This window comes from Cataglyphis hispanica, chromosome 3, assembly GCF_021464435.1.
Source record: "Cataglyphis hispanica isolate Lineage 1 chromosome 3, ULB_Chis1_1.0, whole genome shotgun sequence".
Classification (NCBI taxonomy): Eukaryota; Metazoa; Arthropoda; class Insecta; order Hymenoptera; family Formicidae; genus Cataglyphis; species Cataglyphis hispanica.
In genome coordinates, this window is record NC_065956.1 from 10060488 (window position 1) to 10188759 (window position 128272).

Here is a 128272-nt window from a genome sequence, read left to right on the forward strand (position 1 = left end):
TTATAATTATCTTATTATAACTAGAAATTGGCATCTCAATTCGAAATCGTTTAATACGAATTCATTTGCGACTCTGTGGATATTTGTCAAAATTGTTCATATATATCATCTTTTATCTAAAAATTAATTAAAATTAAATTTATTTTTTGTAACAAAGATGCAGTCTTATAATTAATAATGTTAAATTTCCGGATTTTAATTTAAATTATGTTGCAAATATATAAATTTATTTTAAATAAAACACAATAATAGTTAATGGTATACTAAAAAAAATTGGAATAGATGAAAAAAATGTAAGAGAAAGAAAAATACATTTTTATGATGTATTCATACTCGCTAATCGTTAATGTTTTGTAATAATCATTCTGTATGTATTTCAGTTTGATGATGTGTATCATATTATTATTTCGACTAAATCTATGTAAATTTTGTTTATCTTACGAGTATTAAAAAAATATTAAAAAATTACAGTTTAAAAGGGAGAAAAATATGCAATGCATAATATATATACGAATAATAATTGAAAAATTATTTATTTCAAAATGTGACATTATTACTTTACAATTATGTTGATGCTTCGTGATCAAATATGTTTTACGTTAATAAAATTCAACAAAACAAAGTTCAAACAAATTCACAATTTAAAATTGTTGTTATGATTAAAAAGAATATAGTATACAGTACATCACATATATACATACACACATACATGCAATATCTTATTATTAATTTTTCTATACAAAACAGAGTATCGCATTAGAAGAATACGTATATTCATCTGTAGTTATATATATAGGTATACCGGAATCTCAATAATTGCTTACAAAAAAATAATTACATTAGCTTTTTTTTTATGAATCATTTGCCTATTATATATGTATGAAAACTGGAAAATTTATTAATTTATAAATTAGCAATAATGTTTTAATTAGCGCAACATTTCGTTATTAATTATTTTTAATAAATTTTAAAAATAATTTTAGGGAAGAGAAATTCAAATTTTATAAAAGAATGAATACACACACAATTTAAAGTTAAAATTTTTTGTGAAAGATATTACTACTTATCAATTAATTAATAATTGATATCGCGCAAATCGTTGGCAGAAACGTTTATGTAGCTGTTTATTCTAATAATTCGAAATTCTATCGATACAATTTTACTTTCATATCTTTATCATATTACTTTTTTCTAGTGACAATTAATAAAAGGCTTTATTTTTTATTTTGATTATTAAAATGAATAAACAAAAAAAAATTTTTATACAGCAAAAGATCGTATTATTTTAATATCTATTATTTAGTGCTATTATATCGATAATTTATTCTTAGAAATCGATATCCCAACCGGAAAATTCATCTGGCGGAATATCACGGTCTGGTGGATATCTTTCGAAATTCCGTGTGTCGAGTTGATGTCGTACCTGAAAACATACAAATAAAATAAATTTTTATATCAATATTTTTTTCTTATAAATGATAAGTATGTGTTGCTTGAATAGTTATCTCTAAAAATTAGTCATATCGTAAATTCATGATAACATACCGTTGGTACGATGGGAGCCGGCAAAGCTAATCTTCGAAGTGCTTGCCAGTTGAATCCGGAAAACCATCTGTTAAAAGATTAAAAAAGAAGTTATATTTATCATTTTGTAATATATTTAACATTACTTAATTTTACCTGATTATTACATGCACATGAGATATATATTTCTCTCTCCAAATTTTATAAAATGTTTATACATATATAAATATTTTTATTTAAATACAAAAAGCATATATTAGAAATATATTTATTAAATTATAAAATATTTTTAAATATGTTTAAATATGTATATAATATTTATGTATATATACAATATATAATGTTTATATATATATATATATATATATATATATATATATATGTATTTTTTTTAAGAACTTACTTGTGATCGCGGATGTCTTGTATTCCGTTTCGTTGATAACCTAATCGTTCCGAGGGACTTAAACGAAGTAATTTCTTAATGAGATTATTCGCGTTTTTATTGACAATGCTTGGTATACCGATCATTTCAATTCCTTTCAAGATTTTATTATAAGTTGTCATATGATCGGATCCTCGGAAAGGTGGTTTACCGATGAGAAGCTCGTGCGTTAAGATACCAAGGGCCCAGTAATCCACCGCCCTTTTGAAATTGAAAAGTGAACATAATGTAAAAATATATTAAAAATTGAAGGTAAAACGTAACAGTTAAATAGTAAACATAAAGACAAATTTAAATTAAATACTTTACCTATCGTGTCCTTTGTTCAAGATAATTTCCGGTGCGACATATTCAGGTGTGCCAGCAAACGTCCATGTTTTGGCCGGACCAATTTTTTTACTAAAACCAAAGTCCACCTGTTGCAGAAAATTAAAAAAAATTTGAGTTATAATAATTAGTAAGATATTTTTAAATGATTATTATATACTTTTATATATTTTTACTATAATATTCTTTTACGATAATTGAACATTAAGCAAATTAATAATCTAATGCCTCACCAATTTCAAGTAGCCGCGCATGTCGAGCATAAGATTCTCGGGTTTAAGATCTCGATAAACGATATTTAACGAATGGAGATGATCGAGGGCTTCGACCACGCAACCGACCATGAATTGCGCGGTAGCATCGTCGAAATAGCGTCTCTTTTGCAGAGTCGTCCACACATCTCCCCCAAGACATACTTCCATCAGGAAATAGACGTATTTGCTGTCTTTGTATGTCTGATAAAGCCTGAGTAAATGTAAAATGATATTAATTTTGATCAGATTTTAATATGATTTTATTTAGAAATTCTTACGTAATTATTAGAACTAATTGTGAGGAAATCTCTCTCTCTCTCTTTTGTTTCAATTTATTTAATAAATATCTTTATTATAAATTATGATATATTTCTTAATTATTTTTAATTTTATTATTTTTCAAAAATTTAACAATTTGATAAAACATAAAATTTCATAGATTGATCGAAATAATATATCTATTTATTTTAAATGATAAACATTTGCGTAACTTTTTTATATAAATAGTTATATCTTAATTATTTACTATTACAATATTACAGACTGATCTTAATTTTGATCTTGATTTATAACGATAAGAAAGTTTTTTTATAACTTACTTGCATATGAATGGTGAATCGCACGCTTGCATAATGTGTTTCTCGTTTAGCACGTGTTCTTGTTGTTGCTGTTCGACCATGACCTTCTTTTTGAGTTTCTTCAAAGCGAAACTTTTGTTCGGATCGGATTTAAGCGTGACTAGTTCGACTCGTCCGAATCCACCCACTCCCAACGTTCCTCTTGTTTCAAGATCGGCTAAGGTCAAATTTGCATACTCATTGGTCCATTTTTTTGGAGTCAATGAACGCTTCTGCTTCTCATATTCTGCTAACCAGTCCTTATTACGAATTTCATCCAGACTTCCCAGATAATTTAAGAATGACCTGGCAATTTAATTAATATTAAATAATAAAATTAAATTTTTAAACTCTCTTATTTTAAAATAAAATAAACAAATTTATCTTATTTTAAAATAAAACAAAAACTTTACATTGTTGTGCGTTTTAAATAACGTGTATACTAATTGAACTCACGTTCTATCTAATGTCAGACATTCGACACCAGGTGCAAGAGCAATCGCGTTAGCACGTCGTTCACCTCCGTCATCATAGAGAGCCAATTCACCAAAATAATCTCCTTTGCCGAGGACCACAAGTTCCTCCTCGCCTCCGTATTCGGTATCCTTAGTAATACGTACATTACCACCGCTGATTATGTAAAATTTCTCCCCTTTCTCGCCTTGCCGCAATATTTTCGCTCCAGCCGGGAAAAATTCCTAGAAAAAAATATTATTATAACATTCTTATATATTATATTATTAATTGAGAGATTCTGCAGTGACAAAATAATAATTTTTAATATCCTTACTTACTATTCTTATGAGATCAGATATCTTCGCAAGCACATGATCTTTGGGTTCGGGAAGCTTTTGGAGAACGGAAACGCGTTGAAGAAAACGGATATTGCCTTCCAATTGCTCTTGGGCTGTTCTTATCATTATAGTGAGAAATACCGATCTGTCTAATACCCATACTTTTCCATTTGTCTTTACTGAAATAATAAAGTCAACAATTATTAATTTAAGAAACAACATTATGATCTATGTATGTATATAGAAATAACAGTGTTTAATATTTAATTATGAATTACACAATTATATTTTCACTATTTTATAATTTTGTTTTATTTTGAACTTTGATCACATTTTTCATTGTTTACCGTTGATAGATCGAAGTCTTTTTGTATTATACAAAAGAGCAATCTCTCCAAATGCAATTCCCGGCCCAAAGCGTCTTTGAAATTTACTTCCTTGGTAAATTTCGAACTCCCCCTCCGCGGACACATACAAATGCGAACCTATAAACAAACAATACACATACACACACACACACACACACACACACACACACACACACACACATACATATATATATATATATATATATAAATTTATAATTGCGTATATTAATATTTGGCATATATAAATCTCTGTTATAGACAGTATTAGTGATATATTTTTCTAATCTCGAAGTTATATATAATATATAAAAGTCAATGTATACCCATACCTATATCACCTTCCCGGATAACTAGAGTATTAGCAGGAATTTGTTTAGGATACATTGCGGAGACAAGTGCCTCAACTTGATTTTCTTCGAGATTACCTAGAAATTCGTTTTCCAAAATGGCCCTTTTAATTTGTCTCGCACTCCTATAAATAAAACAGCAATACGTTACGTTTCACTTTGTATTGATAATTAACTGAAAAAAATATATAAGCTATATATATTTTAGCAAGTTGCAATATAAAATATATATTTTAATTATAAATTTACTTTTTATTAATTATAGCATTGTTATATTAATTTGACATATTATAATTGCTAATAATTACAATTGTCATTCATTACAATTAATCATTATATTAATATTTATTAATATATTCTGTGTGTATGATCACCTGGCATCTTTTTCGTATACGGGCGTTGGTGCCGAGGGTGGCGTCGGCGCTCTTCCAATGACGCCACCCCTTGGATTGTTCACGTGCTGTTCATTATTTTCGGCGGCAGGTCCGTTTTCTAATCTGGATTGTTCTTGATGCGTAGAAAAATGATCAACATGTTTGGCTTGAGATGGCGGCGGTGATACTATAGACTTTGTCGATGATGTGGATGATGTAGACGATGATGGACCGCTGCCATTTATAGTTGGACCAGAATACTGGGTAAAGGAGGATAGAGTACCGGGTATTGGACGTATCTAATGAAAATTGAAATTATACAAGACAATACTTAAAAACTGCTTAATCTAACATTATAAAACAAACTTTTATTGTTTGTGTGTGTTTTTTTAAATATATTTATAAAAATTAAAAATTGATTAATTTATTAATATTTATATTTAAAGATTTAATATTATAAAATTGATTTTAGATTTTATATTTATAATTATAACATTATAAAAACAATTTTCAGTTTATCTATGTGTTTTATGAAATTTAAAAATCGATAGATTTGAATTCTTCTAAATTAAAAAAAACGTAATATCAAATTTTCTTTTTATTTTAATAAAATTACGTTTTAACAATGATTTGCTTGTATATTGCATAGAACTTACAACGCCTATATTGAAGTTATTAGATTCCTCATGGCCTGGCGGAGGGGTAACATTAATGCTACCCTTCTGCGGAAAGATGGTGGCCTTTGGAAAGCAAGAAAACCTCATGTTATTTTCATCCACTGCATGTCCAAAGCAAATTCTTTTAACGCCTGAAAAAGAGAAACATATTTTTTTAAACATTTATTTTATAAATAAAGTAGAGTATTAAAATTTTATTTATTTTATTGGAAAGATAAATTATAGATTTATATTATAAAAATAAAAATATAAAATACATAGTGCATAAAGAGAAAATTTGCGGTACAGATATTAATTAATCACTCACTCTTTTGTGTCACGTTTTTTTCTTCATAGGAACATTTAACAAAATTCACTTTTTGATATGATTTGTTCGATATTACTTATAAGGTTACTTATAATCAATATTTTACTCTTTTATCGAATTGATCGCGGCTTGTTCGCGAATTGAATTACGTTCATCAGACTATTCCATTTTTTGTGACAGCTTTCATATGACTATAGAAAATTTTGTATAAAAATTTTTTATATATATAAAATATAGATAAAACTTTTTGTGCGTGCAAAGAATTTGATTAACATTTTAATGTTTTTTTGTTTTATCAATGCATCGTGATAATCGTCGTTTATATTGTTGTATATTAATTATAAAAAGTAATTCCTGTCAATAATTATAATATCTAAAGAAAAATTTTTTTATTTATTTATTTCTAAAATCAAATCTTTGTAGAATAATCATTTTTTTACAGAACAATTAATTTAATCAAGTAAAAAAATTAATTATAGAATAATTAATATAAGCTTATCTAATATTAAAGTATTATGCGGAGTTTTATTTATTAAAGTGTCTCGTTAATTTAATTGTCTCATATCTTGTACCTCTTGAAGTAACATTAGATAACGTAACGTTTATTAGATTTATTATAATTGCGCCAATAAACAATATATAAGGATGCTAAAAGGATTATTTTAATCACTCACTCTTTCGTGTCACGTTTTTTTCTTCATAGGGACATTTAACAAAATTCACTTTTTGATATGATTCGCTCGATATTACTTATAAGGTTACTTATAATCAATATTTTACTCTTTTATCGAATTGTTCGCAGCTTGTTCGCGAATTGAATTACGTTCATCAGACTATTCCATTTTTTGTGACAGCTTTCATATGACTATTCGTTCTCAATGCGAGAATCGATTCCACAGTCACATGCTTATGCTAATGGTGTTTGGTGCACGTGACATTTTGTACCTTGACGTCATAATACATTAGCACATGCTATGATGAGAATATTCGCAACTTTACCAAGTTTGATTATCTTCTACGTAAAAATTTTCATTTTTACGTAGACTATAGCAATTTTCCTGAAAGCGCTATAAAGATACTAAATACTTCAAAATGTACATTCTACAAATAATATAAATGTTATTTGTAATGAATTTGTAACTTGCATTACCAAATTTGATCTGATTTCATTATAATCACTTATAATGACTTATAAATTTGTAATAGTTTACGTGTAAAATAATGTCTTATATAAAAAAAATATAAGATTTATAATAGAGAGATCTGTATTTAGAATAGATTAAATTAATTTTAGTAATATGTTTCTGTTTTATATAACCTCTAAAATAAATGCATCTAAAAAAATCAAAACAGTGTCAAAGTGATGTAAAATTTTTTAAGAAAGATATTTTGAGATTAATTTTATCAATAAAAAGATAAAAAATTTACTAATGAAAGCCAGGTGCAGTAAGTCGGCACAACCAAATTCGAATAAACATTTTAATATGTTTTAGTTCTTCCTTCGGACTATCTTTAAGAAGGACCGAAATGTACATTAAAAAAGATTTCTATTCGATTTTTTTGTGTCGACTTACTGCATCTTACTGATTCTTTTTATCCTAGTCCACTTTTTATCCTTAGATTGATATATTTTTATATTAGAGTCTTTCTGTTTTGCTAAAGAATTTTAAACCTTTGTTCATTTTAGAGCATGCTTAGAAAATTAGATTAATGTAGGTGTATATATTCTGTGTACGTATATCATTTTGAATTGTCACATTGTAAATGTGATGATAAGAATAGTCTCGATTTTACCAAATACAGACTTTTACAATAATATTCTTTACCAACAGTACGAGACTAAAACTCACACGACTCGAATCGTTGTTCTGTTCAGTAGCGGTCTTTTAGAAAAGATCTGTGACAAGGTCCGCGCTTATCTCTTGTGAAGCGTCTCCATAATCCAGGCCACGCATCGCGTCGTCATGTTGCTGTTGATTTTGTCGCGATGCGATTTAGCAATGTATTTGCTTTTATTGTAATTTTTTGTAAAGTACTATATTTATTCATTTCTAATCTTTCCTTGTATATTATTTGACGAGGGTCATTCGAGTATTCGCTTCGTTTATCACTAATATGCAAACAACGCAAGAATCTTAAGGTAATATTTTTTAGAAGCGTTCAATAATCAAGGTTTTATAAACATTATATTCATACTGTTAGTATTATTTTATACTAGAGAATGTGAAATGACTCATTATTTTTTCTTTTATGGACATTAAATAAAATGTTTTTAATTTAAAAAATAAAATATATATATTTAAAAAAATAAAAGTAAAAAATATATTTGATATAAAATTAATTAAAGGAAAAAAATTTTTTTGTATAATTTTTCAACAAATTTTCTTTATTTATAAAGTTTTTGCAAAAATTTATGCTCTAAAATCGTTTATATAATTTAAAGATTCGTTTAGAAAATATGATGCTCACTTACTAATTATTTGTATAATTATTGTACAACATTGTTGTGCTTGATATATATTTTTACAAAATATTAGGACAATCTTTTATTATACAAAAATGAAGTATATTAACATTATTATTTAAATATTACCAAAATTTTTTAATAAATTGCAAAAATATCTTTTTTGTGACAAAATCTTACACAATTCTCTTGAGCAAAGCGTCGTACAGTATTTCAATAATGCATGATCTCATTATAAAACACAAGGTCGGGCTATATACGCTATATCGGGATCATGATAACAATATTTGATTAAACATAAACGGGTAAACGATTGCCCAAACCTTAATTATAGCGCGCGCGTCAAGTATGTTCGTCGCGACATACATGATAAACTTTACAGATGATTAATTAATTAATAAATGATCTTCTAGAGAAAGAAAATTTTCAAAAATTTATCAAATTTATCGTCATATTTTTTACTTTAATAAAAACTTTCAAATATAAAATTACATCAGAATCAATTCGTGATTATATCGCTATGAAATAATTGAATATAAACCGCGTGAAATTTTACTGTGCATCGAACTGTAAAAGTTATATAATCATAACTAACGAAGCGATTTATTATTGTAGTTTATTATTCGCGTGGACAAATCATATATTTTGCGTAAATTAAAAGATCAGAAAGAGTCTTGCATTTCCACGGTAATTCGTGTAATAATAAATTAATTAATTAAACTTTTTACGTAACGTAAAAAAATAAGAAATTGTCTCTCTTATAAATAAAAAAAAACTTTTGAAGAAAAAATGAAGAAAAGAGTGCAATGAGGAAAAAGTTATAGCGTAGTAACATAAACTTAAATATATTTAACTAATCATACACAATTGTTATAGCCTTAATATTTATCAGTCGATACATTTATAGGACAAATATATATAAATATATTCATATTTACACAACATAAATAAATTGAGTAATATCAATCTAATTGCTGATTATTTTAGGAATCTTCTCTTCCTAAAATTTAATTTACATCCGTTAAATTTTTAAATATATGTGATACGTAGAATAATTTTATCATTGTCGCTTTTTTCTTTGTATGAAAATCGATCATTTGTAGTTCAAATACATTTCTCTATTTTAGTTATTCATTGTTATTCTCAGTTATTCATTACTTGCTCAATATTATTATTCATTACTTACTTGCGCTTTTTCGCATTTTCAATATATAAGAAGAACTATTATTGCTTTTATATTCGTATATTATGTGTGAAATTCAATTTCAATTTCAATTCAAATTCAATTTCGTTATATTTTTTGGATCAAAAATATGCAAGATGTAAAAAAAAAACTAAAATGTAAAAGAGAGCGAAAACGGCCGATCAGTGATTACACGAATGCAACGCTCTACGCGCTTGGTGCAAAATGACATTTCCTGTTCCCCTGAAATGACGATGTTTCGTTAACGGTTCGGAATTAAAGTCTCGATCATTGTAACTCGCTTCAATGTGAAACATTGTAGCTATATGATCAACTATAATGCGACAGTTCCTTTGCTTTGTTTTTTTTACTTGTTTATGTAAAAATTGCGAGGTCGTTGCGGAAGTGCCGAGAATAAACGTAATGATATTGTAATCTGTTATACAATGCACGTTCGGTGTTGGTTTCCAAACTGAAAAGACACGGTTGATTTTTAAGAGCGCGGTCATCGCGGTTGCAAAAAACTCGTAACGAGTATAAACGATTTTTAAAAACTGAACTTTAAAACGTTTGTCATCAGAAATTATGTCTCTTTAAACAATCGAACGTATTGTTTACGAATGTTGATTTTCCGGAAAATAGACAAATTTACACGGTATCTTCAAACATAAGTGCTTTTTCTCAACACAAAACTCAGCACAAAACTTCTTAGTAACTTTGGATTTGCAATTCATCCTAGTTAAAGATTTAGATTTCTTATAATTGATTATTTTTAATATTTATAAAATATTGTGCTTAAATAAATTATTAAATATTTAGTAGTTTTACTCTATATGTTAAAGATTAAATTTTATTTGCAAATTTCTAAACTTATCTGTTAGAAATCAAATATATAAATATAGTCTGAATTCAAATTAAGAAGCCAGATTTTTTTAATGTAAATGTCTTTTTTACATACTTTACAATTTTACATATCTTTTATGATAGTAAAAATTCTTTTTTGATGTTTTGTGCGCATACTTAATCTCCTGTTTCAGATTTTATTATTTTACATGGTACATTTATTTTTATGTCTCGCAAACATCTTATAACGTAATACGAACGTAATGCAAGCTATATAGAACGTTAAGATAGCAAACAATTAACGCGTGTGTTAAACACTCCTCAATATTTTATCGATATTATATATATATATATATATATATATATATATATATATATATTTATATGTGCAAAGAGAGGTCTGTGTATATATTTTATAACTCGCGGACAATTAAGGTAACATTGTTTTATCGATTACATAGGCTTTTTATTACAGACGCGTTTAATCAACTGTCTCGACAAGCGTTGCCGAGGTTAATTAACTTCACTCATGCATACATATATGGTTGTAATTATATTTCTTAAGATGACACGTGCGAATTACGCACAGTTTTGTTTTTCTTAAGAATTGCCATTTTTTGTGGCTTCTTTTAATCATTATTTCCGGTTCATCGATCATCGCCTACGCTTATCGTCCAAATTATTTTATACTCGAGATAAACAGAGAAATATAAATACAATGATGAAAGATAAAAGTATAACTGTGCAATTACTATAATTAGTATTTATTTTGGAAAAATAGATTTTCATCTTTAATTCGTATAATAATTTTTAATATATGTAGAGTATTTTTGATATATGTATAATAATTAGTTCTAAAGGGAAAGTAAGATAATAGAACGCAAGATTAAACTTTTACAAGTTTTCAATATAAATACATTTTTTACATTTAATAAGTGCTAATGCATTTTCTAACAAAATTTAAAGATTGTAAAAGTAGCTTGTTAATAAATAGAAGAAAAATTAGAGAAAAAAATATTAAATATAATGCATAATTTATTTTAGTTGCAAAAACATCTCGATTACTCTGCAAAATTGCACAATCAGATTATTTAACAGACCGATATTTATGATCTCGTCGTGAACAATGATGAAATGACGGAAATCTTATCACTTGACTGCCTTTTTTCGATTATCAGCGTTGGAATGCAAGTCGATCTTGAAATTAATCAGTCTCAAACGGTATCAGAAACACAAATCGCCGTTTCCGTGGATTGATTAGATAATTAGATCGCACGGATAAGAGTATGCGTGCAAAGAGTCAAATATTGGCTTTGTTCTCTTGATAAGCGAACCTGACGAAAAGCGCGCTTCGCTCATTAGCGTTTATATACACTTTTTGAAACTCACCCTTCAGGTTGACGTCCGAAATGTTTCAAGATGAATGAAAATGATTCGAAGGCTATCCCTTCAAAGAACGAAAAGATATCGAGGAAGATTATGCACTTTCCGTTTACGCAATCTCGGAACAGTGAAATACAGATTTTTATTTTCAGCTACGATGACGGAGCTGCACCGTACGAATTCGCATATTCGACTGATACCTCAAGTTCGACAAAGATGCAGAAATCTTATCTAGCCGATAACACAGAGTAGCGACAAGCATTGTCAACAGGTAGGTATATGCGGCGCGCGAGCATCTTATCTAATGAGTCTATTCTTTTTCCATTAATAAGGCCACTTTCGTTCTCTTTGTTTCGAGCGTTCGCATATACCTCGACTGTAATTTTCAAGGAAAAATATTTTATTTTTCCTGTCAGCCAGCAATATTAATGGGCACTTAATCAATCTTACTCAAGGCGAACTGAAAAATATTGATTGAAAATTTTCTGATTTGTAATTATTCCAGAATAAGCAAAGAAATATAATTTATTATAACTAAAATTGATCAAGAATCAAGTTTCGTGAAAATTATTGAATATAAAATTACTCGAACGAAAAGTCATTAATTTAATCAAGGAATGAACAAAAGAAATATCGTAAAATCTTATTACACACATTCACTGTATATTTTCTTATAAATAATACTCTTATTAAACAAAATAGTATAAACTGGAAATAATATTATAATCTACGAGGTAGTAGTTTGATATATGATCAAGCTACTCTGTATATACTTTTAAAGAGAGATAATTTCATATTAATATTTCATATTAAATATGTACCTATGCTCTTTTTCATATTAAAAGGAATAAATATTTATAGATATATTTTTACATTGATTAACAAGTAACATGCTTATTTATATGCGCAAATTTATTACAATTTTAAAATGAAAGTTTAAACATAGAATATAATTATATATATCTTTAAAAATACTAATTTATCTATGCGCTGACATGAGTCAATATACTGATTCAGCAATGTCTCCAATTTGCATATTTATGTTAATGAAAATAAGTTGTACACGTGTGTATAAAATTTTCTATAAATTTTAGTAGATACTATAATTAGAATTTTAATGATAATACGACATCTAACGCAACGATGTTTTAAAATATCGTTAACTTCAATTGCTCGAAACTGTTTCTCAATTATCATGTACGGTATTATGTTTAAAGATATTGTTTTTATGTTATTATCAAAATCGTGTCCATATTCATAAAGATTTTAAAAGTCATTTGTTTCTTAGAGCTTTTAAAGAATTAATATATTTATTGATTATTATTTAATAGAATTATAAGAAGACTTTACTAATTTGTTAGTTTGTGAACAATCGATGACTGCTCTATGTCTACCTTTATATTTCCTATATTCTTATCTGCAAAATAATGTCCTTTTATCACAGGTCTGTTGCTTTTATCATGATCACTAGTTGCTTAGTTTTTTGAACAACCATGATAAGCATTTCCGAGTGTAGTTAGTAAGTTCACTTATTCTACTGCTTTAATATTTTTTTGCAGCAACTAATAAATTTAATTTTACAAATAATAAATTTAATTTTTTGATTATTATTATAATTTATTTGGATGTGATCACGTTATTATGTTACTTATCTGTATGTTTTAATTCATTAAGTAAGCAAGTGCGTTCTTTTTTTCTTATCACATCTGTTTTTTTATTAACTTCATTATTATTAGATAATGAAAACGAATGGTTCATTTGGATTTTAATATCCGCTATATTCAGCAAAAAAAAAAAAAAATATAATTTAGCTTATTTTACATCTAATACTCCTACAAGCTAATTAGTTAAAGTACTTATCATATTTGCTTAAATGTTGTGTTATCTCTCTGATAATTTCAGTAATAATAATTTAAATTTTGCTGCTTTTGTAATTTAAAATTGATTATTCTTCTAAGTAATATAAGCTGAATAATATAAGTTACGATAAGAAAGAGATTATATTATATAAAATTATATATATATATCTTATATATTTTAAAAAATATATTATATTTGCTTACACACACACATGACACCAACAATTTGTAAAATTCTACGAAAGCAATTTAAATATAGCAAGTTTTAATATATTTAATCTCAGGTTGTGTCATGTGACGATCCACTATCAGATAAAAACTAAATATTATTAACAAAGTTTTTAAAGCGGAACTTTTAAAGAAATTTAAAAGTTTTTAAAGAATTTTATGGTTCCTTATATGACTCTGTCGAAACGCTAAAGATAACGATACATTGACTCAGAACAAAGCTATTTGTATCCTTGTATTTTCAAAACTGCGAATCTTTTGACACGTGGCAAAAATTTGCTGATAAGCGCATATAGTTTATTTAACCGGAAATACTTGCCTTTTGAATTTCAGGATTTTGTCCGTTGTATTACCGATTTATCTTTGTGATCTCATGCGGCAAGATACGATAAAGTGTAAAATATTCCACTCTATACACGCATATGTCTTCTAAAACACATTCACAATTACATTCTTGTCACTTCTGTCAGATTATTCTTAATCACACAATGATCGTTTGTCATCAAATCGTTAAATTGAAAAAAATTTGGCAAAATCACTGAAGTCTAATTATTTGACAATTTGATTGTCACATCGAGTTTGCTTACCAATAGTTTAAATTCATCATTATATTGAAGTTAGATTCAACAAATATTTCTATATCGTTGTAGGATTTTCGAAATTTTGGGCACATAATTTTTCCTTTATTACAAATCGGCCTGATGCAATAGAGAAAGTTCATATATACCGTGTGTTAATAACTGCCGTCTAAATTAGTTTGTTAGTCGCGTTATCGGCGAAAGTAACTTCCTTGCGTGATGATCGATGCGTCAGTTGTGTCAATAGAACGTTCACTTAATACCTTTTCTTGATATCGAAATTCTACGCGTGTCAGGCTTATCGGCCTCACCGCCGATTCGCCGATCTGAGCCGAAAAGTGCTGATAGGCGAAATAACTCCGGTGTTATCGACAGCTCGGCCTCGGAGCCACTAACAGAAAAATACGTTCGCGTTTTCCGTAGTAGTAGATACGATCGGCAATGTGGGGGTATTGGTAATTATCGTCGTTTGGCACTTATCTGTGCGATACTGGTACGTGTTCAAGTATGGTTGGATTGTGGTTTCAGATCGCTTGAACCAGGCTATATATCCTTGTTTTTTCTTTACGTGCGCATGGGTATGTGTATGTATGTATGATGCACGAACATATAAATTATAAAAATATTTAATTTTTACACACATTATTGCAATATACATTACATATATAATATTTACAATATATATTTTTTTTTATTTACAAAGAATCAATTTGCAAATAAATTATTTTAAATATATTCATGATACAAAGATAAAATGTTGTTTAAGGATAGGAAATTAGTCATACATATTAGTATAAAAAATAAATATGTATCATTCTTATAATGTAATAAAAAAACATACTTCTTTAAAGCAGTCTTTAAAATTTTATCTTATTCAATTTTGTGATCAATTGTAAAGTCAATTGATACGTAGTTTTTGGTTTTTTCACAATCATTCTTGTTCGTCATTGTGATCAATTGTTTTAACCATTATGGAAAAAATTCCGTTTTGTTGCATTAAATCATTTGGTGAGCCTTCTTCGATGATTTTGCCTTCGTCAAGAACAATAATACGGTCGCAACCTAATAAAGCCGCCGCTCGATGCTGTAAAAATATTAATTTTGTTAAAATTTTATCTAATCTCATTATAATTCAAGATAATGTAAGAATTTCATTGACATAAAACTATTCATAATTAGGTAACATGTTATAAATAATAATATATTGAATTAAAATTAATATATTAGTGTTAAATATATAACATTAAAAAAAAAAGAAAAAAATTTCTGCAAATGTTGGCATGACAATTTAAGCGACAGTTTCAACTTTGTAAATTGTGCAGATTTAATAAACATTAATTTTTTTATGATTGATTGAACCTTTAAAAACAATTAATGTTGGTCGTTGTTGAATTATCTACTTGGCAAAATACATATTTAATTTATAAAAATATCTACTAACCGCGATAATGATTACAGTTTTGTTCTCAAAAGCAACAGCGGCCGCTTTTAAAAGCAATTTCTCAGTAACTACATCGAGCGCACTAGTTGCTTCGTCGAATACAATGATACTTGATCGCTGAAGAATCGTACGTGCCATGCAAAGAAGTTGTAACTGACCGGCTGAAAAATTTTCACCGCCTTCTCGTACCTCGAGATCTATTAAAATTAGATTCTATTACATGCATGTTTTGTACACATTTTTATTTTTAAAATCTCTTATTTTATATTATGCTTATTATATAAATTTATTACACATACTCAATCCTTCCGGATGCGAAGCTATAATATCTTTGACTTGAGAGAGTTCCAAGGCATGCCAGATTTCTTGATCTTTATGTTCTGAGAATGGATCTAAATTTTCTCTACGAGAAATAATTCATCAAACTATAACTATCGTAAAATATATGAGTCGAATAGTATTAAAGACTTTAGATGTGTTTCGTAACAAGAGCCTTGCGAAATTTCACTGTTTATATATACAGACCTAATTGTGCCGCTAAACAATATTGCATCTTGTGGTATGGCCGATAACCGTGATCGTAATATTCGAAGAGGCACTTGCCGGATGTCAATCCCGTCCAATAAAATGCGTCCTTGACTGATTTCGATTAACTTGAAGAGAGCCATCACGGTAGATGATTTTCCGCTACCGGTTCTCCCACAAATGCCCAACTGCAAATATTAATTTTCCATGCGTGTGTCTATAATATATCTTTATTTACTTACATATTAAAAGGAAAAAAGATAATTCAACATTTATTTTATTTATCTTATCTATTATTATTTTGAGAGATATTATTTTATTATTATTTAATATAATAATTATTACTTATATTATATTAATAAAATTTATTTATTTTTTATTTTATTAATTATAGATCTAATTACCTTTTGTCCGGCTGGTATTGTCAAAAACAAATCTATGATCACCGGATTTCTGTCTATATCGTAGCGCAGAGAGACGTTCTCAAAAACGATTTCGCCCTTATTGGGCCAATCATCGGCTACTCGCAAATCTAATTATAAGACCCAAAAGATATAACCAGTACACGATAAGGAAGCTAATGAGTAATAACATAGTATAGGAAGAAAATAATAATTAAATAAGATATTTGAAAAATACTTTTTTAGTATCAATAGAGGACTTCATATTTCGTGTTTTTCATAATACATAGATTAATCATTAATGGCAGATTTTGATAATACTCAAATTAAAATATATAAAACTATCTTTCTGATAAAAAAAGAAAAATTTTTTTATAATATATGTTTCAAAATTAAATTTATTGAAAATAAAAATTTAATAACAACAAAGAAAAAATTTTGTATTAATAAATTACTAAAATTTTAAGTTGAAATAATTACCGTTTTCGTGATATTTTTCTGGTTGCACGTTTCTGTATGCGGAAATTCGGACCACACTTCCCATATACATTTCGATCTCTGCAGTAAATTTGACTACCCAGTTTAAGTATATCGGTACTAAGAGAGTATAATTGATTGCTAGGCCCACTAAAGCGGGTGTTACGCGGCTTGGATATAATTCTGCAGAAAGTAAGGCCGCAAAAATGGCTGTTATCACAATAACAGCGCCTAGATAATCCTAAAATTATTTATCAAACTATGAAAAAGTAATTACTAGAATCAAGGAATTTGAGACGTTTCGTACATATTGATATGATTCATAATGTATATATGCATATAATTATTTATATCAAATAAGATTATATTAATATAAATTTTTGAATCGCTAATCGCGATTGTCAAATTTTTAAAAATTGGTTTTTGAATCTAAATTTTTTAATACTCAATGCACTTTGCTCGTTATTTTTACCAATGCGATGCCGAGCCATCTGCTGCTAGTGTTTAGAATGAGAAACGCATTGGTGTTTATGTCGAGGCGTCTCATTGTTTCCTCCATGAAACGGCTTTCTTGCTTGAATGCTCTCAGTGTTGAAAGCCCGGACAAAGTTTCTGAGAAATGCGCTGCCACCGGTCCCCTCGTGCTTGAACCATACGTATAATTATTTATGTATTTCCACTTATAGAAAGCGAAAGATACAAAAGAAACATAATGACTATCTTTGAATTAGAGAAAAGAAACTTATGAAATATTTATAAATGCATACTGTTTCATACATATTGTCTTTCACTTGGAAAATTATTATCAGTTATTATTATTTAGTTGTTAGTAAATATTTATAGTTTTTATATGAATATCGTAGATCACTTGTGTACATTGTAAACTTCTAATTTTTTGAATAAGATGAGAGAATTAAAAGAAATTTTTTAATAGTCTTTTTTATGAAATTGTATAAATTTTTTTGCAAGGTTTATACGAAAGATCATGATAAAAAATATCATTAGTAATACCTTCCGTCTAGTCGTTGCAATTGTCTGGCGCTTCGCCTGTAGAATTTTTGTAATACGTAATAAGCGCAGCTGATTGGTACAGCGGCGATTAAGAACCACGGTGAAATAATAACATTGACAATTATAGCCGAGCCACAAAGTAATATAAAGGATGTTAATCTCTTGATCGATGTAGATAATTTCTTAAAAAAAAAAAAACAGAAATGGAAATTAATTCCTGCATAATTAAAACAATTTTATTACATATTATTTTTAACGACACATTCGTCATTTCTTATCCTATTCTTATCAAAATATGAGACAGAATATTAACCTTGTCTATGACACCCATATCGGCACTAAATCTATTCAAGATCTTTCCAATTGGATTACAGTCGAAAAATGAGATAGGCGCGCCGAGAAGTCCGGCGATGGCTTCGCGGTGTAATTTGCGTCTAGCTCTGGCACCTGCCCACTGTCCTGCCACATTATACAAAAATGATAAAAGGATAGAGCCCACGGATATGATGATGTATATCTTGAAATAGGATACCATCTGCAGAAAAAAAAAACAGAAATTCAAAATTGCTCGAAAAAAAAGAAACACGAATAGATACCTCATCGTTATTTCTTATTTTATCGTAAATATGATTTTTTCACTACATTTTCAAGCATCAACATATCAATATTATCTTGCAATAGCAATTATTATTAATGTTTGATAAATATTAATATAATATATAATTGATTATGGATAAATATTCTGATGCAGAAAGCTGATTAAATTTTTTTATTCTTTTGAAAAAATTATGAATTTTGAGATGACATACGAATGCAATACTTTTGTCGTTTATGTAATTAATGTAATGTCAATATTACATCTATCTACTTACATCCTGACGTTCACTCGTCGACGAATAAATGCTTTGATCTGTCCATCGACTCAACCAGAGATCGGTATACACGCGAAGAATTTGATAAGCCAATGCCGCTACGACATAAACGAGTCCTGGCATCCAGCCACCGGACTTTGGATACTCTATCCAAGTCATTCGAGTTACCATCCCATTTTTATCATCGATTTCAAATTCATTTTGTTCATTTGCATCTTCATCGTTCAGGTGAGCTAAAAAAGATTCAGAAATCATAATAAATATCTTAAAAAAAAAAAACAGAAGGGGAGTTGTGTACATATATGAAAACAGATTCAAAGATTATACAAAATTATATTTAAATAGTTTTGATAATTAACTGTCTTCCATGTCATCCATATCGTCACTGGTTCGCGATTCTACCGATAGAAATCGTTTCACTGGAAAAAAATCGCGTTCCTGTTGTTGATCAATCCTGAAAAAGGGTGAAAGAATATGATTTGATTTTATATTATTTATTTACTTGTAATTTTTTTCTTGCTGTAATTACTTGTTAGAATTTAATATCAGCCGACGCAAGACACTTTTATCTCTGTCTATCGTCATTTCTTCCGGATATCTAAAATTTGAATCATTATGTTTTTATTTTTTCAACTTTCATTTTTTTTATAGCAACTAATCTGTGTAAAAAAAAATTGAAACCTTGTGCAGAAGAATTGTTTTAGCATATTGTTATGTTGTCCGTTGTCGTAAGTGTTGTTTCTTTTCCTGCACGAAAATACAAAAAATAAAGCTATTTAATGCGTGAAGAATGTATAATTATCTACTATCTTATACTAATTTTTCTTATTTCTTATTATATAGTTACAATAAAATAATCCAATATTAAGTATTGAAAACTTGCGACGGATAATGCTAAAAATTTTTGCTAAACAAAAATCAATTTTGTGTCAAAGATCTGATGTTATAGTCAAAGATCTGATGCTATAGTCAAAGTTTCTTCTTAATAACTTAAAACAGAAAAGTTTATACCTCGATGCCATGTGTTCTCGATTCTCGAGAATCATCGGAGTGCTGCTCTGCCGAAGAACTGGCGATGGCCGTCGATTTTGCGTTTGAAAACTCGTGGATCTGACGCTATCGCGATACGTCTTTGATCTTTTTCTAGCGGTGTTCCATTCTTCCGTTGGTACTGGAAGATCTGTGAGATCGTGACTCAGATATCTCGATCCAGATAAAGTTGTTCGGCGCAATCTTAAAGGTATAAATGCTGGAGGATTCTGAAAAAAGAGTATTATAACAAAATAACGTTATCATCGCGGTAGATAGTATATATAATATACTATCTTTACATTAAATCTCCGATTAAAATTATCTCATTCACATATTCTGCCCTTTTTATTTACCATATGGACATCGCGGTCAATGATCCACGATCCGTCGCTGGCGTGCTTTTTTGTTATACCAATTCCAATTCTAGAGACTAATCTAATCAAGGACCATCTATCCTTGGCAGTTTTTTGAAAACGATTTTCATTCTCTTGCCTTGAATCCGCGATTCGCCATTCGGCTGCCAATTCAGGATCTATATTCTCGATACTGGATTTTGTTCCGACAGCACGGATTTGACAGTTATCCATGACAATTACCTTAAAATCAATTTTTATATAACTTTTTATTCATTTTTATTTTTTGTTTAATAAAAATAATTACGTGATATAATAAACATAAATAACTTTTTTTATGCATATAAAAAAAGTTGAAACAAAAATATATTTTTATTTGTGCACAATGTAATATGTTTGACTTTTTTTTAAATTAATATAAAATATTCTTGTTAATGATAATCGTAAAACCTGATGAGCAGCCTGTAAAAGATCCAATCTGTGAGTAACCATAATCACAGTTCGACCATTTCTCAACATAAGTTTTCTCACACCGTGATCAAAGATCTGCCGACCAACGTGCTGATCTAACGCCGACAATGGATCGTCCTGCAAGCAATTTTCAATATAAAAATTTTGCATATAAATCTTTCACGCGAAAAACTGATACATTAACATTAAATTTATATAAAGTACAGATCAAACACGGACCAGGAGGATGACATCGGCGTCGCTGTAAAATGCTCGAGCTATAGTGACTCTCTGCTTCTGTCCACCGCTCAAATTGATACCCCGTTCACCTATTTTAGTTAAATCCCGATCGGGAAGTATATCCACGTCCGGTTGAAGTGCGCATGCATGCAGAACGTTACGATATCTTCGTGATCGATACGCCGAACCAAAGAGAATATTATCCCGCAAAGTCGCGTTTTGAAGCCACGGCCGTTGCGCCACGTACGCAATCTTCAGACTCCTGATAAGATGATATGCGATTTTTTTAGCTCATAAAATATTATCTTTATTATTTTATATTTTTTTCTTCTTGTTATAATTACTTGGTCCACTCAATGTTTCCGTTGATTCGTTGAATCTCTCCTAAGAGTGCCGACAATAAAGAGGTCTTTCCACTTCCGATCCTTCCTACTATTATTGTCAGTTGTCCTAAAATAATGCGAAAGAAATGAGCAATAGAACACTTTATTATAGATTTTTTTTTTAATTTTAGTTACCTCGCGGGAAATTGAGAGCATTAATTGTTAACTTATTTTTATCAATTCCCCAAGCGAAAGTACACGATCTAATTCTAACAACAGATTCCGGGACTTCCGGATCTTTTTCAAATACCGTATCAACCGAGGAGTCAATTGTCAAATTAAAATCGCGCAAGATATTCGCTCGCGGATTTTCTTCATCTTCCACGATATTATCGAGCGATCCGAAAGTTGTCACACTGTTAATAACTTTGACCTTGAAGAAAATAATACATTGCATTGAGTTGAATTATAAAATTAAAAAATATAATATTTTGCCAAAATTTAATTGCGCTTTGACAGTTTTAGTTAAAAAACCCATTTTTTCGTACTTTATATAAAAGGAAATTTAATCAAATATTATCAGTTTTTTTTTTATTTAAGAAGTACTTACATCATTATTGATATAGGAATTCGACGATGACAATGTATCTGCGGCCGGTTTACGATCATTTGATTCGGGGAAGATATTTATGATCTCTGGCAATAAAAGAAACTCCTCTAATCTCGTTGTAGAAGTCTACAAAGGGATACCGTGAAGAATGTCTCACGGAAACTGAATTTAAGGAATATCTCAAGAACGCGTCATTCCTTACCAAAGCGTTGATGATAATCGGTACTATCGCCGGAAAGATGAAGAGCGGCACGGTCAGCTGCGAAAAGAGCGCGAGACTGGCAAAAACGTTTCCTGCATCAAGATTTCGTTCCTCCAACAAGAAATAAATTCCGAATGTGCAGAGGGTCATCAGAACGGAGGAGGCGTGCGTCAGAAAGTCTGCGATATTAATGTATATAAATTAATTTACTCAATTTTTAATTAAATTTTAGAAAAATAACTAAATTGTAAAACTTATTAAAGTTATAATTATTAAATTATAAAGAAATGTATAAAAATGCAATAGTTCGCATCTTTTCCCGTATCTTATACATATTATTATAATATGTATAATAGATATTTTAATGTAAGAGAAATTACTGATGACTGCCCAATATACAGAGTCCTTATTCAGCAGTTTTAATTCCTGATTTCGAGTTTTGCGTATACGATCTTCGAAAACATTTTCCCAGGCACGTAGCTTAATGAGTCGCATCCCTTGAAGAATTTCATTAACTAGACGTAGTCGCGCATCACTTCTTTCCTGAGAATATTTTGTGATTATCCTTATTAAATATTAAATGTGAGATTATGCTAATATATTAATTAAATAACCTAATATAATTGATATATTTTATTATTATTGAATTTATTCTATTGGCTAATTAAAAAAATTTAGAATCAAAAGAGATGGAGTAATTAAAGAAATTAAGAAGATAATTGAAAAATTAAAAAATAACGTACTGCTATGGACTTGGAATTTTCCGACATTTGTTTCCCGAGAAGGAGTTGCATCGGTGTGACGATCAATATGCAGCAAATCGCTCCCACAATTGCACTAACACCCAATTTTAAATATAGAAGGAAGATGATAACAGCAATCTATTAAATATATACAAATATTATATACAAATTAAAAAAAAATCTATAATAAAAGAAATAATCCTCCGTTAATTGTGTGATTTCTTCGTAATATAAATAATTTTTTTCGGAAATGTTACATAATAGAAACAAGTAATACATGCATTGCGTAATAATGTTGCTCTATGTATTTAAATATCTTTACTTTTAATGGAATGGCCCAGATATAATGAGCGATCCAAAAGAAACTCATCACGTTATACGCGTCTTCAGACATGAGATTTGTCAAAGTTCCAATGTCAACTGCATGTTGACAATGTTGATCTTTTTTTTCTTTGTCGGATGGTTTTTCTTCCTCAGAAATACTCCAAGAAGATAGTCGAAGAGCCTTATCATAAATTAATACCTGAACAATTCGATAAAATTTTATTAAATTTTATTTATCCAGCATTTTTTGAAACTCAAGCAAATAAAAAGCAGTATAGAAAAAATTATCTGTGAATTTTAAATTAAATGCTTTGCATTTATTTTGAATAATCCTAAATAATCCTGCTCTCGTATAATGTAATAATATACTACCTGAAGAGCTGTTCGCAAACGTATTCCTTCGACGCAGAGTAGATGAGTAGAAGCTTGGCTTATTGTACTTTGCAAAATGGTCGCAAAAAAAACCAAGATTCCCAAAAAATACCCATTTTTTATAATTTGAGAAAATGTCATGGCTCCCTAAATAAAGTTCATCTTTTAGGCTATATGTATTTTAATACTGTAAAATGATCGAGAGTTGTAACGGTACCTTCCAAGAGAAATCTTCGTTCAATATAGTATTGTTTTGAAGATCCGACGCATAATCGATGATTTTGGAAATTGCCATAGGACCTACTAAAGTCGTAGCATCGCCTAGCAATTTTAAGGCACCACCCGCCGCGAAAGCCAACCATATTCGTTTCCAGAAACATTTCCATAATGACACTTTCTGCCCACGATTTCGTAGCTAGGAATTTAATAATGTAACTTGTATAAATATACACGCGCAGAATATAAAAATAAATCGCACATAAATAATAATTTTATTAATTATTATTAATTATTAAAAATTTAATTTATGTCTAATGGATATTATCATATTAAAATGTATGAATGTGAAATATAAAAACGTAATGTAATCAAAAATTACATATGTAATAATAATACATATATAATTTCTGCTAAACGTATTGAAAAAAAATCATTTTTTGTAAAAATTTTTTTGAAAAGGAGAGAATCGATATACCCTTTCGGTTTCATAAATCTCGCGGAAATGTTCGAACTGATTCCTCGCCGTCTCCTCGTTCGGAAGTTGTCCAAGGTCATGGAATTCGAGTGATGCGTAATAACCGCGTGACAGCAGGTCAGTCACCCAGTGGAAGGTGATTCTGCTGAGAAACGGCGAGGCAGAGTGCATATAGGAGCCCCGCGTGTTATCGAGCCTTTTAACGGTATACCGCCTGCTCTTCTGCATCTAACAAGTAAAACCAAAATATCCTTGCGGATGTATTCACGGTGAGAAAACCGTCTGAAGTATCTGAGCGACGCGATGTTTACACATTTGGCTTTCGAGAGGAAAATTCGAGAAGTAAAACTGCCACTAGCAGTTTGCTTTTATCGAGTCGAGGAAGTCGTAAACGCAAATGGTGAGAAGGCTTTTAATACATCTGCATGCTTCAACTATAAGTTCCGAGGATATGCATTTTGATAGATATATTTAACGAATGGGAAAAGATATATAATAGGGGGGAATAAATGCCTCTCTATACTTATATAAAGAAAATAACTTGATCATACATATCTGTTTCTCTAAATCGGAATATTTTTTTCTTCAGGACTTTAAATAAAGACTTAAAATAAAGACTTAAAATAAGCAAAATCTTTGTTAAAAGTTTGTCTTATATATTTTTGTGAACGTGCCAGCATAACGCTTGAACAAAAAGCACCGTATTAGCGTTCGATAAGCACGTCTCACCGGTGCATGATAATAACCATTATTATTCAAACAAACTCGCTAAATGTAAAACAAACATTTACGTTAGTTGCCGGAGCAACTGGGCACCGTCGATAAGAATATAACTTCCTTGTGCTAACTGTCGGCTTAAGTTACTCTTGTTGTGAATGCCTGTTGTCATCTTACGCGATCAGGTTTAACCTCATACCGAAACTGAGTCACGTATTTTAATCATATCGAAAAAAGCGGTAATGTTATCTTTGAGATGAAACCGATGTATAATGAGGAAGGAAAATTTATATCATTATATTATTAATTGAAATTATATTATAATTAAAAAGTCACAAAGCACATTTAAATTTAATTTCTATTCATATCTACGTTATATTGTGTAAATTATAAGAGAATTTTACAAATATAATTTTATTAATTATAAATCATAAAGAATTTTTTCGATTGAAAAATCAAATAGCTACTCACCATACGATAAAGGGTGTAAGAATCGATAATAGCGAGTAATCCGCAACAAACAGCGGTAATCCCCGTTGTTACAACACGAACGTGTTGGATGGACAGATTAAGCCTAAAATATTTCTTTCTGAATAATTTCCAAAATATCTCATAAACATAAAAAAATAGATAAGATTAAAATATAACATTTTTTTAAATAAATATAAACTATGTAGAGAAAAGTTGTCATTAATAATAATAATATTTTATATATATGTACATATATATAAATTAAAAATTATTAATAAACATTATATATTATGCATATTATATAAACATTAATAAACATATATAATGTTAAATAATAATATTTTTTGTAACTAATAATAGAATTGACAAATTTTTAATTTAATAAATAGTAATAGTTTACAAAAAAAAAACTACTTAAAATTTTGATAAAAATGAAGATGAGAAGAGGCATCTTCGATGACTTTGATCTTGACATATGTTGTCAAGGTCATGATCTTAAACAATATTCAAGAAGTTTTAGCCGTCAATCATTGTCCATTAAAAAGTTATTAACAAAAAAAGTTTGAAATATATTAAAGTGCATGGACAGGAAGCACGCGCGCGCGTGCTACATACAATCTTGTTTTACAATGTAACATGTACTTTGTAAGTTGTAAAGCGAGGTCCACCCTGCCTACCGGTGGGGTGAGTGCGGAAGGGAGGCCAAAGGCCCCCCTCGCAACCCCTGTGTGTGCGCGCGCGCGCGCATGCTTCCTGTTCATGCATGTATTTTGATATATTTTAAACTTTTTTTGTTAATAACTTTTTAATGGACAATGATTGACGGCTAAAACTTTTTGAATATTGAGTCATGACCTTGACAACATATGTCAAGGTCAAAGTCATCACAGATGCCTCCCGTCATCTTCATTTTTACCAAAATTTTAACGAGATTGCATATTAATTACAGGGAGAGATGGAGACATATGAACATATATTTTATCTTATAATTATCTTATACTTAGAAAGTGTACCTGCATAAGTGTAAGAGTTTCCACAATCGCGAAAGGCCAATTATCGTAAATCCACCACCCGATACGGCGGTACCAAAACCATCCCTCATCTCGGTTTCGCGATGTAATATCCAACAAAATAGTATGGCAATTGTCGTCAAGATTGACGACAATGAGATCGATGTTAGTATGGATTCGCATAGTTCCAATAAAAGAATTGACAATAATAATATACAAAGTAAAGTTCTGCTTGTGTGAAGTGGCAGGAGCGATTTAGAAGGCCTGAGCAAAAAAAGATTATTTTATTATACTATATAATTACATCTATTTATTATTACAAATATTTATTTATCATATAAATAGAATTGTACATGCGAATGTGTAACGAAACATTTTAATAGTAAAAATGCACTAAATATATTTTATATGTTATATAGAGAATAATAATTTTATGTCGGTGATCGATAAAAGATAAGATTATAAATGTATGAAATTATTGAATGAAATCATCAAATGTAGCGTCATCGATTTGTTTATTAATAATCGTTTATTAATAATTTATTAATAATCAAGCAAAAATATGAAAAATCGCGATATTCAGGGCATGAAATTATTTCAAAAAGATTTAAATAATATATTGATTATACAAAGTAATGTTTCGGAATGTCAACAAATCTGCTAGCATATGGCTTTGGCGTTTGTTTGTGTTCCGTATGTTTATTGTAGTATTCCTGTGGAATTCAAACCAGATCGTTCCGATTCCCTTAGACAATACGATTCCCTCAGTTTTGACGCATTATGATATTTAAAAAGTTTTACTTACATATTATTGATCTAGATCATTCAATATTAATTCATAGTAGTAAAATGTTTATGGGTAAATTAAAATAAAATACTTAGTATGTTTTTATGGATGCATTCTGTAATCGCATCAGGTATGCGAGCATATTACATATTCGATGGGTAAAAGTGTATGAGCAAGCAGTTGGGTTTATACGCGCCTTAACAAATTTGAATAATTTCTGAGTCATTCTGCTTGCCATTTTCTGGGTCTTTAGATATATCGCGAGTCTGATCATGACATTACAATCAACTTGTTTTACACTTGTAGGTACTCGGCATATTTGCGTAAAGTAAATCTGAGATTGAAAAATATCAGAGGGTGGTTTCCGTAAAATAGATATGCGTTTATTTCAAGGTCTATGAAAAAAAGTATAACGAATAAAAGTAAAAAATATAATTCATATTTTTATCTTTGCCTTTATTTGAAAAAGCTGTTTATAGAAAATTTATATCGTGCGACAAAAAAATAATTGAATGATATATTGAAGTTTCTACTTACGCGGCCTGTTATTAATTACATGATAATGATGAATAGTATGCATCTAATTAGCTAATTTAATTTAATTAGATAAATATATTTGAAAAAACAAAAATGAAAAAAGTTTATTGCAATTACGAGGTACAAAACATCAGTATTGGTTTATAAAAAAGTTTATTTTATGTTTAATTTATGATAAGCGGATCTGATAATCAATATTATTAAGATTATTCGAATGATGATTGCTGATGTAAATCAGCGATTACTTATAAAGTATTTTTGTTTTACAAAAGAAAAAGAGACAGAGAAAGACCCAAGAAAGAGAGGGAGAGAAAGGGAGAGAAAACTACTACCTGTTATTAATTATTCCTATAATTAATACGAGGCATCTCTCTCTCTCACTTTCTTTTTTTTCTTTCTTTCTCTGTTTCCACGAGCACATTTTGCTATTCCGTTTTATTAATTGCTTTATAATAAAAACGTACGCAGTGTCGATGAAGTACATCAATTGCGATTAACGGAATTGCTTCATTTGCATGCAGCAACAATTTCATAGGCGCGGAACACGAGTATGTAATTATTATATAGTGTGGTACTTATATATAAAATAATTACCGGGTAAAAGATCCATTAATAAAATTTCTAATAATTGCTTCGCATTTATGTTTTTTGAAATGTAACGTTATATAGTTGGTATAATGAAAGTTGTAGTCAAAGTACACCAATTTTTATTGGAGAGAAAATATTTATATATTTGCTATGCGTGCGAATCGAGATATTTTATTTCTTATTTAATTTTCAAATATTTCACGATTATAATAAATTTTTTTCGTTGATATTCAAATATTAAATTTTTTTTTGCACATTATTGAAATAGCTCATATAGAACATAATTTAATATCTAATATTATATTTTATAAAATATCTTATACACTGAAAAAACTTTAAAAATCGTAGGAAAATATATGAGCATTTATCTTTGTAGTAAAAAATCGCGTGATTAATTAAACGTAATTCATTCACATGTTGTACTTTGACAAACAAGATATCGAGTCATTGCGAAAATACCGCAGAATTTATTAATCTGTTGCTTCTGCGAAACTACGTTACAACATGCAGCTTTAGCATATAAAAATAATCAACAGGCTTTTTTGAGAAACGAAGCTAAGCACTATAAATGCCTAATAAATAAGTAATTAAAGAACTAACAAGTTTTAAAAAAGCTTACAACCTCTCGTGTCAGTTTCTTTGAAATTTAGTTTTCCAATTATATATATATTATAATATTAATAATATTTATTATATATATATATATATATATATATATATATATATATATATAAATGCATATATATATTTATTACTCAGAATCTGTTATAGATAGTTATTATATAACGCGGAAAAATGATGAAAGAGCATGTTGTATTCCAGATAATAATAATTGATTCGAGGATAACATATAATTACCGGCTTATGCATCTAATGGTATCAAATAGATTAAATTCTTCGGGATGAATGTAACCTTCATTTGAATCATGGGACATCCCCAAGAATAGAACATTTTGTCTAATTGAAACTTGCTTCAATTAAGCCCAAAAGTTCTCGCATACTATTTAAGTAACATGTGTAACGGATGTTCTTACAATACGCTGGCACGCGAGAAACTTTGTATTCTTAGATAGTACATACATATATACATACATTGATAACTCGCGTTTCCCATTTTAGATCGCTATAAGTATATCACATTGGGATAAAGCAACATTTATATTCGTCTAACTAATCGCGTGAGAATTGATTGTCCCATAAGTAAATTAAATAAACTTTGATTTTTGAAACGTGATTATTCGTGAGTTACAAAATTATTATAATTTTATTACAAGTTAAAATATTGGCTCTCTCAGATGCTACATTATTTTTTTTTCTTTAACTTACTTTCTGATCGCGTTGCATTTGTACTTGAAAATTAAAATCGCAGCAACGAGTATTGTAAAAATAGTGACGCAGATGTTCATCAGTTCAACGAAACACTCGGTCGTTAATTGTAAATCATTTTCCAGCACTTGGAACACCGTGCCGTTTTCGGCACGCCAGAACCAAACGATCCGTTTTGCAGATCTCGGGAGTATATGTAGAAATTTGTAGCGTTTGCAAAAATCCATTTTGATCACATATGCGTGCAGTATCTCCGATAATTTTAATACAAAGTATCATTTATATGACTCATTAGAGTTGCACCTAGAAAAGCGAATATTCATGTGCCATTTGAATCAGATGAAATGGCAGATAAAGATATCGGAGACAGAATTAGGTATGATATTATGTGTGAAAAGAATGAGAAATGTGTATGTATATGTATGCAGATTTGCATTTCTATAGAAAAGAATAAGTATGTCAAATATTCATAGACTGAAATAAATTACGCGCGCTGAAATATTCAAATATTTAGACTCTCCCTCTTTCCGGAATAAATTGTATGGTAGAGCATACACATTATCAGATAATAGATCTCATTTATTTTCAAGTTATACTTTTATTACTTTTTTACACTGACGTCACAGTAGAGTACGAATTAGATTTGTTTTTCGTAAAAATACGGAAAAATCCTCGCATCATGTGATTCATTTTCGCATTTTAACACGTTTTCTTCTCTTGAATATTTAAAAATATACCGAGTCGTTGAATAACGTCGTTGAAATTTATCATTCAATAATTTGAGAGCGTGTGTGCCAAACTTCATAATTCATTCCTTGTTACTGGAGATATAATTTAAGAAGGTCAAGGATAAAATCAATAAAATGATAAAATTAAATGAAGTTTTACGCGAAGTTGCAATATAGAGATATGTTTGAAAATTGTATTCAGCACTTTTCATAAAATCCAGAGAAGAGAGAATTACAAAAATCGCATATAATTTCGAGGTAAAATATACATATGGACAGACTATTAGACAAACAATGATCTCCATTGTGCTGATGGTATCATAAAATCAATGCACCAGAATTAATTGCTAAAATCAATAAAGTGAAAAGTTCAGAATTTTGTGATGAACTCGAAATTATCATTGAAATACTATGCGCGTAGTGTTTTATTAAAATTTCAAATAAATCTCTTAATGTAATCTTACTTTATTTATATTCGATCAATTCCTGAAAAGAATTCTGGAGAAAACTACGAAAAAATAATTTCTCTCTTAAGGGTTTTTTGTGCATCGCACTTTGCACTGGACAATGATTAATGATATTAAAATGAGGAAAATCAATGATGAAAACATTGATATGACATGAATATAAAACAAGTTAGAATTTTAATTGTATTTTGCATACGTTATATTGTTTTGAATGTATTTGCTAATTAATATACATTATATTACTTTTTACTTGAATATTTAACAATGACACTCAACTGACATATAAATCTTAATGAAACGATGTGTTTTGAAAATTTATCCCAAAAAAAATTACATCAATCGTATGAATATTTTGCAATATTTAATTTATATTCCTTAAATAAGATAATCTTATATCTCATACTTTAATCTATTTATATTAAATGAGAAAAACTTGATAAATTATTCTCGAATTATTTCAATTCTCTAACAATAAAATATGATATAAAATGAATAAGATCAATATAAATTATGCACGTTCAATTAAATTAAATAATTAATATTAAATTAAAAATCATATTAATTCTGTGAGTAAATTAAATCTTTAAGCATATTCCAATAGGTTTACTTACCAACGAGATAGATTAACTTTCTGTTTACTCATGGTTCACTTGTTCAATCATATTGACAACCCAATAACAAGTGTAGTTAACATAAACGTGATTCTTAATTACGATGCATTCGTTTTTTCGGATAAACGCAGAAAATTGAAATACTAGCCTGTTGTCACCTTTGGCCGTGCATGCCGACACAGATCACCACGTGCGCGTTACTGACAAGTGGCACAGGAGCCACGTCTTCCCTCGCCAATGGTTCACAGTCTACTGAGATGAGAACCGGACAGAATTCTAATAGCAATTCCATGTGCATCGTGAGTCACACGGTGAAAAAAATTTTGTGAGCTACTGCAGAACATAGACATAAAAAACTGATATAATTTCGTTAAATTAAAATTTTAATGTAATAGATGCGAAATTAATTCGAATGGTAAACACAATTTTTTCATGTATAAATCTTTAGCGTTTTTTCCGCGTGTTTCTTACCGTGAATTTAAAAACGGCAAGAAAAAAGAAAACTTAAAAATATATTGTTGAATATTAAAAAGAAAAGTTTCCTAAATAAAATAGAATAGAAAGTTATATTATGTATGCAATTGTAAAGATCATAAGGATAATTATTTAGATTTTATAAACAATTTAGCATAAAAATTTGCATTTAGATTTACTCATTATACCAATTTCATTATATATATTTAAAAAAAGAATGTAAAAGATTTGCAAATAAATAGTAAAATAGCTAAAAATCAAAGGTATAAAAAAAATATTTGAATTAGTTTTGTTGCAGCGTTATTTGCAAAAATGGATAGACATCATTTGATAAAAAGTCTTTTTTTAGTTGTACTGTCGTAAATTGAATTTTTGGAAATTATATAGGATTTCAGTCGTTGATTTTCTGATGGAAAGCAAATGTAACAGTTGTGCATCTTCGTAAATTGCTGATATTTGCTTGTTTGACGCTACTTGTTTAGTTTTCCTACAATAAGATCGGCCGGAAAGTATCGATAGCTGCGCCCTATTAATGGACATCGCTAACCATCGTTTCTACAAATCGCGTTAGTCACAGCTTAATTTTATCAGCGAGGCTTCTTCACATCTCTTTTGACGATTAACAAGCCTCAAAAAGCTCAAAACACATATTTCACATTCTTTTTAGAGAGTATTTATAGACTTCATATGTAGTTAATAATAGATAGTGCTTTAATAGAAAAACAATTAATTTTTAATTATTTTTTTATTAAAAAGCGATAAAAATCTAAGCAATGTTAAATTTTACGAATATAAAATTCTTGTATCAATTTTTAGACATATAAAACTGATAAAATAGAGAATTTAATTATAGATGTGAGTTACATATGTTCGCATTGATGCAGACTATGTCAAAATTTTATTATGATATCTTCATTATTTAAAAATTGCAAATTAATAATAATTCACGATTAATTGGACAAAATACGATTTTAGTAAATAAATTCAATTCGCAGATTTGAAAGAATTTGTTGTAACGCCATTTTATTACGCCGTTGCAAGTTATTTCAAAAGACTAGGTAACTCTATTTTATTTGCTTATCAAATAATTATCAAAGATAATTTTCCGTTCTGACGCTCGTAACAAATTATTTTTCCATTCTTTTATTTTTCCATAACTTGATCGGATGTAATAAGAATTATTGGCCGCCTTTATCGTATTCTTCAAAAAATATATTACTCGGAAGAATAACCAGTTTTGCATTGCTTACACAACTATCTTTATAGCGCAGAGAAAAAAGGGGCTAATAAGAGCTGAGCACAAAAAACAGAGCGGAAATAGAAATCTTCATTAAAATTTTTTTAATTAAATCTTTTTGGATCATCCTCTCTCAGTAACTGCTAATAAAAATTTTTATATCACATGCATAGAAACAATATAACAATGTACAGTAAATACATACATAAAAATTATAAAAAATTGTGTGCTCCAATTTCACTTACTTTTTGTTTGACAATGAGGCATTATAAATTGCGCATGGAAGTCGGAGCCCACAATTTTTATAATTTTCAATAATATATTTACTATTTATTTTTATATCGTTTTTTATGTACGATACAAAAAATTTTTGTTAACAGTTATTTAGAAAGAGAGAAAGAGAGAAAGAGAGAGAGAGAGAGAGAGAGAGAGAGAGGGGTCAAAACCGTCCGGAAAAAAACCGAAATATTTAAAGGATTATATAACTTAAAGGATTTTTTATAAAGGATTTGCGTTCTGTTTTTTTGTGCTTGGTTCTTATTAATCTATTTTTCTGTTTGTTATATATATTATTTATTAGAACCTTTTTATTTTTATTATTATTAAAAGCATTCCGTGCGGTTTCTGTGAGAGAACACCGTCACTTACGCGTTGACTAGTTTGTTATTCATATATTCCTTTGTGCCATCAATTTCTTCCGCTTTAAAAACTATTACATGTGTTAACCGCGCGCGAGAATCCTGTCTGCAACATTTATTTTATATTACTTTTAATACTTTACTATTCTATCTTATTTCGCGTGATGTTAGATATCTTCACCATGAATATTTAAGACATAAAATTTTGCGTATATTCAAGGCACGTGTACATGATAAATTACTTTCTGCACCGTTAAGCGATAGCTTTTAATTAGATTTTGAATATTAAATCTTCTTCTCCTCTCTCTTTTCATCAAGTATATAAGTTTGAAAGCAACAAAATGTTGCTTTTTTACCTTATCGTGGTCTTTCATATGGAAAAAGACCACGATAATTTATTTGAAAAATATTTAATAATAAACATTGACAATATATAGAGAAAATACGCCATAAGAAGTCGCTATGGGATTAATAAAATCTAACAACTGGTCTAGACTTATAAAATATCATCAAATCAGACAATGATAAAGGTGTCACGAGTCACATCTTATATTCCTATCAATATTTTACAAATAAAGTTCATCAATGATCAGATATTCTTATTCTCTTTCTCTCTCTTTCTCTTATATCTTTTTCTTTTTACTCTTTTACTGATTTTTATTCATTTCCTGCGTTTACTATTATGTTTACTATTAAGTTTACTATTATGTAATGAACACTCGATAGCATAAAATCGCTTATGCATATGAGAGGAGAAAGTTTGCAGAGATACAGAGGTATCCCTGAATAGCGTTTCCCTCTCTTTGCGGATTTCTGTTTTACATTGGCGAGAGAAGCGAAAAAATAGATGGCGATTAACTGTTTTAGTTTTCTCAGTGAGTCAAATATCACCGGATATTTTTCCTCATTTGTTTACATTGCTTTGTTACATTGTGCTATCTTATTAACGAGTATAATTAATTCTTGATTTCATCAATCCGTGGAGAAGGGTATGAGTATTCATCACACATCAACGCAAGAATACACATAATTTCACACGTACAGATGCATTGAACTTTACACACGCACACGCGTCGCTAGAAATATCATTAATAATAACGCCCTAATATTATGGAACATCTCTCATTAATTTTTCTTTTTTCTTCCATTTGCAGTAATTCGAAAAAAACGGCATGGCGCTGTCGATGATGCGGACCGGTTCGAGACAGTTTCGTTTTGGATCAGTCGCGAAGATTATACCCAAAAAAATTATCTTTCTAAAAAAGGTACAAAAAAGGCGCCAAGTACATGCGCTAGTTGTGCGCCTGTTATATGTATTTATAAAATTAACCAAAAAAACTGTTGTATAAAAATATCAAAAATATTATTGTACATAATAATTGTTTAAATTTCCTACAAAAATAATGATATCAACAAAAATAATGATATCAACAAAAATATAAATTTATATTATAAAATTAATTTATTTTAGTTATTTAAATTTTATTATATAAAATTATGTAAGATGATATAAAATAAATAATCACATGTACACATTCTAATAACCATATATATTCTAAAAATTTAATAAAAAAGATAATATTCAAAAGAAAAACAAAATTAAAAATTTAAGCAGAAATCAAAATTAAAAATTTATACAAAAAATTAGAAATTAAAATTTATACAAAAATTAAAAATTTTTAAATACAAAAATACAAAATTAAAAAATAAAAAAAATTTTAGTTAAAAATCTTGGCGCTGCTAAGTTTCAAAATTAATAACTGTAATGTATCTTAAAGTAACAAATAATTAATTTAATTAAAACATTATTATATCAATAATTGCAATGTAAATGTATGGAGTAATGATGTTAATATCATTAACATATTGTTCAGTTTAGCAGCGCCAAGATTAACTAAAATTTTTTTATTTTTGATTTTATATTTTTGGATTTAAAAATTTTAATTTTGCATAAGTTTTAATTTCTAATTTTTTGTATAAATTTTAAATTTTACATGTGATACATGTACATATGATTGTTTATTTTTTTCATCTTACATAATTTTATATAATAAAATTTAAATAACTAAAAAAATTAATTTTATAGTACAAATTTTTATTTTGCGCAATTCTTTGATATCATTATTTTTGCAGGAAAATTAAAACAACTATTATGTACAATAATATTTATGATTTATACAACAGTTTTTTTGATTAATTTTATAAATACATATAACAGTTTTTCACAACTGGCGCATGTACTTGCCGTCTTTTTTTAGAAAGATAATTTTTTTGGGATATCATTCTTTTCTTTTGTTATGGTAAACATCAAATTTAATAAGCAAAAAACCCGCCACTATCCTGATTATATTTAATCATAAATGGAAAAAAAATTAAATTGTGGAACATGAAGAAGAAGATGTAGAATTTATAACAACATTAATTAATTAATTTCTAAATTTTGATGAATTTTATATAATGGAAATAAAATTTGATAGAAAGAGAAAGAATAGATGAATATTGAGAAGATGAGCGATGATAGAGAGTGATGAGAGGAGAGAGTGAGAGAGGGAGAGAGAGAGTGTAGCGGCGTGGACGGATCGGTTGCAAGTATATTTTAATGATTAATAGTTTAAACGATTGCTCCTTAATTGCTCCGTTAGAATCCACAATTGCTCCCATTTTAAAATTAATATTTTTTTAAATATTAAAAAAAAACGTAAAATAAATTATTTTTACTCAAAAATTAATTTTCAATAGCTTTCTACAACTATATCCAGCATAAAACGATTGCTCCTTAATTGCTCCATATTGCTCCATCATTATTTTCATGATTTATTGCATTTTTTATAAAAAATTAACAAGTTAATCATTTCTCAAGCGATGCCGCCGCCACCTATCGGCTGTCTATCTCAACTACATGGCATCTCAGCTAGCAGCCAACAACGAGAATATTCAAATATCTCAAAAAGTTTAATCAACATTTCTTATTGATTTTTTGATAGAATAATTGCTCTTTTCTTTCTCTGTTATGAAATTCAAGATCACTCCAATTGTATAATTAATTCTTTATAATATTTTAATTATTTTTACTCAAAAACATATTTATTGTAATATTATAATATTAAACATATTTTCAATAGCTTTTTACAACTTTATCCAGCATAAAACGATTGCTCCTTAATTGCTTTATATTGCTCCATTATTATTTTTATGATTTATTGCATTTTTTATCAAAAATTAACAATTCGTATGTTGTTAGCTGACGATTAACACTTTTTTTAAATAATTATGTGTGAAATCAATTGTATTTCGTTTGTAGATGATTGTAGTACAGTTATTTTTGTTTGTTAGTTTATAATTAATTTTTAATTAATTATTTAAAGTTTGATATATACCAAAGTACATGCTTGGACTAAAAGCACGCGCACGCGTATGCGGACGGATGCAAGAGGGGCCATCGGCCCCCCTCCACACTCACCCTGCCGGTAGGTAGGGTGGACCTCACTTTACAACTTACAAAGTACATACTACGTTGTAAAGCAAGGTCCGCCATGCCTACTGGCGGGAGTGCGGGAGGAGAACTCCCCTTGCACCACCCGGGTGTGTGTGTGTGTGTGAGCGCATGCGCGTGCTTTCTGACCATGCATGTACTTTGGTATATTTCAAACTTTAAATAATTAATTGAAAATTATTATAAACTAACAAACATAAATAAATGCACTACAATCATCTACAAACAAAATACAATTGATTTCACACATAATTATTTAACAAAAGTGTTAATTGTCAGCTAACAACATACGAATTGTTAAATTTTGATAAAAAATGCAATAAACCATGAAAATAATGCTGGAGCAATATGGAGCAATTAAGAAGCAATCGTTTTATGCTGGATATAGTTACAAAAAACTATTGAAAATATATTTTTGAATAAATAAAAATAATTTATTTTACGTTTTTTGTAAATATTTGAAAAAATATTAATTTTAAAATGGGAGCAATTGTAGATTCTGACGGAACAATTACGGAGCAATTGTTTGAACTATTAATTATTAAAAAATATGAACTTCCAGCGCTAACTTATTTCCGGTGTTTTATCCTGCTTGAAAATGGACGTGGCCATGTAGTTCTAAGCGCCCGTAAAATGGACGTAGAGGCGCTGCTGCACGTGATCGACAGCTATCGTACGAAAAACGTCGGGATGGTCGTGTTACGTCTCAGCGACGCTCTTTTTCACTCTATACCTCAGTTAGTGAGAAAAAGATTGCTCTCTACTTTTATAGGGCAACCTGCTTCCACCGGCTATACCCCAGGGACGCCGAGAGCTAGGACTAATCTAGTGGATCTAGGGGAATGATGTAGGCGCGGAACTATTTGGTTACTAGGAAGTTTCACTAGGTATTTTAGGGATATGGACGCAACTAGGTATACGTAATTCGAAGGTTAATCAGATTTAAAGAATAGACCTTTAATATTATAATAAAAGAAAGATATCGATTATGGTTGCATTTTAGCGGCAAGTCCGCTTGTATTGCGGGTTCACCATATGCAAGGGGCTTGTTACTTAAGATATATATATATATATATATATATATATATATATATATATATATATATATATATATATTAATTAGAAACCGTAAGAGTTAGAGAATTAAGACTTGAAAAGTAACATTATGATAGAAATTAAGGATAGTTAACAAATTGTGGACACTAAATAATAGAGAGTTAGTTAGATCGAATTAATTTATTATGAGAATTGTCTAAAGGATAAGGTCTTTTATTTAATATCAATACTTGATTATATTATGACTCTAAATTTCTGATAGAAAGGGAAGGTTTAGAAAAGAGGTCGAATGTCGCCAGGGGCACCGTAATTAGCGCTCGGCAACTAGGTTCAAGGATTGGGTTGTGTTCAGAAAATTAGATAATAAATTTGATTTTAATTTAATCTCCTGTTGTCATTTCTTGTGGGAGATTTTTAAATTGATAGGAAACGCCGCCAGGGCACCTCGATCAGCGCTCAGCAACTAGGTTTAAGGGTTATATAAAGAATTCAAGAAGAAAGGAGGAAGTCGCCAGGGGCACTATAAGCGCTCGGCAACGAGGTCAAAATTTAGGAAAAAGGGAGTCGCCAGGGGCACCATAAGCGCTCGGCAACGAGGTCAAAATTTAGGAAAAAGGGAGTCGCCAGGGGCACCATAAGCGCTCGGCAACGAGGTCAAAATTTAGGAAAAAGGGAGTCGCCAGGGGCACCATAAGCGCTCGGCAACGAGGTTTAAGGATTATATTCAGAATTTAGGAAGAAAGGAGGAGTCGCCAGGGCACCATAAGCGCTCGGCAACGAGGTCAAAATTTAGGAAAAAGGGAGTCGCCAGGGGCACCATAAGCGCTCGGCAACGATGGATTTTCGGGAAAAAGAGCAAAGTGTTGCAAGATTAAGTCAGGTTCAAATGACAACAGTAGTATATATTTTGCATGGAATTTATAAATCTTACTTAGTATTGATATTAGGGTGTGTTTTAAATAATAGTAGGATAATAGATTAAAGTTGACTGACTGGAAACTGTCAGCCACATGCTAATGCTTGACAGAGGATTTCTTATTATTTAGAGGATGAAAAGATAATTAATTGATATTAGGGGTTGTCAGTTAATTCAAATAAAGTTTCTAATATTTATGGAAAGATGGGATTTATAGTAATTGTAAGTACTTACCGTGATGTGGCAGAAAAATCTTTCCTTCTGTTCAAGTTCTGGTCGTACCTTGTTAAGCCCTTCTCTCGTCCTTTAAGACCTCGGTCGTGGATGAAGTAGGCCGGATAAAAGTACACAGATGTATGCACAAAGTTCTTTATTATTTCTTTAATTTTACACAACTTAACACTGAATCGACAATTATATTAATCGAAATGGAATAGTGAATAGTACGCGAACAATGAAAGAATAATACGGAGCAAATACTTGTACGAAATAGTAAGGAAATAGTAATGAATAATGTTAGCTAAGAATAAATGATTCGAATGCTTGAAGATCTCTTAATTGACTGACCGAACTGAATGTAATGCTATGACTGAATGATCTGAACGTAATGCTCTGAATTGACTGTTCCGATTTGACTGCTCCGATTTGACTGCTCCGATTTGACTGCCCGATTTGACTGCTCGATTTGACTGCCCCGAAGGTTCGAAATCGCCGGCTTATATACTGTCGAAACAAAGGGTCTTCGGGCCGTGCGCAGCACACGCGTCGCGCTCTGGAAGATTCTTAGAATGATTCAGTGGAGGACTTCTGAGAAGAAAGATTTTTAACAACAATTCTTCTGAGAATTGTCGATCGATATGTTTATCTGACTATTGAGTTTCGGCGCTCGTGGTCGTAGCTGTCGCATGTCCGTTCGACTTATCGCTCGCAGTATCAGGTTTCACTAACATGAGGCCTCTTATGCGCATTCTCTTCTTAAGCTTAGTTAATATTTTATAATATAAAATCCTTAATAATATGGTTAATATTTATGCTTATTAATTTATGGAATCATTTGTTCTATTTATTTCAGTTCTGATAGTAAGTTGGCAATTTAAATAAAGTTATGGCATTCTATAGTTTATTAAAAATATAGATATTTTAGATAACTTATATGTATTATATGTAATGTATATAATTTATGATTCCATAGAATATAAGCCTCTTAAATTTATATTTATGGTCGCTTGATCGATACTACAATAAAGCATATTAATTTTATTAAAATCATTTCTTTATGGAAGCATTCGCGCATTATATAATAACCTGTTTTAATTAATATGATTTTAATTATTTATAAAGTATAATTGTATTGGATATAGTATTGAAAGTTTTATATGTGATGTTTTGGATAAAATAATTATAAATATTCAACAAATTATAGTTATATACGTTTTATGATTCCATAAAGTACGGCGCATTTACTCCTCAATTTAAGAGTGAGTAATTATTATATATATATTTGTCTGTATGATTAAATATTAAAATCTTAAAAGTTAGGTATTAGTATCGATATTATCGAGTATGAAACTCGCTCGCAAGTTCGTTCTTAAAGTAATCAGCAGGTTAGTTCTAGAAAGTCACTGCTGTACAGTTAGCTAGTTCTAAATAATGCTTCCTGATTCGTCAATCCAAGGAATTCTCAATTCCTTGCGCCATCGATTATTATTACTAAAAGGTTTAAAATATATTCAGGTTTTAGGCTAAATAACCATATGGAACTAAAATAATAAGCGATTAATGAAATTAGTTAACAATTAAAATAAAAGCAAATGGATTACATAATTATTCTATAGGTATTTTGTAGGGATAAAAGCGGTACTTAATTACTAGCTAAAATATAGTTTTTAAAATTGGCAGGACGTTACAGTCGCTTTCAGGCTTCTCTCTGGTTATAACATTTCAATATATATATATTGAAATTATTTTTAATTTTTAATAGTAATATTGTACGTCTTCAATTTTTTTCTTATAGAATCATTATTAAGGCAGAATTTATATCGATATATCGATAATAAATCAACATGATCAGTTAATTTAAAAGTCATTAATATCACTAAGCGCCGTTATATTACAGAGCGCTAGTAATATCGTGAACCTCTGGTGCCTTCTTGTGTTAGAAGGTGGAAACGTATTTTTCACAAGAAGGTATGACGACGTATCTTACATAGAATTTTCACAATTAAAACTTTAACAAATTATATCTCTATTTATAATACATATAAAGTAATAATAAAAACACTTTTATTATATAATTCAATCCCGATCTATCGATTAAAAGTCTACAAAAGTCGATCCGTTCAGCCGTTATAAAGAATTCGATAATCTAATTAAGATATTCGTAACTGGCCGAACTGGTCGACTCGCGTATAAATACCCGAAGTGCCTCGCTGCTCGCATGAATTTGGCGCGTGACACTACCGTGTCTCTTGATATGCTCTTTCTTGCCGATCGCATGATCGCATGATCGCACGATCGCATGACGATCGCCAGAAAGATCCTCCGACAGCACCCTGCTCAAATACCTAGGATATTGCTTGTAAGATGTGTCATTACGTAGTCATGTAATCTAGATTTTATTTAAAAATTCCTTTACGGTATTTATCATTAATTAATAATTATACGTATAATGTACGTGCGTATCATTGAATTATTTTACATTGCGCAACAAATCTATCACTAACTCTGAATCTCGTCGTTATCTGGACAAGGATAACTCAATTAAAAGATCAGTGATGGATTTAGGGTGCGAACTCATGCAGCGGAATAGCATAACGCGGAACGAAAGCGGAACCAATCACGAGCATTCCGCAATTTTTGCTACGTGGATTCTAAATCCCTACATCCCCATGAAGTATAACGAGCGCATCGCGGACCAATTTGCAACCAATCACAAGTCATTATTTCAAAAAGGCTAAAACCACGTTGAAACTTATTTAATTTATTTAATATTTTTAATCAATATTTCCAATATGAACGCATTTATTTCAATATTTATGTACACGATGATAAAAAATGATTTATTGATAAAATCAATATTTTAAAGAAAGTCATTTTAAAGATGTTCTGTTTGTTTTGCTTGCGCTTATTCCGCTCCATGGGGATGTAGGGATTTGAAATCCACGTAACAAATAGGACGGAACTGAGTATGTATATACACATATACTTTATTAAATTTATGGCAGCGTAGGCGTAGAACGCCATACGTGGTCAGTGTATAAAAATTAATAAAGTTAATATTGCTCATGTTGTTCATGTTGCTCATATTGCCACTCGAGATTAGCTTTTAAATACAGGTATGTATGTAGATATAGATGTATATTGTAACGTCCTGCCAATTTTAAAAACTATATTTTAGCTAGTAATTAAGTACCGCTTTTATCCCTACAAAATACCTATAGAATAATTATGTAATCCATTTGCTTTTATTTTAATTGTTAACTAATTTTATTAATCACTTATTATTTTAGTTCCATATGGTTATTTAGCCTAAAACCTGAATATATTTTAATCCTTTTAGTAATAATAATCGATGGCGCAAGGAATTGAGAATTCCTTAGATCGACGAATCAGGAAGCATTATTTAGAACTAGCTAACTGTACAGCAGTGACTTTTTAGAACTAACCTGCTGATTACTTTAAGAACGAACTTGCGAGCGAGTTTCACACTCGATAATATCGATACTAATATCTAACTTTTAAGATTTTAATATTTAATCATACAGACAAATATATATATAATAATTACTCACTCTTAAATTGAGGAGTAAATGCGCCGTACTTTATGGAATCATAAAACGTATATAACTATAATTTGTTGAACATTTATAATTATTTTATCCAAAACATCACATATAAAACTTTCAATACTATATCCAATACAATTATACTTTATAAATAATTAAAATCATATTAATTAAAACAGGTTATTATATAATGCGCGAATGCTTCCATAAAGAAATGATTTTAATAAAATTAATATGCTTTATTGTAGTATCGATCAAGCGACCATAAATATAAATTTAAGAGGCTTATATTCTATGGAATCATAAATTATATACACTACATATAATACATATAAGTTATCTAAAATATCTATATTTTTAAACTATAGAATGCCATAACTTTATTTAAATTGCCAACTTATTATCAGAACTGAAATAAATAGAACAAATGATTCCATAAATTAATAAGCATAAATATTAACCATATTATTAAGGATTTTATATTATAAAATATTAATTAAGCTTAAGAAGAGAACGCGCATAAGAGGCCTCATATCAGTGAAACCTGATATTGCGAGCGATAAGTCGAACGGACATGCGACGGCTACGACCACGAGCGCCGAAACTCAATAGTCAGATAAACATATCGATCGACAATTCTCAGAAGAATTGTTGTTAAAAATCTTTCTTCTCAGAAGTCCTCCACTGAATCATTCTAAGAACCTTCCAGAGCGCGACGCGTGTGCTGCGCACGGCCCGAAGACCCTTTGTTTCGACAGTATATAAGCCGGCGATTTCGAACCTTCGGACAGTCAATTCGGAACATTACATTCAGATCATTCAGCATTGCATTGCATTCAGTTCAAGCAGTAAAATCGGGGCAGTCAGTTCGGTCAGTCAATTAAGAGATCTTCAAGCATTCGAATCATTTATTCTTAGCTAACATTATTCATTACTAATTCCTTACTATTTCGTACAAGTATTCGCTCCGTATTATTCGTTCATTGTTCGCGTACTATTCACTATTCCATTTCGATTAATATAATTGTCGATTCAGTGTTAAGTTGTGTAAAACTAAGGAAATAATAAAGAACTTTGTGCATACATCTGTGTACTTTTATCCGGCCTACTTCATCCACGACCGAGGTCTTAAAGGACGAGAGAAGGGCTTAACAAAGTACGACCAGAACTTGAACAGAAGGAAGGATTTTTCTGCCACATCACGGTAAGTACTTACAATTACTATAAATCCCCATCTTTCCATAAATATTAGAAACTTTATTTGAATTGACTGACAACCCCTAATATCATTTAATTACCTTTTCATCCTCTAAATAATAAGAAATCCTCTGTCAAGCATTAGCATGTGGCTGACAGTTTCCAGTCAGTCAACTTTAATCTATTATCCTACTATTATTTAAAACACACCCATAATATCAATACTAAGTAAGATTTATAAATTCCATGCAAAATATATACTACTGTTGTCATTTGAACCTGACTTAATCTTGCAACACTTTGCTCTTTTTCCCGAAAATCCATCGTTGCCGAGCGCTTATGGTGCCCCTGGCGACTCCCTTTTTCCTAAATTTTGACCTCGTTGCCGAGCGCTTATGGTGCCCCTGGCGACTTCCTCCTTTCTTCTTGAATTCTTTATATAACCCTTAAACCTAGTTGCCAAGCGCTGATCGAGGTGCCCTGGCGGCGTTTCCTATCAATTAAAATCTCCCACAAGAAATGACAACAGGAGATTAAATTGAAATCAATTATCTAATTTTCTGAACACAACCCAACCCTTGAACCTAGTTGCCGAGCGTTAATTACGGTGCCCTGGCGACATTACACATTCTCCCTAAAATTCCATCGTTGCCGAGCGCTTATTACGGTGCCCCTGGCGACATTCGACCTCTTTTCTAAACCTTCCCTTTCTATCAGAAATTTAGAGTCATAATATAATCAAGTATTGATATTAAATAAAAGACCTTATCCTTTAGACAATTCTCATAATAAATTAATTCGATCTAACTAACTCTCTATTATTTAGTGTCCACAATTTGTTAACTATCCTTAATTTCTATCATAATGTTACTTTTCAAATCTTAATTCTCTAACTCTTACGGTTTCTAATTAATATATATATATATATATATATATATATATATATAATATATATATATATCTTAAGTAACAAGCCCCTTGCATATGGTGAACCCGCAATACAAGCGGACTTGCCGCTAAAACGCAACCATAATCGATATCTTTCTTTTATTATCATATTAAAAGTCTATTCTTTAAACCTGATTAACCTTCGAATTACATATACCTTGTTGCGTCCATATCTCTAAAATACCTAGTGAAATATCCTAGTAACCAAATAGTTCCGCGCTACATCATTCCCCTAGATCCACTAGATTAGTCCTAGCTCTCGGCGTCCCTGGGGTATAGCCGGTGGAAGCAGGTTGCCCTATAAAAGTAGAGAGCAATCTTTTTCTCACTAACTGAGGTATAGAGAGAGAAAGAGCGTCGCTGAGACGTAACAATATATAGAGATGTGTACGACGTTACGCGATCTGCGAAGATCCTCCGCTAAGAAGTACTGAAAACGGAACAAAACTGCGGAACGCTCGTGATTGGTTCCGCTCTCGTTCCGCGTTATGCTATTCCGCTGCATAGGTTCACACCCTTAAGCGGGAAGCACACACTTTTGCATAAGCGCATAATCATAAACATAAAGAAATTGATTGGTCCACAAATATATGCATAAGGAAATGAACCAATCAATTTCCTTATGCTTATAGTTATGCGCTTATGTAAAAGTGTGTGCTCCCCGCTTTACAGTTTCTCGGAATTTCGCTCACATCCGTTGTAAGCTCGCCAGCACGCCAGCTCGAAAAACTGATCTCTAAGTCATGTTAAGATTCATATATTACAAAACGTTTTAACTATTACGATTCAAAATATGGATATAAGACAATTTGGAAACAAGTTCTTCCATCCAGAGGAGACGTATGTGCTTGGTGAAAATCAGAGAGACCGAAATGATAGAATAAAATGTGTTGTGAGACTCAAAAATACGTAAATGTGTAGAAATTCGGCAGAAGCTATATATGAACTTTTTTATATGTTGCAAAAATCTTAGTGTTTCTACATTTTGATAAATATAATAAACATATTCATTATTTATTATAATATATCGATCATGATCAGAGAAATGAAATATACCATCTGTGTCTATTTCTACAATCATACCAGGTTTATATACGATTCCATTAATATTTAACCACGATACAGGAAAATAATTTTCATTGATGTCTTTAGATAGTACATTTTTAAAATTATTATAATTATCTAACTGTGTTAATGTATTCTTTAGAACAACGCCAACAGAAAAACGGTTTTCGAAGATCTTATTTTGAATAAATCGATATGTTAATTCTAATTGATGTTTTAATGTTAAAGTATACGAAGAATTTCGCCGCGATGTTACTATCTTAGTGTTTTGTTTCAATTCTTTGTGTTTAGCTTCGAAACGCATGCAAGATAGATATTTCAAAGGACTGATTTTCATTATTATTCGTGGATAATGTATCAAATAATGATGTTTAGGCTTTAATTTTTTTTTTAAAAGATCTAAATATAATTTATGATGTTCCGAAATTAATGTCTCGAGCAGTTTGCACGTTTCTCTTGTTGATATTGGTGTTTCTATTATACATATAATTTCTCTTAAAATAATATATATTTCCAGAATTTGTTTCTGACAGGTATCAAATCACCAATAATTAAACCTAGAAATTTAACTAAAGTAGACATTTCCGATGCCGAAGTCAAAAGATATTCATTTTTTAATGATGCTTTAGTTACAATAGGTGGAATGTTTTCGTTATTGCTAATAGGATAATCAAAATACCGTATTCTATCATTCAAAGTATCTAAAGAAAATAACTTTTCCGTGTACACAAAGTTAAGTAAAATTTTAGCAATTTCATATCGACAGATGCCTTCAAAAATATCATGAATAATATCAAAATATATATTTTCAATGACGTGAAAACTGGAAATTTTATTAAAAATACATTCTTGAATACCATGAGCATTTGTAATACAATCAGCAGTATAATTTAAACGATTTCTTAATGTTTCAGATTCTTCTGATACCTGGTTTTGTAGAATGGTTTTATCAGCCAAACAGGCTCTACAGACATATGATGAATTAAAACTTTTTGAAAAACCAAAAATTGTTTGGAGTCCTAAATTATCTCCTATAATTCCAATTAAAGCAAAATATATTATATACTTTTTGTTGTTTATTATTTATATTTATAATTAAACCATTTGTTTCTAAATTTTTGATTTGATTTACTAAATTAAAAAATATAATTTTGTTTCCAAACTGTAAATGATCTTTCGTATCATGCATTTGAAGTAAAAAAATATTTTCTAGAATACTTGAATATTCGATTGGAATATTAGGAATAGTAGAATATATGGTATCAATTTTATGTATCCCACTACGGGATCCAAGAGGATTATTAATTTCGAAATCATCGAAATATAATAAAAGAGGCAAAACTAATTTTTCTGCAAACTGTTTTTCAATTTCTTTCCATACTTCACCATGAACAATGGAAGTTAATACGTTGCTATATTTATTTTCGCACATATGTGTCATTATCGTTTAAAAGACATTTGGCAACTGTAAAAATTTTGTTAAAAGAAAATTTATGGGAACAATTTGTAAAACTCGATTAACTAAACCTATGCTTCTATGCATTTGAATACGTTTTGGATGTAATATTACGGCAATATCAATAGATCGTGGCATGATAAGATACCCATGTCGTATAAAATACTGTAATGTTTGATGTTCGGTTTTGAATTCAGCAAAAGCATTTTGTAAAATTATGCACATATCTTTTAAATTTGATGATGCATTCTGTTTATTTTCCTGACATTCATATTTATGCTTAATGATTCCTATAGTTAATTTGTAAAGATCATCTACATATTCTATTATTTTATGTGCAAGTGATCGTGATAAAGCAATATTAGAATATAATTTAGAAACAAATAAAGCAGTCCTTTTCATAACTATATCATCAAATTGTTCTAATGTTATTAATGGATCATTAATTAATTGTTCACAAGTTTCCGTTGTTAAAAATTCATCAAAATCAGTATATATTTTAAATTGATCTGATTTAACGTCATTAGATTTAATAATGTCGGGGCATAAAATATTATCATAACATAAATAAAGTTCTCGTGTAATAGAAAAATTATTATTTTGATTATGCTTTTGGATTAAATGACGTTTAAATGAATATATATTTATAAAGCTATGCATGCAATTTTGCTGTTTTTAAAAGAAGACGATGATGCGCTATGTGCCAATTTTAAATGTGCTACAAGAAATTTGATTGTCGGAGAATTATTAGCACAAAATGGACACTTATACATGTTATGGCAGAAATATTAAAATAAGAAGATAAATATTTATAAATATAACTTTATAAGGAATAGAAATTAAAATTTTTTGTTATAATATTTAATAACGAACATGTAACAAATTTCGTATGTTTAAAATAATGTTTTTTACAAATTACAAATTGTTTGTAGAATTAAATGTTTTAAAAACATTAATAATTGGCATTACATACGAAATTTGTTTGTCATACTTTGTCGAAAACTTATAAAGGTAAAGCTGCACGATATACCAGATGTGTTCACTTTCTGGCGGATAATTAACATCAAATACATGGAAGATTTTAAAACATAAATCAACTGCCGCTAGTGCCGTTGAAACTTGATATAATACCTTATCAATACAAACATAGAATTAACTTCTGCAAGAGTAGCACCAACAACTATTATGTATGGCTGTATTGTCAATCCTAGACGTTATACTCTTTTTATTTTATCATCTTGAATGCGACTTATATCTCCAGGTATCTAAAAATTGTTAATTCTTTCTATATTATATTTAAGTTATAAATATAAATTAAAATAATATATAAATAATAATAATAATATATATATATATATATATATATATATATATATATAATTAATATATAAATATATAAGATTCAATACCTTTGCATGTAATACGATGCTGTTTTTACATTCACTTATAGATGATTTGTAATGTTCTTGTTTTAAGCGAATTCTTCCTTTGGGAGGTATCAGATGAGACAATAATAGAATTTGTACTATAACTTTAGCATCTATATAAAAATGAAAATTTGATAATTTAATGTTTATATACACACAAGTACAAAGAAAGACATATATATAGACATACATATAATTTTTTTCTAAATTTATATTATTTTTAAAATTTACCATCTTTTACATTTTCCATTTCAATTACAGAATGTAACTCATTTATCACTTTATCATCTTTAAGAGGACAAACTTCTTGAATCTTAGAAAAAAACTGAAACCAATTATTTATACAATCCTCTGATGTTAAATTAAGAAATCTAAAATCTTCATCAATCAAAGTATATGCTGTAGGATGTTTTAAAACCGGCCATTCAGAAAAAATTTCAGCTAAGTTTTTATTTTGAGATGTTTGAATTTGATTCCGTCTATATGCTAAAGTCGCTTTCCAATGATTTTCAACTAATTGCCATGGTGACAAATTATTCTGAAGCCTACAATATGCTTTCACGAATTGTAGAGTCATCTGCACAAATAAATGAAGCATATTTATATATTTGATTATCTTAAAATAATTTTAAAAACATAATTTTTTTGTAAAACAATCAATTATATGTGTATGTGAGTATATATGTGTGCGCGCTTGCATGCCAGAGAGAAAGAGAGAATATGGTAAACTTGATATAATATAATATAATACAAATGTAATTAATATGAGTAAACATTGGAATAATTTAATATACAAAAAAACATTTCAGATACCTTTTAATTCACTATTATATGTCGTTGAAATTGATGTGGAACTACATTCTGTTAAACTATATCCTGTTAGTTTTCTATAGTCCTGTATTTTATTCCTGTATTTGTCAACGAGTTTACCATGAGATGTTATTGATTTATTATTTCTGGAAAATTTTTTAGCTATAGGTGGAACGTAGCATGTGCTACATGTTTCTATTGGAAACAGTTCTTCAATTTCCTTAGATAAAGAATCAAAATCTTCATTTTTCAGTGACCTAAAAAATTTAAGATTTTCACATATATAAATACATTTTTAAAGCATTTGTTAAATACATTTTTAAAGCATTTGTTATAATGTATTAGTTCTACAAAAAAAATTTACCCATGAATTTTATTTAATATTTCACATAAGATAAGATTTACAATAGTACTTCAGCATTTTCGGCTTAATGTTTTACGCCTTTCGTATGATTTTAAAATTGCACGACCTTGTGTAGTCAACTTTAAGATATTTTTAACGGATGATCGCTGTATTTTTCTGAATACTGATGATGCAATGAAACTATTTTTTTATCAACTAAATTTTCATTATTGTCTTTTTCATTATTAATATCTTCAGCAGATGAAGTATATATAATATTATGTGTAGTATTTAAATCAGTACTCTTATTTTCTTTCTATAATATTTCATATCAAATATATATATATAATTAATTTTTTATTAATTTATATATTATTAAGTATCGATTAAGTATTGATTAAAGAATCTACAATTAAAGATATACCTACATTTGTCACATCTTCAACTTTATTTTTATTAAAATGTTCTTGCTATTTTTTATTAAATTTAATTCTAAGTCCAATTTGCGGAATTAATTCTTTTATTAAATCTGATGTTAAATTTGCTATAGAATCTTTATCGATGCAATTTTCTGTAAGTAAATGTATGTACAAATTCAATTTTTTATAACAGTGAATCTGTAGAAATTGCTTATAAAACTAAAAACTTTGAATCTTTTTTAATATACTAATCGTACATTTCTAAATCGTAATTTTTAAACAAGATATTACCTTCAAAATGTTTGATAAGAATGTCTAAATCCCAAGATTTTAATAGTTCCTTCGAAAAATTATCCATCACGGCACAATTTAATATACAGAAAAACGTCCAAAAAATACCACTTGTAATAACACTTGAGGAACACAGTGCGAACAATGAACCATGGACGAGAAATGTGGACATGCACGAACATGTTACACACGCATATACGATAAATAGAATTTTTGGATTGGCGCTTCTTCGTCTTCCGAGATTGCCAATAGTTAGGCTGCGTTCGGAAACATCACTCGTGTGCACACGAGCATTGTTCTATCTTTGTTCATCTTTTAAAACATAACAAAGACAGAATGATACTTATGTACACACGGATGATGTTTTCGAACGCAACCTTATTCATAATGGAATCTTAAAGCGAGGAACACACACTTTTCCATAAGCGCATAACCATAAGTATAAGGAAATTGATTGGTTCATTTCGTTAGGCATATGTTTGTGGACCAATCAATTTCTTTATGCTTACGGTTATGCGCTTATGCAAAAGTTCCCCGCTTTATCGTCCTTTCGAGACGCTACGCAAAATTGTAATAATAGCCTGATTAATTTGGTATCTTTGTCAAGAAGAGAAACGGAGAAAAACAATGATATTACCAAATTGAATAATGTTATAGTATAGTCTCCATAGAAATATATGATTTATTATGTTAAGCAAATAATATAGATTCAACGAATATATTTATATGATTTATATATATATATATATATATATATATATATATATATATATATATATACGTGTAATTAATGATATAATAGAATGGATAATAAATATATTTAATTTAATCAGGTTAGGTATATTAACTAAATATTTTGTACGTGCAGCAAAATAATTAAAATGACTAAATTAATTTTCTACATGACATAATTTATGCTTACACACAATTAAATATTTGTTACAGTAGCTAAATATTTTATTCGATTAAGACAATAATTATTTCACCTAATATAGATGATCATTTTAATAAATATAAATAATATTAAATCAAACCAATTAATTAATTTCATTATTTAGTTCCTTTAGCATTATCGCTTATTTGAATTAATAGTAAATTGGTTAAGACAATAAGATATATAATTCATTAAATTGAATGTGTCAATAAAATCATATTATTATTTTAAGTTATGTGAATCATTCAATAATACTGACGTATATTTGATTTAAATATCTAAATATTTCAACTAAAAATATGATAACGAACTAAATGCGTTTAGTTATGTTAACATTTTTTTTTTTCTTAGTGCAGGGATCTCAGGACGGCGCCGAGACTGGCGTATTGACACAATCTAGACTGTCCATGTTTTTCATGTCAGAATATCGTTCATCGGAAGAAATTTTGGTTGCGGACTATTTCAAGCGCTTCAAATGGGCATTGAGATTGAGTAAAATTCCTGAAACGCATTATGCAAATTATGTTTGAGTTCACATGGGTGCGGAATTCAATATTGCTCTGAAGTTCTTGGTAAGCCCTTGTGACCCTGAAGATCTTCAATTTGCTAAGATACGTACAATTTTAGTAAATCATTTTGATCAAACTAAAAACAAATACGTAGAAAGCATTAAATTCAAACAAATTGTACAACAGAAGGGCGAATCTGTCGCGAGTTTTTCACTTCGCTTAAAACAAGGCGTTGCTCATTGTGAATACAACACATTTTTGGATAGAATGTTGATCGAACAACTTCTCCACGGACTGGAATCATACAGGATATGTGTGACGAGATCATCGTTAAGAAATCGACAACGTTCAATGCTGCATACGAGATTGCATATTCACTTGAGGCAACCAGAAATATGGCAAATGAAGTTAGAACGAAGTTCGAACCGGTGACAGCTCCTGAGGTTATAAACAAACTAGGATATGAAACGCCGAAAACGAAGAAAAGCGGATTCGATATCGAGCTTTACTACAAGGCAGCGAACAATCAATTCAAAGTTCGTGTAACAGCTGCGGAGGACAACATCCGTGAAGCCAATGTCGATTCCGTGAAGCAAAATGCTACAAGTGTGACAAGACCGGTCACATAGCTAAAGTATATAGGGCAAAGTGTAAGATATTGACTGTATCTATATGAGGCGATTTTTGGCGATCGCTTGGTACATGTATCAATGTATACCAATATACACCAGAATGTTTTCGCGTGTTTTTGTTTTTGTGGTAGAAGCGTGGCTAGCCATTTTGGTATTTACTCGATTGATACCACGTTATACCGAGCAGTGAAGCAGGATATATATGGTTAGTTATTGATAAGTTGCAAATACGCGCCAAATATAATACTATGCTTTTTACATATCTATATGGGTTAAATTTATTTTGAATATTTACTCGGTATTTCAATCTTGAATTAAGCGCAAGTTAAGATGTCAATTTTTACATTTTTGTAAGTTTTGTTACACTAAACATGATTTCTTTATTTTATTATTTGACCCATTAGTTTGATTTAAAAATTTTATTTGATTTATTATTTATCAATTAAAGATCATGGATAAAAGCAGCTTTTTGTTGTGTACCGATAATAATGGGCAACCGATTTTAGATGAACATGGAAAATACATATATTATTGCACAAAAAGTATGTAGAAATTATTCAGATTAGAAATAAATATATTTTATTTATTTATTTTAAAGTTACACTTAAGACTTTATCTAATTAAATATAAATATATTATAACAGGTACTGTAACAATCTTAAACCAATTATTGGGTGAAGCATCTATTGAAAATAAAGAAACTGCAGTGAATGAGAGTATAAGTGAAACTGCAGTGAATGAAACTGCAACGAGTGAAATAGCAATGAGTGAAAATATAAATGAAAATACAGCAAACAGTACGTAATTTAATATTTTCTAAAATTCACAAATAAAATATAAATATAAATATAAATTAGTATAATAATTAATTATATTAATTATATTATTAATTATATTATTATATCTTAATATTTATATTAATATAAATTATTATATTATTATTATTTTTACAGATAAGAAAGATGCACAAAAATTGGAAGTGGCAAATGAAGATAGTAAGCTTTATTATATATATAATATAATGTAGTCTATTATGTCTGTATCTCAAAGATTTGTTACAATTATTAACATAAACAATACTAAATCATGTTTTAATACTTGCAAAATTTACTCATGAAATGACAATAAAGTTGTTGGAGATTGTGCAAACTAAATTTCGATATCTTAATGATAAAATGCACTGCAAAAAAAATATGGTCTGATATTGCAATAGAAATGCAAAATTTGGCTATTTGTGCAATTTTAATTTCTTGAATTTTTTGTGGCTATACAAGTTCAAATCCTCCAGTAAATATCTATAATTGTATTAAAATTGTACTTTAATAAATTATAAATTATTGATGATATGTTATCACAGATTACGATAGAGGTTATTTACTTTTTGCATTTCTTGTTGCCGCGTTATTACTTCCAGTAAATGATGAAACGTCAACCTTTTCATCCTAAAATTTAAAAAGAAGTCGTTTTCGGTGTATAAATCCACCCAAATTTCGAAATATAATCCGGGACGAATATGATTTTGCCTTTCCTTTAATGCACCTTATTTTTCTCTTTGCATTCTTTGCATGAAAAAAATGTTTATATATTTCTATTATAGGTGCTTGATCATCTTCGTCATATATTTTATTAAAATACATAAATATGCTTTGATTCATGTCTCCATAAGTAGTTTATCTTTGGCGCGTATAGAAAAGAACCAGAATGTTTTAGTGAAATAATTGCTGGTACATGTATCGGAATAAGCTCCACCCCTACCAATGACAATCTTGGTACATGTACCAAACAATCGCCAAAAATCGCCTAAGGGACTGTTAGTAATATCTAGTAACGCATGCGTAACGTTACTAAAAATAAGCGCCATATTTGAAGACTGTTAGTAACGTGTTTTCTTAGAGATGTAAACTATTTATTTATTGCCATAGTAATAAGAGTGCTTTGTGAGATCGAGAAGCTGCCTGAGCGTCGAAAACCGCTTTACTGAACAGACATGTCTCGTGTGCGATATTAATTTATTGTTTAATCACATTTATATTCGAGTTCTTACTGTTTGAGTATTCGCGATTGTAAATTGACCAATAAAACGTGATTCGTTAGAGTGTTTAATTTTGTGCTTTGTTCGATTTTTCACGTCCATAATAATAATTATTCATTTTCATATTCAAACATAATTTAATTGATAAACCTTTAGTCTTTTCATAAACTAATCTCCTGACGAATACATCAATAATTTGACTTGCTGTCTTACAAAAGAAATATGCACCGCAGGAGTTCCCTACCTATCAAATTTATATTTCTACATAAGTTTTGAATTGATTTTTCTGTCCATAAATAAATGAATCTGTTAAGAATATATATTATTATAGAAAAAGAGAAAAGTGTTATTAAATATATAAGTTAATCAAAGATTAAATTATAATCTAAAGTCTATAGTCAAAAGTCAAATAATATTGTTTATTACCAAGCCAAAAGTTTTAAGCCAAAATAACATCGGTCTCTGGGTTTAAAAATGTCTTTTCTCATCATGGGTTTATATCCGCGCAAATTGATAGATGTTTTAAAATTAATTTCTCTTCAATTATTGCAAAAATCTCAAAATAGTAAAGGACTTTCCTGACACGATCTAACCTGCTCTATCTGCATATGGTGATACAGTTGTTACTTCGCGCCTACACCCTACATACATGTAAATATACAAATAGATATTTAAATGCGTTATAAAGCTTTAAGTTTCTATATTTTTATGATCTTTAAAAAATTTTTGTTAAAATTAATTAAAAATAAAATATTTAAAAAAAATAAAATGTTTTTAAAAAAAGTAAAAAACATTACTAAAACCGTTAAATGTAATAAAATTTTTACCAAGAATATTTAAGTAGCAATTTAATATTTTTGACGCATAAAATAATTTTGGTTACTTTAAATTCCAAAAAAATGTTTTTAATTTTTTTCAAAATTTTATCAATACTAAAAAGTATGTATGTTGCATAATTATTTGATGTTTTACAACTGTGTATATAAGTTTGAACAAACAAAATATTGGGGAGGTCCCGTTTGTCCACATTCCCGATTGCCCACATTGCCTACAGCTTCGTTTTGCCGACAGTTTCAATTGCCGACATTCCCGATTGCTTACAGAGCGATTGCCTACAAGCATTATTGTACACATAATATAAGAAATTCATATTAACGTTTCGTAAACATGACATTATTGCGCATGTACACATTGTACACATTCGTATGATGTTAGGCGACGACTAACACTTTTATAAAATAATTATGTGTGAAATCAATTGTATTTTGTTTGTAGATGTAGTGCATTTATTTTTGTTTGTTAGTTCATAATTAATTTTTAATTAATTATTTAATTGTAGACCATGAAAGTAGCCGACATGTACTATAAAATTACAAAAATAGATGTAAAATCGATTGTATTTTGTTTGTAGATGATTGTGTATTTATTTTTGTTTGTTAATTTATAATTAATTTTTAATTAATTATTTAAAGTTTGAAATATACCAAAGTACATGCATGGACAGGAAGCACGCGCGCACACACATACTAATGGAAGGGTGGAGGGGGTAGTGCAAGGGGGACCTTGCACCTTTGGCCCTCCTCCCGCACTCACTCCGCCGATAGGCTGGGTGGACTTTGCTTTACATTATAATACAATTGATTTCACACATAATTATTTAAAAAAAGAGTTAGTCGTCGGCCAACATCATACGAATGTGTACAATGTGTATGTGTGCAATAACGTCATGTGTACAAAACGTTAATATGAATTTCTTATACTATGTAAGCAAAGCCTAGACGAAGCCTTCTCAAAATATCTCGCATTTGAATATATTGAATATATTGTTTGAATATAGTGCTAAATATGCACATTTTTGCTTTGTTGTTGCTTAACCGTTGAACTTTGACAATGTATAAAATGCATTTTAATTAGTCATATGGTTGTATTGTCTATCACTCATTTTTCCCGGAAGTGACGCTGTTATATTTTGAGTAGTTATTATACAGTTCATATCTGATTTAACATATAGTATGGCATGTTTCGCTCTATGATATAAATTATCATCGAATTATCCAGTTTTCATAGTTCTGTTGTTACTAACATCGTTTTATAGTATTAATTTCAATAAAAAAATTATTTAAAAATTGAACGTGGTTAGTACAAATTCTTCTATTTCACAAATCTTTTTTTAATTTTTAGTAAATAATCTTAAAGATTTTTTCTGTGTGTAACTGAATCATGTGCACAATATAGTGCGCATACTTAGAGCATATATAAAATAATGTTTATATATTTATGTCTTCTTTTTGTCTAAATATTCTAAACATCTGCGTTATGTTTTTATTCTGCTAATTTTTTTATTGAATCTGCTTTTCTATCTTAAAACTCAAAATACAAAAATTTTTTGCATTGTTTAATAATAACAATGCTATATTTTATGTTTTTACTCTCGACTGCTGCCAACCGTAGGTTGGCGAAAACGAGAGAGTATGCGTTTCACCGAGCTCGGATCCTTTGTTATCGGAGTTCTCGATAACTACAGCGTAGTTTGATACAATCTTTTAAACATAAGGTTGTTATTAATCAAGGAAGATAAAGAGCGTACTATTATCGTTATTTATTTTATTAATAAAAAGTGAAAAAACAATATGATCTCGTCTACACGTCCTCTCATTGGCTGCCGATTATATCTAAGAAGCAAAATGATTCACCAATGAGGTTCATTCTAAGCATGCGTCTAGAGAATAAATTGGTAACATTTGTATTTACATGTCAAAGTGATAATGTCGGCGGGATGATGTTAGGTTGAACGTAACCAGTCACACGTGTTGTTGTTGTGTCAACAGTGTATAGTGTTGTGTCAACAGTGAAATAGATATATAGATATATAGGAGGAATAATTATTATATATGGATATATCGGAAGAAAATATGAATTCACAAGTAAGTTTTTTCTTCCTTCTTTTTTTCTATTTATGATTATTTATTTTTTTTTTGTATTTCTATTTATGGTTATTTATTTATTGTTTTTTTTTTATTTTCTATAAGAAGAAGATATGACATACATGGAAAATATGAACATTTCTAAAAAAAGTAAGTTTTTTCAATAATTAATTTAATTATAAAAATTATTTATATAATAAGCTTCTGTGTAGATATAATTAATGTCTACGCAGACAGAAATATACGTATACCCTGTGTATATATATATACATACATATTCAGGGTATCCTGCAAAGATTGTGCCAACGCTTGTGAGCGGGTAGAGGACAGTAAACTGAACAGAAAAGTCTTTTACCATTTTGCAATTTTTTAACAATTAATTTAACAAGCATTTTGAATGCGGTACCAAACATTAGCAATCAACGACCGAATGATTGGTAAAAAAAAATCCATGACAGTCAAAGTGAGGGGGTTAAAAAAAGATTAAAAATTTATTTGTTTTTTTAAAAAAACAGAAAACTACCAAATGTTTTGAATGCAATATCAAACACTACTAATGAACTACCAAAGAATTGGAAAAAAAATTAATAATAGTCAAAGTGGGGGGGCTAACTTTGATGATGTTTACTGCACATATATCAGATATCCTAATCTCGCATTTCACTATCTTAATATCTCATTATCGTATTTGTATTAGTATCAAACATATATTTGTAAGATTTTGCTTTTTATACGAAGTGATATTAAGTAAGTATTTTTTGCTTACATGAAAGTGCATGGACTTTTATGGAGAACAATCCTCGGATGTATATAATAATAAGATATATTATAATTAGAAGTGAATATTTCTTATATTTCTTATATTTTCATATTTTATAATATAAGAGAATGTATATGTAACAAACCTAATAATTTTCAAGTCATTAATCAATCTTTTTATTTACAATGGGATCTTTATGCTAGAAATAATGCATTTTTGGATTTACATATGCATGACTATTGTGCAATTACAGTATGAGATAATGTTTTTAAGTATTGCATTTTCTGACTTATTCAATCTAAAAAAAGACTGAGTTGATGATGACAATTATATTGGTAAAATTGCTGTATGAATAAGATCTTAATATCACGCTACCTATTTAATATTAATATAATATTATATCATGTTTATTTTCATTTTAAGCAGCAAAAGTAATAAATCCGAATCAATTTGCAAATCAGAAATCCAGCTTGCGTCGACTGTCTGGAAGCAATCTATTTACAAAGCACAAGAATCTTTTAAGCGAGAGTTCAATATTATAGTCTCCGCTAATAGAATCTTGTGATTTGTAATGAAATGATCAACGTTTATTCACTCAATGTGCAGTGTCTGTTGAAACAATAATGATTTCGTACTGTTGACATATTAGAAGATTGAGTAAATATATGTATTACTATGTAATTAGTAAATACATCTGTGAAGACAGTGCTTTGACTTATCATAAAAATGTGCCATATTATATTATATATATTATTATATATATTATATGTATATTATGCGTATCACAAAAGAAAATTCTTATAACATTTTGTTCGTAACAAATTTATCAACTTAACAATTATATTGCAGTAAACATTTTATTTTTTAGAGAAATAATCTTGTATCAATATGAGAATCATGTTTTTAATAACTGCATATATGTATACATATCTACATAACTACATATACAAATATGTACTGTCTCACATAATGTATATATATATATATATATATATATATATATATATATATATATATATATATATAGTTGAAATATTGATTTATTAGAAATATTAGAATAGATATATTTATATATTTATATATCAATATATTTCATATGAACAATGAAGAATTCCATATTCTTTTGCACTTAAAATCTTATGATGCCGTGACATAAGTGAAATTTTAGTATAAAAGTATAAAAGAATACGGTACAATTCTTCATTGTTTATGGACAGTGTACAATACAAATTATACCGATATACAAACATATAAACAAAATATAAAATTTTCTAATATTTCTAATAATTTCAATACATGTATATGCATTATGTGAGTCAATACATACATGTAAACTTTCAAGTATAATTATTACAAATATAATTATATTGATACAAGATTTCTCTAAAAAATAATGTGTTCATGTATACATTCCAATATAATTGTAAAATTAATAAATTGGTTAAGAACGAAATGTTATAAGAATTTTCTTTTGATAAAAATAATATGCATACAATATGTATAGTAATATATACATATATATATTATAATATATCATATTGGGATATTACATGTCAAAGCATTGTCTCTGCTTATATATTCATTTACTGCAATACTGTTGTTTACTTAATTTTCTAATACGTCAACAAAATCATTATTGCTTTAATAGATACTGCAAGTTAGTGAATGAGCGTTGATTATTCTATTACAAATCACAAGACTCTGTTAGCGGAGACTATTATATTGAACTTTTGCTTAAAAGTTCTCATGCTTTGTAAGTAGATTTCCTACAGACATTAAATGCAATCTGAATTTCTGGTTTGCAAATTAATGCGGATCTATTATCTTTGCCGGCTTAAAATAAAAATAAACGATATAAAATATATGATATAATATTAAATAAGCAGCGTGACATTAAGATACCTTTTGTACAGCAAACTTACTAGTCTTATTGTCAGCATTACAATTCTTCAAGTCTTCCTTTAGGTTGAATGAGTAGTCAAAAAACACAATATTTAAAAACATTGCGTTTTATTGTAGTTGCACAATAGTTATCTCAGCATGCGTAACTATATAATAGTTATCTCACAAATGCATTATTTCTAGCGTAAGAATCCCACTGTAAATAAAAGAGATTGATTAATGACTTGAAAATTATTAGTCTTATGTTATATATACATACTCTTCTATTATAAACTATAAAAATATAACAAAAATACTTAGCTTTAATTATAATGTTTGTATTACATACATTCGAGAATTTGTCCCAAATTGTTAAAATATCCAAGCTCTTTCATGTAAACAAAAAATGTTTAAATTATTATATATATTACCATATATGTATTAAATAATATATTGAGACCGTTTTTCTACATTGCCTACTACTGCACATATATACTGCATATATATGACAGATATCCTAACCTCGCACATTTTAATGTCCTAATATTATCGTCTTTGTATCAAACATATTTTTATAAGCTTTAGAGACTTTTTTTCTACGAAATGACATTGAGTAAACATTCTTTGCATACATGAAAAGAGATTAGTAATTTACAAAGGATATATGTATCTAACATAAGTTCATAATATGTATATATAAGATAAGCCTAATAATTTTCGTCATTAATCAATCTTTTTTATTCACAGGCTTATTTACGCTAGAAATAATGCATTTTTGGGTCTACATGTGCTGAGATAATTATTATGCAACTACAGTAAGAGGCAATGTTTTTAAATATTATATTTTTTGATTGCTCATTCAACCTAAAAAAAGTCTGAATTGCAATGATAACAATTAGATTGGTAAGATTACTGTGCGAAAGGTATCTTATTGTCATGCTGCTTATTTAATATTATATTATGGTTATTGTTATTTTAAGCTTGCAAAAATAATAGAACACATTAATTTTCAAACAGGAATCCCTCTTGCAATGTTTGTAGGAAATCCATTTACAAAGCACAAGAATCTTTCAAGTGAAATTCAATATTATAGTCTTTGCTAATAGAATTTTGTGATTTATAATGGAGTGACCAATGCTCATTCACTAACTTGCATCTATTGAAGCAATAATGATTTTATACTATTAATGTGAAGATTAGGAGATTGATAATATAATGAGATGATAATGAGGAGAAAAGAAGATTGATGAATAGAGAACTGAGTTTATCAAAGTTTATATTGCTATTCAGCTAAAATACATCAGTGAAAACAATGGTTTGGCTTTGATATAATATATTCAAATTTGGCAAAATTGTATTATATATATTATTATACATATTATATGTATATTATATATATCACAAAAGAAAATTCTTATAACATTTTGTTGTTAATCGATTTAATAACTTTACAAATTACATTGCAGTGTATATATAGAAACATTATTTTTTAGAAAAATAATCTTGTATCAATATGATAATTACATATTTCATAATTATATTTTATATTTAATAATTTTACTTGAAAGTTTACATGTATATATTATCTTATCTCTATATAATGCATATACATATGTTGAAATATGGAATTAGTGGAAATATTAGAATGGATATATTTTATATATTTGTATATTGATGTATTTTGTATAATAATCAATGAAGAACCATACCAAATTGTATTGTACTCTTGCATCTAAAATCTTGCGATGCTGACATACATGAAATATTAAGCGTGAAAGAATTTGGTACAATTTTTCATTTTTTACGGATAATATACGAAAATACATCAAGATATAAATATATCTATTCTAATATTTCTAATAAGTCACTATTCCAATATATGAATATATGCATTCTGTGAGACAGTACATCATGTAAATTTTTGGGTATAATTATTACAAATATAATTATCAAATTCATACAAAATTATTTCTCTGAAAAATAATGTGTTGATGTATATATTCCAATATAATTATAAAGTTGATAAATTATTTAAGAACAAAATATTATAGATTTTTCTTTTGCGATACAGATAATTTGCATATAATAATATATTACAATATACCACATTTGAATATCATATGCCAAAGCATTCTTCTTCAATCTACGTTGCATTTACTAACTGATTAAAGATACAAATGTTTATTCAATCTTGTAACATGCCAACAGTACAAAATCATTATTGTTTCAACAGACACTGCCAGTCAGTAAATGAGTATTGATCAGTCCATTGCAGATCACAAGATTCTATTAGCAGAGACTATAATATTAAATTCTTGCTTAAAAGATTCTCATGTTTTGCAAATGGATTCCCTCTAGATATTAGATGCAAGCTGGATGCAACCTGGTTTGCAAATTAATATATCTATTACATTTGCCTGCTTAAAATGAAAATAAACAGGACAATAATTAAATAAATAGCATGACATTAAAATCTCGTTTGTACAGCAATCTTTCCAATATAATGTTATCATCATAATTCAGTCTTCTTCTAATTGAATGAGCAGTCAGGAAAAACAATACTTAAAAACATTAACTTATATTGTAGTTGCATATTAGTTATCTGCGTACGCATAGAGAATAATACATTATTTCTAGCGGGAAGATCTCACTGTAAATAAAAGAAATTGATTAACGACTTGAAAATTATTAGGTTGTATATACATTTAGGTTGTATATACGTACTCTTGTATTATAAATATAAAACTATAAAAATATAATTATAAAAATATAACAAAATTACTCACTTCTAATTAAAATGTGTTCTATTATATACATCCGAGAACTTGTTCTCTATTGATAAAGTATTCAAGCTCTTTCATGTAAGCAAAGAATGCTTGCTCAATGTTACTTTGTATAAAAAGCAAAAGCTTATTTTTTTTTTAATAAAGAGTGCTTCCAATTATGAGAGTTATCTCGCACACATTTACATCTAAACTTAAATATACAAATATATATATTTGATATTATAAACACAAAAATGAGATATTGGTATACGTATTAAGTACTACACTGACCAATCATAGCCATTCCTCTAAAGAATGGAATAATTGCGATTGGTCGGTATAGTATTTAGTACGTATTAAAATATATCGGTGTAAACTAAGCCATTAAGACAATGAAATCCGCGAGGTTAGGATTTCTGTCATATGTGCAGTAATGGCAGTAAACAATAGGCTGCGATATTCACTATCAGTAGTAAAAATCTATAGTGTACGTAACGTAAATTATAGATTTTCAATACTGGCAGTGAATATTAGAATAGAAAAACGCTTGCACCCTTATTGTATAACTTTTTAACACATACGTTTTTTTCTGCATTGCGCAGCTAAGGATGAATTCACATCTTGACAAAAAAGCAAAATGCAAAAACGCAGCAGCCAATCACAATTCGGGCTGATAGTACAACGGAATAACATTCTGTTGTACCTCTTATCTCATATTAGTGCGAGTTCTGATTGGCTTCTGCTTTTCTGCCAAGGTGTGAATTCGCCCTAATTGTAAAACATCAAAAAATAACTTTGCAAGGATAACGAATTTGTGTTAAGAGTTATAGAATAAGGGTACTGGCATCGTATCTCGTCGGTGGTATTGATTAAAATATTTTTATTATTTATATAGTTTTATTTTAGATACATGGTTTTTTATGTATAGTTTTATATAGTTTTATTTTATATATAGTTTTTTTATATGAATATTTTTCCTGTTGCTTGTTATCTGTAAACAATTAATAATTACACTTTTTCGAAATTAAAATTCGTATGTCACAGCATCATAAAATTTCATGCAGAAGAATATCGTACAATTATTAACTGGAGACCTATTATGGTTTTTGAAACAAAGTAAAAATTACAAAAGTGAAGAAGTTCACTAAAATGTCTAATTTTATTTGTCGATATCTAGTAAATCTGTTCACTTTTGTAATTTTCACCTCGTTTCAAGAGCCATAATTGGAATAATCAATGCTCATTTACTAACTTGCAGTGTATGTTGAAATAGTAATTTTGTATTATTGACATGTTAAAAAATTGAGAAAAACATTTGTATTGCTATTCAGTTAGTGAACGGCATCAGGAAAGACAATACTTTAGCATGTTGTATCTAAATGCAACATAATGTATATTATCTGAATTATAAAAAAGATTCATGCATCTTGTACTTCATCTCTGTCTCAAATCTTTTGTATGATTCTAGAGTGATCAAAAACGAAATGAAGAATGAGCGGAGGATGTTATCCTTTTTTTGTTATTTGTTTTTATTTATTGTTATTTGTTTTATTTTCTAATCAATTTTATTGTTGTAAATAAATAAATAGTTCTTTTGGATAAATCTTTCGGATTTACAAAAATTCAAATATTTTTTAATTGTTTGCTTATTCAATAAAAAAGAGGTAGTCTTTTTTTTAAAAAAAAAACATGCAACTGCGAGTTGCAAATAGCATTTTTTTAAAAGTTTTATGCGTTTTCTTTGCATTACTTTTGTTTAATTTGTTTAATTATTTTATGTATAAAAGTATACGAAAAAGTTTATCGAAAATTAAATATTTTACGAGATATTTCATATTTATAAAATATGTCGGAATAAGATATAAAATAACTCATAAACCTTTCAATTTTTAATTATTTTACTTTATAACATTTTTATGCAGAATGTTACAAATAATTTGTTTACAAAACTATTAAGGCAGTTCCATTAAAAAAAATTGAGTTGATCTTGAAATGACATTGAAAATGTCATTCTAAGTCAAAATGATAAAGCTAATAAATAGATTTTTTAAATTCTACAACTTTTATTTGAAACATTTTTCTCAAAAATGCTTTATTTTTGAGATATTTAACTAGTCCAGGACTTTTAACATATTTTGCATATATATAAAAAAAACGGTACCGAATACTCTACATATATAACATTTATTTTTCGCAATAACTTCATTGATAACATATACAAACAAATTATTGGCATTATGTATACGTATCTGGATCAATGTAAACCTATGTATACAAAAATATTGAAACTTTTTTGTCGGTCCCTTCTAAAATACTCTATGCAAACATATATATATATATATACATACACATATATACAGGGTATCCTGCAAAGATTGTGCCAACCCTTGTGAGCAGGTAGAGGACAGTAAACTGAACAGAAAAGTCTTTTACCATTTTGCAATTTTTACAATAATTATTGAAATATTAATTAAAAAGTATTGGCAAATGAGGCAAAGTTTGACCTCGTAACGAAAGAGACACGCGTGAAACTAAACACTTTTCGTTGCTGGGCGACACTATGAAGCTGCTGCTGGCACGCCTAGAGCGTACATCCCATAGTCTAGCCGTGCGAGAGCCGCGCGAAAAGCGTGTTCATTCGCCAATATTTTTTAATTAATATTTCGAAAATTATTACAAAAATTGCAAAATAGTAAAGGACTTTTCTGTTAGGTTTACTGTCCTCTACCCGCTCATGAGCATTGGCACAACCTTTGCAGGACACCCTGTATATATATATATATATATATATATATATATATATATATATATATATATACAGGGTGTATCAAAACAAGTATAGTGTCCTTAAAGGATCGTATTTCTGAATGAATTCTAAGGCAATTTTTCCTTTACAAAAATTTGATCTGAAGCTTAGTTTTTAAGTTATAAAAGGAAATAGTGAGCGAATTACGGGACGGGTACATATGGTAGGCACGGGCGGCGCAACTTACCATTCGACGCAGGCGCTTACGCGAGGCGCTCGCTACAGTTGACTCGAGCGCTACAGCGTATCCATCCCGTAATTCGCTCACTATTTCCTTTTGTAATTTAAAAATTAAGCTTCAAACGAAATTTTCGTAAAGGAAAAATCATCTTAGAAATCATTCAAGAATACGATCCTTTAAAGACGAACGATTGTTCTAACTAGCGGTGTTTGTAATCGGCAGCGGGCAGCGCTAGTATCGACATAACCTGCTTGTGTCGTCGCGCGTTCTCCGTGTCAAATAATACGTATACGTATAACGCGTTTTTATAAGTGATTAAGTGAATCGGTAGTGATCTATTGTGAATAAACGCGATCATTATAATCGTTATAATCATTAATCAATTTATCGATTCACTGCGTGAGCAAAAGTGTGTAAGTATCGATACAAAATAATCGATAAAAAACTCGTGCTATTCGCAGCCGTGCAGCAATTATTTGGTTAATTATTTTATTTATGAAGAATCTCTACAAGGTAAGAATAAGTGATTGACTGAACGAGTGAGAGGGCGAATGAATGAGTGAGCGAGCGAGCGAGCAAGCAAGCAAGCAACATTAGAGAGCGAGAAAGAGAGAGAGAGAGAGAGGGAGAGAGTGAGAGAGAAGGAGAGAGAGAGAGAGAGCGAGAAAGTGAGTGAGTGAGTGAGTGAGTGTGTGTGTGTGTGTGTGTGTAAACGTGTATGTATGTGTGCAATACGCGTACATGTCTTATACACACACACATACACACTCATCGCATAGCAAACAGCTGATCGAGCGCTGTATTATTGGGTGATTTAGAACAATCGTTCGTTTTTAAAGAATCGTATTCTTGAATGATTTTTAAAATGATTTTTCCTTTACAAAAATTTCGTCAGAAGCTTAGTTTCTAATTATAAAAGGAAATAGTGAGTGAACGGGACGGCTACACTGTAGCGCTCAGCTGTAGCGCTGCAAGCGCCTCGCGTAAACGCCTGCATCGGACTATGAGTTGCGCCGCCCCTGTCTATCATATGTACCCGTCCCGTAATTCGCTCACTATTTCTTTTTATAATTTAAAAACTAAGTTTCAGATCGAATTTTTGTAAAGGAAAAATCGTCTTAGAATTCATTCAGGAATACGATCCTTTAAGGACACTATACTTGTTTTGATACATCCTGTATATGTATATACATATATACATATATACATACACATATGTACTTGAGAGTTCTCTGAATAAAGTAATCGTTTAATCTTCCTTGTAACTTCACTATTATTCATTACCATAATCCCACCTCACACGCCATTGCATATCTGTTATATTCTTCACTATATATTATTATATTATATGAGGCAATCTTAACTTTTGTGAACGATTCTCTTTTGCACGATTAAACTGTTTTATCTCTTTTATGCTTCTGTGATTATTAGGGAATATCTTGTAAGATAATTGATTCTTATTGAAATAGAAAAAACATAACATATCCGTATATACTATTGAATCGAGATTCTCTTAAAAGTTGCAATATGTGTGTGACACGTATACGAGAATCAATATTAAGGAGGTTGCAGTTTGTTATACATGTATATATACACATACACACTTGTACATATACATCTACATACATTATACGTATTATTATTATGTGTATTTATGTGTCTTAGAATTAGAAAATTGTAATATATACATATATACACAGTAAGAAGTACATATAGGCATGTGAACATTGAGTTGAATAAAATTATCAAATATCCGTATATATGTATATTCTTTTTGTTAGACTGTTTTCAATTCGAGTAAAAATAATTATCGTAATTAATTTGTCATAATAATAAGGTTTACATATCCATAATTGTAGTTGAAGTATAAAGATTTGAATTAATAGAAACTTGAATTAACCGAATCATGACATATACATAAGTTTTCATATAAATATGTGTTTCCACTCATTCATTATGCATTAATTTACGGATTATGTAATTTGTATTCAGTGTGATCGGCGCATGTCGCTAGAGGTCGTGTCGGATTGGTTGACGCGCGCGTGCCTCAAAATAGCAGCAGAGTTGGCTATGCTGTGTCGTGGAGCGGCATATATTATTCTTGAGGTGGCTAGTGCAGCCAGGCAGTGCGCCTGTCACTTTTGCAGAATGGTGCGTTGTGCATCAGTTAGGCTTTCGGTATCGACGAGTTAATTACTTATTAGCGAGTGTCATGAACTTTGGATTGTCGTAAGCGTGAAATTAACTGTGTAACGTGTGGTAAAGAGTGGTTACACTCGTGTTACGTGTTATCGCGTGTGAATGATTCTGCGGCGTCTCTTAACCTTTATGTCTGTGTGATTTTTGTTGGCGCAGAAAAATTAATGTTGCAGGATGGCATTGAGCGTTAAGCGACGGTGCCGGACGTAACACCGTATTTATAACACAGAAGTCATTTTTTTCATAATGACAAAAATATATACTTCTTAATTCACATATATATATATATATATATATATATATATATATATATATATATATATACATAAGATTTCCATGTCTCAATTCTAAAATTCTTTATGAGCAATTAAAGATTAAGAACTGAATTTTTGGGATGTTGTTCTCCTCGGTCCAAACCTATGTATGCAGTGCTTTCCTTTATGTATACGCGTCTAGACTTATGTACAATGTCTTAAACTTTTTTGTGCGTATTTATCAAAGTTTTCAATATTTTCGTGAATTTATTTGAAGGTGTTAACAATGTACGACAGACTTCGTATGGTGTTTAAAATTTAGAGCTTTTAGTCCTCTATATAGACTACTGCAGATAGAATTTTAAAATCGTTATTTTACCCTTGAAATTTCGCGTCGAAATTCACTGTCCTGGAAACTGCTTTTGGACATATATGTATATGTATGTACAACGGTAAGTTCCGGGACATTTGCAGGGACGCACCATACAATTCGTATAACTTGTTTTCCTAATTAACATTTCCTAATTAACATTAGAATTAATATATATATATATATATATATATATATATATATATATGTTTTTGTATTCCTGAGGACGAAATAAAATTTTGTATTTTTTAATATATAGGGTGTACTTTAAAAACAGGTGCTCATCCTTGATAATACCTTTTTTATATATATAAATAAGTGCATTTAAAATGTATATCTATATGTATATGTACATGTATATGTATATGTACATATACTTGAGTATATACGTTTCGCGTGCGTACTTTATATATAGAGTGTCTTAAAAATGAAGTATTCCTAATTTCTACAATAACGTGTATATATGGAAATTATAAATGTGACTATTATTATAATTTTTGTAGATAATAACATTGTAGATATAGTCCGCATCTTTAAATCAAGCGTTGCGACGCAAGTTCATAAAAAAACGCCAATTATAAAAATAATCTGTCTGCCTTGTCAAGAGTTTTGCTTATGTAAAAGGACCGCGGCGCTACCAAGTAACTTATCCGGAGTTTTATGTCTATAACTTTCGATTAAAATATCTCAGGAACTAGAGTCGTAATCAAAAATCTAGCTGCACTTTTATGATATAATGTGAATGTAAGCATTCAATTGCGACCAGTTTGAATAAAATTGGTGTTGTCAATCCTGAGAAATGATATTCGTATATAGCAAACGTGAGATTTTTTTTCCCGGATAAGTTTGAGACTCATGTACGTATGCTCGCACGCACACAAGCAAAGCGATTTTATCCATCAAGGGGTATTCACACTATTTACGTTTGATTATTCTTTTGTGTACACTCTTTTATATATGATAAATGAGAAAGAGAGAGAGAGAGAGAGAGAGAGAGAGAGAGAGAGAGAGAGAGGAGAGAGGAGAGAGAGAGAGCAGGACGAAAAGAGAGCAGGAGGGAAAGAGAGAAAAAGCGATAGGGAGTGAGAAAGGCAGGGCGAGAGGGAGGGAGGGGGAGGGAGGGAGAAAGAGAGAGAGGTTTGTATATTATACAAAATTTTATAAAGTTTTATATAAGAACGTCAAAAGATATAATAATAATTAATTAGTCTACTAAAATTTCAATTAGTATATGTTCATTTATAAATTTAAAAAACTCATGCTTTATAAGAATTAATACAATATAATTTTTTACATTGGAATAATGTTAAAAAAATGTGTACCAATTGTGATGCTGTCTCAGTACTTAAAAACACTGATATAATAATAACAGGAAGTATATCATCTTACAGTTATTGTTATTTAAAATAAGTGGTACAAAAATTATTGAGGTAATAGATATAAAAATTAAAACTGTACCTACGGAAAAGATAAGTATCAGTACAAATATATATAAAGTCATTAATAGAATTTTTCATCAAGGTAAAAATATAACTGATGGACATTATACAAGTATAGTACGTGCTAAAGGTATTGAGTGGCAATTAATAAATGATTTAAAAGTACAAAAGTGCAGTTGGCTCCGAAATACTAAAAACGCATATATATTCTTTCCAAAGAAAATATAAATTTTTACAAAAAGCAATGAGCTCAGAATAAAAAAACCTCACAAAGGTAAAAAAAAAGTACGCCAAGTACATAAAAAATATTCTTTGTACACAACAGAGAGTTGAAAAGATACTTATCTCTGAAAAATAACTAATAAAAAAATTTTTTTCTAAAAAATAAAAAAACTAAATGAACTCAATAATTAACTGGCCAAATATTTTAGTTTGTAATTTGAAATAGTAGAAATCATAAAATCAATTTTTATAGAAGTGTTTTAGACAGATTTTCTCCTTAAAATTAAAACACATTTAATTTTTATTAACAGAATGATTTCCAAAATAAATTCAATTTTGAATAGTATATCACAAATTACATTACTTTAGAGTATATTGAAGGTGTTATATACTATATTAAATCATATTGTTAATGTTAAGTGCAATTAGAATTCTTTTGAGTTACAAAGTATATCTTACAGGATGTATAATTTGAAAGAAAATATTTTCTAAACTCTAAGTTTAGGTGCGCGTATAAAATAAACTTACAAAGCAAAATATAAAAACTTGGCGTGCCCGGGTTATAAACATATACAAATAATTAATTCGTGTTACAATATCTCATAATATGAAAAAATTACTTGCATCATTTGTCATTATTAGTGCAATTAGGATTTCTTTGATTTGCAAAATATATATAATTATATTAGGATTTCCTTGATTTGCAAAATATATCTTATAAAATATATATAACAATATTATATAATTATATTTTATATATAATTGTATTTTAAGATTTCTTTGATTTGCAAAATATATATCTTATAAGATATATATAATAATTATGTTAGAATTCTTTTGATTTGCAAAATATATCTTTTAAAATATATATAACAATATTAGAATTTCTTTGATTTGCAGAATATATTTTATAAAATATATATAATTATATAATAAATAAATATATATGATATAATATGCAAATAATTTTCATATCACATGCAATATTGTTAGACAACACAAATCTAGTTCCATGTTTACAACGGGCAAGCCAAGATTTTATATTTTTGTAGATTTGTTTTATACGCGCGCCCCGACTTAGAGTTTACGAAATTTTTTTTTTCAAATTATATATATTGTAAGATATACTTTGTAAATCAAAAGGATTCTAATTGCGCTTAACATTAACAGTATGATTTGATATTAAAATATATAATACCTTTGATAAATTCTAAAGTAATGTAATTTGTGATATGCTATTCAAAATTGAACTTATTTCGGTAATCATTCTGTTAATAAAAATTAAATTTAATAAAAAATTTAATTTTAAGAAGAAAATCTATCTAACTAAGACACTTCTACAAAAACTGATTTTATGATATCTACTATTTCAAATTACAAATCTTTACAAATTGAATTACTTGTAAATACTTGGCCAGTTAATTATTGATTTCATTTAGTTTTTTTATTTTTTAGAGAAAAATTTTTTTATTAATTATTTTTCAGAGATAAGTATCTTTTCAACTTTCTATTGTGTACAAGGAATATTTTTTATGTACTTGGCATACTTTTTTTTTGAGGTTTTTTTATTGTAATAAGGAGTTCCGTTAAATTACTAAATACGATTTCAATACTACTCTTTATGTTAGGTGAATAAATTTCATATTTCAATGACTATGTCTCTTAAATAGAGGCATATGTAAAGATTTTATGTGCCTGGTGTCCAAAAAGTGTGAGTCGTCAAATCTTAATTCAATCTTTATGCTTTTTTATTCCGTTCGTTCTCTTACAGATAACTGATATGTAATTATTAACTTATAAATTTTGAAAAATTTTATCAGATGGGACGTAAATGGGACGTCACACGTGCTAAAAAGCTAAATAATTTGAAATTTCTTGTTTTAGATCAAAAACATTGAGAAACAACGTATTTCGCTTTCGCAGCTGAGATCGTTATGTAGACAGGCGCGGATCGCTCGGTACGTCTCAGTTATGTGCCACAACAGAATATAAGATGAAATTTCTTGTTTTAGATCAAAAGCATTGAGAAACAACATATGTCGGATTTCATAGCTGAGATCGTTATGCAGATACGTGCGGATCGCACGGTATGTCTCAGTTACGTGTAAAAATGCGAACTAAGTTGAAATTTCTTGTTTTCGATCAAAATATTGAGAAACAACTTATCTCGGCTTTCAGAGCTGAGTTCGTTATATAGACACGCTCGGATCACACGGTACGTCTCAGTTACGTGCAAAAACATGAAATAAGTTGAAATTTCTTGTTTTCGATCAAAAACATTGAGAAACATATCTCGGCTTTCATAGCTAAGATCGTTATGCAGATACGCGCGGATCACACGGTACGTCTCAGTTACGTGCAAAAACGCGAAATAAGTTGAAATTTCTTGTTTTATATCAAAAACATTGAGAAGCAACGCATCTCAAATTTCACAGTTGAGATCGTCATGTAGACAGGCGCGGATCGTTCGGTACGTCTCAGTTATTTGCCAAAACGCTAAATAAGTTGAAATTTCTTGTTTTAGATCAAAAACAAAGAGAGACAACGCATCTCGACTTTCGCAGTTGAGATCGTAACGTAGACACGAGTGGCACCCGTTTGACCACGTTAATATTGACCACGGTCTCGATTAACAACGTTGATATGGACTACGTTGCAATTGAATCCCGATTGACCACGTTACAATTGACCACGTTACAATTGACCACGGTCCCGTTTGACTACGTTACAATTGACTACGATCTCGATAGATCACGGTCCCGATTGACCACGGTCCTGATTGAGCACAGTCCCGATTCATCACATACGACAAGCATTGAAGTTAATTGCTGTGATTAATAGAATTTTTTATTTTATGTGAGTTTAGTTGACGCAGTCTATTGCAGTACGTCAGATATTTTTTCTTTTTTAAATTTGTTGTATCTTACGTATTGCAATAATTATGAACCTTAAATCTTCGTAAGGAAAAATATAGATCTTTCGAGGTTAAGAAATGTGTCATCGATATTTAATTATATAATCATCTCTCTCATTACATTTATATTATTGAAACGATTCATTTTACCATATTTTGTGGGCATTAAAATATTTGAGTATCATTAAGCTTGAAATTTGACAGAAATTTTTCTCTTTTTTAAATAATGTATATAAGACTGCGAAATTATATATCGTTGAATGTAATTAAAACAATTCTCTATTCTAAAGCAGATAATGTATTTTCTAAGTATGCAAAATTTTATTTTGGAGAATTATTCTTTATTCTTTTACAACAAAGAGCGATAATGAAGAGGAATTTTTAAATAGTAAAAAGATAATGACTAAGGGCCAATTCCACCACCTTCGGTTAAGTTAACCGACAGTTAAAATCAGCAGGGTGGCAACAGAAAATAGAGATGAATGAAAACCAAGCATTTTTATAATTTCAGTTGCCACCCTGCCGTCGGTTAACTTAACCGAAGGTGGAGGAATTGGCCCTAAAGAATAGTATATTTATTACACGTAAGTAATGATATATTTATTGCATGAGTTATTGCACGTAAAAGAAATTATTACATTATACTCGTTTTACGTTAAGAGCCATCGCACAAGCTTTTTTATAATGTTACTATCATCGTTACAATTTTCTTTGTACGTTGACTTAAGTTACGTACAAGTTTAATAGCAAATTCGGTCACTTATGTTACACTAATGCATATTGAAGGTCACTATAAATGAAACTTCTTAATGCAAAATACGAGCATTTTGATGATAAAATAATCAATGAATATTTTATTAATTATTTTATTTATTAAATAATATTATTAGACACTTAAAATGTTTATATTATGCTTTTACATTTAAATAACTTCATGTATATCAGTTTTTAATGCGTACCAGTGTAGTGTAGTGTGAGAGATAATTCGCTATAAGTTAACGGTCAATGTTTAATGTAATATAATGCGTTACAAAAAAACTTGTGCGGTGGCCTTAACACACAATATTTAATATTGTTGCACTTATAAAAACTACAAAATACATTTTTGCATAAAAATGTGAGCACAAAGGCGACGTAACATCGTAAATTATAGATGTAAACAGCGCACAAGCTTCGACGTAAATTTAACATGCTATATATTTATTTTGGAATTTAATAACACTTTTCTGAAATATTGTAATATTGACTTATATCTTTTACATTGTCCTTGTGCTCATATGCTTAGACATCGAAAATATAAAGCAAGAAATTGTTACGTCCAGACCCTTTAAAATCAGAGTCAGCGGGAGGGCGTAACCTATTTAACTCCGCTAGACAAACGCTAGACAACGTGTCTCGGAGATGAACGAAATGACCTGGGCCTGAGCCAGGTCAACGACCGGAAGGGTCGCTTTTATTCCGTCAATAGGCCGTTCGTTCGGTGGTCCCCTTTTCGGTAAAGGAACTAAATCCTTATTACCCAGGACAGGACCTTGTGCGATCTCGGGATATGAGATAGGAAACGGGTTAAACAAGAAAAAGAAAATTATTTATACATATCAAATTTTCACATTTATTTTATAATAAAAAGAAAATTAAGAACAAAAGAACAAATTATATGGATTATTTAGGTAAACATTATTACTTAGTTTATTACTTAGTAATTATATATTGCTAATAAGTATATATTGCTTATTAATTAATTCTTATTTAGGTGTTTTTGTGCGTGTGTGTGTGTGTGTGTGTGTGTGTGTGTGTGTGTGTGTGTGTGTGTGTGTGTGTGTGTTCTATGGGATTTCTTCTATAATGCATATGGAAGGGGGAAATCGGTTCCAAAGGACCTCGATAGGGACGGCGACGGGATATCTATTCCCCGGGACGAACCACGGGATTACGCTGTCAGGTAGGCCCTCCTTAATGCGGTCCGCAATTCCTTGAGGTCCACCGGGCCGGGGCCTATGCAGATGGCTCCGTCTGGAAGTGGGTCGTAGATAGGAGGAAACTGGCCCAAAATCCAGAGGCGGAACTGGTCCTCGGACAACCCTTGTCGGCTGGGTTGCGGTTCCGGTTCGGATCGAGACGTGTCCTCGGTCTCTGAGGATACTTCCTCTGAGTTGAATCGGGAAGCCGGGGAGAGAGGTGATTCGCCTTCGATGTTGGTATCCCGAATATATTCTAGGGGGTCTTCTTGGTAGAAGGGGCGATGAGGGGAGGAATAGGGGGAGTTGCTTAGAATTATAATAGAGGGGGTGGGCGACTCTGGTCTTAAAGGGTTAACAGGTAGGAGGAGAAGTAGCAGGGATTGTGAGGAGTGTCAACTGCAGATAGGTTAATATTAATATTAACGTTAATGTCGTTTGTGGTATTGATTTGAGGTGGTTCCGCCTGAGCCCGAGCCAATCTCTTCCTAAGCCGTCTATTCCGACGGTTACGCGAGCGTTTCACCGACGCACGGGAGGATCGCTTTCGGTTTACTCCTTCCACTGAGGGAGGATATGATAATAATAAAAAAAAACGGTTTGGCGATATAAAGAAATCCGAAATAATTCTTGGGATTTGTTTAAAGAAAAGTAAATAATTTTAGTCTTGCATAGTATTATTCATTATTTTAATCGTTAGATTTTTGAATAAATACTCAATCTTATATTTTTTCTAATAGGTTTTTATTCGATATTAATGTTAATTTAATAATATTAATTTATATTAATTTAATATATATGTATTTGAATTTTATAGTTACGTGAGTTAGAACTCGCTAGGAGATTAATTTAAATTGGGGATTGCACTTGGGGAATGCGAATGAACTTGATAATTGATAGGAAGAGAGAGTGAGAGAGTGAGACAGTCACGGGTAGCTCCGCAAAATGCGAACGACCCTGGGTGATTGATAAAGAGAGGGTGAGAGAGTTGGAGAGTCACGGGTAGCTCCGCAAAATGCGAACGACCCTGGGTGACTGATAAAGAAAGTGAGAGTCACGGGTAGCTCCGCAAAATGCGAACGACCCTTGGTGACTGATAAAGAGAGGATGAGAGAGTGAGAGTGATAGAGTCACGGGTAGCTCCGCAAAATGCGAACGACCCTGGGTGACTGATAGAGAGGGTGAGAGAGTCACGGGTAGCTCCGCAAAATGCGAACGACCCTTGGTGACCGATAAAGAGAGTGAGAGAGTGAGAGAGTCACGGGTAACTCCGCAAAATGCAAACGACCCTTGGTGACGGAAAGAGAGTGAGAGAGTGAAAGAGTCACGGGTAGCTCCGCAAAATGCGAACGACCCTTGGTGACCGATAAAGAGAGTGAGAGAGTGAAGCGGGGAACACACACTTTTGCATAAGCTCATAACCATAAACATAAAGAAATTGATTGGTCCACAAATGTATGCATAAGAAAATGAACCAATCAATTTCCTTATGTTTATTGTTATGCGCTTATGCAAAAGTGTGTGCTCCCCGCTTGAGAGAGTCACGGGTAGCTCCGCAAAATGCGAACGACCCTTGGTGACCGATAAAGAGAGTGAAAGAGTGAGAGAGAACTAGAAGAGAAATGTAATAATAATAGTTTAATTTTAATAATAATTCTAAATGGTTAATAATCGTAGTATTTCGAAAATATTTAGTCAAAATTTAGTTATGTGGTTAAACCCAAGAATTATAAATATAATAGAATAGAATTATAAAGTTAGGCTGAAATGACCTTGAAAAACGCCAAGGTCAAACTAAGAAGACTAATAAATAGACTTTTTAAAACTTACAATTTTTATTTGAAACATTTTTCTCAAAAATGTTTTATTTTTTAGATATTTTACCGGTCTGGGACTTTTGGGACACCCTATATTAATAATAATTTAATGCAGAGATATCCCAATCAAATTATTTTATAATTATTATTGCGGATGTTTATACAAAAATGCATTTTACATAGAATCCACATGAATTTTTGTATTTCGAATTATTATATCACCAATACAGTAAAATTAACATATGCACATGATTTGTATATGCTATTTATCAAAATTCTAGTTCTTTATTTTAACTCAATAAAAATATACATTTGCATAAAATCTGCAATCTAGAAATTATATAGGGTATCTATTTTAAGTGATAGAGCAAAATATCTCCTCTGATATATTTTAAAAAAAGTTTCCGACAAAAGTCATAGGGTACAAAGCAATGTTTAATCGTGTTAACAGTTTTATCTTGGGTTGCATCACTAACAATAAGATTAGATAAAGGTCAACTTTGATTTTTTAAATAAGAACTTTTATTTTTTAAAACATAAATTTATTTTACTTGTCACTCTTCAAACATGTAAAAATATTAAAATAAAATCATTGAAAAGTGAATACTTTATAAAATCTTTGATATTTTTTAGCATAAAATGTAAAAAATTTAAAAAGTACTTTTGCTTTTCGACAATCTTACTTCAATATTTTTATTATGACGAAAAAAAGAAATCAATTAATGCAAAAAACATAGAAATATTTTTAAAAATTTGATTGTATTTTGCAATTATATTGATCTAATTACATGCAAAAAATGTATCGATCGATTCCGCTTCCGTCCCATTCTATGTATAAAAGTATTAAAATAAAATTATCAGAGTGTTACGAGGTATTACTCATTTATATGAAAAAATATCAGAATAAAATGTGCAATATCTCATAGTATTTACTTTTCGATAATTATCTCAACACTTTTATATGCAGAATATAATGAATGAAAAAAAATAATTTGTAAAATAAAAAATAAGAGTTCCTATATTTAAAAAATCAAAGTGTGTATGTATTGACCTTGACTCGATCTTAATAATCTAATCTAACCTAACCCAAATTTAACATTTTAATGGGTGTGTGAAGTTGGCACCCCTATGTTACGATACCATAGTTCTGTTTAGAGTTCTGAATTATTTAGAACAAAAGAAAAAGTTCTTGATAATTTTTATAAAGAGTTCTGTCCATTATAACAATAAAAGCAGAGTTTGAAAAATAGGGGTGCCAACTTCACGTTTTTAGACATATCAAAATTAAATAGTTCTGAGCATAGTTCTGATGTTTTTTTGAATAGTTATATAGTTCCTGATACTTTTTTGCAAGAGTTCTGCAGTTTTTAGTTTTAAAAATTGACTTCAAACATCAGAGGTATATTTTCGAAATTTCGAGTTCTGATCAAAAATATCGAAGTTCTGAATTATATTCGATAAAACAAATATAATCGCGAAAACCGCATGGTCTTAGCTATTATAGTTACCGAAATACCGATTTTTTAAAATTAATATACTTTTGTAAAAAATTTTGGAAATCTCGAGTTCCGACCGAAAACAGCAGAGTTCTAAATTACATTTGATAAGACAAATATAATCGTGAAAACCGCATGATTTTAGCTATTATAGTTACCGAAATATCGATTTTTTAAAATTAATATACTTTTGTAAAAAAATTTTGGAAATCTCGAGTTCCGACCGAAAACAGCAGAGTTCTAAATTATATTCGATAAGACAAATATAATCGCGAAAACCGCATGGTCCTAGCTATCATAATTACCAAAATAATGATTTTTTTAAATTAATTACTTTTATAAAATAAATGTAAAAATTACGAGTTCTGATAAAAAACGTCGGAGTTCTAGATTACATTCGATAAGATAAGTATAATCGTGAAAACCGCATGGGCTTAATTATTATAATTGTCAAGATAGCGATTTTTTAAAATTAATTTATTTTTATATCGTATTGTTGCTGCTAGACGTGAAACTACTACAATGAATGATTTTCAATTGTTTTTATATGACATCGTTAATGCATACGTATTGTTTGATTGTGTTTCAATATTTTTCTTTATAACCAGTTATTAATTGATATTTGAGAGAAAGAAGAGCAGAAAAACTTAAAATTAATAATTTAGTATATTGAAGCATTAATATTTAATTGTCTTTATTTAAGTCAAATCAGACAACATCTGTATGTATTCTTTTGAAATTTTTTCTAACACTTTGACTCGTTAAAAATTTTTTTTAGAAATGGATATAAAATATTTATTTTTCCTGATTCATCTAACATTGATTCGGAACTCTATCATTTTTTATCAGAAATAGAAATTTTCAATATATATATTGTATATAAAGTATAGTTAAAACGCGATATCTAAGAAACTATGTTATAATAAAATAATAGAGTTATAAAATCTGTACTTTTTTTCTTTCTTGTTTTATCGAATATAGTTCGGAATTATAAGATTTCTTACTAGAACTTGTATTTACTACAATTTTTCGTTAAAATATATTAATTTTAAAAATCGCTATCTTGACAATTATAATAATTAAGACCATGCGGTTTTCGCGATTATACTTATCTTATTAAATGTAATATAGAATTTTATTGTTTTCAGTCAGAACTCGTGATTTTCAAAATTTTTTTATAAAAGTATATTAATTTTAAAAAATCGATATTTTGGTAACTATAATAGCTAAGATCATGTGGTTTTCGCGATTATACTTGTCTTATCAAATGTAATTTAAAACTCCGACGTTTTTGATCAGAACTTGTAATTTTTAAATTTATTTTATAAAAGTAATTAATTTAAAAAAATCATTATTTTGGTAATTATGATAGCTAGGACCATACGGTTTTCGCGATTATATTTGTCTTATCGAATGTAATTTAGAACTCTGATGTTTTCGGTCGGAACTCGAGATTTCCAAAATTTTTTACAAAAGTATATTAATTTTAAAAAATCGGTATTTCGGTAACTATAATAGCTAAGACCATGCGGTTTTCACGATTATATTTGTCTTATCGAATGTAATTTAGAACTTTGCTGTTTTCGGTCGGAACTCGAGATTTCCAAAATTTTTTTACAATAGTATATTAATTTTAAAAAATCGATATTTCGATAACTATAATAGCTAAGATCATGCGGTTTTCACGATTATATTTGTCTTATCGAATGTAATTTAGAACTCTGATGTTTTCGGTCGGAACTCGAGATTTCCAAAATTTTTTACAAAAGTATATTAATTTTAAAAAATCGGTATTTCGGTAACTATAATAGCTAAGACCATGCGGTTTTCGCGATTATATTTGTTTTATCGAATATAATTCAGAACTTCGATATTTTTGATCAGAACTCGAAATTTCGAAAATATATCTCTGATGTTTGAAGTCAATTTTTAAAACTAAAAACTGCAGAACTCTTGCAAAAAAGTATTAGGAACTATATAACTATTCAAAAAAACATCAGAACTATGCTCAGAACTATTTAATTTTGATATGTCTAAAAACGTGAAGTTGGCACCCCTATTTTTCAAACTCTGCTTTTATTGTTATAATGGACAGAACTCTTTATAAAAATTATCAAGAACTTTTTCTTTTGTTCTAAATAATTCAGAACTCTAAACAGAACTATGGTATCGTAACATAGGGGTGCCAACTTCACACACCCCATTTTAATACGACTAAATACATTACTTTATATCATAAAACTTGTCTAAAATTTTTTTCTAAGATATGTATATTCTATAAAAAAGAGATATTTTGAATATGTAACTATAAATTGGGCACTTTTTATATTGCATTGGTAATACAAGACTATTGTAACTGAGAATTTTTTTAATTACAAAAATATAAAAATTTTTTATATTTAAATACAAATAGCTAAGATATAGCTTTAAAAATTTTTTACTGTTAAAATATTTATGAATTTAACTTGAATTTACAATAAATGAAAAATAAGATAATAGCGTTAAAGAATTTTTTATAAAATATTTAGTAGAAAAGTTAAATTTATATCATGATTTACTATAATTGTCTAATTTTTTAAATTATTCATTTTCTTTGAAATGCAATTTTACCTGAAGATTCAATGGAGATGAAGAAATTTCCTCTTGCCTTAAACTATTGTGCGAATGATGTTGTCGTCTTCGATTAAAATTTTGAGTATGTCTAGTTTCAACTAAACATGGAATAAGATAAAAAGATTGTAATTTATTACTCAAGCTGCATCTTTGTACACTATAATTATTATACTAAGCTAGATAATTCATATTGACCTGATTCTGGAATTCTATCTGAAAGTAAATTCGCATCTATTTCTTCGTGATCGTTTCCTGCAATCAATAAAGTATTACATACAATTTAAAAGTTTTTATAAATAATTATTAGAAAAAAATTAGAAAATATTTTAAAATCTATTTAAAATAATGAATATACATTTTAATAAAAAACGTTATATTAATATTTACCTTCAGGTAGTAATTCTGGTTGCTGACAATATTGATTAAAGCGTGAAAACATACGCAAAAAATGTTCTAAAGAAATATCTCAATTTATAAGAGCACTTTGTCCTTTTTTAGTTTGAATATTTCTTTGTTTATTAAATCGTGTGCGTGGTCGTATATTATTTCGCAAGCGAGAATAATCAATTTTTTGATTTGTTATAATTTCCTGTTCTACAAAACAAAATTATCCTTGTACATGCAATATACAGGGTGTCCGAAAATTCACGCAACACCCTTTAAGGAAAGGTAGAGATTGTTATTCTGAAAAGAAAAGTCCTGTACCATTTTTTTTATAACGCTTGTTACATGGCACCGTCGCTTAAAGCTCGATGCCATCCTGCAACATTAATTTTTCTGCGCCAACAAAAATCGCACAGACATAAAGGTTAAGAGACACCGCATAATCATTCACACGCGATAACACGTAATGCGAGTATAACCACTCTTTACCACACGTTACACAGTTAATTTCACGCTTACGACAATCCAATGTTCGTGACACTCGCTAATAAGTAATTAACTCGTCGATACCGCAGGCCTAAAGCGAGGAGCACACACTTTTGCATAAACGCATAACAATAAACATAAGGAAATTGATTGGTTCATTTTCTTATGCATACATTTGTGGACCAATCAATTTCTTTATTATGTTTAATTTTAAAAATGTCGCCAGACGTTTCGACCATATGGTTATGGTCCTTATCAAGTGAAACTAAAATTACAATACAATAAATAATGATAGTCATGTTACAAAGAAAAAAAATAGGATTAAGCAACTTACGTTATAATTAAAAAGTAGAAAGAGAAAAATCGAAATGTCAAACTGACATTGTGTCAACCACTATGTTTCGAATACTGAGATCAACTAAACGACCTTTATTAATTTATCGTATATGTTGTTTAAATTCTCTGTATCTTTTTGGGAATTAATAGTGTTGTCAAATTTTTTAATAAAAAACATTTCAGCTATTCAATTTCTTTATATTTATGGTTATGCGCTTATGCAAAAGTGTGTGCTCCCCGCTTAACTGATGTAAACAACGCATCATGCTAAAGTGACAGGCAGTGCAGCCAACCCAAGAGTAATATATGCCGCTCCACGACACAGCATAGCCAACTGTGCCGCCATTTTGAGGCACGCACGCGCCAGCCAATCCGACACGAGCTCTAGCGACATGCGCCGATCACACTGAATACGAATTGCATAATCCGTAAATTAATGCATAATGAATGCGTGGAAACACGTATCTATATGAAAACTTTATATATACGTCACGATTCGGTTAATTCAAGTTTCTATTAATTCAAATCTTTATATTTCAATTACAATTATGGATATGTGAACCTTATTATTATGACAAATTAATTACGATAATTATTTGCAATCGAATTGGAAGCAGTCTAACAAAAGTGAATATACACAAATACAGATATCCGATAATTTTATTCAACTCAATGTTCACATGCCTATATGTACTTCTCACTGTGTATAAATGTATATATTACAATTTTCCAATTCTAAGACACATAAATACACATAATAATAATACGTATGTAATGACGTATGTAGATGTGTGTGTATATGTATGTGCAACTGTAATTCTTTAACACAAGCGTGCGTTATCAAATATTTAATGTTCATGTATATAGCACAGTTCTACAAACTAAGTCATACAAATATTAATTGATTTAATATTCTAGTCCAACGATCAACACACACACTTATGTATGTGCCTATATATATATATATATATATATATATATATATATATATATATATGTATATATATATGTATATATATGTATGTGTATATATACATGTATAATAAACTGCAACCTCCTTAATATTCATTCTCGTATACGTGTCACACACATATTGCAACTTTTAAGATAATTTCGATTCATTAGTATATACGGATATGTTATGATTTTTCTATTTCAATAAAACTTAATTATATTACAAGATATTCCTTAATAATCACAGAAGCATAAAAGAGATAAAACAATATTAATCGTGCAAAAAAGATTTGTTCACAAAAGTTAAGAGTGCCTCATGTAATATAATAAAATATACTGGAGAATATAACAGATATGCAATGAAGTGTGAGGTGAGATTATGGTAATGAATAATAGTTTAGTTACAAGGAAGATTAAACTATTATTTTATTCAGAGAACTCTCAAGTACATATGTGTATGTGCATGTGTATATATGTACTGCGACGACTTTTCCCTTCGCGAGCTCGGAGCGCGTCCGCCGTCGCGATCTCTCCGTCGCGCGGATGGTTCGTGGCGCCGGCCCGAACGGGAGTACGATTCGCCGGTCGGGAGATATGAGAAAAGGGTCGATCGTCGTCAAAAACACAAGGAAATCGAGAAAGGGTTACACGCCGGGAAGGAACAGGATGGAAGATGTTCCGTGCGTGCCGTGACGAAGCTTTAATACTCGCGAGAATTGCAATTGGGCGCCAGATACGGTCTTGAACGTATCAATTTTCGTCGAATACGCGAGATAAACGCGAAAAAGACGCGAAGAAAGAAGTCGATTTCGTCACGGGCGGACTAGCTCACCTAACGGTAGAGGGGCAGGGCGGATGTTGAATTTACGCGATATGGAAGCAAGAGGCCACACAGATAGAGCGACAAACACGTAAAAACGAAACTAAACTCGTCAAGCGTAATAAATAAATAACAGTTTTATTAATTTAGAAACGGTGCGTCCGAATGATAAACAAAGATAAACGGAGTTATGCCCGATGTCGATAATTTTGCAGAAGCGAGACTGGATGTTCGAAACGACTTAACGCCACCGAAACTAAGACGCCGTTAAATCATAATCGGTCAGGCCGGGGCCCGAGCGCAATTATACCAGGTCGATTATCGGACCCCTCGTGGATTGATAATATTCCGCTCGCTGTTCGGACATGCTATGCAAGTACCACATGCATCCAGTGCACCTCTAACATGCACCGCGCAGACATCGCTCGAAACGCTCTATACACTATTACGCAGTAATCGCGAATTCACTCGATCGCTAATCCACTTCGAACGAGGTATTCGACACCCATAAACCGAATTATTTTCGCGCAAAACACACTCACACTCGACGACTAACCGAGGACATACAGAATCGCGAAACACACTCACACAGCACGACAGACTACTCACACATACCGGACTTAGACGCTAGACGGGCGACAGATTTCGCGACTATCAGATTACGCCGTATTATCGAACCGCGATCTCCAGAGAGACGACTTACGCTGACTCTACCGCACGATATAAATCGAATCCGCGAAACCAATGATCCAGACGCTTCGGGGCTTGCTTCGCTTGCCGACGTGGCCGTGTCACAATCGCAATTTCGCTAATGCTAACGCGATAAACACCAATAATTTCGAGTCGAGCTCGAACGCACAAATAACGCGAAATCGCGGCCACGACGGCAGAACGAAGGATTCCGAACGCGATCGCGCGTGGCTACTTATGGCGGGATAACCTCACTGGTAACGATGATCTTCCTTCGAGAATCCGGGGGTTCGGCAGCTTCTCCCTGTTCGGCCTCTCGAGGTCCTGCCGCTATCCCTCGCACCCGCTTATCTCTCGGCCGGGATCCCTCCTCGCTCTCGCTCACGCTTCACAGAATCACTCTCGACTTTTTTCTCGCCTCGATACGTCTCACGCCTTCTCACGCTCGCGTCTGACCCGGGAGCACCGCGATCTAGAATCGGTAACGCCGGGCCAGCCGGGGATGCGCAACCGGGGTGCGTGTTATCACGGCCAATCACGCGATAACACGCGAGGCCACTGCCTGACGGCACGCTCATGATCGTACCGGGGGCGCGCGCACACTCGAGATCGCGATCAATATATTTTCCACGGGGCCCTTCGGAGAGGGCCTTGGCGAGTTCCGCCGGGATCTCGGAAACGAGGAACGCAACGGTGTCCCTCGCCGACCTCCTCTTTTTCCCGCTGTGTCTCGCGGCGGTGAAGCTCCTTCGGGATCCTTCGGGATACGTCTTCGCACGGTCCTGCGTCGAGGCGCGAGGATCCTCCTCGTCCTCTCGCACTTCTCGCCACGCTGCTGAATTCGGTGGTTGATAATTCCTTTGCTGTTTTTCTTTCGTCCTCCCGAAGGTCCTCTTCCAAGTTGTTGTTATCTTTGTTTTTGCTGCGGCCGTGTTCGCTTCTCCGGTAAGGCTCCCGTGTCGTATCGAAATAAGGAAATAATATCATAATTAAAAATGAAATATATCCGACAAATAACGCCCCTCTGGAGATTTCGGTACGGCTCTAATGTTTTGAGACTGGCGCGGATGCGTTTTCCGCGCTCAGCGATCGGAGAGGGATCCGGCGGACGTGCGCGGGACGGCAACGTCACAGTACATATGTACATATATATGTGAGCGATATGCATTTATGTGCTAATGTAAATGGATACTCCTTATCATTGTACATAAATATGTGTATACATATACGCACGTTATTGTTGCATATATATGTACGAAATTTATATCTTTCCTCTTATAGATACAGTGACAACGTAAAAATACTAAACTTAAAAGAGATATATACATATTGTTCACAAATAGAATTTGACGATTAAAACTTAAATAGTAAGCTATATAAATATCGATTATATATTTAATTACAGACACGCATATATATATATATATATATATATATATATATATATATATATATACGAAGGAAGAGATATATACAGGGAGAACCCTGTATATATGTGAGGCGATCAAGCAGTGAAGGAAAGAGTCTTGTAGAACAGTCGTGAAGTGAAGAAGAGAAGTGAAGTCGAGTGAAGAAGAGAAGCAGAAGTCGAGCGAACAGTAGTAATCAGAGAAGTCGAGTGAAGTTAGTGATCCGCAGTCAGTCGTTACATTCGATTTGTCCGTAAAGATTCAATGTGAAATTAAAACCATAAAGTCATATTATACTAATTATAAAGTTAGTTATTTTATTAACGCAGTGACTCAATAGAATCAGTGCAATATATTTCAATATTATATTCAGACGTCTAAAGATCCAGATTGAAACTACGTATACATACACTGTAAGTATCGAAATTACCCGGCCTGTTCTCATCCAATTAATACATAATAAATTGTTCAAATCCGCATCGGGTCCTCTCAATGCAGTTACCGATGTCGTCAACCGCACTCTAGTAATTAACGTCACGATATCCACCTGTAAATATTGCACAACCCGTAATTATTCTAATTAAATTATATACACATTGCAAATAAAGCAAATTGATAAAGGAAAACTTATCTAATAGATCTGATCCTCATCCACAACATCCTCCATCAACGCACACCTCTCTCAGGGCGTTCGAAATCTCCGTGTTTCCACTGTGCGCCTCATCTAGGGCGCTCTATCATCCATACCTATTAATTCTTATATCTATAAAAACAAAGAGGACAAAGATCATTTTATAATAAAAATTATTATTATTATCGTATTCTCTCTCTCTCTCTCTCTCTCCCTTAAATATATATATATATATATATATATATATATATATATATACACTATGTAAGGGTCTGTAACCCTAAGGGAGTCAATAAATTATATCTATTTATCTAACTATATATATATATATATATATATAGATAGTTAGATAGATACTATATATATATATATATATAGTTAGATAGATAGATATAATTGATTGACTCCCCTTAGGGTTACAGACTCTTACATAGTACTTACATAGTACATAATACTTACATCTATCTTAACACTAGCTTACAACTAACTTAATTCTAACTTACATTACTTAATCTCTAACTATCTCTACCTATACACACACACACGCTATTTGCCCTATTCTAGCTTGGGACCTCCGCTTCTGGCTCATATCATATATTCAATCCTTTCACACCTCTCATTCACACTCCCACATCAATCCTCTCTCTCTCTCCATCTCGATTCTATCTGATCTGATTTTCTCTGCATTCTCTATCTCGACCTGTACCTGATCCGATCCTCAGATCCATCTCGACGATTGCCATTCTCGATCCGACTTTTGATGCCTCGATTGTATTTGACTTCTGATCCTGTCCGACGTTCCTTCGATCCATCTCAATGTCCTCTATTCACAGATGCGATTTCGATTGCTTCACGTTATGTCCATACTCTGTCTTCAAGAACCCATGACCTCTGACTTCGATAATCCTCCGATCTTCTCCTTCCATCTCTCTACATTACTTCTTTACTTTCCTCCATCCTTGAACCTCCACGCCTTTCTGCAGGCTTCCTCTCGATTTCTCCTTCTGCAATTCTTCCATGTCCATTGCTGTTCTCGATTCCACCCTCATCCATCTACGACTTTCCTGAGTCCGACTCTTTCTCTCTCCATCCCCAATTCCACCTTATACCATATCACCGTCCATACCAGCGATTGACGATTCCTAATCGTTCTCCAATTCCTATTCCTAATCCCAAATATGACCCATTACAGCAGCACTCTTCCTTAACCTATCTCTTATCTGTGCTTCCTGTCCTCCATTCCTCTGCATTACAAAACCCAAATAAGAGAATTCTTTTACCTCCTCTATCATCTTCCCTTTTCACTTCCAGCTTACCTTCCTTTCTCTCCCTCCTCCTTTCCTAAACCTTAATATTTTCGACTTCCCTACATTTAACTCCAACCCCTTCTTTTCCAGATAGCTCTCTAGCCTCTCAATCATACTCCTCATCCCATCCTCCTCCTCCGCCATCAAAACCACATCATCCGCGTATGCCAAAGTATAAATCTTTATCCCCCCTAACTTAACCCCTCCCCATCCTCCTCTACTCATTACCTCTTCCATGTCAGCCGTTACCAAATTGAACAAGTGCGGGCTCAATGGGCACCCCTGCCTTACTCCTCTTCCTGTCCAAAATCCTGTTCCCAAATCCTTTCCCCTTCTCACCCTATTTCTAGTCTCCCTCAAAATATCCTCACTCCTTCTGACCAGCCCTTCTTTCACCCTCCTCTCTCTCATCGCTTCTACCAATTTCCTCCTATCCACCGAATCAAAAGCTGCTTTGAGATCTATGAAAAACGCCATTAATTTTCTTTTCTTCTTGCTCAACTGCTTATTCATTAAGTAATTCAGCACGAATATGTTGTCCATCATCCCTAACCCCTTCCTGAAACCCGTCTGATTCTGCGGTACCAATCCTAGCTATACTAATCCAAGTTTCTCCACCTCATCGCTCAATCTGCCTGCCAGCACCGAGGCGTACACCTTATAAAGCGTCGGAGTCAGCGACACCCCTACTCTTCTCCCTCTCCCTCCCTTCTTCACTTCACTCTATCCATCCCACTCCCTTCCAGACTCTTCCATTCTCCATCCATTCCTCCATTCTCCCTCCATTCCATACCTCCGCCATTCCATCCACCCCTATCCTTCTATCCTTCCACTGCTTATCCATTCCCTAGCTCTTCTCATCCATCCATCCATCCTCCACTACTACTCTCCATCCCCATTCATTCTTATACCATCCATTCCTCCATTTATATCTTCATTCTTCTTCTTACCTCTTCTCTTCTTCCCTCCATTCCATCTCCCAATCTTTCCTTCTCTTCCTTCTTTCCCTCTATCCATCTTTTCCTTCTCTTCCTTCTTTCCTCCATCCATCTCCACTTCTCATTCTCTTCCTTCCATATCTCTTCTTCTCCTTCCATCATATCCTCTCTTCTTATCTCCTATTCTCCTCCACTTCCATCTTCTTTCCTACCTTCCTTCGTCCATCCATTCTTCCTCCCTCTTCCACATTCCATCTTCCTTCCTTCCACTCCTTTATCCAAGCTATGATTGATGATGATCCAGATCTATCACCTCCACCATTCCATCCTTCTTCCATCTATCCATTCCATCCTCCATTCCATCCATTCCATTCCACTTCCCCTTCATTGCATCCATTCCATCTCCTTTTCCATTCCATTGTCCTTCTTCCTTCCTTTCCATCTCCTCCTCTTCCATTCCATCTCATTCTCCGCTATTCCATTCCATTCTTCCTTTCTCTCCATTCATTCCTTCCTCCATCTCCCTCTCCATTTCCCTCCTTCATTCCTTTCCATCTTTTGTCTTCATTTCCTCCTCTATTCCTTTCTTATTCTATCCATCTCCATTACCCCTTCTTATTCTTCCATTCCTTCATCCATCCATCTCCTCGATCCATCCATCATTTTCTGTCCATTCCATCATCCATCTCATCCATCTCCATCCTTCCATATTTCTTATCCACCATTCCATCCTTTCCTCCTCCTTTCCATTCTCTTCCATTCCTTCCTCCTTCCACCTCCACCATTTCTCATCTATTCTTATTTCCATCCCTATCCATTCCTCCTTCCCTTCTTCTCCTACTATCCCTTCTATCTCATTCATTCCTTTCCTCCCATCCAATCCTCCATTCTTTCTTTCCACCTTTCAAGTTTCTTCTATTTCAAATCTCTTCTTCTTTCCATTTCCTTCCTTCCACCTTCCTATCTCCATCTTCCATTCCATCCTCTACCATCTTCCATCTATCCTTCTTCTCACTTCTTTCCTCCACTCCTTCCATTCCTTCTTTCCTCCCTTTCTCCTTTTCCATTCTATTTTCCAACTTTTTCATTTTATTCCCTATCTCTTCATTTACTCCCCTATTCCTTCCTCCTCCTCCTCCTATTCCTTTCCTTCCTTTCTATTCTTCCTTCATTTCCTTCCATCTCTCATCTTCTCTTTCTTCCTTCCATCTCTTTCCATCTCCTATTTCCTCCTTGATCTCCTCTTTCATTTTTCTAATTTCTTCCCTTCATCACCCCTTCATGCCTCTCATCTCATTCATTAACTCCTCATTTCCAATTTCAGCTTCTCATCAATTCTCCTTCTCCCTATCCATCCTCCCTCCACATCTTTCATTATCCATTCTTCCTATTTATCCTTTCTCCTTCCCAACTATCCTCCCTTTTCTTTCAATGCTCCTCTACATTTCCATGCTACCTCTTCTTTCCTTCCCTTTCATGACTGCCATCTTGTTCTCTCACTCTGAAACTCCGTCGCTATCCATTAATCCGCTCTGCGCTTTCCACTATCTATACTCTATGGCCTCTGTCACTATCCCGCACCTCCTTTTATAACCTTATATTCGCCTTTACGCCTTGCCTCCACTTTCACCCTTCACCTCTCCACAGTCTCTCATACTCACGCTTCCACACTATCACACTTACTCCTCTTCCACTCCTCCCTTTAACTCTCTACAACCTGCAAAGCACACACGTCAAACCACCTCGAAGCACACCTGACACTACTTGACACCGGAAACGGAAGTCCACATATATATATATATATATATATATATATATATATATATATATATATATATATATATATATATATATATATATATATATATATATATACTATATATATATATATATATATATATATATATATATATACATATATACTATGGGTGTGTAATACTTACAGAAAATGTACATCTACAAATATTTCACTTGCTTCAGATAATAACTTTAATAATGCGTCATTACTAAAAATAAGTGCCATTTTGTTGTCAATTGATATTGCACAGCCTTTATAGACGCTTTGTGTAGGTTCATATATCTCTAATTGCTGGTGCAAAGAATATAAATCATTTTGAATCTTTGGGCGTGATTTTGCTCTTTCACGACTTAATATGATTTTTACATTATTATATGAAATGTATGCACTAGTTAACAAATTAGTGCGGCAAATAGTATCAAAAATAATTTTGAAAGGTTTTGTTTGTAACGGGCCGCTTCACGTGCGGTTTCGCGTGCGCGCGGACAGCGCAATCGGGATCAGGATTCGTGAAGTGGGTTGAAACGCAACGGACGTGAGTTGTTGTGTACGTCGTTTATTCGCCACTCGAGGCAATGGTCAACTTACAATCGATAAATGAGTCAGTTACAATGTTATGAGTTGTGACAAGCGTACGCACTGTTATGACGCCGATCTAGACAAGGTTTTTTCGCGTCTAGTTAAATGGCCCGGCTGGTGGCGCGGGGCGCGTGCGATGAGACAGGCGCGTGTTGTCGTCTCGCGTTTGTTGATGCGAGGTGCGCGCGGTAGGGCGGGCGTGTATTGACACCGCGTGTCAGTATTTCGATATCTCGCAATTTGATATCGTGCGAGATACGTGAGTTCAAACGCGTATTGCGTGCGGCTGGATGTTCGGCGCGGACTGCAGGGTGTCAGGCCTGCAGTCGGGTGTATGCGTCGGCGTTGGTGACGCGGCGCGTGTCCCCAGACAACGATCGTGGGATGCGTCTGTGCGCGGAGTCCGGATGGTCAGGTGATCGGACCGTAGAGGCTCGAGAATCCTCGAGGAAAGCGGCGAACTCGTCCACTCTCTGTCCTGTACGGATGTGTGTTAAAACGGGATTCGTCTTGAGAACAGATAGCCGAGAATACTCGGCGGAGGCTGCGAACGCGTCAACCTCCGGTTTACTGTCTGTTTGACGTGAGGATCGATTTTCCTGGAATTGTCTCGGAGCGTACTGCTCGAGCGGATTCAGGTGCCGGTCTGGTACGGTCTGGAGTTCGGTAGGGCTTTTTATACCCTACCGAAGCGAGCGTGACACCCGCGCCATTCGCATCCCCCTTGGGGTGGGGGAGACGACGCGGACCTCCGGCAGCGCGCGTTCGGCGATCGGCATTCGCCGGAAACGTTCGGTGCCGTTCGGCGCTCGCTTTGTTTATGACAAACACTAACGGCGGTGTTTGTCATAAACATTGTTTTCGTATTTAAAGTGGGCGCTAAGCACCTCTGCCCCTGCCCGGCTGGTGTTCGCCGGGCGGCAGACTTCCGACGGGTGACGTGTCGGGAATGATGGGGGATGCATCGTTACATGTTGTTTCTTTGCTTAATTTAATCATTTCTCTTTTCATATTGCCAATTTCTATAATATATGGCTCTTTCGGATGATTGTGCAATACATCCAAAAAAATTAATTTTCCTTCTTTCCGTAAGACCGCAGAACATTTCTCAGTTCTGCGTTTTGAGCACCGATAAATATGATTATATCTATTATCCCTATAATAAGTATAATTGTTATAAACATACAATTGAGATCCATTTCGTTTTCCTTCTATAATTTCCATCTGGAAACATAATAAATAAAAATATAAGTACTTTGATCACGCTCAGCAAAAATTAGTGCCTAATACATTAATAATTAATTATATTTAAACTCAGCAAATATATAAAAGTTAAGGATCAGGTATATTAATGAATAACTGATTATTAATGAATAACTAATAATGAATAAATAATTGCTTATTAAAGCATTGATTTATGCTCAGTCTCCATTTATTTACTAAAAAAAAAATTATATTCTTTAATATCTTCTTTCTAATCCAATATTCTTAAAAAGTAATACGAAAATTTTCTCATGTCGTAAAAAAATGTTCAAAACAATAATATAAGAGATATGCCAAAAAAATTAAAATAAAATTACATACAAAAAATACATACAAAAATACATATTTTAAGTCATATAAAACAACACATTTCTCAATTTACTTCATATACAATATGCAACATATTTGCAAAAAAATATTTACAATATTTACAAATAAAACATATTTAAACATATTTACAAATAAAATTTATAATGAAATAGAAGATTATGGTGTTAAGTATTACAAATAAAATGATATAACCATGCATGCTTGTCATGACATTTAAAAATATTTGCGCACAACTTATCGCACACTAGGCTCTCAATTAGCCACGTTAATATCGACTACAAAACCCTCTGATTGGTAAATCTAGTAAAAAACCCTAAATAGCGGTCGATATGAATGACTGTGGTCAATACTAAACGGGATTCCCAAGGAGAGAACTGCGTTACCGGTGAGGTTATCCCCTCGTATCGTAGCCACGCATATTCGCGATATCGGGATTGCGTCGTTCTGCCGTCGTGGCCGTAATTTAGTGTTGCGTTCGAGCTCCGCTCGGAAGTTTAGTGATTATCGCGTCGTTGTAGCGTAATTATATTGGCGACACGGCCCCGTCGGCAAGCGAGTCGAGCCCTGAAGCGTCCGGATCATTGGTTTCGCGGATTCTATTGTTACCGCGCGTTAGATTCAGCATAAGTCGTCTCTCTGGAGATCGCGGCTCGGTAATACGGCGTAATATGAAGTCGCAAAATCCCTCGCCCGTCTAGCGTTTAAGTCCGGTATGTGTGAGTAGTCTGCTGTGCAGTGTGAGTGTTTTTCGCGATCCTGTATGTCTTTGGTTAGTCGTCGAGTGTGAGTGTGTTTCGCGTGGAAATATTCTGCTTATGTGTGTCGAATCCCACGCTTGAAGTAGATTAGCGATCGAGTGATTTCGCGGTTGGTGCGTAACATTGTATGGAGCGTTTCGAGCTATCTGCGCGGTGCATGTTAGGGGTGCATTGGATGCATGCGGTACTTGTACGGTATGTCAGAACAGCGAGCGAAATATTATCGATCCACGGGGGGTCCGATAATCGACCGGGTATAATTGCGCTTGGGCCCAGGCCCGATCGACTCTGATTTAACGGCGTCTTATTTTTTGTGATGCTAAGCCGTTTCTAACACCCAGTCTCGCTTCCGCAAATTTATCGACACCACCGTTTATCTTTGTTTGTCATTCGGACGCACCGTTTCTAAATTAATAAAGCTGTTATCTCTTTGTTACGCTTGACGAATTTAATTTTTTTTTCGCGTGTTTGTCGCTCTGTCTGTGTCGTCTCTTGCTTCTATATCGTGTGCGTTCAACATCCGCCCGGCCCCTCTACCGTTAGGTTAGCCCGCCCGCGACAAAATCGGATTCTTTCTTCGCGCCTTTTTCGAGCTTATCTCGCGTATTTGACGAAAATTAATACGTGCAAGACTGTATCTGGCGCCCAATTGTAATTCTCGCGAGTTTTAAAGTTTCGTCACGGCACGCGCGGAACACCTTCTATCCCGTTCCCTCCCGACGTGTAACCATTTCTCGATTCCCTGTGTTTTTGTTAACGATTCTTTTTCCCGTATCTCCTGACCGGCGAATCGTACTCTTGTTCGCCGGCGCAATGGTACATCCGCGCGACGGAGAGACCGCGATGGCGGACGCTCCGAACTCGCGAAGGAAAAAATCGTCGCAATATATATATAAATTTTTCAATTATAATATGTATCTGAAATTTAATTTTAATATTTTGTATTTATATGGGTAGGTAATCTTTCAATTTGTATTTTATTCGGGCCAAATAATTTTATTTCTTCCTTCGCTGTCTCCTTGCATTTGTTTCCCGTAATAAATTTTTATTACGGGTGCACAATTTCTTAATTAACTTTTAATTTATTTCTCATTGTTTTTATTGTTGTTTAACTATAAGACAAAATTGATTATTTAATTCAGCTCTTCTTGAACCTTTATGCAATAAAATAACTTCAAATCTCCTTGTTTTTATCCACTTGTAAAAAAATCTGTTATTTAATTTGATTCTTTCTAAATGCTTTTGCAAAAAAAAAATTTCCAATCTTTCTCATTCTACTTTATTGTTATTTTGTTTTAACTTTATTTTACTATTGTTTTATTTAATATTTAATAATATATCTTTTAAATGCGCTTTATCATTTGATATTAAAGGTACATACAAAAAATATGCACACATATAAATCTAAATCACCATCAAATATAATATCAGGTAAGAATTCGTTAAAGTTATTAAATAAAAAAGATATTCTTTTCGATTAGAGAGAAAAAAAAGTTTTGGATAATTTACAAACTGTTTCGTAGTTCCCTTTTTTTTACTCGGCTTTGCGTCTAACTCGCGTTGTCCTTGTAATATCAGATTTCAAAGTTTGTTCCGAACTTCCTTATCTCGCTTGCCATCGTTCACCTCCCGATACTGTCTTTACGATTTTGTTTTTCTCGTCTCGCGTGTTCAATACGTTCGATCCTGTTCCGTATCCGAATTTTCGAGATACTTCGCTCATTTCTCGATTTATTCGCGACAATTGTCATGATTTTAATGCTTTTATTTCAAGAAAAAAAAATTCCTGTTTTTCCGCGTTAATTCAGACTCCTTTTTGAGCTCAATTCACGACTTGTATAATTCTTTTACGATATTTCTTCTGTGTTTTTTTTAGAAATACTTGAAAACTTTATGATTTTTCTATTAACTTGCCCCGCGCTTTGACGAATCAAAGTTTTTTTCCGTAGAATCTCAAAATGGCTCTCTCGCGTCAGAATTTTATTCTATTATATTTTCTTACTAAATCTATTTTCCAAGAAATTGATATTAAATTATATCTCTATTGTCTTCCTCGCTCACTGCTTGGAAGTCTTTTACGCGATCTCTAAAATCGTCTTTAAAATGTCTTTTCAGGTTGCTCTCGCGCTATCGAAAATTTTCATCTTTTTCCATGGACTTCTTTGCCGTTTTCTGTATATTTGCGCACGTTTGCTCTCGCTACTACGCGTCTAAATTTGTCTCAACTCTAACTGATTCTAGTACTGCGTACACTCAGTATTATGCAAATTTTTATGCTTTTCCCGTCACGATTACCGAAACTTGATTCGCCCCGCATCTTTCTCGATAAGATACCGAAAAAAAAATCGCGAAGTCTTGTCACGGTCTCCAGATAAAGTAATTTTGTCTATTCTATTAGATACCAGATATGCTTTACAAGGAAAAGGCTTGCCACACCATAAATTCTCCAGTTTATACATGATTGATCCGAAAATACAAAATTCTTTCCCTCGAGAACGATATATCGTGACTATATAGCTATGACCGGACAAGCCGGATTAATTATTACTTACACCTTTATGAAACACGGTTTCCAGGTCCTTAAAACGGTCAGACCCCGCAAAGCTAAGAAGGAAACGTTCAAAGTATCTAATATTAATTTAACTGGAGTATTTACACGGGAACTATGTACTCGGGAGGACAACAGCCCAAAACAGTACAGGGTTTCAGTGGCATAGATACTGCACAAAATAGTGCCTCGCAGCAATCCATTCAAGATACTCCATTGCCTACGGAGTCCGAGGGCACTGGAACCCTGACTGGATCGGAAACAGAAGCTAAACCTAAAACTACTAAAAAGAATACTAAATTACAAGTTAAGAGAAAGACAGGACCTACAATTGAATCACAGCTCCGAGAAGTGCCTGCGACACTTGAGGAGCTAACTGAGATTCCCGCTGCACAACTAAGGGCCACGGCTCTAGAATGATTCGAGGATATTAACACTATAAGAGTAGGCACTTCCATATAAGGAGACCTGAGTAGGCACATGAAACGTAGACTCAATGTGCTAAATGAAGTCCTAAAAGTGCTGGCGGAGAAAGTCGAGGACGTAGGAGAAACGGGATTCCTCCATAAGAAAAACGTGGAACAGCGGAACTTTAGATCGCCAAACGAGAGACAGCCCAACTGCGTAGAGATGTTACGTATTTAAAAAGAATAGTTGAAGATATTAAAACTAAAGTAAGCACTAAAGAGACTCTACCCAGAGTCTGCACATCAGGCAAGGTATCTTCACCCCTCAAGTAAATAGAACTTTTCCCCTATTAAAGGAAGTATTAAATCCAATGAGGTAAAAAAGAAATGCATTGGGCACAAATGTCAGTATGGGGGCTGACACTCCGCATTGGGCGGAGTGTCAGCCCCCATACTGACATTTCCTCAAGCAATGAGCCTAAAAGATAGAGAGGATCTTATATCCAAGCAGATCGAAGAGCTGGTAGACCAGAGGAAAAAGATTCGCAATGAGAAAAATTTTAAGAAGATGGAAGAGCATCCATCACTTTATATGAGAGATACAGCCGAGAAAAGCAACTTCCTCAGTTCTTCGTGCTATATGAGGATTGGCGTCGTTCCGAGACCTCTTCCATTCTCTCATAGGGAAAGATGAATCGGCCGCCAACGTCGAGAAATTCCATTACCTGAAGGCGTGCCTGAAAGGAGAAGCGGAGCTCTTCATTCTGCCCACGACAGGCGAGAATTTCGATCGCGCAGAAAGGAAGCTTCTCACGGGCTATTATGAGAAGCGCCTGCTCGTGCGATTGTACATTGCGAGGTTTACGGCAATTCAACGGATAAAGGGTAAATCGAGCACAGATTTACGCAACCTTTACCACGGCGTGTTGAGTACAGTCGGCTCGCTCGAGAGCATTGGTCGACCAATAATGGAGCGGCGAGGACCTGTTTGTCCACCTCGCGGTCGACTTCTTGAACTCCCGATCCCGCGGCGAGTGGGAGAGCGCGATCTGTGACACAACGGATCCGCCGTACGCGGAGTTAATACAGTTCCTCGACCGACGGCTGCACACGCTCGAATCATTGCAACCGTCCAAGCCGGAACCGAGTTCCGCAAAATTGGGCGCGACTTCTGGACATTTGTCGCGCGTGCTTTACGTCCGGAAATCGGAAGGCAAACGCGGCCAATGTACCCTATGTCACCAAGAGCACTACATTATGTTCTGCGACGTGTTCAAGTTGAAAACGGCACCGGAGCGATGGCAGCAGGCCGGACCGAAGACGAAGCCTTGCGGACACCCCTCGTAGCCCGCTTGGAAACTTCCGTGGAACCAAAAGTGATTTTAACTTTTCGACTATTAAAGTAACTCCGGAGTACTTTGAAAATTTCGTTTTTTTAAGCTATCCAATACAAGGGGCCACCAGACATTATCAAAGGCTCCAGAGATGTCGAAGAGAAGCGCGACAGCGTACCTCTTTTCGGAGGTCGAAACCATACGCCGCAACTCCACAACAGCATCCTTCGTCGACCTTCCGGGCATGAACCAGAATTATCGATCAGAGACCCTATCCGACGTCAATGATGTGTTCATGAGACGAGTTTTGAGAAGTTTCTCGAAAAGTTTCCCTATGACGGAAAGGAGACAGATGGGCCTATATGATTTCGGGTCCCTCTCGTCCTTATTCTCGCTTTTCAGAAGGATTCGAAGTGAACCCTCCTTCCAGATAGAGGAGAAGACGCCCCACTGACAGACGGGTGGAGGCACCCGTTTAAAAGTTTGATGAACTGACCGGGAATTAACTTACAAGCAATCAATAAGCTTCAATACCGTGACTTCAACAAGGTCCAATCCCGGCGGCTCATTATTCTTGAAAGTTTTAACTAAGCTATTTCTGCCGCCGTGAAGAGTAAGGCATCGGCACATTTCGTACGAATCCCTCAAGGGAGTCGCGCCTCTGACGACCTGTGCGTCCAACATGACGGCCTTGGAACCACGTAGGCAAAGCAAGTCAGGCTTGCGTTTGTTTTTTGTCGTGACGTACGCTGGTTCCTCGCGCACAGTCCAGTCCGCGTTCCTCAGTCCTGATGCCAGGACACGGCAAACAGCATTATGCCGAAAAACGCGGCCACCATGGGAAAGCACCCCTAAATGACGTACGCGGCTGATTCGGTTGACTTGCAGACGGCACAACATTTGATGGCGTACAGCTCGCGCCTCACCCCCCTTGACGTATGGATACGTGTTGGGAATTTATTAGCGCAAACATGTACATACTGGACATAGTCACGACCGGGAATGGCATGGCTCCCATGGTCCACTCACCACGAGGACAGGTTCGAATCCTGGCACTCCCATAGTTCGAAGCCGTCCACCGACTGGTGAAGTCGGCGGGACCACCACTCGTCCCGCAGGCGCTTCGAGGCTAGGCATACGCCGTCGCGGGTGAGTGCATGGCGCGCCCATTCCCTACGACGGGTCGCCCAGGTGTGATGGGAGATAGCCTGCACCTGCGGGGCAATAGAAGTTTCCAGGTTGCATAGGCGTAAATACAGCAAGCCTGGAACCGTGGTGGCCAGCGCGGGAATGCCAAGCCCGCCATTCGCAACCGGTGAGTGGAAAAAGGCCGTCGGAACGTCGTTTGGCACACGAAGCCATCTGCGAACCACCGCGCGTATCTGAACTTTCAGAGCTCTCTATTTACCCTACCCAAGACCAGCGAGAGGTAAAGACGAGCGAGAAGGAAGCAGCTAACGATCTTAAGTCGCTGCTGGGGCTTCAGAGATACTCTGCTCAGCCGGCGCAGATATATCGATATGTCTGAGCCTACTTTCCTCGGCACTGCCGTACGGAAATCGACCCCCAGATAATGCGCCATTCAGCGCTAGTATCCAGCTGCGGAAACCAAGTGCCTTCACGCAGCTGGAACTGGGGGGTCGTAATGATCGTTATTTTTTTTTTCTGATCGGAAGGAACTAGGGACAGAACAGAGCACTTCTTTCCTTAGAAAAGAAGCCCCATCTCCCTGATGTTGTCTTCCATCTCTCGCAAACAGATCGGAAGTAAAGACTCCACTTGGTTGCAGCAAATAGGAGAACATCGTCAGCATACGCAATGCTGTTTATACGATGCTCCCCCAGCTGGTATCCGACGTCGGCAGATATGGACCTCATGATCATGTTTACCACCAGGCAAAAAATCACTGGTGATAGTGGATCCCCTGCCTGACGCCTCTGCCGATACGTGAGAGCTCGGATTTGAAACCGCGTACTTCAAACATCGTGCTGCTATAAGCGTAGACTTGCCCAATATAATCAGTGAGGCCGTGAGGCAGATCCAGGCCAGCCAAGGCATTGGTGATAGCGCCAAGGCTGATGCTATCAAAGGCCTTCGCGATATCCAGGGAGGCAACATGCATTTACGATGACGAGACCTTGGGTCTATTAACAAGGATGCAAGGACGTTGTCGCCAAACCGTCATCGAAACAACGCTGCCGCAAGTCGACAATTCTGGACTCGTAAAGTCTCTGGATCAAGATCTTGTGTAGATGCCTCACAGTCACAGAGGTGATCAAGATCGGACGGAAATCACCAGGCCGAAAGCATTCGCCCTTTTTCGGGATAAAGACCGTCCGACTCACCAGGAAATCTGCTGGAAAACCTCCGCAATGCAGCACGATGTTGAAGAGGAGAATCTTAATGGACGTTGGAATAAATTATAGCCCCTTGTATAATGCCTTTTCTGCCCAAGGAACACATGAAATCCTTTCAACCGATATCGACGGGGATAACAACGAAACAAAATATCTTATAGAGTGAGAAAATGCGAAGATTGATGTTGATTTGCCAGAGATAATTCTTTAAATTAGTTCAGTTTTTCCAGAGAGAAGGAGAAACGTAATCTTTTTCTTCTCTCAATTCTTTTTCTCTCCACAGACGCACACTAATGCCGTCTAATCCGGACGCCGAGTTGAGGGGCAAGTTGATGGCTGCCTCACCTCCTCGTAAAAGATTGAGAACCAGGTGCCCTGCAGTTCCTGCTTTGATGGAAGTCGCGGAGCTGCTTCCACAGGCGCAGAGGCCTGCGCGACGAACGGGCTCCTGTATGCAGCCATCTGCCGCATCTTGTATCGAGTCCGTCTCAGATGCATCGTCCAGGATCTCTTTGGCCGCGCGCGACATGTGCGAGCGGAAAAAGCGCTGTACGCGCGCATACTCTGCTCGCCGTCGCGCTTTCCTACCTGGATTGACGATAGTGCGTCTGGGCGGTCGCACACGAGGAGCAGTCGGAAGGAATACGCTTGCTAGCCAAGGGCCGATGGACCCAACACTTCGCCGGGCCATTCAACACTTCTGATCCAATTTGGACAAGAAAGTGGGGATTCTACCACTGGATGGCCTCCACGACTGAGATGAGCGCACGTATAGCACCGGCGAAGGTGCCATACATTCCACCCCAACTAGGAGATGGTGGAGATGGCGGAGTCGAACCCGGTGATCCGTGTATAGAGATGGCGGAAGCTTGAGGGAAGGCCGAAGGATTGGAGCCGCCACCAGAGAGAAACGAGCTCTCATCCGAGGTGGCGGACAGATCCTCCAAAGCCGCAGCAACGAGGCGCCGATATTCGCCGTTCTTCTGCATTCCCTTGATTGCATCAAGGGTGCGAGGATAACGGTGAGTAAATGCTAATTAACAAATTGGACACTTCGGACCACGGGGTGGGCCTCCTCCCTCGCCATCATGCGCTTTTCTTCAGCGCTCCACTGGCGGTTGACCCTCTCGACATTAATCTCCTCGTTAACGATGGCTTCGTGTGCCCTAAGACGATGTAGGCCGAGACCGTTAAGGATGCTGAACGCACGGCCACACTCCAGGCACGGATACTGTCCGGGACCAATCAGGAGCGCAGAGACTTGAGCAGTGGGGGGCGGATGGAAAGGAGCCACAGCGAGTAGCCGGTGGGAACGGCCAAGAGCGGGCTCGGGGGAAGGGGACGATAGTGTCAAGACCGGGGGCCCGAGGCTGCCGCCGGAGATCATACACTGTTTCTTTGTTTGACGCGCCTGCCGTTTTTAGGAACGAGAGGCTGGCAACCTCACGGGACTAAGGTGGTGTGCTGCATGTGCGGCACACCATCAAGCCAGAGCCCCGTTGGCCGCCGGCAGAAAGTTTTCCGCAGGCGTTGCCCGATCTCACCGCGAGGAGGAGGGATGGGCATATGGTCTCCGCCGGTCGCCCGGGCGGAGCACTTAGGGGGATTCATAAGGTCTGTTTTATCGATCAAAACGCGAATATTAAGTTAATGTGCATAATCTTTTTGTTTATTATAAATATCGATAAATCCTTTTCCATAATTAAAGTATATATAATAACGTACTCGGGTAGATATGATTTCATATAAAAAGTAAAAAAAATTACAAAATTACAGTTTAGTTATCGGCTTCTGCCGTCAACATTTATTTAATACAAAAAATTTGTAATCTGCACGTGCCTAATCAGTAACAATCCGACTTGGCATTTCATCAAAGAGTATCAGTGAACTTAGAGAAATGAGTTTAGAAGCTTTGTAAAAACGATAATGCAATCTAAAATTTTCGTGCATATGTGTATGAGATCGAGGCTCAAGAGTAAAACAGAGCAGTAGATTAGTTGCATGATGTCGCAATAGACAGAGCTGCAATCTTACATGACAAAGACATAATCGTACTATCTTCGTCTCTTTCATGTGTATAGAGCAATATACATGTATGCAGAGTACGCAACACTAACATTATTACAGTTTCTCTATCTTTTTTCTTTCAATCACTCTGTCTCTTTCTAATCGCTCGCTCACTATGTACTACGTATCGTTTCATGCTCCTCGCATATTCACTTATACATTCACTTGCGCTTCTCTCTCTCTCTCTCTCTAGAATAAAAAAATTAAATCTAGAAATAGATTTACTATAGATTCTACTATAGAATTAATAACTTTAAATGAAAAAAAATGCTAAAAATAGAGAAAAAAGCACCTACATATTTTATTCAATTACTTACTCTTATCATCTGCTTTATATCCTTCGAATTTCTAGTATTTTCAACTACATCTAATATTGTGCGATATAGATTTGGTATCTCAATATTGTTCCTACAATACGCACAATATATATACCCACATATTTGAATTTTTCATATGTAAAATATAAATAAAGAATTTGTAAAACTCATTTTTAAAAAATATTAAATATAATAAATGAAAAGAAAATTAGGATTTTTACAACATGTTTTCTAAGAAGAGCCATAACATTTTTTATAGTTGTTACCTCAAAACATGTTTCACATTTTTTAAACCTGCATCATAGACTTCTTTTTTAATTAATGCAGTTGCCAAATTATTATAAACTTTTACATGATACTCTAATAAAATCTGCAATTCAGCATCACTATCCGATTCTTCCTTATCATTTAGATTCAAATTTGACCTTTTTTTTGTTGATGACAGATATCCTAATGCTCTCCGATACACATTATATTGTAAAAGATAAATCCATGCGAATAAACCATTAATTTCCATGTTTGTGTTTCTCATTGCTTTAAAAATATAAGTTGAACTATTATATTAAAAAAGTTAAATAGATTGTTTGTTTCTAAAATATTTAGTCCAAGGAAATATATAAATGAAACCTTTATTATATAATTTATAAACAAAATTATTATCTTATTTCTCTTCATTGACTGATACTTAACATTTCTATTTCAAGCTCTAACTCTGATGCTTTTTATTCAATTGTATATTATATTTTTGATAAAATTCCCACAAGATTTGTTTTAATATTATAACATAAGCATGCGACTCGTTGCCATTTGTAAGTGGCCTAAAAGTATTAATTACACATTAATTACACTTATATATAAAATATAAATAAACATTTACATTGCCAGAACCAAAAGTTGCGAATAATTACAAATATACAAAATGTTTGTGGAGACTATACAGAAGTGCTTTGATACGATTTTATTATTTCATTATTCTATATAAAGCTTATTAATCAAAATGTGTATTCAATGTGCTATTATTCATGTGCTGTTATTTTTGATAAAAATTTTACAAGATTTATTTTGCTATATTAACATAAATTTATTGTTTAGTTATTTAGTTTAATCTAAAAATAATAATTATGCATTATTAATCGCATTTATATATAAAATACAAATAAAGATTATATATATATATATATATATATATATATATATATATATATATATATATACATATATATATATATATATATATATATATATATATATATAGGTGTCCCATAATTCGCGGATCATCGTTGTGTGCATATAAAGGATGTCAAAATGAGTAAGAAAGTCTTTAACCATTTTACGATTTTCCTAATAGTTATTGAGATATTTATTAAAAAAGATCGACCAATCCGCGCCTTATACAAGCGCGCAACGAGAAGAGACGCCCTACTATAATGCAATATTAGGCGCGCCTTTAGGGTCGGCACCAAACAATTGGGATGATATCGTCCCTATGATGACTACACCCCGGTTGTTTTATACTATTATTTCGTTTTCCGTTGCAAATCCGTCATCGTTTTTTCAATTGCCAAACAATGGTACGCACATATCGTCGTAAAACGACTTTCGTAGATAAGGAGCAACTTAAGAAGGCAGTTCTTGCGGTGAAAAAAAATAAAATTAAGGCTCAAACAGCTGCTAAACAATTCGGAATCCCAAGAACAACACTAATCGACTAGCTAAAAAAAAATAATAATGAAATCGCAAACTTAGATAAAGTGGTCATACGATATCACAGGAATTTATAAGTGAGTAACGTTAATTAATTTTTAATTATTTATTAATTTAATGCACTCTGCTCAGCGAAATTTTAAATGCAGGTTATGGGCTCTAAAAATGAAAACACTTTGATGAAATACTTAGTACATTGCAACGACATGTACTTTGGGCTATCTGGAAAGGAAAATGGTTTAGCCTTCGATTTCGCCAAAAAATTAAATCTAAAGATATCCGCATCGTAGAAAAACGCTCGGATGGTTGGTGAAGATTGGCTAATCAACTTTCTCAAACGCCATCGAGCATTATCCATACGTAAACCGGAAGCGACGAGTTTAGCACGAGCGATTAGTTTCAATCGGACGAATGTAGAAAGATTTTTCGTGCTGCTAAAATCCATGATGGATAAATATCATTTCCCGCTTCAATGTATATGGAATATGGATGAAACGGGAATAACAACCGTTCAGACACCGAACAGAGTTATCGGACGTCGCAGAGTAAAGCAAATCGGACGAATGACTTCTGCGAAACGAGGAGCCTTCGTAACTTCGGCGATAACGGTGTCAGCGTGTGGGCAGTCTCTATCTCCTTTTTTATTTTTTCTCGTAAGAAATTCAAGGAACATTTTCTCAACGGTGGACCACCAGGCAGCGCACGTGAAGCGAATCAAAATGGCTGGATAAACGCGGAATATTTCGTCAAATTTTTACAATTTTTCCAGTCTCATGTGCGTGTTTCCGTCGACTCTCTAATTTTATTGATACTCGATACACGAATCACATTTGTCTATCGCTGATTTCGACTATTGTAAAGCGAATGGGATCATTGTACTATCATTACCGCCGCCATTGCTCGCACAAGCTGCAACCATTGGATCGCACCGTCTATGACCCATTAAAGAAGTACGTATACGTACAGTGCGATAATTGGATGACGTCGAATCCTGATAGGACAATGACGATTTACGACATAACCGGAATTATGACTAAGGCATTGCCACTTGCCATAACGCATCAGAATATTGTGTCCGGATTTGAATGCACTGGAATTTTTCCATTCAATCCGGACATTTTCCAGGAACACGAATTTTTACCAAGCAGCGTTACGGATAGGGAGAACCTTTCCACTTCCGCTGATCTCGAAGAAGTGAACATCAACTTAGTCGAACCCGAAGCAGCCGACCCGCACACACTCGAACCTGAAGCAGTCAATCCGAACGCAATCAAAGCTGACTTAGTTGACCAGAATAGAGACAAATTCGATCCCACAATGTCTTCCATGTTTTGTCGTGGTGATATACAGAACTTGAGCGCGATACTTGAAAATATTTGATTTCCTAAAGCTGCTCCGAGGCAGTCGACTCGTAAAGGACGAAAACGAATGATTGCCATTCTTACTAACTTACTTCAAATGAGAGAATTAGCGGCTGAGCAGGCGGAATCGATGTGAAAAAAAATGAAAAACCTGGTACGGCGAAGAAAACGACGGAAGGGACCATTGTCACTACGCCCAGAAAAAGAGGTCGGCCCCGAAAAAAATGTTTATTTCTGTTTTAGTAACAGAGATGACGAAGAAATGAATTGATTTTCTTGTCATAATTTTTTTCTGTATTTTTTCATTACATTGTTAATTAATAAAAGTTTATTTTTGTAATAAAAAATAATTTATAAATTGTATCCTATCATTTACATGAATCCGAGAATAAATTGATGTCTCCGCCCTGGAAGAGTGTCGACTTCGCCCCAGCATTTTTAAAATTTTAGTTTTTGCACTTTTGTCGATTTTACTCTATATATATATATATATATATATACAGGGTGTCCGATAATTCGCGAATTACCCTTTAAGGGAAGGTAGAGGGTGTTATTCGGAATAGAAAAGTCCTGTACCATTTTGTGATTTTCTCAATATTTAAAAAAATATTAATTTTAAAAGATCAGCCAACGAAGTGCCGCGAAAAGCTCGCGGCGCGAAGATTCCTCCCACTGTCAATTGATACTCGGTCCGCGGCAAAGCAATGGGAGGAGCAGTTTGCGAGCATGTTTCGCTATGGCAATCGAAAGAAATACACACACAATGAAAAGATCACATACAAAAAACCTACATTTAATGAAGAAGATCAAAGTGACAGAAATTAAAATTATGTATTATTGTTTTGTTGCGATTCTTATAAACAATAATTATTTTTTTTTAATACTTAAAGTTAAATATATTTTGTCCAACGCTTTATTGTTCGACTTTCGACGGCAGATAAATATGATTCATCATCATATTAGTGCAATTAAACAATTGAATCGTAAAATCGAATTATTAATATAATGAAAGGCTTCGTGATATGTCAATCTATTAATAAATACTTAATCATAATTTAAAATACTTTATACATTAATATTTTCTCTCTCTTCTCCGCATATACATGATGTCCGATAATTCGCGGATTACCCTTTAAGGAAAGGTAGAGGGTGTTATTCTGAATAGAAAAGTCCTATACCATTTTGTGATTTTCTCAATATTTAAGAAAATATTAATTTTAAAAGATCAGCCAACGAAGTGCCGCGAAAAGCTCGTGGCGCGAAAATGCCTCCCACTGTCAATTGATACTCGGTCCACGGCGAAGCAATGGGAGGAGCAGTTTGCGAGCATGCTTCGCTATGGCAACCAAAAGAAATACACACATAATGCGCTCTCCGTTTTATGTATGTGATCTTTTCATTATGTGTGTATTTTTTTGGTTGCCATAGCGAAGCATGCTCGCAAACTGCTCCTCCCATTGCTTCGCCACGGACCGAGTATCAATTGACAGTGAGAGCATTTCGCGCCACGAGCTGCGCACTTCGTTGGCTGATCTTTTAAAATTAATATTTTCTTAAATATTGAGAAAATCATAAAATGGTACAGGACTTTTCTATTCAGAATAACACCCTCTACCTTCCCTTAAAGGGTAATCCGCGAATTATCGGACACCCTGTATACATTATGCGAAATACGAGCTTCAAGATCTACCGTTGCAATATAATTACGTTAGGTATATTAAATTACAATTATTATTTAAAAAAGTGTAAAAAATAACTAGTTATTAATCTTCAAATTATTTCCTGATATCTGTCGTGATCGCGTTTAAGTCTCACACTGCTACCTTAGCTACACGAAAATTGCCGTGCGAATGATAACACGTATAAGAAAGGAATTTGACCGTCTCGCCCCACTATTTCTATTCAAGTGTTTCCTATGAATAACAAAGCCATGATACGTTAACAATATTTACGCGCAATGTTTACGTTTACAGGATCGAATTCCATATTATTGAAAAGTCGTTGCCAAAATATTTTAAGTAATATAAAATATATATGCAAAATATTAAATAATATTATATAAATATATTAAATTATAGATCAATTATATGAATGAATAAATATAAATCCCCAAGAGGGATACAATACTATACATATAAAATTACAATATGCTCATTTAACGCTTATCCTATGCTTAACTCTAACCTATTGTCGCACACACACATCGCTATCTGCCCTATACTCTCTCTCTCTCCTCTCTCTCTCTCTCTCTCTCTCTCTCTCTCTCTCTCTCCTCTCTCCTTTCTCTCCTTTCCCCTCTCCTCTCTCCCCTCTCCCCCTCTCTCCCTTTTGCAACCCTCTCCCCTCTTCCCCTCTCTCCTTCTCTCCACCTCTCTCTCTCTCTTACTCACTCACTCTTTCTCGCTCTATAATGCTATTTGCTTGCTTGCTCGCTCGCTCGCTCATTCGCCCTCCCACTCGTTCATTCACACACTTATTCTTACTTTGTAGAGATTCTTCATAAATAAAATAATTAAACAAATAATTATTGCACGGCCGCGTATAGCACGAGTTTTTTGTCGATTATTTTGTATTGATACTTTAATATTTTTACACTCACACACTGAATCGATAAATTGATTAACGATTATGACGATCGCGTTTATTCACAATAAATCAGTACTGATCACAATACTATTCACAATAAATCAGTACTTCACTTAATCACTTGAAAAAACGTTATACGTGTACGTATTATTTGACACAGAGAGAGCACGCGACGACAGGCGCACACAAACAGGTTATGTCGATACTAGCGCTGCGCGCTGCCGATTGCAAACACCGCTAGTATCGAAATAATCTGCTTATGTCGTCGCGCGCTCTCCGTGTTAAATAATACGTACACGTACACACCTTCCTAGGGTGTAACCTTGCCGCGGTGGGAGGGCTTAGTACCTGGACTGTGCCTTAAAGGCTTTAAGGTCTTTAAAGGTTTATTGAGAAGGGGAAAATCAAGCACCCAATGCCGTCGTTGTTGTTATCGCGCCACGGCTTATCGCGGCGTCGGTTCCTCATGCCGCGGATGGTTTTCGCGTCGCATCGCGTGTCAACACAGCATTGCCACGAGTCACACAAGAGCTCATATATGGCACGCACATTAGAACATTAATGCGTTGCTTCGTTGCTGTCATCGTGTCGTATAAGCAATGGGTCGGGTAGTCGCGTAATCGCGTTTTCGCGTCGTCGCGTCTTCGTGTTGGATTTCTATCCCGTTTTCACGATTCGAAGATCGTACTTCGTTGCCGGCTAAATGGGATGTCTCTCAGCGTTGCAATTGGTAATATATTAATACCTATTAATATTATTAAAGTTATGTGATATTAAGTAACGTTAATACTATATTAATGTTATATATGTTATATAAATATTTATGTATTAATAAATTTAATATATTAATAGAGAAGCAAAACGCCTCAGTATCGCGGCTGAGGTGAATGTCTGCCGCGTAGCAATGTATGATCGTGCATAGTATAGATAGATGCAATGATCCCGCGGTAAATCTTGAACTTCGGTTCGAGAATTGAAGTCACACTCTGCTTCGACGAACGATTCGGCTCGAATCGGTTAGAACTCGGTTGATTTTGGAATCGTCGTTCTCTCCTCTTATATCGTCTACCAGTAATGTTGTATCACATTGAGGATAGTTGGCTGTGCTTTAGGTTCGATTTTCGCTCGCTAGAGAAGCTAATTTCTCATTTTCTAAGTGATCTAAATTGTGAGCACTTAGGACGTGAGTATCTTCATTCTCTCAGCCTTATGATAAGCCGGTTTCAATCTGTATGATAGAAATTTGATATTTCGTATGTTCCTAATGAAGTTCGAGTCGACGATGAGGACAAGCGTGGACAAGAATTGAGCATTGATTCCATCAATCGATTTCGTCTTCTTCCTTTGCTCGGAGTAATCGGTGAATTCCCGACTTATCGACTCGCAATATAATTCTTGTGTGAAATGGGGTTTGATCGTGTCGAAATTCGAAAGTGCGAGAGTGTCGTTGAAAGTCGCGCATACAAGTGCGGAAGTAATATTTTTTAATAAAAGTGCAGGAGTGACGTTTAAAGTATCGCGCATGTGAATGAATCTAAGAGAAGGAGGCCTAGGAGAGACATGGGGCATCGATGGACCAACTCTGTCGTAAGAAATTTTTTATTTGTATATTAATTATCTATTAGTTGCAAACATGCAATTTAAATTAATTAAATTAAGCAATTAATCGCGTAATTTGATTTTTTATTTATATGATTTAAATAAAAAAAAATTAGAGAAAAAGATATTTATAAAAGTTATAATCTTGTAAAAGTTTCTATTTTTAGATTATAGTTTTTATATAAAATTATTACAGTTATTAGTAGTTTTCTTTTCAAAATTTATTAAATTATTTTATTAATCTGCTTATTATTACATGCATCAAATATAAAATTCAATGCAATAATAATTTTTTGGAAAAAATTAATTATTTTGAGCGTTACTACAATTTGCATCTCTTATTTGTATGATACAGATCAACGTAGTGACCCTGACATTTTGAGAGAAGGAGGCCTAAGAGAGGCATCCTGCATCAACGAAGCAACCCAAGGGTGAGGTTTATTATTTATATATTAATTATTATAAATCGCGTACTAATATTGATTTAGTTTTATTATTCAAATAAATTAGAGAGAAAAAACTTTTATATAAATCCTCTAAATATTTATATTATAAAAAAATAGACTTTTCAAAATTAATAAAAGTTTCATATTTATGTATCGCTTATTATCGTACATATCGGATATAAAATATTCCGCACGAAATATTAACTATACTTTAAACGCTGCTATAATTTGGATTTTATATTTGTATGTTACAGACAACGTAGCCTCAAGATCAACAACTCCGCTGTTGCGCATCAGTGTCGGTAAGTGATGAAATTTATTGGATGTACTTGAAATTATTTTGATTTATTTTATGTGTTACAAAATATTTAAATTAATTTTTTTTTAAATTTGCTGAGTCGGATTCGATTCGTCTCGAACAGTTGGTACTCGAGAATTATTTGTATTCGCACTAGTTACAACAATGATGCATGTATTTTATTACTCATAAATATAATCGTTCGTAACCACATTTTCATAAAAATTGTTATATCCACTTAATTTTCAATAAAGAGATATATTTCGTAATAATGGAAGAACACATTTTCTCGTGCGAATTTCAATCTTGTGAATTGAAGATATTGATAATGGTAACTGTTGTTGAGTCGTTATCGAAATCATTACTATCAGCAGCAATCTGGAAGATCTGGGATTCGTTTCCTCCTACAGCGGAGCTCCTAATTCAACAGATCACTTAACTTTTTCTTTGCGCATTGATCTTGCAGGGTCCGATGTAGAAACAAGAAGTTGATCATTCTTCACTTTTAAGATTGTTCTTGTTTTCGTCGGATATTAAAATTATGTTATCTGGCAGAGGGACTTTGATCTGGTCAAATAGTTGGGCCAGTTATCCTTCATTGAATGCTGCGACAACGCAATGTTTTTATAATGGTATTTTAAGTTATAAAATTTTATCTTCTGCGAAACGGTACATATATTTTTATTCTCAATCGCGAAATTTACATAAAATCACGCATTTAAAAATTGGGCATTTCTATATTCAAGCATATCTTATATTATAGATGTATATTATAAAAAAAAGCACCAAATGTTTGTCGAAATAGTTTCGTAGTATAATTATATAGTAATTATGTCGGTTTTCTGATTGATCCAAAAATTATCTATACATACATTAGAATTGAATATTACAGCTTGATTAAGTTTTATTTATTCGTCGCATTTTTTTCGCAAATTTTAAATTGCGGTTCATCTTGTGATTTGATTGTTGATTACATCGAAGCTTTATCTATATTTTTTTCGGATATTTTTTTTTAAATCTACGTAAACAGCATCAGTAATCTAAATACTTTTTTCTGCAATTGAAAAATTATCGATAACTTTATTAATACTTCTTTTTGTTATAATTGTTTTCGTTTAAACTTAATAAGCTTTATAATTATATGTTGATCATTAACCATTAATAAATATTGCATTAATCATTGCTTATCGGCTATATCTGATCTAAAATTTTCTAATAAATTTTGCATTATATGAATATTTTGGACATTCGTGTAATTCCGTGTAATAAGTTATATTGTATTACATTTAAAATTATATTTTATATTAAACTTTGTAATATATTTTGTAATATATATTTGTAATATAATTAATTTTATACAGATGTATAAAATTAATTATATCTTGTATATATACCTTGTAATTTTATAATATACTTTGTATTTTTAACATATTTTAACTTTTTTGTAACATATTTTATAATTATACATATATTATATATATATATATATATATATATATATATATATATCTTATATAATTCTTTATGTATTACACTTTTTATTTAACAAATTTGTAAAATTGATTAATTAAAAAAAAATTTTAATTATATTTTTTTGTATATTGTTATATATTTTGTATGTTAAATTTATTATACGATTTATTATATCATTTATGTGTATTTAAATAAAAAATACCCAATCTAACCTGAGAAACAAAAAGAGAGAAAACAGATTATTCTCATTCATTTTTCCTCCTTGATAGTGTCTCCACCTTAATGAAGGCATTTGCCGGGTGAACAGGTTTGAGTACTCTAATGAACCTAACAATAAGAGCTATGGTAACATATAACGTTTTCGAATGAAGCAAATTTAATTCTGATAATCTAATTCTAATAATCATTCTGAGACCGATTAATAACGTCATATATTTGTTTTGATTATTAGAGGTATTTAGATTAATCAATGAAATACTTCAAGTAATCATTTGATTGATTAATCAAGGCAAAAAGTCTTGTATTTTAAAGCCAAAATAACAACAACAACGGGAGATGTACTTTATATTAATTATATTATTAATATATTTATATTAATCAGATTCTCTCAAAACTTATTTTTGGTCAAACATATATGGTAAATTGAATTTAATCGATTTCAAAGTGATTAAACTTGTTTTATTTGAAAGCGCTAATAGTTACCGGTAGGATCACCCGTACCATACAGGACAGGTCGAAGAAAGAAGGAAGAAGGAAGAGTCAGACTAAGAGAGATATCGTAATTATTATATATAATAGTATATTTATTATATTAATATTATGAAATAAAATGGAATGGGCTCTAAAATACTTTTATATTCTGCTGGAAACTTGGAAATATCTTACGTGATACAACATAGAAATAATAATTTTTATTGCGGAAAAGAGCAATAATATTTTCATATATCGATTTAACATGCCTTTAAGAGTAGATATATTATATTCGTATACTGAAGAAATTCTAATTATAACGCTATTATTAATGTTGATTAAAAGTTTGAGAGAGAAGTAACTTTTCGAATATATTATGTTCTCCCTTAATGTTTTCCCGAGGCGATCGCAGCTAAATATTCTTGCAAGATTACGATTATCTGCATATCTAACAAAAGTTTGGATTGCATTAAGAGAGGAATTATAAATTGCAAGATAGATAAAAATATTGTCATAACTTGTTTCTCCAAAATGCTTCTTGTGTGCTTGCTCTACGTTTTGCTACATGAGTGATAAATTTTTGTAAAATCTCAATTTCTTTTTGATCATTCATCTCGCATTATTATCGAAATGAGATATCCAAGAGATTTGCCAATATCAAAAAGAAGTAATTACGCATTCATTGTGTGTATGTATGTATGATTTTTGTAAATATTAAAAGCTATAATTATTTATGCTTTATTAGTGCATCCTTATTGCATACCAAATCGGTGAAAATTTTTAAAGCACAAAAGTAATCAATGTTATATCATTAGAGATCATTAAATAAAAAAAAAGTTTTCATGGCGCGATATCAAAGCCAGCAATTAAATAAAACTTGATAAAGAAAGGTACATTTCGAGATATATTTACCTTGACACATAGTTAATTGACCCTTTTAAGGACGGAGTGCAAGGACGAAAATCAATTAATATAAAACGAGGAGATAAGTGGTTAACGTCTGCGCGGCATGAATCACGGGCGCGTAAAATAATGCGAACCGTATTGCGCGCCCAAAAGTAAATCTTGACGGAGACACGTGTCGTACCGAGATAATACAGCCAGTAATATTTAGTGAAAGCTTCTCTGGTTTTCTCATGTAGATCGGACAGTCGTGAATTATCGAATAAAGCGCACAAACACGATTTTCATATCTGTAATTTTTCGGTTCTATGATTTTACTTGAAAAATTGTTAATATTTTGTGAAATTGCTGGTATATAAATTTTGAAAAGAGATTTTTTTAAAATAAATATTTATAATATTAAATAAATTTATAATATTAAATAAATACAAATTATAGCATAACTTGATAATACAGCTTGAATTGTAAAATTGTTCAAATTCTGCAATCTACTTTTCTCTGCAATTCTATTTTAGACGATTATCGTTTTTTTACGCTTTATTTTATTAAATATAAAATTTATTCACAGAAGCTTTTCTTTATTTTTTTATATAGAGTTGTATATAGAGTTTCTAGAGTTTCTATCTCTATTGTGTGTATGTGTATGGCAAATTAATTCGATTTGGTTAAATATCGCCAGCAATTCTTTCCAATTATTTTTCTCACGGTGTGTATTTTCACTCATAGTTTATACATATTTATTTTTATCGGATGAAAAAATCATAAGACATATCTCTCGCTGGATGCTCACTTGCGTCTCTCTATACAAGTAATTTAAATTTAAAGGCATCGTGAAAGACATTGCCACCGGCACAATTTCAAAACATATATCTATTTATTATATAAAAAAATAAAAATGGACATATTGACAATGAGATATGTTTAAAGAAACTCAAAGATTTAATTATAAATATTTAATACAAAAATATATAAAATACACATAAAACTATACACATAAAATTTAATTTAAAAAAGTATAACTAAAAAAAATTAAAAATAAAAACATTTAATGTAAAAAAAGAAAGGAAAATCTCACTATGACCATATTGTCCCATTTCCTGCCGACTTGTATCGGCATCGCGGACCAGATGACGAATGATGGACATTTAAAGTGAACGTCAGTTACTCTTAAGCAGCAACAACACGAATGGGGTACCAGTTAGAGCCGCGGCTTCCGCGATGAGTACCACGGTAAAAAATTCAATCGACAGAGACTACCTGGCGATCAATATTAACGATCGGCAATTGAGAGGGTCGCTATGGCGAGTGCATGATTATTCAGGGAAGAAGATGAAAAGAAAAAGGACAGGGATGGATTTAAATTAATGAAACATCGATTTCAAGTTCTCGCCGAATAATCTTGTTCAGAAATATGTATCAATTGTTTTAAATTACGCAACGCAGTTTGCTTCAAGATTTTTCAAGCCTATCTTATTGAAAGCTTACAGAAAAAAAATGTAAGAAAAGAAAATTTGATTACACAATGTTTATATTTGTATACAAAACTAAGATCTTTCAAGAGTGTTATATTTTGTTTTTGCCTCGAACAGGCGCTTGATCTCGAGACTTTAAAGAGACAAAACATTCTATATACTTTAGAAAATATGTGAAGAATTATTAACTTTAGACATTCAGAAAAATCACCATTCGTCCCTGAAGAAGAAGAAGAGGAGGAAGAGCAGGACTTTACGCCCGTATGATAGCGGGAGGGAGCAAAAAAAAAGGACACGGATGATGATGAGCTCCGGACTGATAGGAGACCGGGATGATGCGAACGATGTATCACCATCCGGGAAATTAATGTTGAAATATGGTCCTGGATGAACGATACGCGGCGTTCAGCTAGGGACCAAAGAGGAAACGTGCAGTGGCGAAAAAGAGAATTGCGCGGGAGACAAGGTTGTTACGGAATCGATTAATGAATCGTCGGTCGAAATAGTAAGATGGCGAGAATATCGGCGCAACAAATTGGACAGTGAATTGAAGGGATGAGTGATGAAAGGGAGTAACTTGGGAGAAATGATTGGAAAGTAAATACGAATGCGTATATTGAATTTTTATATTTCATACAATGATCGCTTTATTTTCTTGGCTTTTTTTATTAAATCAAAGACGTAAAAAAGACACAGTAAACTTTTGTTTTAATTTACAAAATTATCGCGCATTTTTAAATTTCTATATTCAAACATTGAGAAAGAACTTCCTTGTTTCAAAATGGACTTATATTTTTCGATAAAATCAGTTTTTTAAGCGTCGATAGATTCTTTCTACGCAATATACAATCTCGATTAACATGCGGCAGAACGGTTATATGCCGAAGAATCAAGCGGCCTAAAGGAAAACGATGAATTGTGAGGAAGAACTGAAGGATGCAAGATACAAGACAGAGAAAGAGAAGGAAGGAGAGAGAGAGGGAGAAAGAAGATGCACAAGATGATAGTGAGATATGTCTAAATATATAACCGTGACACGTGATGGACGTGTTGCGGCCTCTGTCTACGGGGGTCTCGATGACCGGAGGCCTAGTCCGGAGTTCGCGCTCTGCCCCGAACCCGCGGCACCCCGCTACGCGCCATGCATCAACACCCGGGATCCATCCCATTATACCTCATCAAAACAACAAACACGCGTTCCATGCTAAACCAACATCCTTTTGTTCCCATCGAATCCCGCGTATCCATCAGGATCGCCGCGCGAAGGATGCACGTCAGTGACGCGATCTTTTCTACGGGGGGTCCCGTGAAGTGGGAGGGAAAGAAAGGGAGACTAGGAGGAATTCGAGGAGATCTCGTGAAATGTTATTAATGTCACGGGGTCAGAGGGATTAAGCACGCTCGGGAAACGTCGTCCAGTAGATTTGTACCTGTCTTCGTCTCGTCTTGCAAGAAACGAACGACGAAAGACGTTGATTCTTCTAGTCGAAAAGCGCATGCTGCGATATAAATAATCCGACTGCTTCGGCGAATAAGGAGAACCCGAGCTCCTACCGCGGGACAGGATGCGGTTTGGGAAAATTAAGACTGGAATTTCTCGGCTGAGTTATTCGTCGGAACGAAACCCGTTAGGTCATATTTCAATTTGTAGAGATAAAGAACTTTTTATGCCATTCCGGGAGCAAACGAATATAATAAAACGTGCTGCAAGGATGGGGTATCAATTAATTTTTAATGAGACGCGAATATAAAGGATATATGGACATTTATTAATTTTGGTGCATATTGATTTATGAAAATAAAAATTTGTGTGTGCAGTATATTTGTGTGACCATATGCTCGCATGACATTGACGTAGTTTAATACTGCAGATCGTTCTTAGATGGCAGCACATAATACTTGCAGTAACGATTGCAACATCTGATATTTGAGAATTTTATAGTTACTTTTAATAATATCAATTTAATTAATTATTATACACAATTAACTTAATATTATAATCATATGATGAGTAAGTCTAATATGTATAAAATTAATCATTTATTTTCCAAAAATATATTAATATCTTTTTTTCTTTGACATTGATTTACAATGATGATTGAAATTGTTAGTTTGAGTCGCAAAGTCAATCCTGAATTTAAAAAAAAAATGATTGCGATTTTTCGATCTCTCTTGCGTTCTCACGTTTTCTGCTCTCGTGAGTGAGAAAGAAGAGTGTCGCAATGGTTTCTGAAAGTGCTTGAACAGATTCGATCGATCAACGACGAGGTTCGGCTGTATCAAGAGCGGCTGACAGTTTATTGCCAATCATATACAAGAGTAATCAAGGATAGCATCAAACGCGTATGACCCCAATAATCCATAATAGCACACTCGTTATGGTCGACATATCAATCTGGCCACATATCTTGCCACATATCCTTCTCCCACCATATTTATTAGGCGATTAGACATTTTGCATCGCAAACTTTTTTTACGTGACAAAATTTTCAACTGACTATTAAGTAAGAAGTCTTTATGAAACCTTTCATTTGTAATAAATTAACTCAATTATGTCACACATAATATGTAATGAAACAAAGTGTCACAAAATTTTGATTTAATATCAAAAGAGCAGATTATTAATAATAAATGATCATTATTTTATTTTTTGCTCACATTTTGTGATATTTTATTTAAATTTTAAAGCTACTTTTGCGAGAAAGATTTCTTTTTTTTGGCGCAATATATTATTATTATATATATTTATACATATATTTTAATTGTATATTAAACATCTAGAAAATGTTTAATTTCAATTTTTTTCGTAAAAAGAAATTAACATCAAAAGCACTTGCAATATAAATATAAATATATTTAATAATATTAATTAAAATGCAAGATATATATACATATACATATATACATATAAGTAAAGAAAAAGATATTTAATCTAGATAGAATTTATCAAAAAATATCTTTGTTATCTAACAAACTGTTTTTAATTTAATATTTTAGAAAAGCTCTTTTCCCAATTAATAAAAGAAACACGATTTATAATATACTTTGTGCCTAATATAGTCTCATGAATATTCAAAGATTCTCTGAAACATAATATGTAGTACATCAGAAAAGTGTGTATAATTCAATTTTCACGTTGCATTTTCCGTGCAGCGTGGAAATTAAGCACAATTGCAATAGTTTTAAACAGAAAACAGAACAAGGATAATATGTGCGCCAGCTGAGATTGCCACCGGTCGTTCTTTTTTTTTTATTTATTTGCTGCATGAACGTTTTCAAAAAGAAAGTATTTTACCCATTTTAATCTTTTGATTTAATTAAAATATTAAACGCGTACGCGCGATACATTTTGCGGCAAAATGATTATCCCAGAAATTGTGCACGTGATTGCTACTTTCTTTCTTGTCATCAAAAAAACTCTTTACAATAAATTAAGTGCAATGAAACGACAGCCATTCATATTATTACGTCCCTTTTATTTTTTTTATTTGTCAAATCATTACCACGCGTAAATTTACTTAGGTTGCAATAACGATAACATTTTTTTATATTTTTTTATTGGAACATAAATAAAATATATTTATATATCAAAGAGAGTGCAGAAATTAATTATTGAGAATTAAATTAAAAATGTGATTATATTAACAACTTAATGAAAAATATTTAACCCTGCTAACATTTTAATAGAATGTAAATAGAAAAAAAGTATAATATAATTAACAAATAAAATATTGATCATAATAAGAAATATTATATAGTAATTACACAGTAATTACAATAATTATAGTAATTACATTAATACAACAATAATTTTTTATATAAAAGCACATAGGATTTTATTTTTCATATTCTTAATTTTTCCATAAATATAAAGAAATTTATAAATATCTTGTATACAATTATGTCTAAGTAGTCATATGTGTATATGTATCGAGTATTTTGAACAGTTTGAAATGGCGGGTATGCGAGATTGATTCTGGCTCACGTTCGTTTCCTGTCAATCTGCCTTCACTGTCTCGGTCAGCTTGTAATACCGTCTGACACTTTATTATTTGCACTTCTGCGTTTGCACAGTAACACCCTGCCGTCGAGCTTGTTCAAACAAAGGGTGACAGCGAATCGACTGCATAATGATGAAGGGCGTAGTAATTCGATGAATTAGAAAATAATATCGCATATCTCTTTGAAATGTGAGATAAACTTAATACAATAGAGATTCTTGGTTTCAAGAGTACAGCAGTTTATAAATCTGCATATTGCAGATTTTAATAAACAGTTATTTAGCTAACATTTAATTATGCAAAATATTTCGCAATTTTGTACGACGCTCTTGAATAAGTTCAGACTGCAAAGAATTAAAAATTTGCAGCACAAGTAAAAATAATTTCTCATATGCAAATTCATGGCAACGAATCGGAGGTCCAATTTCCATAGGCGCGTCCGAGGAGAAAAAGGATGTTTACATAGGTAAAGCCGGCAGTTGCGAGCGTATTTACACGAGGATTTCCCTGCGGCGAATCGAGCCGCGGGGCGAATTGGATACCAACTCCGTCGTCTCGTCCACATCGTCGACGAAGGGTGGCGGTGAGTCTGGATAAGGGTCGTAGGAGGGATCTTCTCCGTCGTCCTCGCCGTCGACGGCGAACAGGGAAGGGAAACGAATAAAAAGGGAGGATGGGAGAGAGGTAGGAGGCGAAAAATGGCGCGGATGCCTCATTACGCATGCACCCCGGCGGAGAGATGTAAGTGAGTGAGCGAGTGACTGACTGACGTACCTCGTACCTCCTCGTCACGCATACATGTGTGCAACGCAACGTCCACGTGCGCGGACACGCCTATTTTGTCGAATGCGAGGAGCATACATATACGAAAGGATGGAGATGCGCGATCGTGCATGCGGTGTATTGTGTGGTTGTATCGCGTCGTCGGTTTTCATTCCCGCGCGACGCTCCGTTGGAGGGAAAGAGTTCTCATACTGAAAGAAAAGAATTTGGCGATGGAAGCGTCAGACAGCGATTCCACATATTTTGTAATAATTGAATACGTAAGTTACAAAAAATTGAAATATGTAAGATCTATCGGAAATACTGGAGAAACTAAAAAAAACATTTTATTTGTATATCAAACATTGGTGTTAGGATGAGGTTATATTCGAGATATTTGCTTTCAATATATATTATATATTTTACAAAGATATATTATCTATAGATAGTCTTATCTATCAAATATCCTTTATGTTTTTGTTAATGAATAGTGAAAAGCTTTAAACTGTTTTAATTTTCAAATCTCTAAATTTTTACTTTTTTGTATTTCTTTTTTTTATTCTTGATACATGCTTCAAATTCCAATAATTTTATACTTTTAAATTTTAGGTTCTTTAATCTCGAAGTATCCTTTGCAAGGGTTTAGGTATTTAAATTGTAAAATCTTTTAATATTTTTACCTTTATACAAAAAAATCTCATGGGGACAAAATTTTCACATATGAAATTGCCGAGAAATTATATTACATTCAAGCGATCTCTATAGAAGTCGATATACGCAAATTGTATCTGTCTAAATCTTAACAAACGAAAAGTACGAATAGTGTGTATATGCACAGCAATTCCGACGAAACCGCATTAAGGCGCGTCGTGATCCGCCCTCTGTGTAAACCAGCCCTTCTCTCCTCTTTCTTCTCTGTCATCCTCGTCTCTCCTTCAACCCTCGGTAACCTTCCTCACCGTTTCCATCTCTACCCTCGTGGCGCCCTAATTGCGCCAAACTCTCCCCTTCCCCTTCCTGGCAGCTAGTCACTTTACCATAATCTCCTGGGTAATGGGGTCCCGTGTGCGCGAGCGCGAGCATCCTCTCGACAATCCCTCGCGCGCGCGTTCAGGGTTGCTCGCGATCGAAGACTCGCTCTTTGTCGGCTTCGGCAGATTCTCGCCGAAATTGCTCTACCGCGTATAGACTTTCTTCACTCCGGAGAATAAAAGTTGCGGACAAGCGACACGGCTTTTTTTTAACGCCAATTACGCATGTTAAGACATTTCTTGACTTAACGAGAATAGAAACTAAAGAGCGATTTTTCTTTTAACCTACCAAGTCGCTCAATAAAATTTTCAATAATATTTATTATTTTTATAAATTGAATTGTCTATATTTCTGCCGTTATTCCTAAATTTTATTTTGATTTGTTTGTGTTTTCTTTTTTCCCCGTTAAGTTAAGTTTATTAAGATTTTCATTATTTTTTTTCGATGAAATTAATATTAATTTTTTCTTAGTCTTAAATGTTTTATATTGAATATATATTCAATTATTGGCTGAACAGATTAATACAAAAAAATAAAGAAATAATAGGGGATATTAGAAATACACTAGCAACTATAATAGCGTCTAGACTGACAATAGCAACAGTGTAATAAATGCGACAATAATAATAGACTGTCTGGCGAGCGCGTGGACGAGAAAATTAACAGGCCTCTAACAAAGTAGCTGATGAACCGGCAAACGTTTCTCCGTCGGCGTTTGAGTTTAGAAAGAGGCTTACTTCCTGACTAGATGTCTACAATTACGGCCCAATTACGATGTATAATGGCGAAACACGGTGTGCGATCCGAAATTGGCAGCAATTTGGACGACAAGCGATTAGGACACGCAATCTATAACGGAAGCAGCCATCACGTCACGCCAATTATGCCTTCTATTTTCAAGCGAGCCGCGAAGTGCCATTGTCGCCAAAGAAAGGAAGAAATCGGGGGATTTTTTTGCGTGTCCGAATATGCCGGCAAGCTGTCAAAACCTGTCATTTCGCGTTCGCGAGTCTAACCGGCTCGGCCCGGTCGTAATAGGCCCGATCGACAGGGATGGCCGACACAATGGCCGCGAATAACCAGCCGTGCGGCCCTTCGGTACCGACCGTTTAGCCACCTTAAACGAAGATCTGCTTGCTTGCTAAACACCGACACGCGATTTCGTGGCATCTGTCGATCGTCTTTCATGATACCCAATGACTAGAAAAAGTCGTTTTTTTTTTGTCGGCGACAAAACATTCCGAAACTGCAAATCGCGCTAAAGACGCAACGCTGACATGTGTTGGAATACCGTGCAGAGATTGAATCCTGAATTCGTATCCTTCCCACATCCTCTTTCTATACTTTACATTTTCAAAGTCTGAGATTCGGAGAACTCGTGATTTTTATGATCTATAAATTTTTAATTCTCTACTAAAATTTTTAATTTATTAGTGTATCAATATGAGAAATATATTATCTGAGAATTATACTTTTTTAGATTTTTTATTTGAATTAAACAATCAATGAGATACATTTACAAAATTCTTAATTCAAAATAAATTCTAACGCTTTTACAAACAAGAATTCCAAATTAATGAAGTGTGTGTTAGGGATTTATTAGTAACGCAAAAGGATTTAGCGATGATCTCCGTTTGTCATTTCTCTTCTACGCACTGAGACGACACCGAAGCTAATTGCAACCCCTTCACGCATGATTACAGAGCGATCTGTTAGCGGCGAATATTGATCGACGCGCGGCAGTAATAGACACGCGTGGCCGCTAAATCCTCATGAAGTTTAGAATAGAGGATTTCAGAAGCGCTCTGAAAGTCGGGGGAGGAAAGGACAGCTTTCAGGATCGCATCCGCGCATCGTTTCGTCTCCGGGGGACGACACGGAACGGCGGAAGGGAAAGCTGGAGAGAGAGACGGTTTGCACACTCGGTTGACATCGAGATCCAGCGACGTGTCTAATTGGAGCCACTTTAACCGCGAGGGTGGGATAAGCCGTGAGCCATCCACTATTGCTGGGAGATCACCCTCCGGGCTTATAACCGCTAGGGAGATCTTTCGCGAGCCTCTACCCTTGGTGGTTACATATACAAAGTGTCTCCTCTCCCCTGCAACATCCCTAGCCGCATGGCCGAGCTGTTGTGTATCCTACAGCGAATCCGGCGTAAATAATGCCGATTATCCCCGGCAATTGTTTTATCGACCGGACTGTCCCATTCGAGGAGAAATCTACGAGGAAAATGGGAGGCAGGGTTGAGGGGGTTACTGCTTCTTTCCCCTCGAATGAATCGTGGCACAGATTTACGAGTGATTCTAAATGGGGGCCGGCGAGGACTCGTAAAGTAAATTTCGCTTGTTTTCTCGTTGGTTCGAAAAAAAAGTGAGGAATCTAAGATTCGCAGAGTGTGAAGAGTGCTCTTGGCACTATGGTATGCATCGTTTAATGCATATTTACATAAAATTGAGAATAAAACTGCTTTTTTAAATTGGAGATAAATAAAATTATCATTACAGAATTTTTCTAAGACAATCTCACGTATTTATTTTTAAATAGCAAGTGTGATTTATTTTTGTCACTTTCTTCATTATTTTTAATAATTTTCTTATTTTTGTTTATATTGCACAATAAAGATAATTTTGTTCTGATGTCGTTAAATTAATAAAAATGAAAAAGAGAGAACTAAAAGATTTCTCCCTCTTTTTTGAAGAAAAAAATGTATCCTTTCGCAACTCATTTTGCTGATATTTTTATACGTCCAGTCAAAATGTCGCACGTAACGATCACATTATTAATTTTTGAGATTCTCCGGTTTTAATAGTCCCAGTCCAATCGAGCCAGGAGATCGCTTGATGGAACTCGCCGAGCCCCGCATGCTTTTTGCCTCCCACTAATTATGAAATTACCCAAGAATGTTCCGCACTACCGAGCTCGTTCTCCTTTTCCATCTTCTGGAGCGATATTTAAGTGCAAATTATGCTTGGTACTCTCTTCATCTTCCTCATTATTTCTCTCCTCGTCCTCTTTTCCTTGTCGTTCTGCGCACCGACCTCATCCTTCGTAACCTTTCTCTCCTCATCGTTGTGCCGTCAAGAAACTTATCCGGTTAATGGTCCAGCCGTGTTCCGTAACATTCGTGAAATTCGCAGGCTATTTTGGGTACCGCCTGACGGGTTATGCTAATTGATTTGCAACTTAAATCGTAAACAAATCACATTGAAATAAATAATTAAATAGTCAATTGACAATGTCTTAATGGAAGTCCTATACTAAATTTTGTTTAAGAGTAACTAGTGTGTTAAATTTTTTAAACAAAATATCATCACAAGTTATACCAAAATTAATATTTTGAATAGTAATCAAAAAGTATTTTCATTTCCATAAATAAATTTAATACATTATCTGTTAATATAATATATTGAATATATTATTTTTAGTTCCCAAAAGTAAATCAAATATTGAAAGTGATAAAACGAGGGAATAGGAGTTTTATGACATTTCAAAATTTTTATATTTGCAAGATAAAACTTTATCGATTTTCATTTTTTAATCCAAGACTTATATTCTATATATTCTGCATTCATCTCACAAACTCACACAATTTGATAATTATGCAATCGTAGGATATGTTCCTTGCTTCGATAAGCAGCTATAACGATGCCACAATAATTACAGCTCGGTAGAGTAGCGGGCAGCGAGGTATCGCGCATAAAAAGAGAACGGCCGCTTATAAAAAGCAGATTGAGCGGCTGAAGGAAAATGACCGTAGGAAAAGTCGTTCGCGTCGACCTGCGTTCTCCTCCGTTCCCTTGCTTCGTCCCCTCTAGACCTTAACGACTAAATAAGTCCCCTCAATTAAAAAACTAATTTCGATTAGAGTCCCCAGGCGGCCATTTGGCATCGTGTAACTACATCCCGCAGAATAGCAAAGGCGAAGGGTTGGAAGGGATGAAAGTCGCTGAGAGCGATATACTCAGGATGACGAAGGGAGGAAAATGATCGGAGCTATTTCTTTTTTTATGTTGCTACTTCTCTATTTATCATTGTTGCGTTATATATCATTCGTCGTAGTAGCGCGCATTAATGACATTTTAACAGTAGTAGGGACATAATTTGACATCAAATATAATAATAAAAGTTGTGAAACTAATATCATTTTTATGAAAAATATAATTATTAAATAATTTTATCAATTAATATTGTTAAATTTCGTTTAAACCTTTTTTATTGAGTAAAAAATGTTATACAACCGAATTGACTGATTATCAAGACAAAGATCATTCGCAGCGATCAATTGTTATTTAAATGTTAGGCAATACATAGAAGAGAGCCTAAAATATAATCAAATTTACACCTTTCTCTAACCATTTCTCTTAAATTCTTTCTCAGGAAAAAATTTCTGACTTAAGAACTTAATCCTATGACAAGACAATATTTCATGATTTTTCCCCGTGGTTTCTCTTTATATATCGCGTTGCCTTCAAGAGTACTTTACGCAGAATTTTCTTCAGGCTTTATAAGCACGCACTTATTTATGTCCGTATTAGTATTTATGTTAGGTGCACACCTACGGCACTCCGCGGCTCTCAGGCGTAGACGCTTCAGCCACTATTTGTTATTCTAATGTCGCATTATATATTTGTTTGGGCGTGGGCGGGTGAAACCCGAAGTGTGAAACACGTTGTACAACGCCGATCCTCCTGGAATTCCATCCTCCCGTGAGACTCACCCACGTGACTGTGGGGCTTTGTGTCCATTGAAAAGATTTCCGTCGATTCGGTGGTATATCTATTCGTTCAGCGCGTGTTTCGCTTTTTCCTTCTCTTTCTATTTTTTCAATAAAGAAACGGATTTAGCTTTGCTTCTCTATTTGCATCTCGTTCTCCGAATTATAACGCATTTATAATTTATTTTTTTTGATTTAAAATGTATTAATGAAAAATATTTTTAAACCAATGTTAGGTAATAAATTCTTTAATTTTTGTAAATTTTATGTGCATTCATATTTTAATGTACAATTTTTTATGTAACATTTCTATATGTAAAATGTTACGAGAGCCAATGTATATGTAAAAATATTTAATTATTGTAATTTTATATGAGCTTATTTCTTTTTTTCTTTTTCCTTTCTTTCTCTTATCATTGACTTATTACATTAATAAAAATTTATTGCATTTATTGAAATTTTTTCATTGTTTATAACTATTTCAAAACATATTATTTCTTTGTCGTTGATTCTCATTAGTCCTCCCATCGGATGTCGGAGAAACACCGTGAAAATGGGCCACCCTGTCGCAATGTCAGATTTTATCTTTAGCTCGCTCATAAATACGCACCGTGTGTAAAATTCAGCGTTGCGATATATTTGAGATCGTCATCATACAATTTTTGCCAATTCACTTCTCACTATTCAACGATGGAGATGATAATAGCTACGGTATCCTTTTCGATGTTGTCGTAAAACTTTAATTCGCTCTTATTGCGTGTTCTTTTGCAGCAACCGCTTTCTATAAGCTATAAGCGAGAAATGTGTGATAAAAATATCTTTTGGATAAAAATATTTCCCACATATTAAGGATCTTGCAGATAGTATCTCAATTGAGCGCCGATTTAACATTCGTTTTAACGTTATTTCGTTTCTGTTACTTTTTATTGTCATTTTAGATAATGTGTTGAATAATGCTATATGTAAATTAAGCTAATACTATTTAACATATTATAATCTTTTTAACGTGTATTTTTTATTATAAGTACGCAGAATATTAGATCATCGATAACAGAAACACAATCAACCAATAAAAGACAATTGAATTAATAAAGTAATTAATTGCTTTATCTTCTCGCACTATTTGCTCATTTATGCTAATATATTTATGTGTTTTACATATTTATATTATGCTTATATGTATGTCACATACATTTATATGTAGGTTCGTATGAACATGACTCGCGCAATTGGCGCTCATCGTGGACTTAGATAAGAATCGTGCGACGTTAGTATCAATGATCACCGTGGCAGGTAGATGATTCCGAGCTGGCCCAAAGGCAATATACCTACCGGCGTGTCCCGTTTATATATCAGCAACAGCAAGTAGTTGC

At 32.4% G+C, this 128272-nt stretch overlaps 3 protein-coding genes, 1 long non-coding RNA gene and 1 pseudogene across 12 annotated transcripts; 2 read left to right on the top strand and 3 right to left on the bottom strand.

Moving 5' to 3' along the window:
- Positions 1-523: 523 nt before the first annotated feature.
- LOC126859239 (cGMP-dependent protein kinase, isozyme 1-like) lies at positions 524-15024 on the bottom strand. Of its 7 annotated transcripts, none has more exons than XM_050610309.1 (14): positions 14719-15022; positions 14311-14420; positions 5704-5855; positions 5048-5346; positions 4656-4798; positions 4306-4443; positions 3959-4137; positions 3621-3862; positions 3147-3470; positions 2527-2758; positions 2276-2382; positions 1928-2167; positions 1546-1612; positions 525-1423 (listed from the first exon to the last, which is right to left on the bottom strand). In XM_050610309.1, the coding sequence occupies exons 3-14, from the start codon at positions 5809-5811 to the stop codon at positions 1328-1330; spliced, it is 2175 nt and encodes a 724-aa protein (XP_050466266.1). In that variant the 5' UTR covers positions 5812-5855; positions 14311-14420; positions 14719-15022; the 3' UTR covers positions 525-1327. The 7 variants fall into 7 exon arrangements, with proteins under 7 accessions (XP_050466270.1, XP_050466267.1, XP_050466268.1 ...); XM_050610308.1 differs by having other exon boundaries at positions 14311-14417; positions 14579-15022; XM_050610305.1 differs by having other exon boundaries at positions 14579-15022.
- A 189-nt stretch (positions 15025-15213) lies between these two features.
- Positions 15214-32109, bottom strand: LOC126859216 (ATP-binding cassette sub-family C member Sur). Its single transcript, XM_050610243.1, has 31 exons — positions 31882-32109; positions 30076-30378; positions 26841-27101; positions 25828-25930; positions 24640-24867; positions 24163-24360; positions 23946-24092; positions 23572-23772; positions 23250-23387; positions 22887-23049; positions 22507-22685; positions 22305-22430; positions 21890-22127; positions 21716-21821; positions 21372-21633; positions 21132-21269; positions 20682-20924; positions 20308-20555; positions 19978-20043; positions 19826-19894; positions 19656-19750; positions 19297-19529; positions 18738-18959; positions 18425-18606; positions 17886-18057; positions 17417-17654; positions 16940-17067; positions 16536-16723; positions 16310-16413; positions 16011-16207; positions 15214-15653 (listed from the first exon to the last, which is right to left on the bottom strand). Exons 2-31 carry the CDS (start codon positions 30300-30302, stop codon positions 15501-15503), a joined length of 5253 nt encoding a protein of 1750 aa, XP_050466200.1. The 5' UTR covers positions 30303-30378; positions 31882-32109; the 3' UTR covers positions 15214-15500.
- A 16642-nt stretch (positions 32110-48751) lies between these two features.
- Positions 48752-51760, bottom strand: LOC126859326 (uncharacterized). Its single transcript, XR_007688794.1, has 5 exons — positions 51437-51760; positions 50387-50640; positions 49805-50150; positions 49556-49686; positions 48752-49411 (listed from the first exon to the last, which is right to left on the bottom strand). It is a non-coding gene; the product is annotated as an uncharacterized LOC126859326 (long non-coding RNA).
- Positions 51761-51980: 220 nt separating this feature from the next.
- On the top strand, positions 51981-54855 carry LOC126859308 (uncharacterized). 3 transcript variants are annotated; one of them, XM_050610445.1, is made up of 6 exons: positions 51981-52092; positions 52722-53529; positions 53960-54053; positions 54156-54308; positions 54465-54505; positions 54615-54855. In XM_050610445.1, exons 3-6 carry the CDS (start codon positions 53963-53965, stop codon positions 54711-54713), a joined length of 384 nt encoding a protein of 127 aa, XP_050466402.1. In that variant the 5' UTR covers positions 51981-52092; positions 52722-53529; positions 53960-53962; the 3' UTR covers positions 54714-54855. The 3 variants fall into 3 exon arrangements, 2 of the variants coding, with proteins under 2 accessions (XP_050466402.1, XP_050466401.1); XR_007688786.1 differs by lacking the exons at positions 51981-52092; positions 54615-54855 and adding an exon at positions 52237-52269 and having other exon boundaries at positions 52722-54053; positions 54465-54613; XM_050610444.1 differs by lacking the exons at positions 53960-54053; positions 54156-54308; positions 54465-54505; positions 54615-54855 and having other exon boundaries at positions 51990-52092; positions 52722-52942; positions 53146-53771.
- Positions 54856-106052: 51197 nt separating this feature from the next.
- LOC126859423 (uncharacterized) lies at positions 106053-107446 on the top strand (annotated as a pseudogene).
- The last annotated feature ends 20826 nt before the right edge of the window (positions 107447-128272 follow it).

Bases quoted from the DNA above. Each gene is read 5' to 3' on its own strand.
- LOC126859239 (XM_050610313.1), bottom strand. From the start codon at position 5,811: ATGAGGTTTTCTTGCTTTCCAAAGGCCACCATCTTTCCGCAGAAGGGT. The intron at 5,347-5,703 runs GTAAGTTCTATG...AATTTTCATTAG, and splicing joins ATAACTTCAATATAGGCGTT to ATACGTCCAATACCCGGTAC. The intron at 1,424-1,545 runs GTATGTTATCAT...GTATGTTTTCAG, and splicing joins CGGCTCCCATCGTACCAACG to GTACGACATCAACTCGACAC.
- LOC126859216 (XM_050610243.1), bottom strand. From the start codon at position 30,302: ATGGATTTTTGCAAACGCTACAAATTTCTACATATACTCCCGAGATCT. The intron at 19,895-19,977 runs GTTTCAATTTTT...TTCAAATTTTAG, and splicing joins AAACAATTCTTCTGCACAAG to ATATCCGGAAGAAATGACGA. The intron at 17,655-17,885 runs GTAAAAATAACG...AAATAATTTTAG, and splicing joins GATGGCTCGGCATCGCATTG to GATTATCTAGGCGCTGTTAT.
- LOC126859308 (XM_050610444.1), top strand. From the start codon at position 52,907: ATGGGTGCGGAATTCAATATTGCTCTGAAGTTCTTG. The intron at 52,943-53,145 runs GTAAGCCCTTGT...ATTTTTGGATAG, and splicing joins ATATTGCTCTGAAGTTCTTG to AATGTTGATCGAACAACTTC.